The 144,179-nt window shown below is 39.2% G+C and overlaps 2 protein-coding genes across 2 annotated transcripts; both read left to right on the top strand.

Annotated features, from left to right (window-relative positions):
• The first annotated feature begins 8,437 nt into the window (after positions 1 to 8,437).
• Positions 8,438 to 20,059, top strand: Bcl2a1 (BCL2 related protein A1). Its single transcript, XM_046428835.2, has 2 exons — positions 8,438 to 9,085; positions 19,800 to 20,059. The coding sequence occupies exons 1-2, from the start codon at positions 8,666 to 8,668 to the stop codon at positions 19,905 to 19,907; spliced, it is 528 nt and encodes a 175-aa protein (XP_046284791.1). The 5' UTR covers positions 8,438 to 8,665; the 3' UTR covers positions 19,908 to 20,059.
• A 20,145-nt stretch (positions 20,060 to 40,204) lies between these two features.
• On the top strand, positions 40,205 to 100,599 carry Mthfs (methenyltetrahydrofolate synthetase). Its single transcript, XM_046428837.2, has 3 exons — positions 40,205 to 40,396; positions 46,040 to 46,301; positions 99,786 to 100,599. The coding sequence occupies exons 1-3, from the start codon at positions 40,280 to 40,282 to the stop codon at positions 100,016 to 100,018; spliced, it is 612 nt and encodes a 203-aa protein (XP_046284793.1). The 5' UTR covers positions 40,205 to 40,279; the 3' UTR covers positions 100,019 to 100,599.
• The last annotated feature ends 43,580 nt before the right edge of the window (positions 100,600 to 144,179 follow it).

Below are 144,179 nucleotides of genomic sequence, written 5' to 3'. Positions count from 1 at the left end.
CCATGAGGACTCTCTCCCCATCTGTCATCTCTTCTCCTTCTGCATATGAGCTTCATTGACTTTTATCAACTTCCTTCCCAAAGTGAGAGACACAGTCACTAAAGCTCTTGGTCCCATGTCCAGAACTTGCATGCTAACAGAACTGAATTATTCCTGTTGAGTGTCTTATTCCATTTTGTATCAATATAACAAAATAATGGACACTAGGTAATATATAAAGAAAAGAGATTTATTTGGCTGAAGATTCTGGTGGTTAGAAATTCCAAATAGCACAGTGCTTGCATCCTGTCAGGAGCCTCTTGACTGTGTTATAACATGACAGAGAAGCAGAAAGGGAACTGGTCACCTGCAAAAGGGGCACAAGTTCAAGCAAGGAAGTAAGAGATGGGAAGGGCCAGGTTTGCTCTTTTTATAGCAACTTGCTCTTATGAGAAATAACTCACTCCAGCAGATTTGACCTCTCCTGTAAAGTAGTATTCATCCATTCATGAGATGGAGCCTCCCATGACCTGATTACCTTCCACAGGGCCCCACCTCTTAAAGGTCCCACCATCTTTCAATAGTGCCACACTAAAGACAAGCTTCCAGCACATGGACCCTGGGATGTAAACCACATCAAGCCATAGCATTATGTTATCAAAATAAAAAATCTTGAGGAGAACTCTGATTGGGTCAGATACCTATTCCTGGACCAATCAAATATAATCAGTGTTCTGGAAGATTTTGTAGTAAATCTGATACCTCCAGTCAGAACCTTAGAGTTGGAGAATGGAAAACTTATTAGAAAAAGAGAAGTGCTGTTTCTATATGAAGGGACGTCTGCGGGGCAGACAGACAACATATGTTCACTACAATAACCAGATCAGGAGAGATCTATTTTTTTTTTTCTTTACCAATAGAGGGAATTTCTTGGTAGCTGGCATACTATTTGGGATTATTCAGCAAATATTCATGCCCCTCTCACTAAAAGATTGGCTCTGTGATTTCCTTTGTCCAAGAGAGCGTAAACAGAGTGACAAGCAGAGGCCTGACGTGAGTTTTGTGGCTGGGTTCTCGCCGCTGTGCTTTCACCATACCCATGAAAAAAACTGTTCCAGGGGCTGGGGCTGGGGCTCAGCGGCAGAGCACTCGCCTAGCACGTGTGAGGCCCTGGGCTCCATCCTCAGCACCACATAAAAATAAATAAATAAAATAAAGCTAAAAACAAATTGTTCCATGCATGCTGGGGGAGCAAGAGACAGGGGAGCAGAGCAGCTGAGCTGACCTGCAGCTCTGCATCTTGAAGCAAAACTGCCCCCCTATTGATCTGCAAATGGTGGGCATAGTACCGAATGATTATTGGGATGTGGTGCTCAGTTTCTAGGGAGCTTTATTAGGCAATATTATTATAGCTATAGTCAACTGACATACTTTGTCATACATTTATGACATATTTATGACATGTAAATACTTACATTTATTTAAAAATGGATATATGAATGCGTAAATTAGAGAGAAAAAAGGAGGGAAATGGACCTCATGAAAATAGAAGGGAGACCACTAGAGTAGGGGGGAGGTTGGTGAGGGAAGGAAAGAGGGAACAGAAAGGGGGGATACTCAGCAAGGAAACTGACCAAATTATGTGCATATATGAATATATCACAGTGGATCCCACTCTTTTGTATAATTATAATGTACCAATAAGAAGCCCTGTATGTTAGGGTTTCATGTTCATTTCAGTTTTATTCATGATAGCCCATAATTGTGAAAACCCAAAGGTCCATCAACAGGAGAATGGATAACAAATTACGGTATATCTACACAACGGAATATTATATTACTCGGTTATAAACAGGAACATGCTCTACTCAGCAACATGGGTCAATCTCAAAATCACTATGCCAAGTAAAATAAGCTGGACATAAAAGAGTATGTGCTGGCTGGTTTCATTTATATGAAATTCTAGAATAGGAAAAACTGCTAAAAATCTCTTGTGATGAGAGTCAGATCAATGCTTGCCTGTGGCTAGTGGGTAGTAAGGGATCTACTGCAAATGGGTGTGAAGAAACACTCTGGGATGGTTGAAATGTTCTTGTCTTCATAGGGATGTTTAAATTTGTATTTACATTTATCAAATCTCATTGAAGTGTACTCCAAAAGGTGGTGGATTTTATTTTTAGAAATTATGTCTCAATAAAGTTGATTTTTGAAAAATATGTTATTCCAGACTTTAGTGTCTCCAGAAACCAATTCACTAGAAACAGTACTTTCTAATAACTTCCCAAGATGCAGATCTAACCACATTACTCTCCTGCTTAAAATCCTTCTAATGGTTCTCTTATCTTTCAGAATCATTTCCAAACTCTTAACCTAGTGTACAGGGTTGCTGTACCCTGAATTCTGCTTATCTCTTGCAACTTATCCACACCCTGGAGTCTATATTTTAGTGACACCAGAAGCATCTTCTTGCAACACACCAATGTATATTTACAACACTGTGTTCCCTGCCTGGCAACAGTTTTTCTGTCCCTAGGAGCCAGCTTGTATGGTAGCCTCTGGAAAGGACTCTGTCTCCTCTAGGCTGAATATTCCTGTCATTTTGTATTGTGGTCCTTGACATTCTGCAGCTGAATTTTCTGGTATTTTGTGCAACACCCTGTTACAATGTTAATAGAACAAAACCTCTGTATACATAGCCCTGGGCCCAGCTCAGGGCCTGACATGTGGCCAGTGCTCAGTAACTTAGTTGAATTATTAACTGAGCGATTTGCTGTCAGTTGTCTGTACTTTGCTCCTGGGTGTGTTTCCAGGCCTTGACTTTTACAGAGTTGCCCTCAAGGGGCCCAGTTTCACTTGCTGTCACTGAGTACTTCTGCTTCTTGGGTATGGTTGAGTCTTTTGCCATGCTATTCAGGGCAGTGGAAAGTCCAAGGCCCTCTGCCCCAGTCACGATTCTCTTATTCGAATAGGCTTTCCTCTTGTACTTCCCCCACGATGACATTTGGGGAGAGAAGAAAATTTTGCTTTTGCTTTGTTGAGTGAAACTTAACAGAAAAGCTAATGTGTGTTGTCCACAGGATCAGCCTGATTATGAAGCATTCCACTTGTAAAATACTCACCCACCACAGACAATGATAAGAACAGAATCCAGTCAATGTTTATCAAGTGCTTTGCATGTACCAATCCCTGGACTGGGCCTTCTAGAGTAATCAGAGACAAGCAGGCCATTGTCTTCTGGAGAGCTGGCAGTCTGGAGCCTGCTGAGACAGCACAGTAGCTGCAGTATGAGACCTGCTATCACACAGGCACAGAGGCCTGTGGGAACACTCACTAAGACATTTTTCCCCCTAGGGTGAATAGTGAATAGGGAAGGCTTCATTTGACTGGCAATTGAAGATGGAGAAGATTTTGGAGACAGAGAAACGAAAGGGAAAAGCCATTTTAATTAGATAAAACAGGAAGAATAAATTGCTGGCACCAGGAAAGCAAGTGGCAGTGTCAGGGCAGGTGCTGCAGGGACGGGAGTCGGGTGAGATTAGGTTGATTTGGAGGCTTTTGGGAGTTGGGGGCTCCTTCTCACAGGCAATGGGAAGTCTTGCAGGGTCCTGAGCTTGTGAGCAGAAGGAGCCATAGCCATTAAAGTAAGTTTCAGAGCTGGTAAGGGAAGACCACTCTGATTAAACATTTGCACATACACGTGTGTGAGAGGGGATATGGGAGGACAGATTGGTGACATTGTTGCCTGTTGCACTCAGTCTATCTTATGTGGGGCCATCCATAATTCTCACCTCTCTCCTAGCTTCTTTTCCCCTTTCATCTCCTTTGTAGCCTCTTTATACTTAATTAAAAAATTATGTCCCATTAGCCAGGTTTCATGGCACTTCTCCCCCCACCCCTGGCTTTCAGCTCCCTTGGTTCACAACTGGTTGCTCACTCCTGTGTACACTTAAAACTTGCTTCCAAATACGAAAGAAAAATTAGGAGGGCATGCTTGTTTGTTTTGCTTGTGGGATTCCCTGGAGATTAATCTCCTTAGATAGAAACCAAGCTTCTACCAGAAACCTTGCCACATCAGGCCTCTGGCTTTCTTGGTGGAGTTTCAGGTCGAGTTGACTTGCCTTCAGTGGGCTTTCTGTCCCACAGGACCAGGGGAGATGATAGGGGGCATGCAGGTGACTTCTTGAGCTTATTTCCTAACTCCCCTTGGAGTTTTGATGGTGTCACTCTTGAAGACCATTCTTTTCCCTGCAGAGAATTAGCCCTGGTCAGGGCCTTAGAATAGGGAAGTATGCATGCTAAGTTCAGAGAAGCTAAAGAGCAAACCGAGTGGGAGTTCCCCTGAGCCACCTCCTCGGAAGCCGCCAAAAACCCAGCAAACTTTAGGTTCCACCTTTAGCAAAACGGGAAGTTGACATCAGTGGTCTCTGCCAGAGGTCACACATCCAGTCCTGGTTCTGCTCTCTCATTCTCCATCAAATCCTATCCCTGGGCAGTCATTGCTGTCTGTTCACTGGTCAGAACAGAACAGAGCCCTGGCTGTTTGAATCTTTCGAGTTAAACCCCAGACAGGCAACAGGCCCCACTGAGGCTTTAGGTTTAGGCCCTAGGGCAGGCCCTATTGAGTCCTGCCTAAATGTCAGGGTCATGATAAAAATACATGATTATTGTTTAGCCGCAGAGATTTGAGGGAGTGGTTTGTCACAAAGGTAACTGGAACACGTGTATGTAAACATGGCAACTTAGGCTAGCATAATGCAAACCCATGAGTTCACATGTATGTAAGTGATAATGATCACAGTGAAGTCCAAAGCACTTTACATGTGGAAGAAGTTAATTCATTATCAGGATGGTACATTTCTTCTTGTTGCTATTCCCATGAAAGACATTTTCAGTCCTAGCCAGAACTTCATGCTTATTTAATAGAAACTTCTGGATAAAACAAGCATGGAGAAAACCTTGGACAGGCTGTATGTTGTGTGTGTGTGTGTGTGTGTGTGTGTGTTGGGGATTAAACCCAGGGCATGTTGCCTACCACTGAGTTACATTCCCACCTTCTAGGCCATAGGTTCTTGTTAAGAATGGAAAGATTTGGTAAATCATCTTCCATCCTTACCCTGTCTCTAGCTGGCCTGCTCACCTCAGCTCATATTAGATTAGGGTCACACATGTGCATTTCCTAGAACCTCAGTGTTGCTATGGGACCTCAAATTGGGCTTCATGGCCTTGGTATAGAATTCCAGGGAATGTTTCTGCATTTAAAGCTACTGCAGTGTCCTTTCCTAATTATTCTTGTTGGCAGTTCCTTTGATTGCCTTATTTTCTCCTAAACTGAAAGTTCTTTGTCCCTGGTACACAGTAGCACCTTACTGTATACTTAATGGAGTAATGGAATACCTGTATGTTTTCTGGATCTCATACACTGACTTACTCAGAGTGCACTTGTGGGGGGACTCATTTTCATACAAAATTCTACATTGTAATGTGAGAAGCTCAGGGGATGAAGACCCATAAGCAGACCCCTAAGATCCTGTGTACTAGATCCCAGTGAATACAGACTCAGATTATAGTGGCATTGAGGATGGACACCCCTGGTCTTCACACCTGCTTCTTGGTCAGCTTCTTACCTCTGATCCACATGTCCCTCTACCCTGCTCTGCTCCAGTCTTTTTGCACTTTATGTGAAAGGGTTCTTTCTTTCTTTCTTCCACCTATTCATGAAAAGTGATTATTTGAAAACTCCCCCAAATAAAGTGGGCCACAATATTTAAGAATTTTAAAGTGACTCCTTTTTGCATCTAGAAGATCAGAAATATAAAGTCCTAACTGTAATTGAATCTAGCTGTGATGTAAGGGCATTTCATTTGTTCAACAAATTGCCTTCCACAGGTCCAGCCTTGGACACTGAGTGAAAGAGAAAGGAGATAGATCTTGGCCTCCGAATGCTAAATTGCAACTCTCAAGCTACATGCTTCTATTATTTTTTCAGAAATTCTCAGCACCATGGGAATGTCCTCCTGTCCTTTGGTGATTCCTATGGTACTCAAAGATGTTTTGAGTTGAGAAAGCAGCCTTCCCTTGGCTTCATGCTCCTGTGGGCTAATAGGCATAGACCAGGAGGAATTTTCCAGGGGGAAATTCTGGAGAAGTAACTTGGCTACCTAACTGCGTGTTCCTTTGTTCTATATGGATCCCATATCAGCCTGGGTTTTCCAAGAAGCAAATGCCATGAGCGGGTTGGATAGATGTATAAGAGATTTCTTTGTTGAGGAAAATGCTTGTGAGGGAAAATGGGGAAAGGGCAAAAGAAACTGGTGAGCTGTCTGATAGCAACACAGCACTGACCACTGTGAAGAAAAGAGAGAAGGAAGGAAGAGTAGGAAGAGTCCTAGACTACGGTGCAGTATCACAGAGTTTCTGCAAGCTGGTTGAGAGTCCTTGAATCAAAGTTACCTGTCAAAGGAATGTGTCTCAGTATTCCTGCCTAGCTGTTGCTGGCTGGGAACAGCCTGTGAGCCATGTGGCTTCAGTGCAAAGTCAGTGGTAGATTCAAAGCTCAGCGGCTGGGCCCTTAGTCAATTACTCTCCTGTAGGAGGTTTGAGAGGTGCATTTTCACGGCTTCCAAAAGTCCCCATTAACTAGCATCCAAAGTAGCCCCTCTTTCTTCCTCCTTAGCTCTGTGGTGATAGTTCAGGAATATAAGTTATATCTGAAAAAATCTCCCCTCTTTTCAGCTGTTGATAGGCACTACTGCAAAGAATAAAATCACTCCATGTATGGCTGGTGGAGGGAAGAGAATTCAATTTTTCCGAGGACCATGAATTTTCTCTAACCACTGACTATTTGGCTTGCAGCTGTCAGTCAGGAATGGTTCCCCACCTCCCCCAAGTATTTGGTTGCTGCCTTAATTGCTATGCTCTTGGGTGAGGAGGCTTGAAATCCACCCTAAAGTCCCCAATGCTCCTTTTAGCCACAAATTTCACCATCTCTGCCAAGCTTTTCTCAGAACTGCTGCCAAAGCTAAATAAAATGACAGATTTGCTTTTCACTTCAAACTGTGCACTTATGAAGTTATGCACTTACTTGGAAAAAAGATGACTGGGAAGCCAAATTTCTTGCTAGTCCATACAAAAACAATGGAGAGCCAGCATTGATTAAGTGCCTATACTTTACCAGTCATGGTGATAGGTGTATTACATTGATCATCTCTTTTAATTTCACCTCAACCCTCTGTGATCAGTATGGATTGATTCCTTTTACAAATTAATCCCCGGAGCAGGACACATGGTTTGGACAGGGAGAGGGATTTAGCCAGGACCAAGTTCAGTTTCTCAGACTCTAAAGCCAGTATTCTTTCCACTCCCACAATCTCTGACCCATACGTTGGATAACTTACCTGACTTAAAAATATGAATTAAGTAAGGCTTAAAGCCAGACTTTTTCCTATTTCATACACATAGAATCATATAATAGGTGACTTTCTGCTTATCTTCTCTCACTTAGCATAATGTTTTTGAGGTTCACCCATATTGCTGTTATGTACCAGTACTTTGCTTTTTATGACTGAATAATGTTCCATAACTTATTTATACATTTATCTGTTGATGAACATTTGTTATATTTCCAACTTTTGGTTATTATGAGTCACACTGCATGATCATTGATGTATAAGTCTTTGAATACCTGTTCTCAATTCTTTTGGGTATATACTATAGGGGGAGACAGAGAGATTCATCTACTTTCTCCTTAATTTCTATGTGCTCTCTTTGACTGGTCTAGGAATCCAGTTACTACAAGAGCTGATCCACAAGAGAATAGCATAAAAGTTTTAATTAGGTTACATACACTTGGGGATCTTCATAAGAGAACCAAGTCTGAAGAAATGGTCCAAGTGCCTTGTATTTATTCTTTTACACAAAGAAACATAAATTTGTGAAGGAATGACAGGACAAATGAGTATGTAGACTAGGACATTAAATTGTAGGGATGTTACTAAGAGGTATTTAGGGGTGGGGTGGGGATATAGTGGAAAATACTTCAAAGAGTTTGTTTATTCAGGTTCACTGCAACCTCAATTACCAGCCTCTGGTGGTCAAACCTATTTTCTGGCCTTGGTATGGAAAGGACATCCTGTCTGAAAGAATCTTTATGGCTTGTTGCATATAGCGAAAGAAGCCAAATGGCCTTTTCTGAAGTTTTAGTTCCTCAAGGGATTTCAGCCTGAAATAACAGGCCAATTTGGCATATTTTGAGATGACACATCTTCCACTCCTTCAATACCTATGAATGGAATTTCTGGCTGTTTTGGTAATCCTAAAATTAACTTTTTGAGGAACTGCCCAACCTTTTCACAGGATATGTACTCAATCTCCACTCCTGAGAGCAATGTATGAGGATCCTAATATCTCCACATCCTCACACTTGAGACTTTTAAAACTGAGTTCACAGGATGAGGAAGTGGCCTCTCTGAAATGTTTTCCTCTTTCACATTTGAACTTTCTCTTTCATATGCAGCCTACACTCGAAAGTGACTAGGAGGAAGGATACTATACCATGATGCAAACAGAAATTCCACCAGCTTCCAGATAACATGTGTCACGCCTCTGCCAAGCTATGTAAGCATTTACTTCGACTGGCCTCCACGGACTCCAGAGGAACCTGCTCCCGGCTGCTCTGCCCCAGGGGAAGATGAATGACTGTGAGTTCAGGTTCATCCACATGCTGGCTCAGGACTACCTGCAGCATGTCCTGCAGGTACCGCAACGTGGGTCAAGTCCCAACAAAACGTCCAAAGTGTTACAAAACGTGGCTTTCTCAGTCCAAAAAGAAGTTGAAAAGAATCTGAAACCATACTTGGACAATTTTGATGTGGTGTCTGCTGATACTGCCAGAACAATATTCAATCAAGTGATGGAAAAGGAATTTGAAGATGGCATCATGAACTGGGGAAGGATTGTGACCATATTTGCCTTCGGAGGAGTTCTGGTCAAGAAACTTCTGCGAGAGCGGATTGCCCCTGCTGTGGATTCCGACGAGGAGATCTCTTACTTTGTGGCTGAGTTCATTATGAATAATGCAGGAGAATGGATAAGGCAAAATGGAGGCTGGGTATGTGTGATGGAAATTTTTTTCATTGTTTGTACTGTGAAATAGGAATTCAGAGTTTCCTTGCTAATGGAAGCCACCATCACAAAACACCTACTTAAGAATTTAATTTTCTTTGGGTAGTTTGTTTTAGAAATTTTTAATTAAAAAAACCTAAAATCTTTCTGGCTTATTTCCAATGAATACTAGAACTTTTTAGCTGGAAAACCCTCACAGTTTTTATTTTGGACAGTATGAATTACAGTAATGAGGTCTGGGGACCTATAAAGCAGCTTTCTAATGCATCTTCAGAGTCAACAGCACAGGCAATCTAAAACTTACTTTTTGCTAGGGCTGTCACAACAATGTAGAATTAGTACAGAAACACTTGGTATTAGATGTTGTCATATGTAGGTATTTATTATGTTGAAAAAGATAAGTGTATATTTTTGCAAGTTCATTACTTACAAATTATTTTTTTGTCAGTTTTCTAATATAAAAATTCTGGACTGTGGCTAAAGAGAACCATTACTTAATATTTTTAAAATAAAAATTCACATTATTATCAGTACCTCAAAAAGCTAAGACTGTGTAGGGACCTATGAGAGAATTCATGTTGGTAAGAACCCTTTTTAAAATTTTTATTTTGGTATTTTTTATTTTTTTAGTGGCTCCCTTTCAAATACAGGAGATTGAAATGGTGTGTTTAAGACATGAGTTTCTGGTAGTGAAGATAAATGAGCTTCTTAAAAACTCCCTTCCCATTATATAAAATTTAAAGTATGCCTCGACAAAGTTATATGTAGAAATCAAACTCTCTCCTTGTCCAAGTGGTTGACTGGGAAATACAACCTCTCTGGCAGGAAAGAGCAGAGAATTTCTGGTTGCAGAAAAGAAGCCTTTTACAGCTGGATGTATATGCTTCCTTTTATGTCCCAATACACTACATTCTTAGTTTTTAAAAGCACCTATGTGCCCATGGAGCCTCTCTTCAAGGCCCAATCCTAACTCTCATCTATCCTAAGTGATAACTACTCTTGTCTATTATTTCACATGCAAAACATGCTATATCTATAGGAAATACCTAGCATTCTTTTTTCTAGAGGTAGGGTTTTATTATTTTGCCCAGATTGACCTCGAACTCCTGACCTCAAGCAATTCTCTGCCTTGACCTCCCAAGTAGCTGGAACCACAGGCATGGCACAGCATGCCTGGCTAACAGTTTGTTGTTGTTTGGTGGTGAGAATCAAACCCAAAGCTTTCCACAGGCTAATAACACACCCTACCACTGAGCAATACCCTCAGCCTCATAGTATTTCTTTGTGAAAAAATTTATATGTGTGTGTATGTGTGTGTGTGTGTGTGTTAAAATTCTACATGGTACTTAATTTTCAACTTATTTTTTTTCAACCAAGACTATTTATAATAGGATTTATTTATTTATTTATTTATAATGGAGATTGAACCCAGAGGCACTTTACCACTGAGCTACATTCCCAGTTCTCTTTAGTTTTATTTTGAGACAGATCATGCTAAATTGCTGACAATGGCCTTGAAATTGTTAACCTCTTGCCTCCTGGGGATTATGGGCCTGTGCCATTCTGTTCTGCTAAAATAGTATTCTTAAAAGTTTGTCATATATTCTGTTGTATGTAAATGCTGTTGAATAGTTGGCCATGTCTAGTTGGTGAAAATTTAGGTTATTTCCAGAGTTGTCTACCATGAACAATGCTTCACTGAATAATCTTTATATGTACCTTCCCTCCTGCATGTGTGGATTTTCTAGGGTGGATGTTGCTTTTCTGGGCTGTGGTACATGTCTATTGTTTACTGGATCCTTGCCCTCCAAAGTGGTTCTGGGAAGTTACACTCCCATCAGAAGCTTGTTAGAGTATCCAACATTTCCCTACATACCAGAAGACTAACATTACATTGTAGCAATCTGTCATAATTTCCCCAATTTGTCGGGTTAAAATAGATATATATTTAAACATATCTTGTTTTAATTCTTGTTTTTTTTTTAATAAGGCTAAATATCTTTTCATTTTGAGCATCTTTTCGTATGTTTACTAACAATTTCTAATTCTTCTTTAGGGATTTATCTGTTTATAGCCTTTGCCCATTTTCATTTTGTCTTTTTCTTACTGATCTATAGGAATTCTTTGAATATTCTGGATATTTTTTATTTATTTTTATATGTGACAGATATCTTCTAGTTTGTTGAGTATCTTTTCAAATGAACTATTCATGTCTTTAGTCATTATAAATATTTAAAAGTTTGATTCAGGTTAGGCATGGTGGCACATACCTGTAATCCCAGAGACTCAGGAGCCTGAGGCAGGAGGATCACAAGTTCAAGGCCAACCTCAACAACTAAGTGAGGCTTTAATTAACTTATCAAGACCATGTCCAAAATAAAAAATAGAAAGGGCTTGGGATGTTTCTCAGTGGTAAAGAGCTTCTGGGTTCAATTCCCCAGTATAAAAAAAAAGTTTGATGTAATCAGATTGATAAATCTTTTACTTGATACCATTTCCATTTTGTTTAAGGCCTTCTTGCCTAAGGATGGTGTTACTGCAACCAGTCTTCTTTTTTAATCATCTTCTTTTTCCTGGAATTCTTCTTTCTAACTCAGCCTGACTTAAGGCTGGGTGAAGCATGTGAGATGCTTAGCCATGTTTTCTTCTAGCTGACTGTGGGAAGCTGTACTGAAAGGCTGAGCAAAATTTCAGCATACTATATAGCTTTCAAGTGATAGCAACTATTCTCTAGCACAGAGGCCCACATATGAGCCTGCAAGCTCTCTATAGGCTTGGACTGTGTTCCTAGTGCTTGACATGCTACTTGGGAACACACAGTCAGTGAATGCATGTTACTTAAAAATTTAACTTTTTCACAATGAATTTTATGAGTTCCTGGAACTCATAGTGAATGGAGGCTGTTAAAAATGGTTCCTTAGAATGTCTAGAAATGTACTCTTATTTTGGAGGTGGTACTGGGGTTAGCAAACATGTGGCAGAAGAAAGCTCCCCCGACTGGAGATATAAATACACATAACTGCTTGCACACATACTCATCCTTTGTAACATTCTGTGCAGGCTCCCAGCTCTTCACTTTTACACCTGAGTAGCTTAGGTGTTATATGTGGTAGATAAACTTGCTAAGAGATCTTTTCAAAGCAATCTTGATATTTTGTTCCTAGCTCTCAGGAGACATTGATTCTGTTAATGACAGATAGAGCTCTTTTGAGTCAGTCGTACAGACATGGCAAACTGATATTATTTTCATAGTGTTGTTGACAAATATGCTTAAATGAATGAATTTACTCTTGAATGATTCATTTCATGGGAAATGTACAATCACATGCTTACCACTAGTTAAGTCAGGTGGCCCATAAAAAGAGGGAAAAGGCATTTCACAATTTTATCAAGCGAACACTGACTTCTCCCTTTTTTCCCTTCTGAGAAAAACTAAAAAAAACCCCACTGATCATAAAACACAAAATGTATGAACTAATTACATTTAAAACATGTCCAGAGACTTTATGAAAACTCTTGGATCAAAAATGTGGTATGGGGCTGGGTGTGGTGATGCACGCCTGTAATCCCAGGGGCTCGGGAGGTTGAAGCAGGAGTCTCAGCAACTTATGGAGACCCTAAGCAACTTAGTGAGACCCTGTCTCAAAAAAAAATAGGGATGTGGCTTAGAGGTTAGGTGCCCCTGGGTTCAATCCCTGGTTACCCCCCCGCCCAAAAAAAAAAAAGAAAAGAAAAAAATGTGGTATGGGAGCACAGCACACACGTAAGAGCTGATTCAGCACATTTGGGTTCATTCTAGACTCCAGTGCTTACTGTGTGACTTGAACAAGTTATGTGACTTCCCTAAATCTTGTTTTCTCCTCTGTGAAACTAGGAGAATATCGCAGCTTATCTTCTGTACTGATATAAGAATCAAATCACTAATGCAAAGCAAGAATACTGCAAATAAGAACCCAATATAAAACTTGAGTTACTCTTAATCAGTAGTAGTATTAGCTCGCTTCCATTGAAAGAATTTGATTAAATGTATTTAGTTTCCATAAGTTATATGACCAACTACAATTATTTATTAACCACCATGTAAAACAGGTGCACTAAAGGGAAAAAGTAAGGCCAGTGTAATAATAACAGGAATCATAATCTCATTCCTTATTGTTTCTTTTTTAAAATCAGCTTGACCTACTTTCTTTTCTTCCTTTCTTCCTTTTTAATTTCCTTCCTTCCTTCCTTCCTTCTTTCCTTCCAGATGTCTCATCTCTCTTTTTCTTCCTCTTTCACATTTACTATTATTTTCCATCCTCACTGCTAATTTGGAGTGCCGAAAATGGATAGGTTCTCGAAAGATCTGTTAGAAGAGTTAGTGTTATTTTTTAGCTGTCTTCAGCATTTAGATCTCTGGTACCAGCAGTTTGGGAGGCTGAGGCAAGAAGATCACAAGTTCAATGTCAGCCTCAGCAACTTCAGCAAGGCCTTAAGCAACTTAGTGAGTTTCTGTCTCAAAAATAAAAAGGACTGGGGATGTGGCTAAGTGGTTCAGTAACCCTGATTAAATCCCTAGGGGAGAGAGAGAGAGAGAGAGAGAGAGAGAGAGAGAGAGAGAGAAGAATTTTTTTTTCTCCCTTGCGTGGTGCTGGGGATTGAACCTAGGATCTTTTGCATGCAGGCAAGTTCACCACTGAACTACATCTACAGCCAAAAGGTTGGTTGTAGAAGCCATTAGAATGTGCTTTAGCAGCTCAGGGCAGGCCCAGGAATTCAGGACTAGGCTGGATTACCTAGTGAGTTCCTATCTCAAAAAATATGTTTTTGAACAGCAACTTTTGTCTTGCCCCTTTGGATCATCCTTCCTCTTGAGCCAGGTAACTTTCCTCCCTTCACTCCTTTCAATGGAGCACTCTTCTGTGCCTGTCTGCACTCCTGGAGTGGAAAGAATTCTCAGCCCATAGCTCACACAGGAGTAATCATGTCTACTTAATGCATCACTATATACCTCATGCTTAGCATAGGGCCGTTTGCATAGAAGGTACCCAACTAATATTTGTGGATGGAATGAATCAGTGACCTAATATTGGAACAGGAGATTTGAATTCCAATTTTCTTTCCTTATCACAGGTATAAACTTGAGTAGATTACTGAAGTACCTGAGACTCATCTTCCTTAAATAATGCATGTTATAAAAAGAAATTAAAAAAAAATAATGCATGTTATAATAAAATATGATATGCTATAACATAGCAATATATTTTATATACAGTATATTATGAAGACAGTACCTACTTTGGAAGGGAAGGTAAAGGACTAGAAAACATTTCTGTAAAAGTGTCTGGTGAACTGTCAGCTATGAGGGTTATATGAGAAAGTCCAAGAAGTTTTGACATATAATTATTGAAACTAAACACCAAAAGAAAGCCCCTTTAAAGTAGAGATGTACACAGTTGGTGATTTCCAAGTAACCAGAATATTAAAGCTTGGGTCATAAGAGTTAAGCCAAGAGATTATCTCTCTTTCCCTTCTTTCTCCCTCCCTCCCTCCCTCCCTCCCTTCCTTCCTTCCTTCCTTCCTCCCTTCTCTTCTGTCTCTCTTGCTCTAATTAATGGTCAGGTCAACTTGAGGCCAAGTGAATGGGCAGATTGGGCATACAGAGACAAGTAGATGATTGACTAAAGTATAAAGATCTAACAGTGATATAATCTTGGGGCTGGGGCTGGGCCTCAGTGGTAGCACACTTGCCTGATATGTGTGAGGCACTGGGTTCGATTCTCAGCACCACGTTATAAATAAATAAAAAAATCATAAATAGATAAAAAAATAAAGATCTATCAACAACTAAAAAATATTTTAAAAAAAGATGTTAATAGTGATATAATCTTAAATATTGGGTGTGTCCTTTGATTAAATTGATCTTGCAGTCAAATGCTTATATTTCTTTTGAATTTTAACTTGAGAGTTTGAAATCATTTAGTAAAAAATAAGGTGAAATATAATTGCGATCACGTTGAAATGCCTGGTTTTGATCCAAGAGTCAGAGGAAAAAATCTTCCTGCAGGTTCTTTTAGAGAGCTCTCTAACTTTGGGAGTCAGCCTTGACGTCTTTCCCTCAGACCCCATGTCCAATCTGTCAGCAAAGAGTGTCCGTCCAGGGCCTTGAGGCTGCCTTCCTCTCCCACTTGACTCCATCACTAGGCTCCTAGCAATCTCCCTCCTTCCATTCTTCCCCTGCTAAGATTCTGTTGTTTGCATAGCAGCCAGAGTGATATTTTAAAACTTGAATTAGATCATGTCCTGGCCTAAGCAAAACCCTCCAAGATGCCCCTTCACCTTGGGAACAAAAACACAAAGTTGTGACCCCCAAACCCAAAGGCTTACACCATCTAGCCTTCAAACACCTCCCAAATCTCATTTTCTATGAATCTCTTCTGAGCTGTTGTAGCCCCGGATTCCTTGGATAAGCTCAGCACATTCTACCCTCAAGGCCTTTGCACTTGCTATTGCCTCTGCCTGGAATAATCTCCCCCCAGATGTTTGCATGGCTCCCTTCTTCCCTGCCCTTCCTCTTCCCTTTTTCCCTCTGCTCCAAGGCTGCCTCCTCAGAGAAGTCTTCAGTGATCACTCCATCTAAGGCAGTACCACTGCTACTCTCCGTCCCATGCCTACAGTGTTTCCTTCCTAACAGTTTTCACAGCTGTACACATTACATATTTATTTTCTTATCAGCTTATTATCTGTCTCTGTGATGAGAATTTAAGCTTAGGGAGGGCAGGGATCCTGGGTATTTTGTTCACCACTGTTTCCCATGCTTCAAATAGTACCTGGGATGTAGTCAGTGTTCAGTGAATATTTCTTAAGTGAATAAAGGAGCAAATAATCTCTAGAGAATTGGAAATAATATTATGGTATTATAATATAGTGTTTGCCAATAGATTTGGAAAAGTTTGAAGTTTCTGATTTTCTTCACATTATTGATATAAGGCATATTGTAGTCTGTTTTCTGCTGCTATAACAGAATATTACAGTCAGGGTAAATTATAGGGAAAAGAAATTTTCTGAGAGGCTGGGAACTATCAAATAGATAGACTATATTTGGCGAAGGCCTCTTTGCCACACTGCAGTATGGTAGAAGGTATCACATGGAAAGAGACAGAGACAGACAGACAGAAAGACAGACACATAAAGGGAAAATAAAAGGAGGCTGAACCTCCTCCCTTGTATAATTCTACATGCTTCTTCAATAACAGCCGTAATATATAGGGCGGGACCCCCATGACCTAAGCAACTCTTCAAGGTTGATCTTAAGATCACACAATTTTAATGGCAATTAAAATTCAACTGGGTTTTGGAGGGGACATTCAAACTATAGCAGTCTCATATATTAGTTTATGCTTTAGGTTTTCTTAAAACCAGAGTAGCTTAATTTAACCAACTATCACTATTCCCAGAAATGTTCCCTGGACATTCCTTGTTTACTAGGATAATACTGAATCCTTATTTATACATATATTTTTATATAATGATCTTAAGATACAAATTGCATCATTAAAGGAAATATTTTTGAAAAGAATTTTTTTTAAAAAATACTTATTGTTTTTTAGATTTCGGCGGACACAACATCTTTGTATGTGGTGCCGAGGATCGAACCCGGGCCGCACGTATGCCAGGCGAGCGCGATACCGCTTGAGCCACATCCCCAGCCCTGAAAAGAATATCTTTAAAAAGCATATTTAAAAAAAAATAAATAAAATAAAAAGCATATTTTAAGGAGGAAAAAAAAATCACCCCCACTACTATCACATATCCACATGTGGATATGATATTTATATGTAAAAAATAATTAGGGTATACATAGCAGTTTATTTTTTAAAAATTAACTAATTAATTTTACAGAAGAATGCATTTTGACATACATTACACAAATGGAGCACAACTTCTGATTCCTCTGGCTGTACATGGAGCAGTTTCTTTATATTATAAATATTTTTAACATTGTCTCACATATTTCAGGTTAACATTTCTAATGTCTATAGAACATTTCACTAATTTAAGGTGACATGATTTACTTAAACAATTCCCAATTTTTGGACATTTGGGTTGTTTCCAACAGTTTTTCCTTATAGAAATAATGATTTGGGGGCTGGGGTTGTAGCTCAGTGGTAGAGTACTCACCTAGTATGCATGAGGCACTGGGTTCAATCCTCAGAATCACATAAATGTAAATAAAGATATTGTGTCCACATAAACCTAAAAAATAAACATTAAAAAAAAGAAATAATGATTTGAGGGGCTGGGGTTGTGGCTCAGTCGTAGAGCGCTCGCCTAGCACATGCGAGACACTGTTTGATGACTTATGTTTGATGACTTTCTGTTTCATTGATCCTCAGCACCACATAAAAATAAATAAAATAAAGGCATTGTGTCCAACTAAAACTAAAAAAAAAAATTAAAAAAAAAAGAAATAATGATTTCATAGTGAACATGGGTATGTTTACCTTTCCCCTCCCCCAAGTATTTTGAACCATTGTCTAATGATAACTTTCTCACAGTGGAGTGAGTGGTTCATAAGAAACGAGCATTACATTACTCATACCTACTGGATACATATTGCTTTCCAAAAGGATTGTACCAAAGGAACAACATCAGCATTGGGCAGTATTATTAAAAAATAATTTATTTCATAGGCTTAAAACAAAGCCAATTTAATAGATCTAAGAAACAATAAGATTGTAGTAAAATTGAATTTCTTTAATTGCTAGTAATATCAAACTTTCCCCCATAGATTTGTTAATGACTTATGTTTGATGACTTTCTGTTTCATTGGAATGAACTCTTTCATAGTAAATGTAAATATTTTCTCAATCTGTTGTTCTTTTGGTTTTTCATAGTTTAAAAAATGGTTTCATCTTGGGGCTGAAGTTGTGGCTCAGTGGTAGAGCTCTTGCCTAGCAGGCATGAGGCACTGGGTTTGATCCTCAGCACCACATAAAAATTAATACAATTAAGGTATTGTGCCCATCTACAACTAAAAAAAAAATTTAAAAGTGGTTTCATCTTCATGGCTGGATTTGTCCATTTTTCCTCTGTTCACTTTTTTTACTTTAGAAGTTCAATGCATATAAAAGGTGACATATTACCTGCCCCATCAAATAGACAACAATCATTGTTATATTAGTTTGAAGTCACTTTAGGGCTGGGGTTGTAGATCAGTGGTAGAGCACTTGACTAACACGTGTGAAGCACTGGGTTCAATCCTCAGCACCACACCATATAAAAGTAAATAAATAAAATAAAGGTAATGTATCCATCTACAACTAAAAAAATTTTTTAAAAAGTCATTTTAGAGGGGATTATTATACTTGCCAGATGTGGGCTTTTTCTAATTTCATAATGTGGGGAATTCTAGGAAGGGAGCAATGAAATGTCTACATACCTAGAATGTGTGGGAAAATATGAGTGTGTAATGGTGGAAGGGGAAGAGGAAGAAGAGAGGAGCAGTTTCTTCATGCCCTAACATACAGCATGACAGACAGCATGTGCCTCAGAGCATGAGACTACCCTTAGCACATAGGCAGAGCTGGTTTCCTTAGGCAATCCTTCAGATGGAAAATCCCGTCTGATGCCTATCCGCTCTGCCAGCAATCTTACAAAGATGATTCCAGGGCACTGCAGGACTCTCCAATCTCTTCTATCAAAGAGATGTTTGGCTCACTTTTTAGTATTAGTCATGCTAGGCTATGAACTACCTTGGGGGCATTTATAACCCTAGATTCTGGAACTTACAAAATGTAGGGCAAACATTTGCTAGATGAACCTTTCAAAAAACCATTTTAACGATTTTCTAATCCTTTTGGTGCTTGTTTGGAAATGCAGGGAGTGGAAAGAAGTGGAATATTTGCATTCCAATCCAGGTCCTACAGAGTTGGGTTATTTTAGATAGCTTACATTTTTCTGGGCCTCAATTTTCTCATTTGTTGAAATAAGAGAGGGCATAAGCTGGAAGTAATTTTCAATAAGGATGTTTTATAATCATAGTTCATAAATTAACTGAATACAATATACAGCTCATTGGGTTATACTATTTTTTTGAAAAACTATGTCTGGTCTCAAAAGGGAATGAATTGCAATAGAAATAGTCATCAGCCTTTTCGTAGGCTCAAAAACACTTGTTTAATTTAGGTTTACCATGAGTCCTCATAATTCTCAATATGATAGTGTATAAATATAAATACATATTTCGATGCGAGGCAATTGAAAGAGAAAGAAAAAACTGAATTTGTTCCCTCTAGAGCTGTGCTTCTGTGCTGACTTGCTGTGCAGTCACATGTGGCTGCTGAATAATTGCAATGTGGTTGGTCTGCATTAAGGTGGAAGGACTTTGAATATTTGCTATGAAAAAAAATTCATTAATGATTTATACTGTTTTGAAATAATATTTTGAATATATTAAATATATCTTAAAATTATTTTCCCCCATTTCTTTTTATTTTTTCACATGTGGCTGCAAAAAAACATTAAAACCACAAGAATTCAAAATATGGCTAAGGCTATATTTCTATTGTATGATGCTACTTGAGAGAGGTAGAGAACAATGACAGAGCAAAATGTATAGAGCGGAGTAGCTATTTGCATCATTTAAATGAAAGTTTCTTTGCTTTTTTAAAACTTAGCCTCTGCTAATTTTAAAAATGTTATGTTTTATTCTCTCCTAGGAAAATGGCTTTGTAAAGAAGTTTGAACCTAAATCTGGCTGGTTGACTTTTCTGGGAGTTACAGGGCAGATCTGTGAGATGCTGTCTCTCCTGAAGCAATACTATTGACCAAAAAGACACTGGCTGTTTCGAGAACTGTTGCCAACATGTGTGACTTCTGCTTTTAAACAAACAGCTTTGATGATGTAACTTGACTTTACAGAGTTAAGGACACTTGGTCCTCATTTTAATGAATAAATTGTATGTATTTGTTCTCTCTATGTGATGTATGTCTTAATCTTTTAAGCTGTCTGGAACCTGAGCAAAAGGGCTCAGCCCAATACAGGAGTCAGGTATTGAAGTAAAGGATGATGACCTAGAAGGAGGTGTCTTTTGTGCCCCATGGCAGACTCTTTCTTAAGGCTATGCTCATCATCCTAATTTGTTCTCTGGGTCTCTAGCCTGAAGAGCACAGGGGCCCACCTCCCTCCTGGGTTCATGATTTCTGTGTCCCCAGGTCCCCACTGCTTCAAGTTCCCACTGATGCTCTCACTTAGTCTTCACCCTCTGGCCTGTCATTTGGGCTCAGTGGGCATAGCATACGGATATGCAGTTTTGAGGCTCAGAAAATGATACCCCAAAGTGAAGTCCTCGGAAGCAAAGTTTCTGTCTGACACCCTCTTTCCCTCCCATCTTTCACCCTGCTTTCTTTTCTTAAGCCAGACACAGAAACTAGAATTCATCTTCCTCAATACAGGTCATAGAAATCAAGACCCCTCCCCCAAAAGTCAGCCATGAAACCCAAAAATAGTACTCCAGCTTTCCCCCACATTTTGGTGTAAGAACAAATGAGGGAAATGTAGAAGGGCATAGGAAGCCAGGGTGAGATGGCGAGTCAGGGGCAGGGCCAGAGGAAGAGAGCATGGTCTTCTCATGAGGTTAACTTCCTGCTTGACAAAAGTACAGGTCAAGTGGATACAAGCTGGGAAACCAATCAGACAGACACTTTCATACTTGTGCTCCTAAGCCGGGGACCCAATAGAAAAACAAAAAAGATGTGTGGAAAGAGGGGCCCCAGTCAATAATAGGACAGGGGAGGAGATAAAGAAAGGAGGAAATTCCAGAGATCATAAAAAGGACAGGCCAACCCCCCCCCCACACCAGATTCCTGGCTCCAGGGCCCCTTCTCTTCAGAGAAGTGTATCTCTTTCGATTTTGCAATAAACCTGCTGCATGCTTGCTATCTCTGTGTCCTGTTCTTCTGTTCTTAGTTAAACAGAGACAATGAACCAGCCCTCCTAGACAGTTACATAAATTCTCTGACTGATCTTGTCTGATTGTAAGTCATAAGACTTATATAAGCCAGATAGGCTCCTGCCATAACTGGAAGGAAGGATACTACTCAGGCCAAGAAGAACCTGAATAGACAGGCTTTACTGCCCACCCAAGAGACCATTAATATTAGATCATACTCTTGTTTCATCAGATCTGTGTATGACTGTACCCACTTTATTGAACCTAAGCATAAAAATGGACAGTTCACCTTGAGTCTTTGGATCTTCAACCTGAAGTTTCCCATGTCGTGTACAACTATGATACATTTGTTATCTTTTTCTCTTGTTAACCTGTCTCTTGTTGGGTGTTGGCCGTGATCCTTCCCAACAGGAAGCAAAAGATCCCCCTCTCCTTTGCCCCTACAGTAGGAAACTCTGGATGGTTTGAACAAAGACAATGAGGTAAATGATTCAGTTCTGGGCCATTGTTAAACTTTTTTTTTTTCTTGTAAAAATTCACAAATTAGAAAACTTTATCTTTTGTTAGAACCTGTGTTCAATTTTTTTTTTTCCAAGAAAACCAGTGGGGCTGGGGTTATAGTTATAGCTCAGTGATAGAGCATTTGATTAGCACACATGAGGGCTATCCTCAGTACCACATAAAAAATAAATGAATAAATAAAATAAAGTTAGGAAAAAAAAAAGAATACCAGTGATTGTTTGTGTTCCATCTTTTAGGCCAGCAAAACCAATTGCAATATGGCAACCCTATATCTTGTCCTCGACCCACCCCACCCCCAATCTCTACCCGTTGGGGCTTGCATTACCTTTCCTAGGAAACTGTCGGTAGATCTAATAAAGAAACTAGATCCGCTCTCTCCCAAGCTTCATGGGGAATTTCAGTTAATGCTTTACTCACAAGGTGTCTCTCCTAACGGTGGAGAGGTGGAGACAGTGAGGTGAGGACCCGAAGGATGAGGTCACTGGGGGCAGGTCAGTAGGGAAGTCTTTGTGGCCAAGGTACCTTTGGCTTACTTATGAAATCTGAGACACAGCTACTTATGCCATCTGGGGCTTGTGTCTACTGAGGGCAGGATAAGATTCCACATTTTCTTTTATTTCTTCCTGTTAAGGGTCTCACCCACTCCTGGAACTGCTTTTGTTTTAATTCATTTTTGTATTAATGAGAGCTACGTGGTGGGAATGAACAGTCAGGAGTGGACATAACAGGAAGTATGTATGCTACTACCTGGAATAGGTTACACAAGAAGCCCTAAAATCTGACTTTTACACAACAATTACCTCTTTAGCAATGTGACATTGGGAAATCAGTGACCCTTTCTGATTTGGTCTATGGCTTGATCTTGTAAACTACACCTCACTGTGCATTTGTTTATTAAATTAACTTTTTTTAAAAAATGGCTTTATGAACCTCAACTCTTACTGCATACACAAAAATTAAATTGAAACAGATCATAGACCTTTATGTTTGTTAAAACTATACTTTTAGAAGCAAATATAGGAGAAAATCTTCCTGATCTTGGAGTAGGCAGAGATTGTTTAGAACACAGAGAACCTCTACCAGATTCTAAATGGGTAATTTAGAAGTCACTGAAATTTAAATATTCTACTTTTAGCCCAGTGAGGGGGCCCACGCCTATAGTCTGAGCATTGGGGATGCTGAGGTGTAAGGATCTCTCAAGCTCACAGTTCCAGGCCAATCTGGGCAACATAGTGGGAATCTGTTTCAAAACAAACAAACAAAAACGGTACTGAAACAACAACAACAACAACAACAGGCAAAACCAAAAATTTTACTCTTAAAATGACACCATTAAGAACTGAAATGGGCCCAAGTATGGCGGCACATGCCTGTGTTCCCAGACACTTGAGAGGGTGAGGCAGGAGGATGGTCAGACTGAGCAACTAAGTCTGTCTCAAAATAAAAAAATAAAAAGAACTGGTGATGCAGCGCAGTGGTAAAGTGCCCCTAAATTCAATCCCATCTACTAAATGGTGGGGGAGGGGAAAGAACTCAAATGGGGCACTTTTATTTCAATAAAACTATAAAAAATCCCAAACAAAAAATAAAACCTCTCAAAAGGCAAGCCAAAGAATAGGATAAAATATATATCACAGTAATCTCTAAGGACTTGTAACCAGAATATCTACAATTATCTTATAACTGAATAGCAAGAAGACCATCAACCTAATTTTAAAAATGAGCAAAAGATTTGGACACTTTACTAAAGCAGATATACAGATGAATAATGAAGAGAGAAAAGATGCTTAATGCCATTAGTCATCAAGGGAAGCAAAACTAAAACCACAATGAAAGTTGGGATGAGTGGCTTGATCCTGTGGTCCCAGTTGAGCCCAGGAATTAGAGACCAGCCCTGACAATGTGGTGAGACTCTATCTCAAAAAACCAAACCAAACCAAAGTACCACAACTTGAGACCACTATATACCCTCTAGTACAGCTAAAATGAAACTATTCAGTTTTGGAAAAATGTGGAGCAAATGAAACTTTTACAGACCATGGTGACAATGTCTACTTTGGAAACAGGTTGGAAATCTTGTATAAAGTTAAACATAAGGGGCTGGGTTTGTGGCTCAGTGGTAGAGCGCTTGCCTAGCTTGTGGGAGGCAATGGGTTCAATTCTTAGCACTGGATATAAATAAATAAAACTCCATTGACAACTAAAAAGTATTATTTAAAAAAGTTAAATATAAACTTACGCTAGGATCCAGGATTTCTACTTCTATACCAGTCATAGCAGCTTTATTCCAAACAGGGAGTAACCTAAATGTTTATCAATAGGTGAGTAGATAAAGCAATTTCAGAATCTCCATAAAACAGATTATTTAAGCAATAAAAAGGAAAATTACTGATACATGCAAAGGAATTATAAATCTCAAATACATGGTGAGCAAAAGGAGCCAGGTGCCAAAGAGTACTTAGCATATTAGTTCATTCACATGAAGCTAGAGCAAATCTAATACAGTGTTGCAGAAAGTAGATCAGTTGTTGGTTGGGCTGGGTCGGGAGTTAACTGGGAGAGGACTTTTCAGGATGATAAAACGTCTACATCTGGTGGTAGTTCCATGGGTGTGATTTGTCAAAATTCAGAGAGATGTACACTTAAAACTGCATTTTATTGTAGATAAAAAAGTGTCTTCATGAAGTTGATTTAGAAAAGAATCTTTGTTTTTGTGGAAAATCATCAACCCTCATCGTCAGCAATGTAAACAATACGGAAAAGTACAAGAGAAAGAAAAACCACTAGAATATTAAGGTGGAATGTTATTAATGGCCAGAGTAAAATCATGAAACATTATTATTTTTGTTTTATCATCCAAAAGGACCGTCACCTTGTCATGGTGAATTAAATCCCTGCTGACATTCCAGTAGACCCTCCTCTCCCTATGGTTTGCTCCCTACTTTACTTGTCCCTTTTCCTTTCAATTCTGTCCTTCTTGGTGGTCTGTCTCTTCTGTAACTCTCCTGGGCTGCTTTCAACCTTCGCCACAGACTTTGGCACCTTATTGCCTCTGCCTGGACTGCTTTCCTGCCTCCTCACCTGGTTAATGTCTACTTGTCCTTCAGCTCTCAGTCCACAGATTGCTTCATCAGGAATGCTTTCCCTGATGGGTTTCAATTCTCCAGTGACAATCTCTCAAAACATCAGCTACAAAACAAGCCCACTGTTACAGTTGTATGATTTCAACTCAGTTTAGCTATTTCTCCAACAGCTAGTTCCACATGGGCAGGAACCATGGCTATTTTGACTAACCATTTTATCTCAGAGCCTAGTTCAGAGCCTGGCAAGAGTTCAATAAATATATGCTTAAAAATATTTGAGAATAAAAATTAACTTGTTTGGGAAGAGGTAACTGTTAAACTATGACGCAAAGAAAAGACCACCGACTCCAATTTAAATCAAATTAAAGCAAGCGTATTATTCTGACCGGCCGGGACTGTCCCTCTCCTGAAATCTGTGGGAATAGAAGACAGTACCCTGGCTCTGTACGAGCGCAGTTTTATAGCACAAAAAGTTGCAAAAGGGGGGTGTCTTGAGAACTTGCAGATAACAGGATTTTGACAAGCATAATACAAAGGCAGGTAGTAGGTTGATGGTCTAAATGGTTTAGCACTTAGGGAGTAAATTTAGATCCCAACATCATAATTTATGAGGCGCCACTAAGGTTTCAGAGAGGGTTGTTATCTGGTCAGGGAAAACCAGGCCTGGGTGAGTTCAAGGCACGGGCAGGCATTCAAGCAAGTTTAGAAATCTCAGTAATTTATAATAAAGCAGAAATTAACTTTTCATGCCTTTGTGATGAGATGGATCCCAATCTTAAGAGGAAATTAGGCTGGGTTTATCAAACACACGAGGCTAGGGTGAGTTGGAACATTATGTTCTTGGCAATAGTATGGAAGAGAGTAATGGCTGTTCACTGGTCATTTTTCATGTGCTAGGAACTTTATTGTTTTGGTGCTTGATGAACTTTGGGGATTGATGAACTTGGAGAGAATTCAGTTAATAAAAAAAATTATTAAAATTACAAGTGAATAAATCTTCACAAATTGAACCCAGGCCTTTACACATGCTAAGGAACTTTAGATAATAATGTCTTTTAATACCCCCTGTGAGGATGGCCTTAGGCCTGAGCCTAAGCAACTCCATTTTAAAACTCCAGAGACCTGCAGTCTCACGAGCCCTCCAGTATGGCCCTCAGGCACAAAAAGTCACTTCTCCCCACTCTGATAAACTCAGGGTGACCTCACCTGGTAAGAGGGAAAGTCTCTGGATTAGAAGGAAAGGCGAAAAGATGGGAGTGGGGACCACCAGACTAGATGTTTAACCCCGGGGGTAAATGATGTCACTGAGAAATCCGGTGGCAGCTGATAAGGATTGAAAGAGGGGTCAAAAGCCCCAAAATTTGGAATAAATAATAGAACAACTGAATAGACATTCAGCCAGCCGACAATGATGCCCTTACACTGAGAGCCTGGTGAGGACCTGGATTGACATCCCAACACTTTTCATGGTTTGCTGATCCTTTGCATCTTCCTCACCACTCTCAAACTCTACAGCCACACCGTGACACCTTCTTCTGGACTGGCCATCAGCTCCACCCCAGGAGAAGCCTGCCTTGGTTCCTGACCTGATCATTGCGGTCTGAGTGAGTGTGCATCTGCTGGACTTAAAGCCTAAGGCTTGAGACTTTTGATCTGACAAACAGCACGCAGAGGGAATGTCTGTCATTAGCCTGTCATGATTAAGTGTATTTTGCAGTGCTTAGAATTAATCTAGAATTATTTGCTGTGAATTAATTAATCTAGAATTGTTTGCTGTGAATTGATTATGTCTATTGCAGTGCCTAGCATTAAGGATTGTGGTTTACTTGATTAAGAACCTATAGAGTGCAATTGTATCGAGGGATTTGAGTGAATAAAACATTGATAGGGCAGAAGCGCGTGGACATTCTTTATTTCTCCCCCTGGACTGCATAAGCCGCACTTTTTGCCCATTGTGACACCCCCCCCACCCCCACCCCCCCTGCCCAGTACTGGGAATATAACTCAGGGCCACGTGCATGCTAGGCAAGCACTTTACCACTGAGTAACATCCATGACCCCTTTGATGTTATTTTGAGATAGGGTCAGGATGGTTTTGAACTTGCAATCCTCCCGACTCATCTTCTCAATTATCTGAGATTACAGGTGCATGCCACTGTGCCTATCTTAACTCTTTTAATCTTCATGACAGTCTTTTGAAGTAGATAACATCCCCATTTTACTGTTGAAAAAAAATAGGCTTAAAACAAGTAAGAAACTTGCCCAAGTTTATAGAATTGGGTGAGTGTGTCAGAGGTGACTCTGGTGTCCTCACTTCCTGGACCTCCTCCTATTGCTCTACTTACTCTGATCTCATGGAGCTGCCCAGTCACTGTCCTACTTCCCCACCCCTTTCACAAGTCCAAACTGCATGAAGGCCAGCTGGGTGGAACTGGCTTCCCCACCAGTGGGGAGGACCTTTGGTGGCCAGCTGGGTGTCCTCACACTCACTCATCATCACCCCCCCCCAACTTTTTTTTGATCCTCTCTATGGGATCACCCCCAACTTGAACTGACTGCTACTATTTTAGACCCAGAAACTTTTTGCAAAGGGTACAAAGTTGCTGACAAGGAAATGTTGCTTTGTAACTTCCCACAGAATGTGAAAATAAAACAAGCTTTCTCATTGGGAGTTCTCTGTGGCTATTTCTGCGGGATGATGCTGTTTAGGGTCACATCATCAGGAAGGGGCATGGCCAAATCATTTTTCCATGGTGTCGGTGAGTTTTCTCTGGTTCCTCTGCCATAAGACCACAGGCAGCATTTTTAAGAGAGCTGATGGAGCACAGGGCTATGATTTATCGCTTTAGCAGAGTGAATTAAACCAGCTCACGCGAGATCCAAACCCATGACCAATGTTTAAACTGTTTTAAAGTAGAAGGTGGATGACTCTGCTGTTTGAGCCACAGAATAATGTATATATAGATTTTAGTGTTCTAAACACTTGCAACACAACTATTTTGAAACAATTTCATGGTCATTGAGCTTGCTTCCTATTTTATTAACAACTTCCATATATCCTCTCCACCATATCTACTCACCTACTCTGCATCTGTATTTTCCTTTCTTGCTGCTATTGCCAATCAGTTATTCCAGGGCCAACCTCTACTCTTGGGTATCAGGCCTTGTTCCTTATTCCCTCTGCAGGACGCCTCTTCATCCCCACTCTTCTGCATCACACAGTTTCCCTTCTATACCACATCAGTCCTGCTGGCACACAAACGTAATGTGATTTCTCCTATGGTAGAAACAAAGAAGACACAAGAAGACAAAACAAAGGCCAGGCACAGTGGCAAGTGCTTGTAGTCCCAGCTACTCAGGAGGCTGAGGTGGAAGGATTACCTGAGCTCACAAGTTGGAGATGAGCCTGGGCAACATAGTGAGGCCCTGTCTCAAAACAACCAAGCGAGCAAAAAATTAACCTAAAAGAAAAAAAAAAGCCAAGTCAAAACAAAGCACATAGTCTCTTAGCAGATACCCCATTTTTTCTGCTTTTTTTCAGAGAAAAACTGTTCAGTGATAGAGCACTTGCCTAGCATGCAAAAGGCCCTGGGTTCAATTCCTAGTACCTCATTCCAGTCAGAATGGCCATTATCAACAATACAAGTAATAATAAATGTTGGCAAAGATGTGGGGAAAAGGGTACCCTCATATATTGCTGGCAGGGCTGCAAATTGGTGCAACCACTATGGAAAGCAATATGGAGATTCCTCAATAAACTGGGAATGGAACAACCATTTGAAGCAGTTATCCCACTCCTTGGTATATATTCAAAGGACTTAAAAATGAGCATACTGCAGCAACACAGCCACATCATGTTTATGGCAGTACATTTGTAATAGCTAAGCCATGAAACCAACGTAGATGCCCATTAACAGATGAATGGATAAAAAAATGTAGTTTATATACACAGTGGAATATTACTCAGCCATGAAGAAGAATGACTTGATGACATTCACTGGTAAATGGATGGATCTGGAGATTGTCATGTTAAGTGAAATAATTCAATCCCCAAAGACCAAAGGTTCAATGTTCTCTCTGATATGTGGATGCTGACCCACAACAAAGGGAGTGGGGAGGAAAGAATAGAAGTTGTGTGGATTAAAAAGGGGGAATAAAGGGAAAGAAGGGGATGGCAATAGGGAAGATAGTGGAATGAAACTGACATAACTTTCCTGTGTACATGTATGAATATACCACAGTGATGATACAGTGAATCTCAACATTTTATACATCCACAAGACTGGGATCCTAACTAGAATAAGATATATTCCATGTTTGTATATCAAAATAGAATTTATTGTCATGTCTAAAAAGAGTAAATAAGAAAAATTCTCAGTACCACAAAATGAAAAAACAGACAAAAGACATCTATACTTGCTGTAATTCCTCTCTTCTTATTGTGTTGTGGACATTTTATATTCAGACTTTTATCCCCACTACCAAGTTCAAGGGTGAATTCTCAGTTCTTAACGTTCTTGATACGTGCCATTTTATGCAATGGCTGACTCTCTCTCTCTCTCTCTCTTAATTATTTTTAGTTGTAGATGGACACAATACCTTTATTTTATTAATTCATTTATTTGTGGTGATGGGGATTGAACCCAGGACCTTGTACACACAGGCAGGCACTCTACCAACTGAGCTATATTCCCCAATCTCTCTCTTTTTAAAAATATCTTTATTTTATTTTTATGTGGTGCTGAGGATCGAACCCAGTGTCTCATGCATGCTAGGTGAGCGCTCTACCACTGAGCCACAGCCCCAGCCCCCACCCTGATTCTCTTTTTTAAAATATTTTTTTAGTTGTCAACAGACCTTTATTTTATTTATTGATACATGGTGCTGAGAATCAAACCCAATATCTCACACTGAACCACAACCCCAGCCCTTGACTCTTTTTTTATACATATTTTTACTTGACTTTGGGGACACCACTCTCTTGGTTCTCCTCTTACCTTTGTGGCCACTCTGTACCTCCTTAGATGAATCTTCCAGAGTTGAACTCCTTAACACTAAATACTATTGTAGTGCTCTGGCTAGTACTTGGCTCATTTTCTCTTCTTTATCTATACTGATCTTCTAGATATCTCATTCAGCACCGTGACCTTAAGGATCAATCATATGCTTATGACCTCCAAATTCTTATTTCTAGCCAAGACCTCTCCTCTGAACTCCAAACAGAGAAATCCAACTACTGATCTGACGTTTCTGAATTTGGATGATTAGCAAGCATATCAAATCTGCTATGTCCAAAACATAGTGATTTTCATCAATTCCCACTTCAAACCTATAACCCCAGAATCCCTCCCCATCCTAGTTGATAGGATCTCCATTTTTCCACCCACTGAAAGTGGAAATCCTTTAGACGCTGGTTATTTTCTTTATTTCCCTGTACATGTCCAATCATCAGCAAATAGTTCTATCATCAAAACCTACCCAGTATTCCACTGTTATGTCTTCACTGTTGCCATACTTATGTGAGCTACCCAAATCTCTTGTACAGATTTTGTAGTGACCTTCTCTTCTTTCTTGTTCCTTTGACTCTCTACAGTTTATTTCCAGCATGCAATCAGAAGGAACCTCTAAGATAAGACCATACTGACATTAGGGATTATGCATTCTTGATAAGTGCTGTATCAATGAACTACACCCTCACTCCAGCTGATCATTGTTAGAGGCCTCTGATCACGGTAGAGAGCCATCCAAGGTAGCCATGAACACCCAGAAAAACAATGCCTCCAGAATTTAGCAGAGGCATCTGACCCATGGCACTATTTCTCTATTACTCTGGTGTTTCCTCCTCCAGGAGCCCTCAGATTTCTCTGCTTGCCTGTTTACTGTGTCCTTTTGCTTTCCATCTTAGTAATATCTAACCAGCTGCTGGAACCAGAAACATTTTTTTTTCTGGGATCACCCTTGAATATTCCTTTGATTCTCCAAAAATTGATAGAATCTTGGCAACAGTTCTTCTTCTTCACACAAAACCTTTATTTTATTTGTTTATTTTTTATGTGGTGCTGGGGATTGTAACCAATGCCTCAAGCATACTAGGCAAGTGTTCTACCACTAAGCCACAATCCAGGCCCAATTTTACTTCTTCTTCTTCTTCTTCTTTTCTTTTTTTTTTTTTTTTGAGAGAGAGAGAGAATGAGAATTTTTTAATATTTATTTTTTTAGTTTACAGTGGACACAACATCTTTGTTTGTATGTGGTGCTGAGTTTCGAACCCAGCGCCCCGCGCATGCCAGGTGAGCGCACATCCCCAGCCCCAATTTTACTTCTTAATATCTCTTCATCTACTCACTTTCTTACTTCTCCCTAACTCCTTTGTTAGTCCAAGCCTTTGTTAGTACCATTGCTTCCTGCCTGGATCACTGCAGGAGACTTTTCCCTGGTGTGAGACATTTTTAGCCCTCTCTGATAACATTCAGCATATTAATCTTAGAATGTAAATTTGATGTCACCCCTTTGCTTAAAATCATTCAATGACTTTCCGTTATTCTTAGGAACTCAACTTCTTCCCCAAATTGTGTCATCCTCCCACCTCCACTACAGCTTGAGTTGGACTTAATGACGTCCTTCCAAAGAAAAGAGCATACAAAGGGGAAGCAAAGTGACTCTGCCGTGGAGAAGCCTGGTAAACCTACTTTGGTCAAGTGATCAAGGTTATCACCACCAAGATTGATTGATAGCACCCCCCCCGTTACATCATGGGATGAAAGGGGCATTTAATATATGTGCTATTCAAACTTCTATCCCAAGGAAAACATCAGACAAACACAAATTGAGAGACATTTTACAGAATACCTGGCCTAAACTTCTCAAAACTGCCAAGATAATGTAAAACAAGGAAAGCCTGAAAAATTATCCCATTCCAGAGTTGTCATGGAGACATGACAACTAAACACAGTGTGAGATCCTGGATCCAAAAAAGAGATATCAGTGGAAAAACTAGTGAGATCTGAATCAAGCCTAGAGTTTAGTCCATAGTAACACACCAGAGTTGGATTCTTAGTGTGACAATGTTCAATGGTAATGAAAGATATTAACATTAACATCTGAAGAAACTGCGTGAGGGATATGTGGAAACTCTGTATTACCTTTGTGTGACCCCCAAATTATTCTGAAATAAATTTAATAAAAACAAGCTCATGCTGGGAGTGGTGGCACATGCCTGTAATCCCAGTGGCTTGGAGGCTGAGACAGGAGGATTGCAGGTTTGAAGTCAGCATTAGCATTTTAGTGAGGCTCTAAGGAACTTAGTGAGATCCTATCTTAAAACCAAAAAAATAAAAAGGGCTGGGGATGTGGTTCAGTAGTTAAGCACCCATGAGTTCAATCCCTGATTCCCAAAAACCAAACAAAATCAAAACATAAAAAGAAGCTCATGTCATCCGGACACTGATTTTTCAGTCTCATCTGCCTGTCTCCTCCTTGCTCTGTGTTGATTAGCCATTCTGGCTATCTTGGAATTCCTCTAGAACATCATGCTTAGTTAGGACCTTTGTACATACAGTTGTTTCTTCCTGGAAAACTCTCCAACATTCGCTTCCTCTGCTATCTCTACTCATCCTCCCACCTAGTGAATACTCACAAAACCTTGAGATTTCAGCTGAAAAGTCCCTTCTTGAGATGGGAGTGGGGGAACAATGGGGTTCACCAGGCAAACTACTGATCTGTTGAAATGGAGAGAATGCTAACTCTGTTAGGGCTTCTATTTCTTTACACAAATCTGTACTTGCTGTATACACTGAGCTATGGTAGTGCTTCTCAAATTTTAATATGGATACAAATCACCTAGAACTTGTGTTAAAATACTGATTTGGACTCTGTCAATCTGGGGAGGGTCTGAGATTCTGCATGTCTAACCATCTTCCAGGTGACACTGATTCTTGCTGGTACATGGACCACAGTCAAGTAGTAAGTATTGGTAAACAAATCCTGTTTTGGACATAGGTCTATAAATTTAAGAATGGTCCAGACCATGAATGAATTCAGGGCTTGTTTAACCTTTGACGATAGGAACTCTGTCTATTCATCTTCTCCTTCTGCCAACTTGCCCTGTCTCCATGCACTTAACTTTCATATAGTTCGTTTAAGTGGAGATAAATTAACTAGTGACTACCTTATGGTAGTAGGTTATTGGCTCTTCCTGATGATCCTAGCTTTTCTTCTAAATTTCCAAAATGGCTACTACAACTCCTTTGCTTGACCTTGAAGTGTCATACAGTAAGTACTCCAGCTGTGGTTCTATCAGTGAAAAAGACAATGGGGTTCCTTTTCTTTCTTTATTTCTTCTTCTTCTTTTTAAAATTTTTTTTTAGTTGTCAATGAACCTTTATTTTATTTATTTATATGTGGTGCTCGGAATTGAACCCAGTGCCTCACACATGCCAGGTAAATGCTCTGCCTCTGAGCCACTACTCCATCCCCCAGAGTTCCTTTTCTTGACCTGGACTTTCACCAGCAGCTTGAGATAATTATCGGCATAATCAATTGCTCTCCTGCCTGATTGGCTCAGAACACACCCTTCACTCACTGACGCAACAGATATTTGCCAAATACCCATCGATCCCAGACCCCATTCTGGGAACTGAAACAGAATTATAAAACACAGTCCCAGTTGCATTCTCTACCGGGAGAACAAGAGCAGAGTTTACGAAACACTTCTGTGACAAGAGAGGAGGTGGTTTAGTGCTGCCTTTGGAGATCTTGGGTTAGAATCTGATTACTTCCATGTGGTAGCTAAGTGAGACGGGTGTGCTACGAACCTGGCTAGCAAGGGCACTGGGGTGGGCAGTCTGCCTGCTTCCATCCCTAAGACAGCACTGCCTCTTACCCTGATAGGAGGAGTTTGGGGTTACAATCTACACGTTTAGCTAATTTTAAAGTTGGGGTGGGCAAAGGGAAGAGCTAGAATTACAATGACTGTAAGTGGATCTTTACATCCCAATTAAGGCTAAATACTATATTCTGAAAATGGACCATTTCTATTTCTCACAGTATGGTTTGTTTTGAGGAACATATGGAACATGTAAAGAAATTAGCTTAGTATCTAACATATAGAAAGCTCAGTAAATGGTACGTGTTATCATTACTAATAGTGTTGTCTAATCCAGATATTGGCTCTCCCATCCCCCAGATGTTGTTCATACCACTATAATCAGCATTATATTCACATACAACTGTGCAGTAGGGACCACTGAATATTCTGGGGAGGGAGGTGAAGGTTTACATCATATTCAATAGTATATACTGGAAAAAATTCTTCTTAGACATTTTTGTTCTTCCAAGTTCCTCTTCTGGCTATGTTGCTTCCAGGGACTTTCCACCTGCTTCCATGCTTTTCCCGCCAATACAGGGGAAACCAGCCTCATGAGCTCTACAATTCTTTCTTTCTATTTGAATCACTACCCTCCTCTCTGCCCTTTGAAGAACACATCACTTTGGGGACCACCCTTTTATCACTTTGGCTGTCCTTTTCTACCCAAGTGGCTTATGAAGTAGTTTTTCAAAACAAAACAAAACACATGGTACTTTTTCCTGGGAGAAATTTTGATGCAAAAAGGGTTTCTTCATATCAATACATGATGATAGCACTGAAATCAGCTATACACAGGGGGCTATGGAAGGGTGGGAGTGACGAGTAAGAGGTGGAGCTGCAAAGGTAGTCTGTATCTTGGCTGAGGGGAGTCTCATGGCCCATAAAAAGTATTTTTTTTCTGGGTGTGGTGGCCATGCCTGTAACCCCAGTGGCTTAGGAGGCTGAGGCAGGAGGATTGCAAGTTCAAAGCCGGCCTTAGCAATTTAGTGAGGCCCTAAGCAACTCAGTGAGACCCTATCTCTAGATAAAATATAAAACAGGGCTGGGGATGTGGCTCAGTGTTTAAGTTCCCCTGGGTTTAATCCTTGGTAATTTCCCTCCCCCATACATGCACACAAAAAGAAGTTCTTACTGAAGGCCTTTTCCCCCGCCTTTTTTTTTTTTTTGCACTGGGGATTGAATCCAGGGGCACTTCATCACTGAGTTACATCCCCAGCCAATTTATTTAATTTATGCTGAGACACAGTCTTACTAAATTCCTGAAGCTGGCTTAGAACTTATGATCCTCCTGCTTCAGCTTCCAGAGTTGTTAGGATAACAGGTGTGGGCCACCACACCAGATGTTACTAAAGGCAATTTTTAGAGAGATAAGTTTGATTAGAATATTCTCTAAGGATGCCAAGTTCAGGAGTGGTGCGACCAAGTAGTAGAAGAGTTTAATAGCTGAGAGACTGATTAGCAGTCTAGTAAGGAGAGTTAGTACATTTATTAATTTGCACTTGGGGTCAACTAAAACTTCCAGAGTTTTCACAGGATGAGCCCTCCTGTTGCATGCTTTCATAAGTTTATTTGTTACCTCTGCTTTTATTTTTTGACTTTTTATTTTGAACAAACTTTAGATTTACAGAAAAATTGCAACAAGAGTAGAGATTGCATACATCTATCATCTAACGTCCATTAACATTAACATCTTATGTAATTATGATTATCCAAACAAGAAAATTAACAATGATATGATACTATTAACTAATCTACAAACCTTATTTGAATTTCAACAGTTTTGTAACTTATGTCCCTTTTCTGGTACAGGGCTTAATCCAGGACAGTGAAATTGAATTTGGTTGTCATGTCTCCTTAGGCTCAGTAAATCTGTGACACTTCTTCAAGAGTCTTTGTTTCTCATGACTTTGAGACTTTTGAAGAGTACTGGTCAGGAATTTGTAGAAGGTCCTTCAACTTGAGTTTGATAGTTTTTCATTATTAGATTGAAGTTCTACATTTCTGGAAAGATTACCATAGATATGAAGTCATGGCTTATTCAGGGAATGGTATCAGGGATCACATTTGCCTTATGATTGGTGATGTGAACACTGATTACTAAGTTTCTTCAAAATTAAGTATCTTGTGGGGAGATATTTTTGAGATTACAAAAATGTCCTATTTCTCTTTCTCATCATTCTTCCACCCACTAATTTTAGCATGTCCCATCTCTCTTATTTATTCATTCATATAAATGGATACCCATTTTATTCCATGGACTATAAGATTATCGTTATTTTGTTCACCACATTGTCCCAGTATTGGGCATTGGGAACTCCAATTTGGATCCTGGCTGCCTTTTAACGTGCTCCCTTCCATTTTTGAGCACATTCTTACTTTGTGGCACCACAAAATGTACAATTTAGTGGTTTTAGTATATTCAGAATATTGTGCAATTATCACCACAGTCTAACTTTAGAATGCTTTCCACCTCAAAAGAAAACATGTATCCTATTCCTCTCTGCCTCTCAGCCTCAAACATCCACTTACCTCCCTTCTATTTCTAAGGATTTGCCTGTTCTGGAAATGTCATGTAAGTGAGATCATAAAATATAGCCTTCCCTGTCTGGCTTCATTTGCTTAGTATATTACTTTAAAGGCCAATCCTTGTTATAGCACATATCAATGTTTTATTTTTATGGTTGAATAATACTCCAATATATGGACATACCACATTTCATTTGTACATTCATCATTTGGTAAAAATATGGGTTGTTTCTGCAATTAGATTGTAAATAATGCTGCTATGAACATTCAGGTACATGTTTTTGTGTGACCATTCTTCAGTTCTCTAAGGTTTAGAAGTAGGAGTGGAATGAATATGTTGTATGACAACTCTGTGTTCAACAATTTTTCCAAAGTGGCTGCATCATTTGACATTCCATGGGTATGAGTGTTTCAATTTTGCACATCTTTACCAATACTTGTATTCTCCATTTAAAAAAATTCTAGCCATCTCAGTAGGTGTGAAGTGGTATCTCTCTGTGGTTTTGGTTTGCATTTCTTGAATGACTAATGATGTTTGGCATCTTTCTTGTGCTTTTTGGCTATTTATATAACTTGTATGGAGACATGTCTAATCAAGATCTTTGACCACTTGAAAATTAGATTTTTTTTAATTGCTCAGTCCTAATAGTTCTGTACATATTCTGGATACTGTTCTTTATATATCCTTCTCAGATATATGATTTGCAAACATTTTCTCCCCTTCTGTAGGTTTTCCTTTCATTCTCTGGTTTTGTCCTTCAATATTTAAAAAAAAATTTTCACTTTGATGAACTCCAACTTACCTATTTTTTTCTTTTGTTGCTTATATTTTGAGTGCTATTGGCCAACACAAGATAATGGAGATTTATGCCTGTTTTCTTCTAAGAGTTTTATTGCCTTAGTTCTTATATTTGGGCTTTTGCTATATATTTGATATATTTGCTATATATTAATATTTGAATATGATTTTAGGTAGAGGTCCATCTTTCTTCTTTGGCATGTGGACACTCAGATGTCCTAGCACCATTTGTTGAAAAAGACTGTTCTTTCCTTATACAGCTATCCTGAGCACTCTTCTTCTTCTTTTTTTTTTTATTGGTTGTTCAAAACATTACAAAGCTCTTGACATATCATATTTCATACATTTGATTCAAGTGGGTTATGAACTCCCTTTTTACTCCATATACAGATTGCAGAATCACATCGGTTACACATCCACATTTTTACATATTGCCATACTAGTGACTGTTGTATTCTGCTACCTTTCCTATCCTCTACTATCCCTCCTCCCCTCCCCTCCCATCTTCTCTCTCTACCCCATCTACTGTAATTCATTTCTCTCCCTTGTTTTTTTATTTTTTTCCCTTTCCCCTCACACCCTCTTATATGTAATTTTATATAACAATGAGGGTCTCCTTCCATTTCCATGCAATTTCCCTTCTCTCTCCCTTTCCCTCCCACCTCTCGTCCCTGTTTAATGTTAATCTTTTTCTCATGCTCTTCCTCCCTCTGAGCACTCTTCTTAAAACACCAGTTAACCATAATTGTAGGGAAAGTTCCCTTAACCTTGGATTTCCCAATCCCCAGAACTGTAGACTGATGAATTTCTGTTCATTATAAATTACTCAATCTCAGGTATTGTTAGAATAGTAAAAGAAGAGTAAGACATTTAGTATTAGGGAAAGTGGTCCTTTGTCTATAGCACATGTTGCAAATATTTTCTCCCTGTTTGTCAGTTGTCTTTTTGCTTACTTTTTATGCCACCCCAATTTAAAATACTTTTGTCATCAAATTTATCAAACTTTTCTTTTATTGCCTCTGGATTTTGGGTCACAGTGATAAAACCTTTCCCTATTTTGAGGTTAAAGAGGAATTATCCTATTTTCTTTTAGTACTTGTATAGTCTCAGCTTTTACCCAAGACTCCCAAAACAATGTGGATTTTTTTTATGCATAGTGTGAGCAATGGATGTAATTTTATTTTTCTTTTAAAAATATAGCTATTTAGTTGTTCCAGCACCATTTATTAACAAGTTCAAGTGTGCCCCAGTGATTTGAGATGCCATCCTTATCAACTATTAAATTGCCATGTAGCAATGGAATGGTCTATTTCTGTACATTCCATTCCATTTCACTGGTTTCTTTGGGCATTCAACTATTTCAATTACAGAGGCTTTTAGTATGTTTTAATGTCTGGAATGGCTAGCTCCCATTACAGTCTTTCAATTACAATGTTAACTTTTTTGTTTTTTTTTGGTGGTCCTGGGACATTTTACCAATGAGCTATGCCCCTGGCCATTTTATTTTTCATTTTGAGACAGTTGTTGACACTGACATTGAACTTGCAATCCTCCTTGTCTCAGACCATGGATTAGCTGGAACAGCAGGTATGTTTCACTACACTCAGCTCCTTTTTTTTTTTTTTTTTTTTTTTTTGGTACCAGGGATTGATCCTTCTAAAAATTATTCATTGGATAACTGGTGTCAACATGTGATGGGGGTATAAATCTGATGCACATGGACTCTTCTGTATGTCCACTTTTTCCATTGTTACCACATTATTTCCTCCCAACTGGGGCCAAATACCCACTTGGTGCCTCCATTTTCTTATCATCTGATTCTGAAGAGCTCTTATGGTAGGAGCAAGTTCCAATTTTTCTACAATGACAGTATTGTTGAAGTCTAGACTAGAATGAACAGGGTAACTTATTGAAGTCCTGAGTTTTTCAGAGGTGATGAGACATCCTGGTCTAAGAAGGGCAAGTCACTTGCTGCATCAATGACCTATCCAGTCCATAGAAACAAACCTACTGACTGAAAAAAAGAGAGGAAGGCACTGCAAGTGTGTTTAACCTCCTTTAACCAGTAGAAGTTAAGTTTCCAATTGGTACCATATATATTTTTCAATCTGGCCTGCTAATGGACAGTAGGCTGTGCTTTGCTCTGAGTTACTCTGTGGTGTATATAACAGTAGTTTTCAGGTTGTGTCCAGCCCTTAGTCACTCCATTTTATAAAGCAGCAGATTGTCATGAGCTACTCCATATTGAATACAAAGTAGAAAGATTCTAAAACTTGTTTGTACAAGTAAACAATCACCAGCTGCAAGCACAATAATAAGGCACAAACTGATAAGTAAATTGTGCTAATAAAAAATAACCACCTGTGAATTTACTGAACTACATCCAAAGCACATGGACACATGGACATATCAAACCCATATCAGAAAAACCAGGACTGTGAGCTTATCAATCTTACCAGATGCAACTCCCTCACATAAAAAGAGAGGCACCTAAGACAGTGGTGTGGAATCACATCCATCAGACAATCCACTGAACACATCAGGAGGTTGACAGACATTGAAAACCCAACTCCACCCCCAGGACTTCAGCTTAGCTTGATTGTCCTGCTTGATGTGGCTGGCCACTTTGAAACTGCCTGCTGTCTGCCCCCGTGAAGAATAAGTTCTATCCCCTGAAAGCTCTGCACCCAGAACTAGTTCTTAGGCTGGTTCATAAGCCACCTGCAGTGATTTTTTTAATGAGTATATGTTCTGTCTCTGCTCTTCAAAGGCTTCTTGCAACCCTGTGGTCACCTAACCCTTTCATAGCCTTTCTTGTAATACACACACACACACACACACACATAATTTGGTAAAATATGATGTAATTAAGATTGAAATGGAATAAGAGAATTTGTGATTGTTTCAGTCATAACACCAAGAGAATCAGGAGTATTTTTTTTTTTTGGTGAATTAAAGCCCATGAAAATGATGTGGCTTTTCAATTTGTTATTCAATAAACTCTGACATTGTGGAAAGACACAAATATGTCTGGTTTACATTAATGGCATAGCCTACTGAGGACACCGGCCTTAGCCTTGTTTTTAACCCCCTACAGTGCAGTACTGCACTACAACAGGTGAGTACCAAATCGGGGTGTATTGTGAGCTGCCTGTGGAGCACCCCTCGCAGTTGTATTACCATCTCTGTAGCCTTGGCGAAGGGGTGAAGAGTTAGGCCGCGTCGGGCTACAGAACACCAGCCTGGCAGGGCCAATAGAGCACACTGCCATTCGCTACCAAGGGCCCGGAGAGGGGCGTGGCCTGTCCATCAGGCAGCGCCGAGGCTGGGAGGCGCGCAGGGGGCGTGGTACCGGCCCGCGATCCGCAGGCCCACAGGTAGGCGGATCCAGCTGTGCTCGACCAGGGGCGGGAGCCGAACCAGAGGACGCCAGCAGGCTGACTTCGGCGGGATGGCGGCTGCAGCCGTGAGCGGTGCCAAACGGAGCCTACGGGCCGAGCTGAAGCAGCGTCTGCGGGCAATCAGCGTCGAGGAACGGCTGCGCCAGTCCCGCTTACTGACCCAGAAGGTGCGAAGCCACGGGGTAGCTCTCGCTACCGCGGACTCACTGGCCGAATTCCGCTTTGCCGGGCTTGCGGGTCCACGCAGGCGCAGCACCTTGAGCGCGCGCACGTCCCCTCGGGTGCACGCACGTTCCCCGGCGCGCGCACGCGACACTCGCTTCTCGTACTGTGAAGGCGCTGTAGGCGCAGTGGCTGCTGTATGTGGTGTGGAGTCGTGGAACTAATGAGGAAGAGGGAGGGAGCGGAGTTCTTAGGATGGGTGGCTCCTGTGGTGAATGAGAACTTCTTAATGGGGATAGTGGAGATACTGAGGTGAAACCAGGGCCAGAACACGAAGTTCCGGTGAGGGAGATGGGTGGACGTTCCCAGCGCTGAGGTTCCTTCAGTCTTAAGGAAAATGAGCAGCGGCCTGAGAGGCCAGGCATGTCAGTAACAGGATCAGAGAAAGATGCGTTTAGTTCAGTCCAAGGCACACCCCAAGAGGGTGCGGGAGGTGACAAAGGACGCAAGACAAGTTGAATTCTCCCCTCTCAGCACGTGGACGTCTGGAGCTGTCTAGAGCCTCCAGGCCTACCGTTTTCCTGTCGCAGAGTGGGTGAACAGTCAATCCTTTTTTTGAATTAATGAGGAAGTGATTATCTTACTCAGCCTTCTCACGAAGATAGGAAGCAGAAGAGAGGCATAGGAAAAATGAGGTTCCCCGTTTGTTTTATGACTTTGTCTAACTGACTTGCTGTACATTTTCAGTTTGCTATGAAAAGCTTAATAAAGTGACATTCACTATCATGAAAGCATGCTTTAAAGATGTTTGGGAGGCTAGTTTTTGTTGTATGCAGGAGGGGGGCATCAAGTATATATTAGTAATTCCTAACAATAAAAAAGTAATGATTTTTGCCTTCCCCAGTACCCTATCTTATGATCCGTTATTTTCTTAAATTCAAGTTTCCTATGGGGTAAAGCCTTAAAACAAGTACACACATTTCATCTTAATAAATGTAGGTATGCATGAGGGAGTCTGTAGATGTTAGTTCATTCAAATGGAATGATTTTAGCTAATATTACGAAGGCATATCTAGGTGCTTTAGTAGATATTGAGGATACAGAATCTTGTCCTTATATTAGTTGCTTAAAATTTAGCCAATTTATTCACATATTGAACACCATTATACACTTTGCTATGTACTGGGTTGTAGGAAAGAGAAAGATAATTGTTGCTTTAAAGCAGTAGAGAATATGAGAGGAAAAATGAGTTGAAAATTATAATGCAGTTAGAATATGCTGAAGGTAAATGTCAGTGTTGTGGAAACAAGCCTTTGGCAGGGGATTTGGAAACTTGAGATGAACTTTGAAGTATAGATGAAGTTTGTTAAGTGAAGGGAAAGATGGGGTGGGGAAACATTTGCAGGGATATGTAGGCAAGAGAGGGCAGGGCATATTTAAAATAAGCTTTGGAACTACACAGATCTGGATTTAATCTGGCGCCACTCCTTTTTTTAAAAAAAACCAACAAACTGTTTATATATTAGACAAGTCCCCTAATCTCTCTGAATATGCTTGAAGTTCTGTTGTGAGATTGAAGTGGTGTATAAAGAATGTATTCAATATTTTTTAATAGCTCCTGTAGGAGAATATATTGGTAGCATTTGGATAATGGGTTGGGGAGGGAAAACAGAAAAAAAAAATATGGAGACCAGGAAGGGGCTGTTGTGATAATTTAGGTGAGAGATAATAAAGACATAATCCAGAGGATGGGCAGTGAAAAATGGGGGAAAAGAGATAAGTGGGAGATTGTGTAGTGAGATTGAGCAGAATTTGGCAGCTGATTGGATAGAGGTTAGACAGTACTGGAAGGAGAGGGTCACCATTCCAAAGTTTAACATTACTGAATTTATAAGGAATGTAGGAGTTAGAGTGGATTCTGGAGAGGCATAGGGAAAATAAATTCAGTTTTTTTGTGTGTGTGTCCACAGAAGCTTGTTTTTTTTTTTTTTTTTTTTTTTTTTTTTAAATAGGGTCTTGCTGTGTTGCCTAGATTAGCCTTAAATTTCTGGGCTCAAGCAGTCTTTCCTCCTCAGCCTCCAGAGTAATGTCTGTAAATTATAATTCATAAACTCTAGGTGGAAATAGTAGATTTATAGAGGCAGAACTACTGGCAGCAACAGAGTGACAACTAAGAACTGGCATCAAAGAAGGAGAGAGAAAAATTTAAAAAACCATATAAGCACATGTACACATACAAGGACTTTGTTTCATGACTCTTATTATATGCAGTGAACTTTAATATTTTCCTTTATATGTCATTTAAAAACACTGATTATAACTCACTAATTATTTCATGACCAACCAATGGATCATGTCCTGAAATTGGTGTACTGGGACTAGAACAGTGTTTTGCCTTAGTGAATTCTCAGTAAAGGTATTATTAAGTGATGTCTTTATCTGAATCATAAAAAAAAAATTTATTAGCACAGCACCTTTTTTATAATTTAAAAATTTTATAAGGAAAGTAATGTATGGTAAAGAAATTCAACTTTATGTTTTATCTTGACTTTCTAAGATGAGAAAATTAGTACCCCTTTATTCGCTTTGTTTTTAATATTATTTGCCAATTTCTGCGACCTATTTGATATTGTCAAGTTTTATATGTAAACTATTTTCTGTAACTGTAATGAGTCCACTGAGTGATAATTGTGGTTTATTTCCAAACTTGAAATTTTGGTGAACAGTACCTTAAGAGTATTTTTGTTTTATAGATTATATTCACAGTAGAACCAAGTTGTATAATTGAATATATAAAAAAAGGATATATAGTTTTAGCTCACTAGATATGTGTGGTTAAGAGGATTATTTCAAATGTTGATACCCAGTATATTCTCTTTTACTTTGCATCCGCTCAAAACCATGCCACATTTTAACTTTGTTCCAGTTTGGAACCCGTATCTAATTTAGCTCTGTATATTTCCAGGATTTAAAAATTGCCTTTATTTTTACCTTTTTGACAAACAAGAGTATGCCTTTGTCTTATCCATGGATTGTTTTTCATTTTGCCTGTTAGAATATAGATCCACTTTCTTTTTCAAGGCATCCCAGCCCCTGTTTCTTTGTGATCTGGTTGCACAGCCGTTGCCTTGGAATTTCTGCTTACTTTTCTGCTGAGTTAGGGCTATTTTCTGAGTTTAAATTTTTTTTTCCTTCTTATTACAGTATATCCTCAGGAAAAAAAATCTATGGGGGTGGGTAAACTTTTTATTTATTTTTGCATTACAATATTTTACCCTCATTGATAATTTGAATTTAAAATTTAAAATTATTTTCCATGTCATGTTCAATGCTTGTGGCCTCCATTCAATCTAGATTGGCATCTTTATTCAATTTCTTTTTCACCTTTGTCGAATTCTTTTTAATTTTTTTTATTTGTAGATGAACATAATACCTTCCTTTCTTTTCTTTCTTTCTTTATTTATTTTTATATGGTGCTGAAGATTGAACCCAGTGTCTCACATGTGCTAGGCAAGTGCTCTACCACTGAGCTACAACCCCAGCCCCACCTTTGTGGAATTCTTGTTAATCAGATAATAACCTTAGGTTGGTTTTCTGTGTCTCTTTACATTTTACTCATTTTTCCTATTTTTGCTTATTTCCCCTTCTCCAGCACTCTCTCCTAAATTGTTTTTATTTTGCTAATCATAATTTTAATTTCCAATGATTATTTCATAAATCTCTGATTGCTTTCTTCCCACAGCAGTCTCTTGATATTTTACAAATGCAGTTATCTTTTTTAGTTTGAGAAAACTAAGTAGAGTTAAAAAGAACAACAACAACCACAACTCTGTTCTTTAACTTATCTCAGTTTTCCATTGGGCTATCCCCACTCACTCCCTTTTTATTCTTCTACTTTGTATTTTGGCTTCCAAAAGATTTGTTGATCCTTTGTAGTGTGTACTTATTTATGGATGAAGTTGTATTAGCTTATGGGATTTCCTCTGTCTTTAGTAGTCACTTTGGTGGAGAGCTTAAGGGAGGAATATCTTCTATCTCACCTGTATCCGTGTTTTCAGAGTGTTTCGATCTGCTGTTTTGTTTGTAAATACTGTCCCATCCACTCTCTGTCTTACAGGAATTATTCAATCCTCTATTCTCTTTTTCTCAGTTCTATAATGGATTGTTTTCATGCTTCTTTGCAAGTGTCCTGTAAAGGGATTTGAGGAAGAAGATTATATGCAAAGTCTCACACTGCATTTTTTTTTTCACACTGCATTTTAACGGATCTTTCTTACTGCTTATTCAGCTCTTGCTTTTCTATATTCTGCATTTTAGAGAACAAGAAAGATAAATTCTGTTCATTCATTCATTTTTTTTTTTTTGGTGATATTTGGGACTTTATGCATGCTAGGCAAGTGGTCTACCAGTTTTTTTTTTTTTCTTCTTCTAATTTTGAGACAGAGTCTTGCTAAATTGCCCAGGCTATTATTTTTAATGAGTTTTCATTCTTACAGGAGTGGTGTGCCAGAAAGGGTAAAAGAATCAGTGATCCTTCTGCCTCAGCCACCTGGCAGCCAAGACACACAACTTTCTCTTATAGCACCTGAATGCTAAAAGCCTCAGGCTTGCCTAAAGTCTGAGTTTCACATTTCCATTTTTCTTTGCCTGTGTCAGGTCTCAGCAACTGCAGCTTTTCAGAAACCAGGAGTTAACTTACTTCCTCAGTAGTAGTTGGCGTTTAATTTTAATTTTCCTTTTCCTCTTTTTAATAGAAATAACTTGACTTTCTATGCCTGTGTATTTTTGCCAGTCATATTTATAAGAGGCTTTTGCAATGTTTTTCTTGGCTTGGAGGACAGGGGAAAGTAAAAAAAGAAAGGAGAAAAAAAAGAGAGTCCAAGTTCCTTAGATTGTTGACTTTTTTATGATTAACAAAGCTCAGCCCCCTTCTCCTGCTTGATGAATGATTCAGCTGAATATGGATTCCTTTTACAATGACCCCCACTCCCATCTTAATTGACAATTTAACATTCCGTAAAATGGAATGTTGTGGGGGTAGAGGGGCTGAGAGAGAATTATAAGGCATGACCTTGGGGAGCTTATGAACTGGTTCAGAATACTACATTTGGAACTAATAGATAATTAGTGATCAACTCATGACAATACAGAATTAAGTGTTAAGTTACCTATCAACAGTAGATGCAGTGAGGCTCTGCAGAAGGTAGGAAAAGTTAGGGCTTGATCTGTGCTTTAGTTTAGAATTTAGAAGAAGAGGAATTGACAATACAGGGAGTGAAGTTTTGGGGAGCCAAGGCTCAGAAATAGAATAAAACAAAAACTTTAGGGGAAGCATGTGATATGACTGGAGATCACTAAAATGGGTAAGGGTCAAAACTGCAATTCTCAACAGATGATGACTTTTTAATGAGTTTTCATTCTTACAAGAGTGGTGTGCCAGAAAGGGTAAAAGAATCAGAAGTCTTGGGTCCTGAACTAAAAGTCAATTTTCAGGGCTTAGCATTGTCTAGCTTATTATACATTCTGCTTTCTTTTGGAAAGTTAAAAGAAGTTGGAAAAGGCTGAGAGAGAAGGGAGAAACTCTTAAAAGTCTCTAGTTTTTTAAAGTATAAACTTAGAAATTATAATTGCTGTCATTTCCTGTTTAGGTGATGGCCCACAGTCAGTATCAGAATTCCAAAAGAATTTCCATCTTCCTGAGCATGCAAGATGAAATTGAGACAGAAGAGATTATCAAGGACATTTTCCAACAAGGCAAAATCTGTTTTATACCTCGATACCAGTTCCAGAGCAACCACATGGATATGGTAAAATTAGAATCACCTGAGGAAATTTCTTTACTTCCCAAAACATCCTGGAATATTCATCAACCTGGTGAGGATGATGTTCGTGAGGAGGCTTTGTCGACAGGTGAGTCTTTTGGTGTTAGAATGGATGTCTTAGGATGTTGTCAGCTGTGATGAGATTTTAGATCTCAAATCCACCTGTTATGTTTGGGTCAGGGGAATTGTTTTTCCTCTATGGATGAATTTGTATTTCACTTATATTTCAAAACACCCATATTACCTGGGTTAGGATATGGTACCTTCTGTAAGTTATGAAGTGTCAACTATAATAGTAAGGTATCAAGCAAGGTATTGTTTTCTCATAGGCGCTTGCCCTAGATTTAGGGGTTGAGTAATTTTACCCTTTCTCAAGGTTCAATTATAGTCTGTAGGCTAGTAAGTGTATTATTATTAATGCTAGTGCCTTTATATATCCTATCAACTACCCTCTGGGCATTTCTACTTATATGTCATGTGGGTATCTCAAATGCATCATGTTCCAAACTGAATCATCTTCCTTTCAATCCTGACTACCACATACCAATCTCAGTTCATGGTACCATCAGCCATCCATTTGGCTATGCCAGGTATCTTAAGGTCTTGATTCTTCTTTCTTTTGTGCCCTACATGCATTCTGTTGCTAAGTTTAAGATGCCATAGTCTTTTGCCTGGGTTACTTAACACCCTCTAACTGTTCATGTCTACTTCTTGCATCCTCTCCTCCCTCTCAGTCCACTATCTACATAGTAATTTATTTATTTTGGGGGGGGTGTGGTTGGTACTGGGGATTGAGCCTAGAGCTTTACACATGCTAGGCAAGCACCCTGCCACTCAGCTACATCCCCATAGTAATTGAAACAAGGTATCTAAACATCAGTGTGAACTCTTCTCTTGCCAGTTCATAGTCTTTTGGTGACTGCCTGCTGCCTTTAGGTGAATAAACACTCCTTTAATGAGGCTCTTCCTGATCTTGGTCCTCCTTATCTTCCATTTTCATGTTTTTCAACACTTGGACTTCATAGTGTTAATTTCACCCACTCTGAGTATACTCAGTTTCTCAATTCAACTCTGCTTTCTCTACTGCTGGCTCTTTTGGTAGCAAGCTTTTTTGTTTATTTACTTATTTTAAGGAAAACCCACGAAAGGCACAAGGAACAGACTGAAAGAAAAGTTATGCACATTGTCATTGTTACTGCAAAAAAGAAGCCCTATCTTTTGCAGTAATTTAAATTTATTTTTTTAAATAAGTAAATTTATTTTTAAAATTTTGTTATATATGGCAGCAGAATACATTACAATTTATATTATACATATACAGTTTTTCATACCTCTGGTTGTACACAAAGTAGAGTAACACCATTCATGTCTTCATACGTGTACTTAGGGTAGTGATGTTCGTCTCATTCCACCGTCTTTCCTATTCCTATGCCCTCTCCCTTCCCATCCCTCCTCTTTGCCCTATCTAGAGTTAATCTAATTCTCCTATATTCCATTGTGTGTAAATGCCACATTTTCCTTATCCATTCATTTACTGAAGGGCTTCTAGGTTGGTTCCACAGTTTAGCTATTGTGCATTGTGCTGCTATAAACATTGATGTGGCTGTGTCCCTGTAGTATGCTGTTTTTCAGTCCTTTGGATATAGACCAAGGAGATGGATAGCTGGGTTAAACGATGGTTCCATTTCCAGTTTTCCAAGGAATCTCTATACTGCTTTCCATATTGGCTGCACCAACTTGTGGTCCCATTGTATGAGTGTACCTTTTCCCCTACATCCTTGCCAACACTTATTGTTGATTGTGTTCTTAATAGCTGCCATTCTGACTGGAGTGAGATGAAATCTTAGAGTAGTTTTGATTTGCATTTCTCTATTTGCTAGAGATGTTGAACATTTTTTCATATATTTGTTGATTATATATCATCTTCTTAGAAGTGTCTGTTCAGTTCCTTGGACCATTTATTGATTGGGTTATTTGTTTTTTAGGTGTTTAGCTTTTTGAGTTCTTTATATATCCTAGAGATTAGTGCTCTGTCTGATGTGTGTGTGGTAAAAATTTGCTCCCCAAAATGTAGGCTCTATATTCACCTCACTGATTGTTTATTTTGCTGAGAAGAAAGCTTTTTAGTTTGAATCTATCCCATTTGTTGATTCTTGATATGAATTCTTGCACTATAGGAGTCTTATTAAGGAAGTTGGGGCCTAATCCAACACAATGGAGATTTGGGCCTACTTTTTCTTCTGTCTCTAGTTGTATTCCTAGGTTCTTTATACACTTTAAGTTGAATTTTGTGCATGGTGAGAGAAAGGGGTTTAATTTCATTTGGTTGCATGGATTTCCAGTTTTCCCAGCACCATTTGTTGGAGAGGCTATCTTTTCTCCAATATATGGTTTTGGAGCCTTTGTCTAATGTAAGATAACTGTAGTTATATGGGTTTGTCTCTGTGTCCTCTATTTTGAACTATTGGTCTACAGGTCTATTTTGGTGCCAATACTATGCTGTTTTTGTTACTATTGCTCTGTAGTATAGTATAAGATCTGGAATAGTGATGCTACCTGCTTCATTCTTCTTGCTAAGGATTGCTTTAGCTATTCTGGGTGTCTTATTTTTCCAGATGAATTTCGTGACTGCTTTTTCGATTTCTATGAGGAATGTCATTGTGATTTTGATTGGAATTGCATTAAATCTGTATAGTGCTTTTGGAAGTATGGTCATTTTTATAATATTAATTCTGCCTATCCAAGAGCAAGGTAGATCTTTCCATCTTTTAAGGTCTTCTTTGATTTCTTTGTTTAGGTTTCTGTAGTTTTCATTGTATATATCTTTCACCTCTTTCATTAAATTGATTCTCAAGGGTTTTTTTTTTTTTTTTTTTGAGGCTATTGTAAATAGCGTAGTTTTCCTCATTTCCCTTTCAGAGGATTTGTCACTGATGTACAGAAATGCCTTTGATTTATGGGTGTTGATTTTATATCCTGCTACTTTGCTGAATTCATTTACTAGTTCTAGAAGTTCTCTGGTGGAACTTTTTGGGTCTTCTAATTATAAAATCATATCGTTGGCAAATAGTACTAATTTCTTCTGGTTCTTTATGCATACTGTTCTTTAGTCCATGGCTGCTTAGGAGATTTTATTGTTATTAAGCAGTCAAAGAGCTGCAAACAAAATAAGCTAAAGGTGCCTGTTTGTATTATAAAGCCTCAAACTCATCATAGAAGTGTATATTCTGACTAAGACTTAAAAGAAATTTCATCACAACTTTATGCAGTCTTATACTAATATCTGTTTCATTCAATATAATACTATGCCTTATAAAATCAAAATGGTAGAGCTGGAGGTGATAGGGTCAAGGACTTATCAATTTTGTTACTTTAACTTCTCCTATATTTTCCAGTCTTGAGGTTTGCTAATTCTGAGGCATGAAAAGCATATTCAGATCTACATCCTTCATGTCTTTTATCATTAGACCAGATGAATGTCAGCATTATAAAACTCTTTTGGGTCTTCAAGGGGAAAGATTGTAAGCATTTTGATTACAGTGAGACAATAAGGGAATATAGCATATCTTGCGGGGGGGTGGGGGGAGCCCAAGTTTATAAGATAAGGAAATACAGGAAGTTTTAGGCCTTGACATTGCTCAAACTTAAGCTACTTCTCTAGACTCCCAGGTTCTAGGACAGAGCTCAGAGTATGTTCCCAATCTGGCTGACTATGTAAACTGCTCCTCTGGTGCTTGCATTATTTCTGTAATGTACTTGCTAAATGAAATTCTGCATGGTTTTCTCCAATAACCAGTTCCTCCAGAGGCAGCTCGTTCCTTTTAGAATAACTCTGTCCTTTCTACACTGTCTTCCTTGGATTAAACTAAAATATGTTCTTTTGAACTTTCATGCATTTGTTCATTCCATTCAAGTCCAGCAGTGGGAAGAGCTTTAACTTAATTGTTAAGAGATTGGAATAAACTCAGTTCAAGTCAGTGAGCTAAATTATCCATATATGTATGTTTTTTAGCACATCACTTGGCACATAGGAGCTGTTCAGTAAATGATAACTACTATTTTTTAAGGAAAGCAAAATTTTGCTAGCCAAGGATTTCATGTTTTAATAAATTTCCACCAGATATTTTCTGAGCATGTGTTTTGTGTCAGGTGCTATTTCAGATTTAAGGTTCTGGACCTCAAGGGACTCACAGTCTACTGGGAGACAGAAATTGTATATTAATAGAATAAGTATCCCAACCTGTAGTATATGTCAAATATAAGTGTCAAATGAAAAGTCACTGAATATTAAAAACACAGAAGTTTGGAGATTGATCCTGAATTTAAAAAAGGCTACACCCGAAACTGGTTGTTAATTTTTTTCTCTTCCATGGTGTTTATCCAAGCTGTATATGTGATAGCTATGCTATATTTGTGATATCAGTGGCTTTCTTCCCATGCACTTTTCTTTGTAGATACTTGCAAGCTGGGTTGCAGAGGACGGGGATTATACCGAAGTTTCTTGCCATTGCAGTCTGGGGGCCTAAGGTCCCCAATGTTGTTTATAGAAACGTTTGAGTAGGCAGTTCTCTGCTGTTTGTTATCTCCTGGCATCACACTCTGCACTGTGGATTTTTACTAGCATCAGCAGCTTAGAATGTGGCAACTTCAGTGCTAAAGCATAAATCTAACTTCACAGTGTTTGGGACAAGCTGATCAGAGCTCAGATTGTTCTCGGTGTAGCCTTTGTAGTCTGTTTATCTTTTTTGTTTGCTCATGTTATCTCAGCTTAGAAAAGAGTGAGCTTTGGTGTTCTCAGTTGCAATTTTAAGTTTCTAAGCAAAAAATTTATTTTGTATATAGCAAAATAAGCCAATTAGCAAATGAAGTAGAGGGACTGCCTCTGTACTGAAGTATCTTCGAAATGAGGGATGCTTGGGCAATTAGATTAATCAGGTATCATTCCGTTGAGAGTATATAATCTGATTCAACCTGGCTTATGCAAAAAATGGGATTTTATTGGTCCAGAAACTGAAGAATCCATAGAGTTGTGTCATTAGAGGTCAGTCTTTCTCTTTTGTCTCTGCTTCCACCTATGTTGGCTTCATGTTGTAAGGCCACATGGTAGTCCGTGGAGACTCAGGTTTCTATAGCATCTTTATTGCTAGCAATCCTAGCAGAATAAAAGCAAGTCTATTTTCTAATAGTTCCAATAAATCCTCATCCTAACTCTGATTGAATCAAGTGATCATCCCCAAATTAATCACTTTTGGCCAAGGATATGGAATAGACTGATGGGCTTATGCTTGAATCTCACATGCCCATCCCTAACCTGTTCTCTGGGACCAGGGAGAAAGGGCTTGTTGATGGACTTATACTGGGTTGTATATCCCCACTTCTGCAGCCTTGCTCAAACCGTGGAGCTGAGGGTAGAGTGAGAGTGATTCACCACCTGAAAATCACATGCTATTTCCAGAACAAACAGGGATGGATACTAGAGAGTAAAAAAATCAAGTTCACCTATGCTTCCATTCATTTTTGAAATGATATACTCTAGCAGACCCTTATAGTCATAGCTTTGTCAGTAATGATTTTAAGTTTCTGATCTTTCTGGAGGCTTTATGGGACTTCATATCTATGTGTGGATATATAAAACTTAACCTAAATAGATGATCATTATGTGCACTTTGTTATTTTCTACCATAGCAGTTTAAAGTAATTAAATGGGACAGCATCAAGGACAGTTTTTGAATATACCCTTCTAGGCTGATTATGATCAGTACTTTTGGGAAGGTTAGGATTGGTTGACTTCATTTCTTTATTTACTAGGGCTCCATGACATCTGTAAGAATTTAATAAAGTTAATGTGTATAGATTCCATCAAAACTTTTGACATAGTCATGATTTCCTTAAGGATAGACAGAAGACATTTGGATTGCACAATAACACTTTATTCAGAAAATATTTTCTGAGCACCTAGTCTGTGAGAGGTGTGATGGGATACAGCAGGAGTTGGTCCCCAGTGTTCTGGAATTAACTAACTGGTCATCTTCATTGAGGCAGGGTTGTATACTAGCACCGTCATAAGTCTCTTTCCTCATGCTGTCCTGTTTAACTTCTGAGATATCCCACTGTCCCTTAATTTCAATACGTTGGATCCATTCTTATCATTCTCTTTATGTTTTTTATATTTCTATTACTAGTCAGTGTGTGAGCATAGGATTATCCTCACCCCTTTCCTACCCATCCAGGTATCAAGTATTGCCAAATTTTTCTTTGTGGTGTTTTTATCACCTGTGTCTCTCTAATTCCAGCCATCCTTCTTCAACAGTTTTGATTCTTCATATCTGTTCCATTGGAATAAACTTCATATTGGTTTCCTGGCCAAATTAATTTCACACAAATACCTTTCTGTGCAGGTTACCTACACTGTTCTGAAAATTTGGGATAATGACAGGCCCCACTCACTGTGTTGATGAGAGGATGAAGTATAATGATGTGTGTAAAGTGTGCAGCACAGTCTGATTTGTTAGGGATCGGTGAGTTATTATTAATACTAAGTAGTAAGTATTTTCCCTGGCTGCCTCCAATACGCTAAGCCCTTGCTTCTTTAATCCTAACATACTTGGCACTCATCCTCATGCTTTATTAATACTCCTTGGGAGCATTTCCTTTTCTTTGCAGATAGATTTAGTATCTTTAGGAGCAGAGACCTTCTTCTAAGTCACTGTATCATGGGGATCTAGTATTACATGGTTTGCACTGTAGTCGTTCAGTAAAAGTTTCCTGAAGTGAAGCTAACATTTATTATGAATTCCAAGAATGTTTATACAAATGCTTATACTTTATAGCTGTGAAAGAAAACCAGGATTTAAAAAATTATAAGCAGAGAAGGAAACTTCAAAAAGTATAGCAGAATTAGTGGTTTTATGGATGCTATGACATTTTTATTTGGTATTTGTGAGTAAAACATTAACATCAATCCTGGTCTGAGCCAGGCTTGCCTGGGGAAATAGCCTCGATATTTTTCTTCCTATAGTGTGGTTTTGGGGAAGCCTTCTGTTAAGATAAATGTGGAGTGTTGTACTTGGCTGGCTGTTGGTGCTGCCACATCTGTGTTGGGAGTTGGCATGTGATCCTTGGATCTGTGAGACTAGAGCTATATGAAAGATCAGTGGGAAACAGAGGCTATAGCTTGTGTCAAGGTGACTCTGCTTTGGCTCTTGCTGCACAGTGGGGAGCAAAAGATGCCATGTACTCAGGTAGTTGCTGGACCCTGGGTGGGATGAAGACTGTGTACCTGCTATACTTCCTGCTTTGTGTTCTTCTATAAGGCTAAGTACCTCTGGTGCCACCCAAGTCTGAGTGCCAACTTAGAACTGCTGGGTCAGTGCAGCATTCTCAGTGTGGTCTGTGGAGATTCAAACACCACTGCTACACAAAGGACTTGTCACATGTTCATGAGAATTTTTCTGTATAATTTTTACTAAGCCAAGAAATAAGTAGTTATAGATCTTACATGGTTTGATATTTTGATATAATTACAGCACCAGCTCATGCTCTTACTGGAACTGGAGTTTCTAAACCTTGAACATGTGTGTCTTTTGCTCATCAGAAATCTTCCTCATTGATTTTATTTGAACTTTTGAAATAAATTATCCTAGCTAAAAATAAATTAAAGCAGTTTGGAATGTGTTTTTGCACATTACATCTGCCATGGCAGGAGTTTTGGGTGACTTCCCTCTCTGGACAATTGAGAAAATTGCCTCCAGATTTAGGCACTGTGGGAGGCAGAGCCTTACTGTCCTTGCAACATCTTCACTATTCAGATGGGATAACTGCAATGCAGGGAGGTCAAGTGACTTCCCCAAGTTAATGAGAGTGTGAGGTCACTCATTTCTCCTGTTTTCCATCCCAATGCCCTCTGAAGTGCTATCTCTTTTCTTTACACCTCATTCATTAAGGTTGCTTTTCTGCCTGAATTTTCCTTCTCTTTCCTCATAGCACACTGCATTAGAATCATCATTCATGGAACAGGTACCCTTGATAGTTGTATACATGGGAATATTATTATATTTTCTCAAGGAAGAACATGTATTGAGCCAGATGTGTCTAAAAATACACTGGTCATGAAGTTAAGCTTTTTTTTTTTTTTCCCCCAGTCATTTTGTACTCAACAAAATACACAGGAAAAACAACTATGGCTTTCATTTATAAAGGGCCTTTCATTTGAATGCTAGGTGTACCCATGATAGGCTTCCTTGGACCTGATCCAAAATTGTCTATTTTATCTTTTGCAGCAGGAACTTAAGAATATATTCTCATTTCAGAGAGTGGTAATTTACTTCTTGTTAACTCCCAGCCCATTAAGATTAAAAGATACTTCCTTGGGGTTATGGCCTATTATTCTTGCCAAGATGGGTTATCCTGCTAAATGTTCTATTCAAGCATAATGATTCGTTGACTGTGCTATTGAACACTTAAATATCTTTAAAAGAACTAACCCAGGTGACTTAAACTCCCTTCATATAGAACTTCATTCATTTAAACTGCTTTTCCAAATCAATTTTTATTTTATTACCTTTAATTGAAACATTAAATTTTCTATTAGGTTTATGTAGGTTTTTGTACATATTCAATTCAGAGAAGTGGCAGAATTTTTAAGAGAAGTCTGAATTAGAAAAAAAAATAAATGAATAAAATGAGTTATAATATTCTTTTTTTCCAGAAAAGTGAGCTGGGGATTTTTTTCCATTGAAGTATCAGGACAAGATATGATTTCAAGGATTTTGTCTCCATAAATGAAATTTTACCTTTGCCTCCATTGACCTGTGCAAACATTGGGGTCAAGTTCTTTGTTGTAGGTTATTGCAGTGTTCGCCTAACTGGCCACATTTTTTCAAATTCCTGCTGAAGTGACCTCAATTCAACTAGATTGCGTTACTCCACCACTTGAAAATGCCTTCATTGCCTGGAAAATAAGTCCAGGTTCTATAGAAAGATTCAAGGATGAGGAAAAAAGGTGCTTTAAAAATTTTCCTTTCTGTTTTTGGGAAGGTCACTTTGCCTTTGCTCACCCATCTTTTTTCTCTGCCTGTTGTACTCTTAATCATCCTCAAGGTTCAGCATGAGTATTGCTTCCTTCAGAGGACTTCCTAGATTCCTTCATCAGATTTAGGTACTTCTTCCATTGTATTTTTCTCTGTGTTATTATCCAAAGTTCCATGTGTTGGAGGCTTGGTCCTTAGCCCATGGCACTATTGGGAGGTGATGGAGCCTTAAGGAGTTGGGGCCTAGTGAGAGGTCTTAGGTCAATGGGGGTGTGCCTTTGAGAGGGGTAGTGGGACCCTGCTTTCCTTTCTCTTTTTCCTTCTCGTATCCTGGCGTCCTCACCATGAGGTGAATTGCTTTGCTCTGCTACACACTCTCTACCCTGGTGTGCTGCTTTACTGTAGAACCAAAAGAAGTGGGTCCCATGAAACCATGGACTGAAACTTCCAAAACTGTGTGCCAATAAATCTTTCTGCTTTATAAGTTGATTATCTCAGATATTTTGTTACACTGGCAAAAGCTAATATATAAAGCATATGCTTAGTAATTATATGTTAAATGAAATAGCTGTTTGCAATTGCAAAGAAATTCAAACATAATAACACATAATCATCAATGTTTATTTTTTGTGCTAATTGTTATCTACAAGCCACATTTATAAAAAAAAAATGAGAACAAGCTAATACTAGTCCCCTCTTATCATTGGTTTTATTTTCTGTGGTTTCATTTGCCCTTGGTCAACTGTGGTCCTAAAATATTAAGTGGACAGTTTTAGAAATAAACATTTCACAAGTCTTAAAATGTACATCGGGACTGGGGTTGTGGCTCAGTGGTAGAGTGCTTGCCTCACATGTGTGAGGCACTGGGTTTAATTCTCAGCATCACATATAAATAAATGAATAAAATAAAGGTCCGTCAACACTAAAAAATATTTAAAAATGTACATAATTCTGAGCAGCATAATGAAATCTTGTGACTTAGTTTCTGTCCCACCTAGGATGTGAATCATCCTTTTGTCTAGTTTATACATGTTGTATACACTGTTTGCCCATTAGTCACTTAGTAGCTGATATGTTTTCCCACTATCTGTTCAGTACTTACGTTCAAGTGACCCTTATTTTACTTAATACTGGTCTAAATGCACAGAAGTGGTAATGCTTTGGCAATTCAGATAAGCCAAAGAGAAGCCCTAAAGTGCTTTTTTTAAGTAAAAAGGCAAAAGTTCTTAAGGAAAAGGAAAACAAAACAAAAAACCGACATATATTGAGGTTGCAGAGATCTGTAGTTCAATAAGATTTTGATAGAGAGCATGTTCATATAACTTTTTTATACTATATTATTATTACATATTAATGTTAGTTATTATTAAATTCTTGCTATGTATAAATTATAAGTTAAACTTTATCATAGGACTTTATGTATAAGAAAAACCACAGTATATGTTTGGTTTGGTACTATCTGAGATTTCGTATATCCACTAGGGGGTCTTTAAATGTTTCCCCCACTGATGAGGGGGACTATTATATTACTGTTAGAGGATATAAGCAGCAAACTGTGATATGGGAATTGAACAGAAACAAAAAGTATCTTTTTGACTGCCCATGTCATTCCTTTGGGTTAAAACAGTCAGATTCTCCATAAAATTTTAAGTGCTCTTTGGGTATAGTGATACAGGCAGCCAGAATAATTCATAAGAAGTCCTTAGATGAAATAGTTTATCAGATTGTCTAAATGAATGTTTTCAAACTAAGCCATGACTCATTAGTAACTTTTAAAATTCAATTCAGTAGCATTAAAACAAATAAATGAAAAATAAAACGAGAAAGAAATAGGAAGGAAACTTTTAGTTGAGGGGAGAGTGGGGCGGGGTGGTAGTGGTAGTGGTGGTGGTGGGTGGGTGGGCAGGGTGGGAAGAGAGTGTATAAAACAGATTGTGGTGTTTTTCTTGCAGTAGGTTCCAAAATGTTTTAAAGCCAACTCCTCCAAAGGACATGAATCTCTTAGGGGCCCTAGCAGTGGGCACACATGGAGCAAAAGGACAATCATGGAACATTTTCAAGTGTAATTTTGGTGAAAAAAACCCCCACATAAACCAAATCCCACATTATTTTTAAAACAACATAATCACATATATAATACGTAGTAGAAGATAAATAAAACTCATGGATTTTAAGGACTAAACATTTGAAGGTAAAGCACATTATTAAAACAAAACCAACTTGGGCTTTGTGGGGAGGCTTGCACAGAACCTCCAGGGATTTCAGCCTTCTCTTTAGTTATGTGAGCAGGAAAGTTTGGGAATTATTGTTCATTTCAAAAGCAATATTCACTTGAGAGAGGAATTTTTTTGTGTTAAAATTTTTAATATATCGTTTTAATTCCTCTGTTGATTTTAAGTTCTATTTTATTTATTTTTAATCGTTCTTTAAGGGATTGCATTTTATAATTTAGCACATTCTGCTTCAGATCAGTATTCACCTGTTTCCAGTAAAATATAGCAATTTTGCTCTTATATAATTCCATTCCCCTGCTACTATTTGTGTTGTTCTTTTGTAATGTGAATCACATCTACATATATTATAATACTATAATACAAGATAGTATTATAATTATTGCTTTAAAAAGGTCATATGTTTTGAAAAGAGAAAAAAATAATCTTTTTTTTTTTTTCTTGCAGTGCTAGGGATCAAACCCAGGACATCACACATGCTAGGCAAGTGCTCTACCACTGAGCTAATCCTTGGCTAAAAATATAGTCTTTTTATCTTTACTTTTCCAGCTGGGAATGTAGCTCAGTGGTAGAACACTTGCCTAGCATGTGTGAGGCCCTGGGTTCCATCTCCAGCAACACACACACACACACACACACACAGAAGAGAGAAGTCAACTGGTCATTTTTTGTTGTTGTTTCTTTCTGTTATCCTGAGTGATTTTTCTCTTTGTCTTTTAGCAGTTTGACTATGATGTATATGGCTGTGGATTTCTTCCTTTTTTTAATCCTATGTGGGATTTATTGAGCTTCTTAGTTCTGTAAGTTTAATGTTTTTCATCAAATACAAGAAGTTCTAAGCTATTATTTCTTCAAAAAAATTTTTTTTTGTGATGCTGGAGAAAAAATTTTTTCCCCTGTTCATTTGCTCTTTTCCTTCTAGAACAATTTTTCCATGTGTATTGATTTGCTTGATATTGTTCTGTAAGTCTGTGAAGCTCTGTTCAGTTTTCTTAATTCTTTTTTGAGTCAGGGTCTTGCTATGTTGACCAGGCAGAATGATGGGACTCTCAAGTAGCTGGGATTACATACATGCACCACCATGCCTGGCACTATTGTACATAGTTGCATCATTTTTTTTTTTATATTCTTCAGAATGGGTTATCTCAACTTATCTATCTTCAAGTTTACTGATTCTTTTCTTTTTTAAATGTTTAATTTTTAGTTATAGTTGGACACAGTATCTTTATTTTATTTTATGTGGTGCTGATGATCAAACCCAGTGTCACACGTATGCTAGGCGAGGCTCTACCTCTGAGCCACAACCCCAGCCCAAGTTTACTGAAACTTTCTTCCTACTTTTAAGTGCCTCTAGTGAACTGTTTATTTTGCTTATTATACTTTTCAATTCTAGAGCATCTATTTGGTGGTTCTTCTTCCTCGTCTTCTGTTTCCTCCTCCTTCATATCACTGTAAGGAAATGTTTAAGAGAGGAACTTTTGAATTTGCAAACAAGTGGTATGTGGAAGAGATGCATAATATAGTAATAGTGCATTTTTTTCATTGTTTACTACTTCCAGGAACTGTGCTAAACAAGTTTTCTTCATTACCTTATTTAATTCTTCTATATCCTGCAGAGACATTGGTGCTGTTAATTCCTAGCTTCTTTATTTTATAGATCAGAAAAAAGACTCAGATAAAGTATTATCCTTGGTCACTCAACTCATGATTGGCATAAAAGAGATTAAGACCCAGGTCATTTTGACATAAGGCTGAGTTCTCAACCACCACATCATATACCTAAAGCTGGAGTCTGGTACCAGAAGATATTACAATGGACTAAGATAGTATGATGAGGACTGAAATTTGGATGGTCCTAAATTCTGGTCCTCTTCTGCTATTTTTTACCCCCCTCTTTGTTTCCTGGAGGATGTACTACATACCCTTCAATATTGACTGCATCCTATTACTCAGCCAGCTCTGGTTTCACTGAGAGAATGGACTGGGCCTCCATGGCTGATTTTTCCCCAGTGTTCATTCCCATGGTAAAAAGGCATCCTTCCCCACATGACATTTCCCTGTTTAAATAGGCATGGTCTCTGAGCCCTATAATACCAGAGGGTTCTACGGGCTCCACAGCATTACCCAATTATAGAATTAGACCAGAGAAAATGGAATTTCTTTATTATAGAATTCTTAATGATCTCTGCAGAGATTAAAGCATAAAAAAAGCTGTGTTTAGTTCAGAGAATTATTTTTATTAAACTGCAGAATTTCTGTTTGGGATGCCTATTAAAATGAAATGAACTAGTTGTAATTTAAACATTTTTAAATTCTAAATTTAAAACATTTTAAATTTTATTTTATTTTATTTTTTTGTGTTACTGGGAATTGAACCAAGGGTGCTCTACCACTGAGCTACATCCCCAGCCCTTTTTATTTTGAGACAGGGTCTTGCTAAATTATATAGACTGACCTGAAATTGTGATCCATCTGCCTCAGCCTTTCAAGTAGCTGGGATTACATACATGCACTACCACCCCTGGCTTAAATTTTAATTTTCAATAGCATTTGAAGTCAAGATTTAATTTTTCTTTCTTTTTTTTAACCAAGAATTTTAAACTGTCACTTCAAACATTATACAGATTTTCCTGGAGCTTACTATTTCTGGCCTTTTTTTTTTTTTTTTTTTTTTTGCAGTCAGTGTAGCATTAATATTATCTTTGAGAATATCCATGGTAATTAATTGTTATCATTCAGCAAGACTAAAAATGAATGATTAATTACCAAAGAGGTAATGAACGAGGATAATATGGAAATTGCATAGTGATTTAATATTTTTACTTTTTACTTTGAAAAGTGTTTTTTTTTTGGGTGGGGTGGGGTATGGTATTAAACCAGTGTTTAACCACCGAGCCACATCCCAGCTTTTTATTTTTTGAGACAGGGTCTTGTTAAGTTGCAAAGGGCCTCCTAAATTGCTGGGGCTGGTCTCCAACTTCGGATCCTCCTGCCTCAGCCTCCTGAGTCACCGTACCTGGCTAAGAAGATTTTGTTTTCTATAGCAAGTTAGTTGTTATCATAAAGTACTAGATGAGTGTGGTGTGTATTTTTTCAATCAGGAACTTGCTCTGTTGCCCAGGCTGACCTCAAATTCTTGAGTTCAAACTGTTATTAAGTGGGATCTGAGAAGGTTCCCCAGAAGGAAGAAGGGGACTTCAACTCAGCCCTGGCAGGTTCTTGATTTATTCCACAGAAAGGATTTCGGAATGTACCAAAAGAGGCACAAGCAGAGATTGATTTGGGAAAGCAAGCAATAGAGCAGGAGGCCAACTCAAAGGAGAGGGAGTGCAAGTGCTTAAGAGTGGGCGATATGCATCTGGGGGAACTTTGTAAATGGTGTGCACGAGAGGTACTTGGGGTCACATCAGCTTAAATGAACTCATTTCTCAATTCTTCTGATCAAAAATGGAGCACAGAGCTGGTCACAGTGGTCTGGTTGTTTTTAGAATCTTTAGGTTTATGTTATCTAGTTAATAGAGCTTGGACTGTACTCATATCATGGGTCTCTAACAATATATCTTTCTAGGCTTTATTAAATTGGTCTAATAATACATGTGTAAGCTAACAAGATGTGTAGGTGCTAATTAACTTAGTTCACAATTTGTTTATTTTTGGTTCTTATAAGAATTCTGGCCTGTTGAAAATAGGCTTGGGGACCTAGTGTTGAAGATAAGGGTGCTCCTTGAGTCTTTAGATTTAAAGCTACAATTCTTTTTCCTTCCCTGTTTGTCTCCTTTCTGCCTATCCTTATTTCTTCTATCCTTCCTCAAAGCCATCCTCCTACCTCAGCCTCCTGGTGCCTGGCTCCCTATTTGCTGTTTTAGTCAATGTTCTCTTCTTCCAGAAAAGTTACAGGGGTATTATATTCCTAATGTTTTATAACTGGCAAGTAATCTAGCCTGGTGACTCCTGGCTTTAGAGTTCACTGAAACATTTGCAGATTTTTCAACTGCCTTGTTTTCTTCCTAACTTCCAGCTGAGATTAGCTGTACTAAGGGACTGGGGATTTTAAGGGCTGAGTATAGCCAGGTGGGCAGAAGTTGCAGTGGACTGTTGGTGTTGATAGGGTAGTGGTGGTGGAGGCAAGGACAGGTCAGGGCTGTGGGAGACATGTAGACCTTGAACATTTAGAATGAAGACCAGGAAGACAAGAAAGTGTGTGGAAAGGGATTTAGAAGGATGCAGAGATCAAGTCTAACTCTTCCTCCTCTCCCTGATGACCTTGATTTCCTTTCCCATCTCTCCCTCCTGCCCCATTTTTTTTTTTTTTTTGGTTCTGGGGATTGAACCCAGGGCCACTTAACCACTGAGCCACATCCTCAGCCCTTTTTTTGTATTTTATTTAGAGATAAGGTCTCGCTGAGTTGCTGAGGCTGGCTTTGAACTCATAATCCTCCTGCCTCAGCCTCCTGAGCTGCTGGGATTCGAGGTGTGTGCCACCTTGCTTGGCCCCACTACCCCATTCTTTGTCTTTCCTTCATCTTCTCTTTCTTTCTTTCCCTTCCTATCATCCCTGACCTAATTTTTTTTTAACATTTAAGCAATTAATGTTTTTATCTTTGTTGATTATTGCCTTCCTGCTGTCCTATGATTTGTTTTTTCCCTGACTTCTTATTCATTTATTTTCATTCTTTTCTGTTTATTAATAAAATTTCATTGTTATATATATATATATATATATATATATACACACACACACACACACACACACACACGTACGTGTGTACTACTGGACATTGAAGGGGTTCAGTCCCAGAATCATCAACCATGGTTACATCCCCACCCCTTTGTATTTTTTATTTTGAGACAGGATCTTGCTTAATTGCTGAGGCTAGAACTTTTGATTTTCTTGCTTTAGTCTCTGGGATCACTGGGATTACAGGTGTGAGGCACTGTGTCTAGTTCTTCTATTTTATATTAATAGTATTGGATGCTTTGTTGCCTAAAGAGATACTTAAAATAATTTAAAAATTTACTAAAATGTTTTGACCACTTTATTTTGTGGCCTTGGAATAAGAGATTGATACATACAATTTATCACTTTTGGAAATGATTGAAATTTTCTTTGTGGATTGATATATTTTGGTTATTTCAGTTCATTAGGAATTACATAGGACTGTAAGAAGCAGAAATACAGTGAAATAGAGACTTAAAGAATAAGAATTTCAGTGCCAGGTGTTGGCATTGGCCTCTTAGCTCAAGCATGATACCAGTGTGATCCGTGCAGTTTTTGGCTTTTCTTTTACAGTTGTAATGACTGGAGACTTAGTAGTCATTTTATATCCATAGTGGGCAAGGAGAAGGAAGAATGGGCTGATGACAGTGGTCTAATGTCAATTGTGCCCACTTTAAGGAACTTTCCTAGAAACCCTTACATCTCATTAGCTTGCACAGTAATAGAGCCTATCCATAAGGGAGGTTGGGAAGTTAGTTGTTTTTAAACAAATCATAAGTTTGTTAATAAGGAAGAGCAGATAGAGTGGGTATTGGGTTAGTAATTAATAATTCCTGCTGGTCAGTGTTCTATAAGCTTTGAAAGAATCTCTATTTGTCTAGAGGACAAAGAAAGATCAGTATTTGTATTTTCAGGTCAATTTCATTCCCAGGCTTATAAATTTTGTGGTCTAAACCGATTACTGAATAGTTTTAATTGTATTTATAGATACATGTAAAAATTTGGGGAAGTGTTATAATCTCCCACTGTCTTTAAAGTTTTATTAAGCTTTGTTAATTTCTAATATGTAATTTTTAAAATTATGTGTTTCAACACTGTGTTTCTCAGCATGGGCTTCCTAATTATTATATTTAATTGTGGATTAATGTATATATGTATGGATTGATTGATTGATTGCAGTACTAGGTATCAAACCCAGGGCCTCACGCATGCTAGGCAAGTTCTCTACCATTGAGCTAAGCCCCATCCTTAGTTGTGAAATTTGTATTGGTTATAAGCCAACTTTCTTTTTCCATTTAAAAACCTTGTCTTGAATTCTACCATATCCATTTAGGCACATCTCTGTTTTTGTTTGGATTTACCCTTGGCCCTGTGCTTCTGATTAAACTTTGGATGTCATTTTCTGTGAGTCATGCTTCTTGTAAATATCTTACAAATGGTTTTTGATTTTTTGCATCCACCTGTGAGTCTTTTTTTTTTTTTTTAAATTAGGGGAGTTCCATCTGTCCTCCTTTTTGTGATAACTGGTATGTTTGTCCTTCTTTGTATTAATTTTATTATCTTTTTTTGGGAAACAATTGTTTTTTTGTCATTTCTGTTTATTTATATCCTTTTTCTCCCTCTAGTACTAGATAGTAATGCATTCATTTCTGGTATTGGTTACATTACAATATTTTTTGAATCTCAAATTCTTACTAGCATTATCAATATAGTATCTATTGACTTTATAACTCCTGTGAAAGATAAAAAATTTTGCTTTTTCTTTCAACTTTTTATCTACATGAACTGGGGTTTTAAACTAGTAATAATAAAGATGTGTATCTATTCTTCTTTTTTAATTTTTTTTTTTACTTTTAGATGAACACAATACCTTTATTTTTATTTTTATGTGGTGCTGAGGATTGAATCCGCTGCCTTCTACATGCGAGGCAAGCACTCTATCACTGAGCTTCGATCCCAGCCCAAGATGTGTATCTTTAAGGAATGATTTTACTTTATTAATAAAGAACAATCATTTAACAATTCTGCATATTCCTGGTTTATGACTTTCTGCTTCTGTTTTATTATACTATATGCCTTCCTCTTTCTTGATTAATGTTTTTTGATTACTTTCTTAGAGTTCCTTTAAGTAATTTTTTTCAGGGTGATCTATGTGGGATATATTTTCAGAATGCTTGTATTTTTGATGTCTTTATATACATCACTGGATTCTTGAATGGGGTAGAATACTTGCTTCATACTTTCTTGTCTTTTCACTTAAAATTATAGTTCAGGAGTTGACAAATATTTTCTGTCAAGTGCCTCTGACAAATTCCTCCTTCCTTCATATTTTGTTCTTTGTAGGCTCTCAATGGGTTGGATGATGCCCACCCACATTGGGAGGGCATTCGCTCAGTCCACCAATTCAAATGTTAATTTTTTTCTAGAGACATCCAGAAATAATATTTAATCTAGGCACTCCGTGGGGCAGTGTAGTTGACACATAAAATTAAACATCACATCAAAAAATTACTCTCCTTTTCCAGAACTCTTTAAAATACAACTTATCATATTTCACTTTGACCCTGAGATTACCTTCTGTTCCACACAGAAACTTTATATAGAGTTCCTTCAATGATGACTCATTTTCAGTAGCATAAAACTATATTTGAAGTTGCACAAAATTGACTATTGTATATTGAACACTTGTTGAAGTAGGAGCAGAAAGATTGATATAAGACAAAAACAAGTACATTTTTGCCCTTTTTTCTAATCTCCTTTAGTAGAAATTCCTAATTATACTTAATTATACTCCTTAAAACAAGCTAGATACTTGATTCCTAGGTACAATGCCTTGGTTATTGCTTTTACTATCTCCTAGCTCTGCTGCAAATTGCAAAGCATTTAGAAATCATCCAGGCCTCACTTGAATCATAAATCAAAAATGCCAGAGTAGGCTATAGCAACCCTGATTCTTGAACTCCATCCTTCTCTCCCCCTCCCTAAACCTTCAATTATATTCTTCTGTTATCCTAGTTAATTATAATTCTCTGTTAATTGGAGATATGCTTCCAAGTTACATATTTTAAAAAATTATGTGGACTTTGAACTTTAGATCCTTAGTGCTGATTCTTCATGTTTGTTTTTAGAAAGTTATAATTTTTAGATTGGAAAAATTATAGATTTATTAGTTCTGATAGCAACTTTCACTGGAAAATTTTCTTAGAATTTTAGAGATTTGTGCTCCACATACACCAGCTCTAGGAATTCATTAGTGACTAAAGCATTGTTTCAGTCAGTTTTTTTGCTGCTGTAACTAAAAGATCTGACCAGAGCAGTTGTAGAGGAGAAAAAGTTTATTTGGGGGCTCATAATTTCAGAGGTCTTAGTGCAGAGAATGCTGGCTCCATTCCTCAGGGCTTGAGGTGAAGCTGAACATAATGGCAGCAGAGTGTGGCAGAGGGAAGCAGCTCATATGTTGATTGGGAAACAGAGGGAGAGAAAAACTCTACTCTCCAGATACAAAATATATACCCCCAAATGACACCCCCAATTCCCTAAAAGGGATTAACTGATTGGTATAAGACTCTTACAACCCAATCGTTTCTCCTCAGAACCTTCTTGCAGTGTCTCACATGTGAGCTTTTAGGAAACACCTCACATCCAAACCATAACAGGCATCTTTAATAAATGAAGTTGGGAAATTTTTGTTGGTTTTTATGACTATCCTGGCATTTCCCCACTCTTTGTTTCACTTTTCATTTATTTACATTTAAAAAATATTTGGAAATGTTTCTGAATTTGATGGGTATAGCAAGTTATAAGAGAAAAACAATTTAGTTAGATTACAAGAAAAGTAGTCTTACATAATAATGAATACAGATGATATTAGAAAAATTTCATATATGACATGGAAATACATGTAAATAAGCATTCAGAAAACGTTAATACCTATTTATTTATGCCACAAATTTGATTTCTTTTGAAAGAGCATATTGATTTTATTCCACAGAGTTTGGCTTTGATTACCTCAGCAGTTAATTGATGATGGTAATCAACCAAGAATTATACTTCATTTGTGTGATTTGCTAACTTTCAAGTTTCTATTGAATTGGGAAAGGTATTATAATAGCTTTTATAATAAATCTGAAACTCCTTGAAACAGGAATATTTAAAAGATGTCTTAATCTGTTTTTTTTTTTCCTGTAGAAAGTATATTTCATAAGAGAGGTGAATTAGTTGGAGGTTGGGGTGCAGAGAAACTGTGGAGAAATTGTTGACATATGGTTTTGCAGATTTTCCTTTTGATATTTGAAGAGTTATGTTTCTATCACTTTCAGTTCTTTTTTAAAGAAGTATTTATTTATTTATTTTTATAGTTGTAGATGGAAAGAATGCCTTTATTTTATTTGTTTATTTTTATATGGTGCTGAGAATTGAACCCAGTGTCTCACACTTGCTAGGCAAGCGAAGCACTCTGCCACTGAGCTACAGGCCCAGCCCTCACTTTCAGTTCTTGAGGGAAAATGTCTTGGAGGTTGTATGTTGGCACTTATGTTCCTGTATGTGCATGCTCACAAAACAGATTGTAGCCCCAGGGTTTGGCCCACTGAATAAATCTGCACATTTATGTTCTTTTCTGTGGTCTGCTTTGCTGTTTTGTAAACCTACTGTCTGTTATTCAGCTAATATTGTAGAGGTGTATACCTCAACTTTCTTTTTGTTAGTGGTTTCTGCCCAAATCTTAACTACTGACAAGAAGTTTTTCTTTAAGATCTATCCAGGACACTCTCTTAGTACTCTTTTTGAAGGCCGTTAGGCTGCCTCTGAGAAGAATGGACTCAAACTTTCCATCAGGATAACAAAGGTAAACCTAATATTTGGAAGATGATCAAGGGGAAAGTTAGGATAAAAGGAAGACCTTGAACAGTGATCTTCGGACCCGTAATTAGAGCTTCTTATGGAAATAAACAAAAAACCAAAGCAAAACAAAACACAAATCATTTTAGTTTTGAAGACTGTCCATGTTCTTTCTGCTATATTTGTTCTTAGCCACTAGTCTATCAAAATGCTGTTGTAACTATCCCATAGGCAAAAAGGTGCTTCAGTTCCTTTTTTTAAAAACATTTATTTATAAGGCGTTAAACTGCAGTGATTTTTCTCGTTTTGTTTACCTAAGATAAATTTAGGTTTGTTCCATATTGGTTCTTCTGATATTAGATATCAGAAGTTATCTTTTAGATATTATGTGTGGTTGTGTTAAAACCCAGCTTGAGAAAAAAGGGAAAAAGTTTTTTATTTAAAAAAAATTTTTAATTTATTTTTATTTGTTTTTAGATATATACATGAAAGTAGAATGTATTTTTGATACACTATACATACATGACATACATGGAGTATAACTTATTCTAATTAGGATCCCATTCTTTTTTTTTTTTTTCATTGTTTTTGTAGTAGTGCATAGACAGAATGCCTTTATTTTTATGCCGTGGTAAGGATTGAACCCAATGCCTCACATATGCTGGGCAGTGTTCTGCCACTGAGCTACAGTTCCAGCTCCTGGATCCCATTCTTGTAGTTGTACGTGATGTGGAATTTCCCTGGTTGTGTATTTATATATGAACATAGGAAACCAATTCATCATACTGGAGTAGAAGAGAAAAATTTTAATTTGTCAGTTTATTTTGCCTGAATGGAGATTCTGAGGGGAGAAGGGAGTAAGTGATTATTATAGGAGATGCTAGAGGGAGCTTTGCTACTGTATAAAGAGTTTGTTTTCTGCATAGAACCAGATATTTTGGGGTAGAAGCTCTGTAGCCTGGTGCCTTTGTTAGGAGTCATGGCCATACTCACCTTTTGCTTAGCACATGACATTGAGGGTAAGCTAGGATGGGGCTAAATGTGATTAAATTAACTTTGCACCAGGTGTCTAGTGCCCTAAAAGGGTCAAGATTTGCTGTTTGACTGCTTGCTACACTTAGATCCATCCTTAAGTACATGCCTGCTCCTTTGACTTGGAGATTGATTGAAAGTTCTGAGGTGGCTTTCTGCCAGTTGTTCCCAAAGCAGGGAGCCTTTTCTTTAACATGAGATTCATTATTACTTTTCCTTTTTTCTTAAAGTATGTCTTGCATAAATACCTCAAAGTGTCTGACATAGTTATGGCAACCTTCCCTGGTTTCTAACAGTAATAGATATACTTCTCAAGTTTATTTTTTCGCTGGTAAAGTAGAAAGTCAAATATGTGTGCTGAGGTCCTTATCTTGAATGTATTTTAAAATTTTTTTGAAATTTACCGTGGTACTGGGGATTGAACCCAGGGGCTCTCTACCACTGAGTTACATCCTCAGCCCTTAATTTTTTCATTTTACTTTTTTATTTTTAGATAGGATCTTGCTAAGTGGCAGAGGCTGGCCTTGAACTCCTGCCTCAGCCTCCAGAGTCATTGGGATTACAGATGTGTGCAATATTTATTTATTAACAATGACAGTTTCACATGTTGAGGTGTCTTTCTATTTTGTCTCCTCAGGATGAAAATTATATATCTTTTACAAATCAAGGTTTTCTTTGTGAACAGTGGGAGTTATATGATTGATAACATTTTTGATTTATCTGCAAAAGGTTACTGAATATTTTCTTTTATTATGAAACTCCTTCCCCTGAAACAAACAGAAAACACATTATAGTATTTGGAAATTTGCCTGGAGTGAACAGTCAATCTTTTTGGCTGTTTATTTTTTTTTTCTTGCTTTAAGAATGTAAGTAGTGAATTTGGTGTCAACATAACCTTATATACAAACAGTGATATGATAAATTGTGGTATAAAGGTGTATTAAGAAAGGGGGGATAGTAGAGGATAGGAAAGGAAAAAAAAAAAGAATTGTGATGTGGGCTGGGGATGTGGCTCAAGCGGTAGCGTGCTCACCTGGCATGCGTGCGGCCCGGGTTGGATCCTCAGCACCACATACAAACAAAGATGTTGTGTCTGCCGAAAATTAAAAAATAAAGTATTAAAATTCTCTCTCTCTCTCTCTTTGAAAAAAAAAAAGAATTGTGATGCAAAAAAAATAAGAGAGCTCATATAAAATGGCATAATTTGGCGTGAACATACTCTATATACTGAGTTACGAAAACCTGTGCTGTGAATGGATAATTATGAAATTATTGTCATGTATGTAAGAAAAAAAAGGAATTAGATAAATGAAAGTCAGGATCTGAGTCCCATAATCAGTTATGCACACTGTGTATTATTTTATTTCTTCCTAAAATGTTTTCTCTGTTCACTCATTGTGAGCCCTACCATATGTAGCCCTGTGCCAATATGGAGTACTAAGTTAGCATAAGACCCTGGGCCCTGCTTAGAACAGTAGTTTCTTACCCTTTATTGATGGAAGAACCATGAAATGTGTAAAGATTTGTGAAAACTCGGTTTCTGTTAATTTAATCCTAGTGGGCAGAGAAAGTGAGGTAATTGTCTCCGAAAGAACTTTTGTGTAGAGGTAGTCATCTGGATAAATTATTAGTACTTATCTTTTGAGTGTCAAGTTCTAAGGATTATGCTAAGTGCTTCTACATATGTAATGGCAGTATTCATCACATTATTACATCAGTTTTGCAGATAAAGAAAGTAAATCATACGGATTTCCAATTTTCCCAGCACCATTTGTTGAAGAGGCTATTGTTTCTCCAATGTACGTTTTTGGCACCTTTGTCAAATATAAGATAACTATAATTATGTGGGTTAGTCTCTGTGTCCTTTATTCTGTACCATCTTAAAGCCCTATCTCTCACCATGCACACAACTCAACTCAAAGTGGATAAAGGACCTAGGAATTAAACCAGAGACACTGTTAGAAGAAAAAGTAGGCCCAAATCTCCATTGTGTTGAATTAGTCCCCAACTTCCTTAATAAGACTCCTATAGCGCAAGAGTTAATATCAAGAATCAATAAATGAGATTGATTCAAACTAAACAGCTTCTCCTCAGCAAAAGAAACAGTCAGTGAGGTGAACAGAGAGCCTACATTTTGGGAGCAAATTTTTACCACACGCACATCAGACAGAGCACTAATCTCTAGCATATATAAAGAACTCAAAAAGCTAAACACCTAAAAAACAAATAACCCGATCAACAAATGGTCCAAGGAACTGAACAGACACTTCTCAGAAGATGATATACAATCAATCAACAAATATTTGTTGAAAAAATGTTCAACATCTCTAGCAATTAGAGAAATGCAAATCAAAACTCCTCTAAGATTTCATATCACTCCAGTCAGAAAGGCAGCTATTAAGAACACAAACAAAAATAAGTGTTGATGAGGATATGGGGGAAAAGGCACACTCATACATTGCTGGTGGGACTGCAAATTAGTGCAGCCAATATGGAAAGCAGTATGGAGAATCCTTGTAAAACTGGGAATGGAACTACCATTTGACCCAGCTATCCCTCTCCTCGGTCTATACCCCAAAGACTGAAAAACAGCATACTACAGGGACACAGCCACATCAATGTTTATAGCAGTATAATTCACAATAGCTAAACTAAACTAGTGGAACCAACCTAGATGCCCTTCAGTGGATGCATGGATAAAGAAAATGTGGTATATATACACAATGGAATATTATTTAGCATTAAAAGAGAATAAAGTCATGGCATTTGCAGGTAAATGGATGAAGCTGGAGAATATAATGCTAAGTGAAATTAGCCAATCCCCAAAACCAAATGCTGAATGATTTCTTTGATTTAAGGTTGCTGATCCATAATATGCTGTGGTAGGGGGATGGGAGGATCAAATGAACTCTTGCTAGGGCAAAGGGGAAAAGGGGAGGGAGGGGTGGGGAGAGGGCATAGGGATAGGAAAGACGGTGGAATGCAGTGGTTATCATTACCCTGAGTACATATATGAAGACACGAAGGATGTGACTCTACTTTGTGTACAACCAGAGATATGAAAAATTGTGCTCTCTATGTGTAATATGAATTGTAATGCATTCTGTTGTCATATGTAACAAATTAAAATTTTAAAAAAGTTCATAATAACAAAAAAGAAAGTAAGTCTTAGTGCATTATTGATGAACATGCTGCAAAAGGGTTTCCTGCCAGGTCTGCTTTATCCAAAGACATGTTCTTTGTGGGATAGTATTCTCTGCCTTTTGATGCTGCCATTGTGTACCTTGGATTTGGGTAAAGGGAGAACATGCCTAGCCTATCAGTTAGAATTAGAGTTGGCTACATATGCCATAAAACCCCATAATAGCAGTGAGATACTTGGAAAAGAAGTCTGGGAGTACTAGTAATAGTCTATGGCTGTCTTGGAGGTCTTGTAGTCATGTGGGACAGATCTTGTCACATATACTGTATGGCCCAGCATAGCATTTCAAGCTTCAGTTTTTAATTTTGATTCCAGACAACAGGAGGAAATAGAAGGTGATGGGGACAAAAAGAACATCCTTTATCATGTAAGACCTATTTGCCAAAACTTTGATATAAGGCCATCCATAGCTGCCAAGGGAGCTGAGAAATGTAGTCTTGCAGTGGGATTCATGGCCTTCTTACTAACATCCTGATCTACTACTGAGGAAAAAAGGGAGAGTGCAACCAGCAGCTCTTATTACACTCAGCTCCAGGCAGTTTGTGATTCAGTGCATGATCCTGGAGGCCCACATCATGAAATGTATCATATGCCATGCATGAAGGTTTTGAACTTTATTATGCATGTGAGTTATTGAAAGACTTTAATCAGGGGAGTGATGTGATCATTTCTGTATCTGGGAAGCTTGTTTTTCTGACACTAAGGAGGTCAGACTGGGCGAGATGAATGAAGCCTAAAGAGATTAGGAAATCTGATAGAATGGAGTGGATTTTGATACATGCAGAATATTGAGTATCCAGGCCATGGAACTGACCATTTAAGACTGTTTAGAAACAGCCTGGCTTTGCTATCTGTGATGCTCTTCAGTGAGGTTGAGAATGCTGGAGGGAGACCAGTTTGGTGGGGGGTGGGGAGCATATCATGAATACCATTTCAGGTAGCTTGGGGCCTCTGGAGATGCTGGTATGTAACCTGTTGGGTGTATACATCTGGAGGTCAGGAAATAGTACATACTGACTCAGGATTTTCTGAGAATGGTAAAGGGGCAAGACCTGAAATTAAATAGGGAGCCTGGTAGCTAGTATGACAAATATAGGGCAGACCAACATTAATCCCTTCTAGATGAGGTTTTTTAGAGCATGAAATGTTTTTGAAATTATTTTCTAGACTAGCATAACTTATAAATATAAAGGCAGTTAGCTTTTTTTCCCCCTGCTATTGCTGTTGAAAGTGTGAAAGGGATGCCTGAATAAGGAATGGTGTCTTTAGATAAGACACCATTTATTAGGGCTGATGTGATTGATGAGAATGGGAAATGAGAAATACAAGAACTGCCCTGCCATTCACCCATCAGCTTTTCCAATGTCTCCTTCTGAAAGGAATTATTAGCTTTGTACATTTAGTTGCATGTTCAGTTTGTGATAAACCACAAGTAAAAGCAGTTTTTACTAGTTGCTTCCAGGTAAGATTTGCTTCTTTTGTATTCTTTGTAGATTTAGCAGGTAAAATGAAAAAAATGCTGAGTGAAAGGATGATTTTACTTATATTGTATGTAAATTCAATTTTTTTTTTTTTTGGTGGCAGGAAGAAGCTGCCAAATCTTAAAATGAGAATATAGTCTTTGAATATCAAAACTGGATTTAATACACAGTTAGCCATTTTGGCCAACCTTAAGTTAACCATAATACATTTTAGTCTGTTTTGATGTTTAAAAAACAAACAAAACCCAAACAAACAAAAAAGAAAAGCTCTCAACAATAGGACATTCATTCATTCATTCATTCATAAAAGTAATTATGTGCCCATGGTAAAGAATTTAAATGGCTTAGAAGGGTATGAAATGAGTAAGTCTCACCTCTTGTCTCTCTACCCTATTCTTCAAAGTCATCCATTGTTAACATACTTTTGTATCCCTCTAGATCTATATGTATTCTGTAGATATGACAGGTAAGTCATCTATATTTTGTTCCGCATCTTGCTTTTTTATAGTTAATAAACCTTAGAATTCTTTTAACAGCAGCACCTGTAGATCTAGCATAGAAATTTTTTCTTTTTTGTGTGTGTGGTGCTAGGGATTGAACCCAGGATCTTGCACATGCCAGATGAATGCTCTACCACTGAACTATATCCTCAACCCTAGCATAGGGCTCTAAATGTTTCCATAGTATTGATATGCTCTGATTTATTTAAGCAATCTTCTGTTGATAGACATGTAGATTGCCTTTGTTTTTAAAATATTAAACTAATAGTAAATAATAACAAAACAACAACAACAACAACAACATCCAGGTAGATTTTTTTGCATACTTATGCAAGTAAGACCATAGGACTGATTGCTATCACTAGGGTGGCTCTGATTCTTAATTACTATTATTATTTTTTTTTAGTTATAGATGGACTTAATATCTTTATTTATTTATTTTTATGTGATGCTGAGGATTGAACCCAGTGCCTCACATGTGTGAGGCAGGAGCTCAACCACTGAGCTACAGCCCTAGTCCCTCTTAATTTTTTATAGATGTTTCCATTTTGTTTTTCAAAAAAGGCAACTCTACTTGACATACCTGTCACCAACACATGGGTGTGTAGACTTTTCCTTGAGTGAATACACAATTGAAATAACAAATATAGAAACACTAATGACTATTTACTGTGTGCCAGGCCCCTGTGATGCCCTAAAAACAAAAAGATGAATAAGGGACAGTGGTCTCTGATCACAAGGAGCTTAATATTTTGAGAAAGAACAGATGTATGGAGAGAGGATGTAGAGTGGATTAAGGCGCAGGTTTTGGTTTCAGACAAAGCTGGGTTTACTTACTGATAATGTTGTATGCTAGCTTAGTACCTGACTCTAAGCCTCTGGCCCTTCATTTGAAAATCAAGACAATATCTGCTTCACTGGATTGTTTTGAAAACTAAATAAGAAATTTGCATAAAGCTTTGTAGTATAGTGTCTGTTACATAATAAGTGCTGATGGTAATGATGATGTGATACTGATGACTTAATACACATGAACTAGTGATTTCAGTCCTGGTGCTAAGGATTAAAGCGGTGATGTGCCCAGAGTGCTCTAGGGACCTAGGAAGGAGAGTTCTTTTTGCCTAGAAGTACTTTGGAAGGCTTCAGAAGAGCAGTCATATCTGAGCTAAATCTAATTGTGAATACAGATTGAGTATCCCTTATGTGAAGTGCTTGGGACCAAAATATTTTGGAAATTTTGAATTTTGGAATATTTGCAAATTCATAATGAGATATCTTGGGGGTGGAACACAAGTATAAAACAAAATTCACTGTGACCATATGTATCTTATACACATAGAGTGAAAGTAATTTTACATAATATTTTAGTGTGCCTGTAATCCATACTTGAGATCAGGTGTGGAATATTTCACCTGCAGCAATCAAAAAGTTGCAGATTTTGGAGGATTTCAGATTTCAGGTTTTTGAGTTAGGTACATTCTACCTGTAGTAGTTTGCCAGGAGATTATATCAGGAAGAAGCATGCGCCTTTTAATAAAATTTTTAAGTAAGTATGTTGTAGCACCAGGAAACTTCACTAATATATTGAAAAAGTTTGCTAATATTCTCAGAAGAAATTTATTTAGGGTGTCTTATGACCCCTGCTGCTTGGATTTTCAGCCCTAGAAGAAGCTTAGTTTTGTTGTGTTATTGTTTCTGGTTTTGTTTTGAAGAATTGATCAAAAGGATGATTATTAAGTTTTGTTTTAATTTCCTCCTCATTTCTTTTTAAAATTACAGTGGTCAGAATATGATTGTTATGGAAAAAGATAAAATATGTAGGCTTTTGTTTATTTTATAACTTTTCTTCTTGACTTTTTAAGAATGTTTTCATTAGTGAATTATTGTTATACATCATAGTAGGTATTCATTTTGACAAATTCATAGTTGCATATAGCATATATGGTTTGCTCCATTTCAGTCCCTAGTATGTCTCTTTTCCCTCCTCTCCTCTTTTCCCAACTTCCTTCCTCTGCTCCATTGGTCTTTTTTCTATTTATTTATTTCTTCATTATAATTTGGGCATTATAATATCATGCATTGTGATATATTCATAAATGTACAGATCATAATTTAGTTAACTTCATCCCCTAGTACTTCCCATTACCCTTCTCTTTTCCTTCCCCCTTTCCTGTCTTTATTGCTTTTTCTCCCTTCTATTTTTGTGATATCCCCTTGTTTAAATTCCCCTTTTCTCTCTAGCTTTCATATATTAGAGAAAAAATTCAATCCTTGGCTCAGTTTGGCTTATTTACCTTAGCATGATGTTCTCCAGTTTCTTCCACTTAACTGCATTTCCTCTTCACTTCTTCAAATGACACAACTTAGCAAGTGACATAATTTCATTCTTTTTTTGTGACCGAGTAGAATTCCATTGTGTATATATGCCAAATTCATCTACTGATGGGCACTAGACTGGTTCTATAATATAGCTATTGTGAATTGTGCTGCTATAAAAATTGATATGCACGTATCACAGATAGTATGCTGATTTTAGTCCTTTTGGATAAATACCAAGGAGTGGGATAGCTGGGTCATATGGTAGTTCCATTCCTAATCTTTTGTGGAGTCTCAGTAGTGGTCGTCCTAATTTGTAGTCCCACCAACAATGTATAAGTGTGCCTTTTCCCCCACATCCTCACCAGCAATTGTTGTTATTTTTGTTCTTGATGATTGCCATTTCAACTGGGGTAAGATGAAATTTCAGTGTACTTTTGATTGCATCTCCCTCATTGGTAAGGATGTTGAACGTTTTTTCTTTCTTTTTTTTTTGCCATTTGAATTTTTTGTTTTGTGAAATATCTCTTTAGAGCTTTCATCCATTTATTGAGTGGGTTATTATTATATTTTTTGGTGTTAAGTATTTTGAATTCTGGTTATTAATTCCATCAGAAGAGTAGAAGAGTAGCTGGCAAAGATTTTCTCCCATTTTGTAGGCTCTCTTTTCATGCTCTTGTTTTTCTTTGCTGTGCAGAAGCTTTTAATTTAATGCCATCCCGTTTATTTTATTTTTTTTTTTTTATTTTTTTTTTTTTTAATTTTTTATTGTGGGTTGTTCAAAACATTACAAATTTCTTGACATATCATATTCCACACTTTGATTCTAGTGGGTTATGAACTCCCACCTTCACCCCATACACAGATTGCAGATTCACATCAGTTACACATCCATTGATTTACAAATTGCCATACTAGTGTCTGTTGTGCTCCGCTGCCTTTCCCATCATCCACCCTCCCCCCTCCCCACCTCTCCCCTCCCCTCCCCTCCTCTCTCTCTACCCCCTCCACTGTATAACCCTGAGGGTCTCCTTCCATTACCGTGCAATTTACCTTCTCTCTCCCTTTCCCTCCCACCTCTCATCCCTGTTAAATGTTAATCTTCTTCTCCTGTTCTTCGTCCCTACTCTGTTCTTAGTTACTTTCCTTATATCAAAGAAGACATTTGGCATTTGTTTTTTAGGGATTGGCTAGCTTCACTTAGCATAATCTGCTCTAATGCCATCCATTTCCCTGTAAATTCTATGATTTTGTCATTTTTTAATGCAGAGTAATACTCCATTGTGTATAAATGCCACATTTTTTTTATCCATTCGTCTATTGAAGGGCATCTAGGTTGGTTCCACAGTCTTGCTATTGTGAACTGTGCTGCTATGAACATCGATGTAGCAGTGTCCCTGTAGCATGCTCTTTTTAGGTCTTTAGGGAATAGACCAAGAAGGGGAATAGCTGGGTCAAATGGTGGCTCCATTCCCAGCTTTCCAAGAAATCTCCATACTGCTTTCCAAATTGGCTGCACCAATCTGCAGTCCCACCAGCAATGTACAAGTGTACCCTTTTCCCCACATCCTCGCCAGCACTTGTTGTTGTTTGACTTCCTAATGGCTGCCAATCTTACTGGAGTGAGATGGTATCTTAGGGTGGTTTTGATTTGCATTTCTCTGACAGCTAGAGATGTTGAGCATTTTTTCATGTACTTGTTGATTGACTGTATGTCCTCCTCTGTGAAGTGTCTGTTCAGGTCCTTGGCCCATTTGTTGATTGGGTTGTTTGTTCTCTTATTGTCTAATTTTTTGAGTTCTTTGTATACTCTGGATATTAGGGCTCTATCTGAAGTGTGAGGAGTAAAGATTTGTTCCCAGGATGTAGGCTCCCTATTTACCTCTCTTATTGTTTCTTTTGCTGAGAAAAAACTTCTTAGTTTGAGTAAGTCCCATTTGTTGATTCTAGTTATTAACTTTTGTGCTATGGGTGTCCTATTGAGGAATTTGGAGCCCGACCCCACCGACTGTAGATCGTAGCCAACTTTTTCTTCTATCAGACGGCGCGTCTCTGATTTGATATCAAGTTCCTTGATCCATTTTGAATTCACTTTTGTGCATGGCGAGAGAAAGGGATTCAGTTTCATTTTGTTGCATATGGATTTCCAGTTTTCCCAGCACCATTTGTTGAAGATGCTATCCTTCCTCCATTGCATGCTTTTAGCCCCTTTATCAAATATAAGATAGTTGTAGTTTTGTGGATTGGTTTCTGTGTCCTCTATTCTGTACCATTGGTCCACACGCCTGTTTTGGTACCAGTACCATGCTGTTTTTGTTACTATTGCTCTGTAGTATAGTTTGAAGTCTGGTATCGCTATACCGCCTGATTCACACTTCTTGCTTAGCATTGTTTTTGCTATTCTGGGTCTTTTATTTTTCCATATGAATTTCATGATTGCTTTCTCTATTTCTACAAGAAATGCCATTGGGATTTTGATTGGCATTGCATTAAACCTATAGAGAACTTTTGGTAATATCGCCATTTTGATGATGTTAGTTCTGCCTATCCATGAACAGGGTATATTTTTCCATCTTCTAAGATCTTCTTCTATTTCTCTCTTTAGGGTTCTGTAGTTTTCATTGTATAAGTCTTTCACCTCTTTTGTTAGGTTGATTCCCAAGTATTTTATTTTTTTTGAAGATATTGTGAATGGAGTGGTTGTCCTCATTTCCATTTCAGAGGATTTGTCGCTGATATACAGGAATGCCTTTGATTTATGCGTGTTGATTTTAAATCCTGCCACTTTGCTGAATTCATTTATTAGCTCTAATAGTTTCTTTGTAGAGCCTTTTGGGTCTGCTAGATATAGAATCATATCATCTGCAAATAGTGATAATTTAATTTCTTCTTTTCCTATTTTTATGCCTTTAATTTCTTTCGTCTGTCTAATTGCTCTGGCCAGTGTTTCGAGAACTATGTTGAAGAGAAGTGGAGAGAGAGGGCATCCCTGTCTTGTTCCAGATTTTAGAGGGAATGCCTTCAGTTTTTCTCCATTCAGAATAATGCTAGCCTGAGGCTTAGCATAGATTGCTTTTACAATATTGAGGTATGTTCCTGTTATCCCTAGTTTTTCTAGAGTTTTGAACATAAAGGGATGCTGTACTTTGTCAAATGCTTTTTCCGCATCTATCGAGATGATCATATGGTTCTTATTTTTAAGTCTATTGATGTGGTGAATAACATTTATTGATTTCCGTATATTGAACCAGCCTTGCATCCCAGGGATGAATCCTACTTGATCATGGTGTACAATTTTTTTTATATGTTTTTGTATCCGATTCGCCAGAATTTTATTGAGGATTTTTGCATCTAGGTTCATTAGAGATATTGGTCTGTAGTTTTCTTTCTTTGAAGTGTCTTTGTCTGGTTTAGGTATCAGGGTGATGTTGGCCTCATAGAATGAATTTGGAAGTTCTCCCTCCTTTTCTATTTCCTGAAGTAGCTTGAAAAGTATTGGTATTAGTTCTTCTTTAAAGGTTTTGTAAAATTCTGCTGTATACCCATCGGGACCTGGGCTTTTCTTAGTTGGTAGTCTTTTGATGGTTTCTTCTATCTCCTCAATTGATATTGGTCTGTTTAGGTTTTCTATATCCTCCTGACTCAATCTGGGCAGATCATATGACTTAAGAAATTTATCTATGCCTTCACTATCTTCTAATTTATTGGAGTATAAGGATTCAAAATAGTTTTTGATTATCTTCTGTATTTCTGAAGTGTCTGTTGTGATATTGCCTTTTTCATCCCGTATGCTAGTAATTTGAGTTCTCTCTCTTCTTCTCTTCACTAGCATCGCTAAGGGTCTGTCGATTTTGTTTATTTTTTCAAAGAACCAACTTTTAGTTTTGTCAATTTTTTCAATTGTTTCTTTTGTTTCGATTTCATTAATTTCAGCTCTGATTTTAATTATTTCTTGCCTTCTACTTCTTTTGCTGTTGTTTTGCTCTTCTTTTTCAAGGATTTTGAGATGAAGTATGAGATCATTTATTTGTTGGTTTTTTCTTTTTTTAAGGAATGAACTCCAAGCAATGAATTTTCCTCTTAGAACTGCTTTCAATGTGTCCCATAGATTCCGATATGTTGTGTCTGTGTTTTCATTTATCTCTAAGAATTTTTTAATTTCCTCCTTGATGTCTTCTATAACCCATTGATCATTCAGTAACCTATTGTTCATTCTCCAATTGATGTATGCTTTTTCCTTCCTTCTTTTATCGTTGATTTTCAGTTTCATTCCATTATGATCAGATAAGATGCATGGTAATATCTCTACTCCTTTATATTGTCTAAGAGTTGCCCTGTGACATAATATATGATCTATTTTTGAGAAGGATCCATGTGCTGCTGAGAAAAAAGTGTAACTGCTTGATGTTGGGTGGTATACTCTATATATGTCAATTAGGTCTAGGTTATTAATAGTGTTATTGAGTTCTATAGTTTCCTTATTCAACTTTTGTTTGGAAGATCTGTCCAGTGGCGAGAGAGGTGTGTTGAAGTCTCCCATGATTATGGTGTGGTGGTCTATTAGACTCTTGAACTTGAGAAGAGTTTGTTTGACGAACATAGCTGCACCATTGTTTGGGGCATAAATATTTATGATTGTTATGTCTTGTTGGTGTATGGTTCCCTTAAGCAGTATGTAGTGTCCCTCTTTATCTCTTTTGATTAACTTTGGCTTGAAATCTATTTTATTTGATATGAGTATGGACACGCCTGCTTGTTTCCGAAGTCCATATGAGTGATATGATTTTTCCCAACCTTTCACCTTCAGCCTATGTATGTCTTTTCCTATCAAATGCGTCTCCTGTAGGCAGCATATTGTTGGGTCTTGTTTTGTGATCCATTCTACTAGCCTGTGTCTCTTAATTGGTGAGTTTAAGCCATTAACATTTAGGGTTATTATTGAGATATGGGTTGTTCTTCCAGCCATATTTGTTTATTTCTGTTACTAAACATTGTTTGTTTTCCTCTTTGATTGTTTCCCCCCCCCTTTACTGTCCTACCTCCCACTGTTGGTTTTCATTGTTATTTTCCATTTCCTCTTCCTGTAATACTTTGGCTAGGATGTTTTGAAGAGATGGTTTTCTAGCTGCGAATTCTTTAAACTTTTGTTTATCGTGGAAGGTTTTAATTTCATTCTCCATCCTGAAGCTTAATTTCGCTGGATACACAATTCTTGGTTGGAACCCATTATCTTTCAGTGTTTGAAATATGTTATTCCAGGATCTTCTAGCTTTCAGAGTCTGTGTTGAAAGATCAGCTGTTATCCTGATTGGCTTGCCCCTAAATGTAATCTGCTTCCTTTCTCTTGTAGCTTTTAAAATTCTCTCCTTATTCTGTATGTTGGGCATCTTCATTATAATGTGTCTAGGTGTGGATCTCTTATGATTTTGCACATTCGGCGTCCTGTAGGCTTCTAGGATTTGGGATTCTGTCTCATTCTTCAAGTCTGGGAAGTTTTCTTGTATTATTTCATGGAATAGACTGCTCATTCCTTTGGTTTGGAGCTCTGTACCTTCCTGTATCCCAATGACTCTTAAGTTTGGTCTCTTAATGTTATCCCATATTTCTTGGATGTTCTGCTCATGGTTTCTTAACAGTCTTGCTGAGCTGTCTATGTTCTTTTCCAGTTGAAATACTTTGTCTTCATTGTCTGATGTTCTATCTTCTAAGTGTTCTACTCTGTTGGTAGTATTCTCCATTGAGTTTTTAAGTTGGTTTATTGCTTCCTGCATTTCTAGGATTTCTGATTGCTTGTTTTTTATAACCTCTATCTCCCTGTATAGTTGATCCTTTGCTTCCTGGATTTGTTTGCGTAATTCGTTGTCGAAGTGATCTTTCATTGTCTGATTTTGCTGTTTAATGTCTTCCTTGATACTCCAGATCATCTGAAGCATGTATATCCTGAATTCTTTATCTGACATTCCATCTGCTGCAGCTGTTACCTCTTCTAAAGTTGCGTTGACCTGCATTGCTTGTGGTCCTTTCTTTCCTTGTCTTTTCATACTGCTTGCGTATCTTTCCTGCAGGTGCGGGCGGCGGCTCTGCTCTCTCCTTATTCCAATTGGGGTGTCGTGGCTACCACGCCGGCAGGTCACTGGGCCTGTTCTGGGAGCTGGTGGCGGCTCTGTTCTGCCCCTACTCCAATTGGGGTGACGTGTCTGTCGTACCAGCAGGCCACTGGGCCTGTCCTGCTGGTCGGTCGCAGATCTGCCCACCTTTCGGGCACGAGTGGAGGCTCTGCTTTGCCCCTACTCCAATTGGGGTGTCGTGACTACCCCGCCTGCAGGATGCTGGGTCTGTTCCTGGCAAGGGAGGCGACTCTGCTCTGTCACTACTCCAATTAGGGTGGTGTTTGTACCCCGCCGGCAGGCTCCTGGGCCTGATCCGCCGGTCTGTTGTAGGTCTGCCTACCTTGAAGGCGCGGGCGGCGGATCTGCCCTGCCCCTCCTACCACGCCTGCGGACCCCTGGGCCTGATCTGCAGGTTGATCACTGGTCTGCTCACCCTGCGGCACGGGTGGCGGTTCCGCTCCACCCCCACTCCAATTGGGGTCACGTGACCACCACACCGGCAGGGCCTGATCCGGGCGTGGGATAAGGATCTGCTCTGCCCCTACTCGAGTTGGGGTGACGTGTGTACCACACTGGCAGGCCACTGGGCCTGACCCGCCAGGCTGTCACAGGTCTGTTTACCTTGCAAGCGCGAAGGGCGGCTCTGCCCTGCCCCTCCTACCACGCCCATGTACTACTGGGTCGTGGGTCTGCCCACCTGGCGGGTGTGGGTGGCGGCTCCGCTCCGCCCCCTCTCCAATTGGGGTCACGCGGTCACCACGCTGGCGAGCCGCTGGGCCTGCTCCGGGGGCTGGCGGCGGCCCGGCTCCTTCCCTCCGGCTCGAGGACAAATTGAGGAGACTCGGGTGACTGAGCCTCACCCCCCTTACCAGAAGACCAACTGCTTATGTCACCGCTGGTATTGATGAAGATCTCTCCTCCACCGCTTTCTGCTGACATCAGATCTCTGCCATGTTGGTATCCTATGCGAATGGCAGCATTTCGTTCCCCTTGCCAGGCAACCCAAGCAATGGGTGAGTCCTGACCTGCCCTCAGCAGGACCCGGACCGAGACACAGTTTCCGCGGGCTCCTAGCCCCGGTCCAGGGAAGTTCCGGGAGCCGGAACTCGGCCGCTCCGTGCTCGGTGTAAGCTCCTATAAGTGTAGGCTCCAAGAAGCAGCCCCCGCGGGCTCAGTTCCGGGAGCCGGAATTCGGCCGCTTAGTGTTTGGTGTATGCTCTGATAGTAGCAGGGTCCAAGAAGCAGCCTCCGCGGGCTCCGCAGCCCTGAGCCAGGGCGGTTCCGGGACGGTTCCGGGAGCCGGAACTCGGCCGCTCTGTGCTCGGTGTAAGCTCCTATAAGTGTGCCATCCCGTTTATTGATTCTTGATTTTATTTCTTGAGCTTTAGGAGTCTTGGAAGTTAGTGCCTGTGCCAGCGTTAAGAGTGTTGTCCCTATATTTTGTGCTAGCAGTTTCACTGTTTCTGGTCTAATTCCTTGAACTTTGATCCACTTAGAGTTGATTTTTGTGCAGGGTGAGAAGTAGGGATCTAGTTTCATTTTTCTACATATGGATAAACAGTTTCCCCAACACCATTTGTTAAGAAGGCTATCTTTTGGGCTGGGGACATAGCTCAGTGATAGAACATTTGCTTGGCATGTCTGAGGCCCTGGGTTTGATCCCCAGCATGGGACAGGGAAGAAAAGACTATCTTTTTTCCCAACATGTTTTTGGCACCTTTGTCAAGAATCACATGACTGTATTTATGTGGGTTTCTTTCTGTGTCTTCTATTCTGTTTCACTGGTCTTCACTTCTGTTTTTATCCCAACATATGCTGTTTTTGTTACTGTAGCTCTGTAGTATAACTTAATTTGAGGTCAGGTATTGCGATATCTCCAGTGTTGTTCTTGCTGCTCAGGATTGCTTTGGCTATTCTAAACCTTTTATTCTTCCATATAAATTGTAGAACTTTTTTTTTCTAGTCCTGTGAAGAATGTCTTTAGTATTTTGTTGGAAGATTGCATTGATTCTGTAGATCACTTTTGGTATATTGCCATTTTGATAATATTAATTTTGCCTATCCATGAAAATGGTATGTATCTTCTAAGGTCTTCTTCAGTTTCCTCAGTGCTAATTTATAGTGTTCATTGTAGAATCTTTCACCTCCTTAGTTAGATTTATTCCTAAATATTTTATTTTTTGGAGGCTATTGTGAATGAAGTAATTGCTTGATTTCTTTCTCAGCATATTCACTATTGGAATATAAGAAAGCTATTGATTTTTTTGAGAGAGAGAGAGAGAGAGAGAGAGAGAGAAAGAAAATTTTTAATATTTATTTTTTAGCTTTTGGCAGACACAACATCTTTGTTTGTATGTGGTGCTGAGGATCGAACCCGGGCCGCACGCATGCCAGGTGAGCGCGCTACCGCTTGAGCCACATCCCCAGCCCCGCTATTCATTTTTATATGTTGATCTTGTAGGCTTCTGCTTTACTGAGGTTGTTTATCAGATCTAGATGCCATTTGGTAGAGTTTTTTGGGTCCTGTAGTTATAGAATCCTGTCTCCAGCAAATAGACATAGTTTGATTTCTTTTCTCCTTTGTACCCCTTTAGTTTCCTTCTTTTGCCTGGTTGCTCTGGCTAGAGTTGAAATATATTGGATGGGAGTGGTGAGAGTATTCCTGGTTTTAGAGGAAATGCTTTCAGTTTTTCTCCCCGCAGTAAGATGTTATCTTTAGATTTGTCATATGTAGCTTTTACAATGTTGAGGTAAGTTCTTTCTGTCCCTAGGTCCTTCAGTGTTTTTAACGTGAATGGGTGCTGAATTTTGTCGAAAGCCTTTTCTGCATCTTTTGGGATGATCATGTGATTTTTGCCCTTCTTTCTATTTATGTGATGAGTTACATTTATTGGATTTACATATATTGAACCAACCTTGAATCCTTGGGAAGAATTCTACTTGATCATCATGTACAGTCTTTTTTGTCATTTATAAAGCATTGTTTTTTTACCCCATTGCTCTTGGGAATTTTTTCTTTCTTTCTTTTTTTTTTTTTTTTGGCATTCATTATTTTCTGAATGGTAAGAATTTCTTATGTTTTAAAATATTAACAATTAGTCTGTCATATGGTTAATATGTCATGGTTAATGTGATGGTCATTCTGTGAACAGTTACTATTCATTTAAAAATTTCTTCTTAATTTTGTGTATGGTTTGTTTTGGGGGAGACAGAAATGTTTACAGTTTTATGAGTAAAGTCCATTAATCTTTTTTGTAGGATTTTTTTTTTTTTGCCTTTGTCTTCATTTTTAGGAGATCTTTCATTCTTTCTTCTTGAGATTTTGGAAGTCTCCACTACCTAGTATTTTATTTCTTTACTATTGAAATGTTAATTCCTTTTGAATTTGGGTTGATATGTTCAGGGAGAGAATGTAACTTTTAAAAATGATAGCCTGGTGTTCCAGCACCATTTATTCAATTATCTATCTTTTTTTTTCCTCTTTGATTTGAATGTTACCATTTTTATTTTATGAACTAAATTCTTGTATATGTTGGGGTCTGGTTTGAAAAATATATCTAGCTATTCTTTTGTCTTGATACTGGGTATTGAATCCAGGGCCTCCTATATGTTAAGGAAGTACTCTACCACTGAGCTTCGTCTGCAGCCCCATACTATACTTACATACTCACTTTACAAATGAGCTTGAAAATAATTTTGTTATTTCTCCCTCAAGGTCTGCTTGAGATCTTGATTGGGAGTAGTATTAAATTTGTAGATTAATTTGGGAAGAAATGGATTTCTTTATAATATTCCTCCTTCTTTTGGAATATGATACATTTCTTCATTTATTCAAGACCTGTTCTGTTTCTTTGTAAATGTTTTTGCTTTTAGTCATGTTGTTTCTATTCATTTCCTTTAAATGTATTGTTATTTGTTAAGTGTATTCTTAATTAATTTATATTTGTTGTTATTATAAATGGATATTTTCCATTATATTTTAAAGTTGAGTTTTTTTTTTTTGTGGTGTTGGGAATTGAACCCAGGGCCTTGTGCATGCTAGGCAAGCACTCTACCAACTGAGCTATACCCCCAGCACCTAAAGCTGGTTATTTGTTTTGTAAAGGAAAACATAGGAGCATAGACTCAAATTTCCAAAGGGAACCAGGAGTCTCTGAAGTAATTTTAAGGTTATTTTCCTCAAAATTTTCTTAAGCTTGATAAAATCAAATATTAAAAAATTGATTTCATAAGAAACATACATCCTTGATAACATGTTTTCAAAATGAGAAAAATGAGGTTTTTAAAGGCTATTTCTTAGATGGATTAAGTAGTGTTCTCAATTTCCAGTAGATGTCACTGTTTCACAAATTTATTAGTCTGAGGTGGTGGTTTGCCTACAGTCTCCAGCATTTATATATCCTCAGTCATTTACTCAGCATTCTGGGGATCATTTGAACTGGAAGGCATTTGTAGGTAGGAGAATAGGTCTAGATGGCAAATGACTTGTCCAAAGTCACACAGTCAACAGTGAGGCTAAACCCTAGGTGTTCTTATTTTCAAGATCTTCTCCAAAAGAATGATGAAATATAGTCACCAAAATCATTGAAAACAAAAATGCAGCTTTTAGTCCAATGCATAAGTTATATTTTGGAGGAGGGGAAGCAGATGCTTTTCAATTTTGGGGGGTAGGCATACTCTCTAGGAATAAGAGGCTAGATTCTTGGATTATAATAATAATAATTGGGTGAAACTAACTGAAAACAGCTGGCTGAAAATAGTTACTTGAATGTAGAATTACTAAATGTGAAATTGATCTTTGATATAATGACCTGATCTTCATAACAACCATGGGACTTGTGGTGTGTGTGTGTGTGTGTGTGTGTGTGTGTATATATACATACCTGTATAATATCAATAGAATAACTCCCACCCCCTCTCTGCATATAGCTCCACTAGTTGAATTTGAGAAAAATGATATAAATTATTCAGTTCTGTCTGTATTGAAAAATACTGGCAAGGAATCTATAATTTTTTTCAATGAATATATCAAATAATAGAAAAACTTTGTTTTATGGTCATTAGACAAATCATGGCAAAGAAGTCAGGAGAACACTTAGGGGAAGCTTTAAACAAAGTTATAAAATAGTCAGTATGTCCATTTCAAAAAAGCCTCCTTCTGATAGTTCAGATAAATCAGCTGACTCCACTCTATCAAAATCTGCTTGTGGAAAAGGATGTAGGACATTTGATCATTAGCGAGGAGGAGGGAACCTACCAGAGTGCATTAGTAAGTACCTACAAACAGCTCTGATGCCATTGCTCACTGGAATTTAGAGTAGCCAAAGCCTGTGGGAAGGTGAAGGAAGCAACTGTGAGTTGAGTGTAAAGGAAGGGCAGGATTACAAAAGCAGAGACTCAAAAGGTGGGACACACATATAGAAGGCTGGAAACTCAGCTTGGCTCCCTGTAGCTAATGTTGTCTACTTCATTTTCCTCTCAGAGGTTGACCAAGAGATACATTGGTTCCACCTGCAGGGTTAAGTAGATTTCTTACTCTGCCACTGGAAGCATTTCTCAGTATGGTTTCAGTGCATCCTTCTAGGCATCTTGCTTTAGTTTCAATAAGTCCTTCCAAAGGGAACCAGTTACTGGCTCTGAACACATGCCACACTTATCTAAATCTGTACTTTTGTTCACTCTGTTTTTATTATGTCTCATGTGCTATCCCTGCCTCATCCTGATTTTCAGGATCCTACTCATTTTTTTTTATCATTCACATCACACAATTGCCACCTCCTTAGTGGTTATTTCCCTCTCCTTGAAGAGATATAACTTTCTTCCTTTTTACTTATTTCCTGTTACTTACATTACTCTACCCATTAATTCAGTTACTTAATTCTCTCTTTACATCAACTTACTAGGCAAATTTTTAGGTGGGCAAATTGTTAGGTCTTTTTTTTTTTTCTTTGAAATTTTTTTTTAGTTGTAGGTGGACACAATACCTTTTAATTTTATTTATTATTTATTATTTTATTTATTTATGTGGTGCTGAGGATCGAACCCAGGGCCTCACACATGCCAGACGAGTGCTCTACCACTGGGCCCCAGCCCCAGCCCCCTTGTTAGGTCTTTATTGATAATTACTTGTCTCTACCGTCTACGTATTTCTATGGACAGGGCCTTCCGTGTATCTAGTTATTGGTCTTGGCTATTTATTGACCTGATTTCATTGGTTATTTCCCTTTGTAAATTGGTGCATTATAATTATACATAATAGTGGGATTTGTTGTTACATATTCACACATGAATATAACATAATTTGGTTAATTTTATTCCCTAGTACTCCCCTTTTTCTACCCCCCTCTCTCCTCCTTGTCCCTTTTCTCTACTCTATTGGTCCTTCCTTCTATTTTCATGATCCATTGAATTTTGATTGAGGGAAAAGCCTTCAGAATTTTTTTCCTCCTTCCTCTTTTCTGTCAAGCTGCTCTTGCAGGTTTTAGGGAACATTAAGGGTTTCAAGAGCAAGTTTCTTACCTACCAGAAAAAGACTTATTGAAGCAGATAATAAGGCTAGCTGGAGTGAAAAAAGCACTTGGAATTCACTGGAAAAGGACATTATATAAAATCCAGGTGCTATTATTTCAAAGCAGTAGGTTACTTTATCTTAGACTTGCAGTAATAGAATTTTTGTAGATGGCACAAGGCTCATATTAGTCGAGCTATGAGTCCTCCTAGATTTGGAGGAAGAGAGCAAGCAGAAGAAATATAATGGACCATGTAATTTTGTTTTAGTTAAATGTATGGAACCAGAGAGGTTACAGGACTTTCAAGTGCCTATTTAATGTCTTGGTAAAACAAATGGTGGAAGCCAGGGAGAAGTTTCCATTTTGCTAAGTTCCTAAGACATACAAATTACACAGTGCTATAATTATTTAGAATAATGACTTTGAGAACTTGTCTTCTAAAAAGTGAGAAAAATAGCAAGAGCTCCAAAAGCACCATTATATTTCAGTATCTGAAGAAATTGTTCTTCACTGCTCTCAAGAGAAAACCAGGCTTTTCTTTTCTTTCTTGAGTGCAACCTCATGTAAACTTGTGCCACAGGATAGGCTGCCCTTCAGTCTTCCCCCAATGTCTCATTCTTTTCCTTTCTTTATTTCTTTGCTTTATTATTGCAGTAAAGAAACACATAGCATAAAATTCACCATCTTAACCATTTTTAAGTGCACAGTACAGTAGTGGTAAGTAAGTACATTCACATTATTGTGGGAGAGATCTAGAAATTTTCATGTTACACACCCCAAACTCTTACCCCATTACCCATTAGACAACTGCTCTGTTTCCCCCTCCCTCCAATCCCTGGCACGCACCATCACTTTCTGTTTCTGTGAATTTGACTGCTTTAAACACCTCATGTAAATGGAACCTTTGTGACTTATTTCTTAATTGTGTCACATACAAGTGAGAAATTTTTCTTAAAATTTTTAGAATCATTAAGCTTTGATTTAAAGAGATCTGAGAATCTGAAGAGTTCTATCTGCCCATTTTTTCCATCAGTTTCTCTAGTTTTTTCTTTTAAACTGATTTCTTCTCAGTTTTCCTGTTTATTTTAAGTCTATTTTATTATTAATAATGGTGAAAGTATCCTAAACTCAGAGCCAAAATAGATGTCACATTTAGATACTGTTATTGGGATTAGACTGATGCTGCCAAGGATCTTACTTGCTGTGTTTTTGCCTATCTGCAGCAAAGATAGTTTAATTGTTTTCTTTCAATAAGATTTATTTTGGTCAATATATGTTAAGAAAGGATAAGCTGAAGTATTGACTCCTGCTCCCCACCCAGAACCTTATGGTAGATGCCCTAAAGCAGGGGTTGGCAAAGCCTTCTCTCTAAAGGGCCAGATAGTAAATATTTGGGGCTTTGTGGCCTGTGCTGTGTCGGTTGCAGTGATTCGATTCTGCTGTCATAGTGTGAAAGCACTATTCAGCAGTGTTCCAGTGAAACTTTATTTGGAGCCAGATTTGGCTGCCAGGCTGTAGTTGCAAATCCCTGTAGTTGAAGTATTGGGACACCCCATCCCACTTCTGTGGTCCTTAGCACCTAGCTTGGCATCTTTCATGTACAGTTGTAGTCGCTGTTTATGGTGATGGTGATGATGATGGTGATGAAAATAAGGTAAATCAAATTATTTTTACCTGTTGAAATTTGGACATATTTCCTAAACAACACACTGGTCAAGATATAATAAAAAACACAAATTTAAGAAAATTGCTAACATGTTTTACATATATCTTCTAAAGAAGACTGAAAATTTTTCTTGGTATTCATAAAAATTATTTCTTTTTTGAAAGAAGAATAACTTTTTTTTCTGATTACAAAGATATGACATAAATAAGAAATTAAAAATGCGGGGGGGGGGGATAAAAAAATAAATTAAAAATAAGCCACCTCATCAAACCCAGGAGTAACACTGATATGTTTAAATCTTGCTGGATCCCTTCAGTAGGCCTCCTTTGATCTCACAGTCTGTCTTTTCACTTGCTGAGTACTCAGAATGTCAATTTGTGTGTCTGTGTGTGTGTGTGTGTGTGTGTGTACCCTACTATACCAGGAGGCACCAGTAGAGATTGGAGTGTGCCAGAGAGTGAGGTAGGTGTTGATCTTTCCCACCCCAATGCATTGTCCACATTGCTGTCCTGTAGTCCCTCTAATTGCAGCTGTTTTGGGACCATAGCCATGCTCACCCTAGCCCAACCCCTTGCACTTTCAGGCTTAAGGGTAGTCAAGGCTTCCTGATAGTTACTCTGAAAGTCCTGTTCACCGTTTAAGTCATTCTTTTATCAGACTCCTCTCATATCCTCAGTTTGTGTGCCATCTGTTCCTTGTCATGGCCCTGACCTGACTGGTATAGATGCTGTGATCAGTCTGCGTGAGCATATCTCTAAGGCAGGTAAGTAGAATTTACTCTCCAGGCAGGGAACAAGGAACTCCTGTACTTCCCTAGAGCTAGAGTGCCAGAGCTCCACTTCCAACTCTGACATTACTACCATATGACTTGAGCACATTGCATCACCTCTTCGGTTTTCCCATTTGGAAAAAGTGGATCGTAATGTCTGCTTTAGGGGACTGCTGGACAGTTCAAATGAGGATGTGTCTGTGAAGTTGTTAGAGCAGTGTCTGGCACTTGGCGAAAACGCTGAGAGACAGTGTAAAAGAGCAATTCCATTGTTCTTGGTTTGTAAAAAGATACTCCTCAGAGGATTCTCTGTAAAGGGAAAGGCCATTTGTAACAGATGAATGCTTTCCCATTTCACCTGTGTCAGAGTCTACATTTCAGAGAGCCATTATGGCTCCTGCTTTCCCCTGGGCTTTAGTAGTCTCTTGTGGATGTCTCTAACTGACAGAAGGTGGCAGTAGAGAGCCAGGCCTGCTGACGGGAGGTGGTTTGAGCTGATAGAAAGTCTACATAACTTTTGGAAGGGTGTTATGATTCGAAAGAAAATAATTTTCAGAGTCAGAAAAAAGAGAATAGATATTACTCATATCTCTAAGTATAATATAAGTTAGCATTTACTAGAGTTTTTGCATACTTTATTTACTTACTCACTCTACAAAGCAGGTGGTATTATCATTCCCATCTTAAGGAGAGATTCAGTACCTTGACTAATATTTCTTAGCTAATAGTGGTACTTGTAGGATTTGGATCCAGACAGTCTCTCTAGAAGCCCATACCTCAACTTCTGGGCTAAACTGTCTCCAGGGCTCTTGTCCTTGACAGACTAGAAGGTTGACATTTAGAGAGTATTTAAAAGTATTTTGTTTTATGTGCACATGGTAAAAACTTTTATACAGAAGTAGTGTGAAAGTATAAAGTACCCTTTTCATCCAAGTCTTTACTCTAGAGATGGTCATTCTCCTGATATATTCTTGTGGAAGTGTACTGACATTATAGGGAGAAGTGTGATTGGTCCTCATAGTTCATCTTAGCTCAACTTCTGTCTTGTTGACCTTGCTGTCTAGGCTGTCTGCACTAGGTTGGAGGCCTGTCTCTCAGCAGTTAAGTCACCACATTGCCATTCAGCCTTCTTTTTTCTTTGCTTTCAGCTTTACCCAGAAGAGTCTAAACTCCAGTCACCTCCTACTTTCTTTATTTAAACACATAGTGTCCATAGGGTTGAGTAAAAACCTCAGACTCATAATGCTCTTAGGTTTTTAAATGTAAGGCTCTGTATGCTTTAAATGTAAATCTCCGTATGATTGTCTTATATTCTGAATATCTCATTAGCTGATGAACAGAAGGACCTGTCATACCCAGGAATATTAGGAGAAGGTTACCTTACATGGTGTTCGATACTTGTCCCCAGTGCTCTTGTGACAAATGCAGTCCCTGTATTTTTTTTTAAAGAGAGAGAGAGAGAGAGAGAGAGAGAGAGAGAGAGAGAGAGAATTTCAATATTTATTTTTCAGTTCTTGGCGGACACAACATCTTTGTTTGTATGTGGTGCTGCTGAGGATTGAACCCAGGCCGCATGCATGCCAGGCGAGCGCGCTACAGCTTGAGCCAAATCCCCAGCCCCCAGTCCCTGTATTTTGATGCAAACCTGGGTGCCTGTGCTAAAAGAAAGGATTTTATAATACCAATGCAGACATGATCAGTTGTGAAAAATCATGTCTTTAATAGATGATTCTTGCTATAGCATGCTTGATTCTACATGGAGATTCCTAAATGACAAAAATATATTGGGACCAAACATGGCAGAAAAAGTGAAGGTACATTTACAATGTAATTTAAAAAAAATTGCCAGTCCACATTAGGTGTTAGTTAGTGTTTAGTTGGCTCTTCTTTAAGTGCATTATAGATTTATAGGGAAGCATGTTTTTTCAAAATATGATTTTTATACATAATCAGAGGTTGAATATGTTTTATTAATTGTAGTCTCTTAATGGTTTTGTTTATTGCCTTTGTATGCTCTGCACTGTTTTACTATGAAGAGCTAGTGATTCAAGGGGGTCATGCTTCAGTCTGTTATTTCTAAGGCAACCATAATGAGTTCAAAGTATATTGTATTGATTTTTGAGAGTTCTCCCACAAGAGCTATCATGAATTATTGGTCCTGTATTTTATTTTAGGATTTCACCTTCTTCATGTTTTGGAAGCATGTTTGATGGAAGTGCATGTGTCTCAGTAGTCAGGTGCATGGCCTAAGAAGGCATGCAGGAATTTATTAAGTTGATGTTTGGTGTTAATAGCTCAGGGACTATATCATAATATGCCTATTTATTCTAGGTTTAGGTGAAGGCAGTTTTGACTATTGTTTTGTAGCTAATACATGGTGGTGCTGAGATTGAGACCCACACATCCTGCCTAGAAGCCTGTGTACTCCACCTCTCCTCTCTTCTGATTCTTAAGGTACTTGGCCTTATTATGTTCCCTCCATCTCTTTGCTTAATCTCACCTGTATCTTTTGTCAGTAAGATCAGTGTGTATTGTTGAATCATTACTCACCTGGGAGAGCCTCATCTCTTAGGAGCTGAATAACCATAAGGAGAAAGTTGACCTCTGAGCATTTGTGAAATGGAGATGATAATCTCTGCCCCCCACTGCCTTACTAGTAGATGTCCTGACCAGCTGGTTTTATTCATTCTTTGAAACCTAGGGTTGCCTGTCACCTTGTAGGCACTTCCAAAATGCTAATTTCAGTGCTCTTCTAGAAGCAGCACTTTGGTTTAGAGTTAGATGTCTCGTGGGATGGTCTGAATAGGTGACTACTTGGGTATATCAGGACTCTAAGATAAATATGGTGAAATAATCACTTGTTATAACCCTTACTCTTATTCTTTGTTTTAACACCTCTTTGGGTTCCTGGAGTGAAGGGAGAAGGATTTCTACTTCTTTGTGGATCGTACGCATTGTGCAGTGTGGGATAAGAGCTGGTTACACTTAAGTGAGTGGAAAGGAAGACTTGGTGAAAATTGAACTGAGGTTAACATGATGATTGTTATGATAAGAAAAAGAGTGGAAGGACCTCAGGAATGGAGAACAGTTTAGCAGGAGTTAAGGTACATGGACAGGAAATCATGAGGTGAGTTTGTGGGACAATGAATCAGTCCATTTAATGGGCATTACCAGAGTGCAGTGAGAGATGGTGTGGGAAGGTAATGCGAATGAGATTGCAGTGGGTTCTACATACCTGGTAAGAGGGTTTGGATGTTATCTTTAAGAGGTTGTGATTGGCTAAATATTTTGAGCAAAGAGGAACCAGGATGAATTCTGCATTTTAGGTTGGATTTGGACCAGAAGTAACTAGAGGTGGGATAACCAGGTGAACTTTCAAGAGAATTGGTACATTCAGAATTAAAGAGTAGAAGAGAGAACTCTGGCCATATTGCAGAAGGTTAATTTTGGAGAATGTCCTAAGTCATGAAGTTCCTATGAAATGTACGTTAAAAAAAATTAGAAGGAGAAAGGGAAGTATAAAAATAGTACTGTTATACCTGTTGAAAATAGAAAGTTGCATGCATATCCTGGGCTGTAACACTTGTTATTTTTGGCTTTCTCTTAAGTATTATGGCATAGATAGTCTGCTGTCCAAACCTACATTCTGAAGATCTCAGGACAGGGAGTCTGAGCTTAGGGCATCTGAGGAGGTGTCAGTGGCCTAGCTGCTGCCTCACTAACAGAATTAAAAAGAAGGTTTTGTGAAAGTTGAACTGAATCCTCAGAGCCTAGTGCTTCAGAACTAGGAATGAGGAAAAGTATTTATAAAATTCTTTTTCATTTCTTTCCAAGGCCTACTTTCTATGTGTTTTTTTCTTTTTTCAACGAAGATCTTGCAGCTTGGTGTCTATTCCCATCTCCCTAGTGATTGCCAAATCTAATAGATACTTTTATGTCCTCTGCTTACTTGTCCATTCTGCCACTTGTGACACTATCTCCACGTCTCTGTTTCTGAAACTCTCTTCCTTTACATTCTATGGTGGGGTTTAGCAAACTGCAGCCCCAAAGGTCACATCTGGCCCTCTACCTGTTTTTATAAGTAAAATTTGATTGGAACACAGCTACAGTTATTCATTTATATATTATCTATGACTGGGTTTACAGTGCACAGCAGAGTTAAGAAGTTGTGACATAGACCTATGGCCTGCAAATTATTTATATATATATATATATAAAATTTATATAATAATAATTAAATAATTATTAATTTAAAATTAAAATTATTACTCTTGGACCTTCACAGGAAAAAACTGCTGATTCCTATTCTATAACCTCACTCTCCTTTGGTTTTCTTGCTGTGTTGAGTCCTAGAGCTGGGAGCCAGTTCTAATGTAAGATTGTGAAAGCTCAGATTAAAAATTGACTTGAAGTACTAGGGCTGGGATTGTGGCTCAGCGGTAGAGCGTTCCCCTAGCACTGGCAGGACCCAGGTTCGATTCTCAGCACCACATAAAAATAAAGGCATTGTGTTGTGTCCATATACACCTAAAAAAAAAAAAAAAACTGACTTGAAGTACTGAAGGAGCACTACTCTTTTCCTTGCCAGTTGGTTCAAGTAATAGTGCCTGATATTTATTCATATAAAAAAGAAAAACTAGGGCTGGGGTTGTAGCTCAGTGGTGGAGCACTTGCCTAGCAGATGTGAGGCACTGGGTTCAATCCTCAACACACATAAAAATAAACAAATAAAATAAAGGTATTATGTCCTTCTGCAGCTAAAAAAAATTGAAAAAAAGAAAGAAAAAAGTATCATAGTAAATATAAAGATCATAAAAGGCACCTTGCTGGGGAGTTTATTAGCATTATCTAATTTCATTTCCAGGACCAGTTCTGTTTTGCAGATGAAAATATTAAAGCAAAGTTGGGCAGTGCTCTTGACCACACAACTAAGATAGCCCTGTGGCCCTTGCTCCTAACCACCACTCCAGCCTGCCTTCAGAGGACACCATTGTCTTAGAGCAAATATAGTATGTGGGACTGGGTCAGTTTTCCAAGGTTAGTTTGCAGTTTTGGAGTACAAAGTCACATTAGAAAACTAGAAATACAGGAGAAAAAGGGTTTTTATCCTTTCCTTTCCTGAGTTTTAACTTTGTGATAATTTACAGTGGGTCTAGGATCTTTCTTTATTAGTGGGCATGGCCAAGGGTGGGACCAGCTTGTGCACAGGAAGCTCATTGAGCCAGTATGTTGAACCTGTGCATCATCATCATGCCACACTGATTCTTCACCTTTGCAGGTGGGTGGCAGAAGCATTCTACATAGTGTTATGAATATGTGTGTGGTGAGTGTGTGTGTGTGTGTGTGTGTGTGTGTGTAATGAAGTAATGCATGTGATGATGGTGCTAAGGCATAGGGAGAACTTCAGGGGTAACAACAAATGAATGAAATCAAGCAAAAAATGCCATATGTGTTTTAGGAAAATGCTTGAATTCACCAAGTAGCAGAAGCAGTAGACCAGGAAGGGCATTCCAAAGAAGTGAAGCCAGGGGCAACAATAGGTGACTCTATGGTTGAATGGAGAAATTAGCAATCTTGTGGGCAGGAGGTCCAACAGCCAACATCCCAAATAGGACGTCAGGACCCCCATCCGCCTATGAAGGGCCATTTCAGAGTCTTGAGTGACCTAAGACTCCAAAGGCTATTCTTTTTCTTGCTTAAGCAGAGCTCTCTTTGAACTGGCAGCCATGCAAGGATATACTTATATCATTTTGTTTTTCCCTAATGTTGCCACCTTGATCTGAATCTATATGCCTTGGAGTTATTAAAGTATGGGATGTCATGCCAGGATTGATCCATTTGCAGATAATACACTCATCTTTCAGGATTCCTTTGGCCTAGAATTCTATTAAAATTCAAGCATGAAGGATAAGTTGGAAAAAATTATGGCCTACAAGGAAATTTGCTGTCCAGGAGGGTAGACAAAGACATATACAACCAGCTGTAGGACAAGGTAGACTTCAGAGCTGTAATTGTAGTACAGGGAGTAACAAGAATAGAGGGAACAAGATTAATTATAACTTGAGGGAACTAGAATTTTGTTTTCTTACCTTTCTGTTTCTTTTCTTTATTCTCTCTTTTTTTTTTTCCAAGAGCTTAAATGTGGCTGCTCCAAAAATTTGCCCTTTTTTTCTTATGTATTGAGTTAACTGGAAATCTTAACCATTCTGTTGGCTTCCCTTTTGCTCTGCCTTTAAAAAAATGTGTTAAATAGCATATGAGATCTACCCTTCTAAAAATTTTAATTGCATAATAAAGTTGTATTAATTATAAATGTAATGTTATAGAGCAGATTTCTAGAGTATTTTCTTTTTGTATGACTAAAACTCTGTACCTATTGAACAGTAGCTCCCCATTTCCATCTTCTTCCAGCCTCTGGCAACTGACATTCTACTTTCTGTTTCTAAAAGTTTGATTATTCCAAATACTTCATAGAATTAGAATCATATTGTATTTGTTATTTATTTATTTATTTTGGTGCTGGGGATTAAACCTCATGTATGCTAGACAGGCACTCTACCCCTGAGCCACATCCCTAGCTCCAATGCATGTCTTTTTGTGTCTTACTTCTTTCACTTACTGTAATATCCTCAGAGTTCATTCATGTTGTCCCATATTGCAGAATTTCCATCTTTTTCATAGCTAAATAATATTTCATTGTATGTATGTACCACAGTTTATTTATCCATTTATGCCACAATGGACACATAGGCTATTTCTACTTATTAAATATCGTGAATAATGTTGCAATGAGGATGGAAGAACAGAAGTCTTCCAGAGACTCTGATTTCAATTATTTGGATGAATATTCAGAAGTGGAATAACTGGATAATATGGTAGTTCTGTTTTAAAATTTTTAAATATATTTTTAGTTATAGATGGACACAGTATCTATCTATCTATCTATCTATTGTGGTGTTGAGGATCAAACCCGGGGCTTTACATGTGTGAGGCAAGTGCTCTATCACTAGCTACAACCCCAGCCCTCTGTTTTTAATTTTCAAAGGAACTTATATACTGTTTTCCATTGCAGCTCTTCCATTTTATACTTCTGCTAATAGTGCACAAGGGAACTGCACACTCATTTCTTCTGCTGCTCTTCAGCCTGATTCTTCTGTCCTAGCAAGTAAACTGCCTTCCACTCTCTTCTCATCACTCTGCACCTGCCACCTTTCTTTCGGTTCTGAAACATGTTCAGTTATGACTTTGACATGTCCTTAAAAGTCCAGGTCAGGTTAACATTCTCCATGCCTCCTTCCCTGACCACCTAGCTAGAATTACTTTTCTTCTGCTGAAGACCCATTGTGTCTATTGCTTTTGGGACAACTGGCAGAGATTGTTGCTTTACACTGGAATGGATTTTACATGTGTATGTTTTATGTTAACTGAACTGCCATCTCCTTAAGAGCAGAGATTGTGTGCCCCCACCTGTCAGTCCCTCAGAGTATTTTACAAAACAACTTTCCATATTGAAAAGAGGCCAGGAGTCCTAGGAAGGTGTGTGAGTGTGTGTTCTAGGTTTAGAAGACAGGAGCTGAACTTTAATCCTGAGTAGGCTCTGCTAACAGACAAAGCACAGGTCAGTGTCAATCCTAAGAGAAAATGAGCTGGACAGGAACACAGATCAGTGACCAGGGCCCTTTAGTAAGTGGGGATTAGAATGGACAGGCAGGTTTACATAGGAAGGTCATGACTGTAACCTGAGATCTGCTCTGCTGGATTTTGGCAAGCAGGGTTGACAGGTGTTTGCTGGGAGCCAGAGAGAAGCTGTGTTAACCTCACAGTTCTGCAGGAAGTCAGAACAGCTGCTGAAAGCAGGGGCCGACCTAGCTGGCAGTCTGACCATCTCCAGTAATATCCTGTTCTGGAGAGTTCTTGCCTTCCAACCCAGTGTAAGGCAACAAAGTTGTCTGAGTGGTTAATCCATGACTAATCTGTAGGTCATCTAGAAGCCCCCACAAAAGCTTTTAGGAGGCCAAGGTCCAATACAGGAAGGCCTCAGGGGAAAGCATTGGGCTAGACACCTCACTTGGCTCTTGCACTAGTCCTTGTCTTTGTCCTTGTCCTCTCTGCCAGAGGTTCATAATATCCACAGAGGTCTTCCACCTAGTGACCATTATTATCTATTTTCATAGACTCCCACTCTGAGAACCTGCCCTTTACCCTGAGCTCCAGCAGCCTGCTGTATCCTGATGATGCCATGCCAATTTCTGGTCCCTGTGTTACCTGGGAAGATTCCTGCCAGGTGACTGGTTATGGGACCTCATTTTGTACTTATGCAATGTCCCAGAGTAGGCCAAAACCTGCCTCATGTGCATCTGGGGAAGCTTGAGAACCTGGCCTCACCTCTCCAGGGGGATGGGAAGTGAAGAGAGGTAGGTTGTCTGAGCTGCATGGTACCTCTCCTGCTCGCTGTCCTTTTCAGCTTCTCCCTCACCCTTTCCCACTCCTCCAGCTGTTATTATCCTGGGGCAATGGTTCCTAAACCTGACAGATATGTAGAATTATCTGTATGTTAGAAAAAAGGAAGAAGTTCTTAGGCTGTATCCTCAGAGAGTCTCTTTAGGGCATGGGAATCTGGCATTTTTACATAAGATATACATGAAAGAACTGCGGAAGGATGGATGAAAGACTTACTGAGTTGCTGAGTAATTATTTCTTTCTTTGTCCAGCTCTTCCCCCTGCTCCCCGGACTTTCTACAGTGATCATATATTTCTTTTGGAATCAGAGAAAGAATAGATGTCATTAAAAATAAAAATCAGGGGCTGAGGTTGTGGCTTAGCAGTAGAGTGCTCGCCTAGTACGTGCAAGGCCCTGGGTTTGATCCTCAGCACCACATAAAACTAAATAAATAAAATAAAGGTATTGTGTCCAACTACAACTAAAAAAAAAAAAAAAAAGGAAAGAAAGAAAGAAAACCAGGGGCTTGTGTTGTGGCTCAGTGGTAGAGCATTAGCCTTGCAAATGTGAGGCACTGGGTTCGCTCTTCAGTACCACATACAAATAAATAAATAAAATAAAGCTATTGTGTCCATCTACAACTTAAAAAAAAAAAAAGAAAACCACATTTCATTCCAAAGTGATCTTGCAGAAACTGCTAATCCTCTCAAATTTATTCCTTTTTTCCACAGGGGGACTTGATCTCATCTTCATGCCAGGTCTTGGGTTTGACAAACATGGCAACCGGCTGGGGAGGGGCAAAGGCTATTATGACACCTACCTGAAGCGCTGTCTGCAGTGTCAGGAAGTGAAACCCTACACCTTGGCCTTGGCTTTCAAAGAGCAGATTTGCCTGCAGGTCCCAGTGGATGAACATGACATGAAGGTAGATGAAGTTCTTTACGAAGACTCTTCACCATCTTAAGACCAGATGACTACAGCCAAATAATCAGTGTTTTGTATCAGAGTTAGGAATATATGTATATTTTTTCCTGTGTCAAAAATTAATTGAAATTTCACATTAAATTGAATATGGACTCGGATAATTTTTAGTGTAAATATGAAATACCTAATATTAAATTGTCTTTTGAAATCAATATAAATGTGAATACTAGAATATTGATTAAAATGGAGGCTATCACCATATGATTTTCAACATAATTTCCTGGTGTTAATGTGACAAGTTGATCTCTCGGTTTTGCAGTTTAAGTTAAATATTTATGAGGAACTGTGTTCTAACTCAGAGTGTGAGAGGAAGGTAAACACATGGTGGGTGGACACTGTATTTCATTTTGGCCTGTCATGGGCCTGGCCAGACATTCAGAGACTTGGAGCTTATTAATTGATTTGTCGGTGTTTGTTTTAGGTACCAAATTTCCTGATAATATTGTACTTCTTCATCATGATTTCATTTACTCACCCTGAAATCTGATGTTTGGCACTTTGTAGTTGTTGGTGGTTAATGTATGAAAATTTTTGATGATTTAAATATTTTCATTTAACTGATTGGTCTCTCTCCCTGTTTTGTGTGTCACTTTAAGATCTGATATAAGTTAGGAATTGTGTCTGTTTGCTCATGGGTTCTGTTTTGGAAAATGAAAGTTGCTGTGAGCTGAAGGTTGGCAGATGGCCTCACAGCTAGACCGTGGTAATTTTGTTGGTGGGGGAGGATTTGGTTATCACCAGAAAACCCAGGAGTCTTCCTGGACTCCACTCTCCTCTCATTTCCTACCTCCTGCCTGTCACCAGCTCCTGTTGATCTTGCCTCCAAAAATGCATCTTACATCTGCTCTCCTCTCCATTGTCCTGCTGCTGCTTTTGTCCAGCCCCTCAGCATTTCTAAGTGGAATTAGGCAAGCGTCTCATACCTGGCTTCTTTTCCTCCAATGTCTTTCAGAGTGGTCTTATAAAACACAACTCTGATCATGAAGCACTTCTGATTGGAGTATTTGGGGGACTCTTCAGAGCCCTCTGGGTTTTGGTCTGATGTCTTCTATTGTGTACAACATCCCTTAGGAGAGGCTACCACCTTCCTTTTTCTAGCCTCTTGTCTTTACACCCCATATTCTCCTTCTATGCCACATATTGAGCATTACAGGCTGCTTCTGTCCTTTGCACTGAGTGAACCCTTTTGGCTGAAACACTCATTTTGTGCATCTGGACAACTGCTATGCCTCCTCAGGACTGTGCTCCTGCTTTGCCTCTTCTGTGAAGTCTTCCTCTGCTTTCCCAGGCAGGTTTATGTTCCATTCCTTGTTTGAACAACTCTGGCTATTCATCTTCTTGTCCTCTATAGCACTTATTAGTTTACATACTTCACAGAACTGTGAGTGCCAAAGACTTCATACTTCATAGACAATGAGACATAGAATGGGTGTTTGAAAATATTTTCAATGAGTTAATTGAATATATTTAGATGTATTTCACTTAAAACATAGATCTACCATTCTTTGGATTCATGATTCATGATTTGGATTCATATGTGATTTATTATTTCATGCACAAAAGTAGGAAAAATCCCACAACTTTAAAATGTCAATGGGCTAAAGATGGATCTGTACAGTTTAAGATGTACAATGCAAAATGGGAGAGAAATGTAATTCCTACAAGCTATAAAGTCATATTGTTATACTGGTTAAAAACCTTAAATGTTACTTCAACTGTAAGTTTAAGGTGAATATTAATATGACTGATGTGACTATTGGTCTGAAATTCCCAAGTTACTGCAGATCAGGTAAGTTTTGTCCAATCAACTCAGTCCATGTTATTCTTCTACCAAAAGACGGTGTTTAAAACCACTCAGCCATCTTCTTAAGTACAGGTAGAACAGGTAGTCAACTGGCCAGAAGAAGCAGGGTGCTGAAATTCAAGAAAGCCAGGAGGCTTCAGGGTCTCCTATTTATAAAGAGAACCATTTCCTAGTAACTAGTAATGCACATAGTGGTTTTTATGCAGAGGGTATTAGAAGGGAGAATCCTTTCCTCCCATGATGCAGGTAATAAGGACACTGTCACCTGATTAGGACATAAACAGAGGATGAGAACAAGACCTTTGACTCTAGGAGGTACAGGTCAACAAGAAGCAAGAATGATGAGGCTTTCAGGAAAGGGACAATCCAGGTAGAAGGGAGAGAAATAGCAACTAGGACTGAACAGAAATAATTCTTAGTCTTGGGAATTGGAAACATCTCAGCCCCAAATAAGTTTGTGGTATATATTCTGCAGAGTTGTGCTTACTTAGAAAGTGAACTATATGAAGTTGTGGATAAGAACAATATATGCGGGGCTGGGGTTGTGGCTCAGCAGTAGAGCACTTGCCTCGCACTTGCAAGGCCCTGGGTTCCATCCTCAGAACCACATAAAAATAAATAAATAAATAAAATAAAGTAATTGTGTCCATCTACAACTGCAAAAAATAAATATTAAAAAAATAACAATACATGTTTAATCACAATGGCCTTCTAAGAGATTGATAAATATGTTGAGGCATGGATGGCTTATTGCAGAAGCTTAGTTCCTGGCCTCAGTTGTTTTGTTTTTCTTTTAGAAATCATTGAATTCAGTTACTCTCATTGCATTTTTAAAATATTTTTTTAGTTGTCAATGGATCTTTATTTATTCATATGCAGTGCTGAGAATTGAAACCCGTGCCTCACACATGCTGGGCAAGTGCTCTACCACTGAGCCACAACCCCAGTTGCTCTCATTGCATTTTAATCTTTTTTTTTTTTTTGTGGTCTGGGGATTGAACCCAGGGGTGCTTAACCATTGAGTCATATCCCCAACTGTTTTTAGTATTTTATTTAGAGATAGGGCCTTGCTAAGTTGTTCAAGCTGGCTTCAAACTTGCAATCCTTCTGCCTCAGCTTCTTCTAGTGCTGGGATTACAGGCATGGGGCACTGTGCCTGGCTAATCATATATTTATATACTTTCTCCACTAGACTACAGCTCCTTAAAGACACCTTCCCTGCCAAATTTGTATTTTGCTTCAGAACCTACCTCAGACCTCAGCACAATGTAAATACCCAATAAATTCTTTATTTTTTGTGGTACTGGGCATTGAACCCCATTGCAGGGTGCATTACTACTGAGCTACATCTCAAATCTTGATTTTTTATTTTGATACAGGATCTAAGTTTTAGAGGCTGGCCTTGAACTTGTGATCTTCCTGCCTCAGCTTTTTACATTGCTGGGATTATAGGCATATGCCACCATGCCTGGCCCCAGTAAATTCAATGAAAGAATGAACCAGTTTGAATGTTGCCCTCCATAAAAACACAGGTTTTTTTTTTTCCTTCAGTCTCTGTGGGCACCAGTCCTAAATATATGTTTTCTTCTATGCTTAAAAATAAATAACAGATTCTTCTAAATAATAATGTGCATGTTATAAAACACACAAGAAGGATGAGATAAAGTTGAAATAGGATATATTAGATATAATTTATATTCATTTTTAAGAACAACATGATTTAAAAACTTATTTTTTATTTATTCCTTCTTTCTTCCCTTCCTCATTTCTCTCTCTTTCTTGCCTGCCTGCCTCCCTCCCTTCCTTCCTTCTTAGGGCCTTGTGCATGCTAGGCAAGTAATCTACCACTGAGCCACACATCCAATCCCCAAATTCTTTTTTTTTTTTTTTTGGTACTAGGTATTGAACCCAGGGGCACTTATCCATTGAGCCACATCTTCAGCCCTTTTTTGATTTTATTTAGAGACAGGGTCTTGCCGAGTTGCTGAGGCTGGCTTTAATTTGGGATTCTTCTCACTTAGCCTCCCAAGCCACTGGGATTACAGGCGTGTGCCACCGTGCCTGGCTCATTATTATTATTATTATTTTTTTTTTTATTGGTTGTTCAAAACATTACAAAGCTCTTGACATATCATATTTCATACATTTGATTCAGGTGGGTTTTGAACTCCCAATTTTACCCCAAATACAGATTGCAGAATCACGTCGGTTACACATCTACATTTTTACATAATGCCCTATTAGTAACTGTTGTATTCTGCTACCTTTCCTATCCTCTACTATCTCCCCTCCCCTCCCCTCCCATCTTCTCTCTCTACACCATCTACTGTAATTCATTTCTCTCCTTATTTATTTTCCCATTCCCCTCACAACCTCTTATATGTAATTTTGTATAACAATGAGGATCTCCCTCCATTACCATGCAATTTCCCTTTTCTCTCCCTTTCCCTCCCACCTCATGTATCTGTTTAATGTTAATCTTTTCTTCCTGCTCTTCCTCCCTGCTTTGTTCTTAGTTGCTCTCATTATATCAAAGAAGACATTTGGTATTTGTTTTTTAGGGATTGGCTAGCTTCACTAAGCATAATCTGCTCTAGTGCCACCCATTTCCCTGCAAATTCCATGATTTTGTCATTTTTTAGTGCTGTATAATACTCCATTGTGTATAAATGCCGCATTTTTTTATCCATTCATCTATTGAAGGGCATCTGGGTTGGTTCCACAGTCTATCGATTGTGAATTGTGCTGCTATGAACATCGATGTAGCAGTATCCCTGTAGTACGCTCTTTTAAGGTCTTCAGGGAATAGTCCGAGAAGGGCAATAGCTGGGTCAAATGGTGGTTCCATTCCCAGCTTTCCCAGGAATCTCCATACTGCTTTCCAAATTGGCCGCACCAGTTTGCAGTCCCACCAGCAATGTACAAGAGTACCCTTTTTCCCACATCCTCGCCAGCACTTGTTGTTGTTTGACTTCATAATGGCTGCCAATCTTACTGGAGTGAGATGGTATCTTAGGGTGGTTTTGATTTGCATTTCTCTGACTGCTAGTGATGGTGAGCATTTTTTCATGTACTTGTTGATTGATTGTATGTCCTCCTCTGAGAAGTGTCTGTTCAGGTCCTTGGCCCATTTGTTGATTGGGTTATTTGTTTTCTTATTGTTTAATTTTTTGAGTTCTTTGTATACTCTGGATATTAGGGCTCTATCTGAAGTGTGAGGAGTAAAAATTTGTTCCCATGATGTAGGCTCCCTATTTACCTCTCTTATTGTTTCTCTTGCTGAGAAAAAACTTTTCAGTTTAAGTAGGTCCCATTTGTTGATTCTTGTTATTAACTTTTGTGCTATGGGTGTCCTATTAAGGAATTTGGAGCCCGACCCCACAATATGTAGATTGGAGCCAACTTTTTCTTCTATCAGACGTAGAGTCTCTGATTTGATATCTAGCTCCTTGATCCACTTTGAGTTAACTTTTGTGCATGGCGAGAGGAGGGGATTCAGTTTCATTTTGTTGCATATGGATTTCCAGTTTTCCCAACACCATTTGTTGAAGATGCTATCCTTCCTCCATTGCATGCTTTTAGCTCCTTTATCAAATATAAGATAGCTGTAGCTTTGTGGATTAGTCTCTGTGTCCTCTATTCTGTACCATTGGTCCACCCGCCTGTTTTGGTACCAGTACCATGCTGTTTTTGTTACTATTGCTCTGTAATATAGTTTTAAATCCGGTATCGCTATACCACCTGATTCACACTTCCTGCTTAGAATTGCTTTTGCTATTCTTGGTCTTTTATTTTTCCATGTGAATTTCATGATTGCTTTATCTATTTCTACAAGAAATTCCATTGGGATTTTGATTGGCATTGCATTAAACCTATAGAGAACTTTTGGTAATATCGCCATTTTGATGATGTTAGTTCTGCCTATCCATGAACAGGGTATATTTTTCCATCTTCTAAGATCTTCTTCTACTTCTCTTTTTAGGGTTTTGTAGTTTTCATTGTATAAGTCCTTCACCTCTTTTGTTAGGTTGATTCCCAAGTATTTTATTTTTTTTGAGGATATTGTGAATGGAGTGTTTTTCCTCATTTCCGTTTCAGAAGTTTTGTCACTGATATACAGAAATGCCTTTGATTTATGCGTGTTGATTTTATATCCTGCCACTTTGCTGAATTCATTTATTAGTTCTAGTAGTTTTTTTGTAGACCCTTTTGGGTCTTCTAGGTATAGAATCATGTCATCTGCAAATAGTGATAATTTAAGTTCTTCCTTTCCTATTTTTATGCCTTTAATTTCTTTCGTCTGTCTAATTGCTCTGGCCAGTGTTTCGAGAACTATATTGAATAGAAGTGGTGATAGAGGGCATCCCTGTCTTGTTCCAGATTTTAGGGGGAATGCCTTCAATTTTTCTCCATTGCGAATGATGCTAGCCTGAGGCTTAGCATATATAGCTTTTAGTATGTCGAGGTAAGTTCCTGTTATTCCTAGTTTTTCTAATGTTTTGAACATAAAGGGATGCTGTACTTTGTCGAATGCTTTTTCTGCGTCTATTGAGATGATCATATGGTTCTTATCTTTAAGTCTATTGATGTGGTGAATAACATTTATTGATTTCCGTATATTGAACCATCCTTGCATCCCAGGGATGAATCCTACTTGATCATGGTGCACAATTTTTTTGATGTGCCTTTGTATCCGATTCGCCAGAATTTTATTGAGGATTTTTGCATCTAGGTTCATCAGAGATATTGGTCTGTAGTTTTCTTTCTTTGAGGTGTCTTTGTCTGGTTTCGGAATCAGGGTGATGTTGGCCTCGTAGAATGAATTTGGCAGAGCTCCCTCTTTTTCTATTTCCTGAAATAGCTTGAAAAGTATTGGTATTAATTCTTCCTTAAAGGTTTTGTAAAACTCCGCTGTATACCCATCCGGTCCTGGGCTTTTCTTGGTTGGAAGTCTTTTGATTGCTTCTTCTATTTCATCTATTGATATTGGTCTATTTAAGTTGTGAGTATCCTCCTGATTCAGTCTGGGCAAATCATATGACTTAAGGAATTTATCGATGTCTTCACTATCTTCTATTTTATTGGAATATAGGTTTTCAAAATAATTTCTAATTGTCTTCTGTATTTCTGTAGCGTCTGTTGTGATATTGCCTTTTTCATCCCGTATGTTAGTAATTTGAGTTCTCTCTCTTCTTATATTCGTTAGCATGGCTAAGGGTCTGTCGATCTTATTTATTTTTTCAAAGAACCAACTTTTAGTTTTGTTAATTTTTTCAATAGTTTCTTTTGTTTCAATTTCATTGATTTCCGCTCTGATTTTAATTATTTCTTGCCTTCTGCTACATTTGCTGTTGTTTTGCTCTTCCTTTTCTAGGGCTTTGAGATGAAGTGTGAGCTCTTTTATTTGTTGGTTTTTCCTTTTTTTGAGGAATGACCTCCAGGCAATGAATTTCCCTCTTAAAACTGCTTTCATTGTGTCCCATAGATTCCGATATGTTGTGTCTGTATTTTCATTTATCTCTAAGAATTTTTTGATTTCCTCCTTTATGTCTTCTGTAACCCATTGATCATTCAGTAACATATTGTTCATTTTCCATGTGATGTAGGATTTTTCCTTCCTTCTTTTATCATTGATTTCCAGTTTCTTTCCATTATGATCAGATAAAATGCATGGGATTATCTCCACCCCTGTATATTTACTGAGGGTTGCCCTATGGCATAATATATGGTCTATTTTTGAGAAGGATCCATGTCTGCTGAGAAAAAAGTATATCTACTTGATGATGGTTGATATATTCTATATATGTCAGTTAAGTCTAGGTTGTTGATTGTGATATTGAGTTCTATAGTTTCTTTATTTAACTTTTGTTTAGAGGATCTGTCCAATGGTGAGAGAGGTGTGTTGAAGTCACCCATAATTATTGTGTTGTGGTCTATTTGATTCTTGAACTTGAGGAGAATTTGTTTTATGAACGTCGCAGCACCATTATTTGGTGCATAAATATTGATAATTGTTATGTCTTGTTGGTGAATGGTTCCTTTTAACAGTATATAATGTCCTTCCTTATCCCTTTTGATTAACTTAGTCTTGAAGTCGATTTTATTCGATATGAGGATGGCCACCCCTGCTTGCTTACGAGGACCGTGTGCGTGGTATATTTTTTCCCAACCTTTCACCTTCAGCCTGTGTATGTCTTTTGCAATCAGATGTGTCTCCTGGAGGCAGCATATTGTTGGATTTGTTTTTTTAATCCATGTTACCAGCCTATGTCGCTTTATTGGAGAGTTTAAGCCATTAACGTTTAGAGTTACTATTGATATATGGTTTGTACTTCCAGCCATGTTTGATTATTTATCTTCTTTTTTTTTTAATTTAATTTAGTTTGTTTCTCCATGGTTAGCTTTCCCGCCGCCCTCTGTTTTTATAGAGGCACTTCCCACTGATCGTTTTGGTTATTGTTTTTCATTTCTTCCTCGTGTAGTGTTTTGCTCAAGATGCTTTGCAATGCTGGTTTTCTGGCTGCAAATTCTTTCAGCTGTTGTTTGTCATGAAAGATTTTTATTTCGTTGTCATACCTGAAGCTTAATTTTGCTGGATACAGAATTCTTGGTTGGCATCCATTGTCTTTCAGTGTTTGAAATACGTTGTTCCAGGATCTTCTCGCTTTCAGCGTCTGTGATGAAAAATCCGTTGTTAACCTTATTGGTTTACCCCTGAATGTAATCTGCCTCCTTTCTCTTGTAGCTTTTAATATTTTCTCTTTGTTCTGTATATTGGATATCTTCATAACAATGTGTCTTGGCGTTGGTCTACTGTGATTTTGTGTGCTCGGTGTCCTGTATGCATCTAAAATTTGTATATTCGTTCCCTTTTTTATTTCTGGAAAGTTTTCTGTAATTATTTCATTCAGCAGGCTACTCATTCCCTTGGTTTGAATCTCTGTACCTTCTTCTATCCCGATGACTCGTAGGTTTGGTTTTTTTATGTTGTCCCATATCTCTTGGATGTTTCTCTCATGATTTTTAACCAGCCTTTCTGAGTTGGCTAGGCTCTTTTCAAGATGATATATTTTGTCTTCATTATCTGACGTTCTGGCTTCTACTTGCTCCACTCTGTTAGTGATACTCTCAATTGAGTTTTTAATTTGGTTTATCGTTTCCTTCATTTCTAGAATTATTGTTTGATTTTTTTTTATAATCTCTATCTCCTGGTAAAGATGCTTAACTTCTTCTTTTATCTGTTTATGTAATTGATTTTCAAAGTGTTCTTTCACTGTTTGGATTTGCTGTCTCGTATCCTCTTTAAGGTTCCATTCCATCTGTCTAAGGTGTTCCTTGAGTTCTTTATATGACCATTTTTCTGCTGACTCTAGGTCCTCCTGAATATTTAGGCTGTCCTTCATTGTTTGTACCCCTTTTCTTCCTTGCTTTTTTATGCTGCTCATGTTACTTCTTGTTCTGCTTGACTGCTGAGTTACTGTTTACTCTTATAAATTTATTTGATGCTTGGGAGGAAAGATATTAGAAGGGAAGGGAAGAAGTCACTAAAGAGAATGAGAGTAGGCAGGTAGAATTCAAGGAAGGGGGAATAAGAAAATTGAAAAGAAATAAAAAGACAAAAGAAACAAAAACAAAACACACACAAAAAAGTTAGAAAATAAAGAAAGAAAGAAAAGAAAAAAATTTTTTTTACAAAAATAATAATGATAATAAAAATAATGAAAATTAAAATTGAAAAAATTATAATAATAATAAAAAAAATTAGAAACATTAAAAAAAGTTAAAGAACAACAACAATAAAAAATTGAAAATGAAAGAAAAAAAGAAAAAGAAAAAAAATGATAATAATAATAATAATAAATGCAGTCATAGAGTTCAATTAATTTCTCTTCCAGTAGGTGGAGCTGTGCCCACTGGGTCAAGCTTCTCCTCTCACTAAGTGGGAACCAATCACTGTGTAGCAGCTCTTCCTCACAGACTGGGCGGGTCTCCAATCCTGAGTGCCTAGGGCCTTCTCTTGTGTTTCCTCAAGCCAGGCCGCGCTCACCTGTGATGCTCACCACAATGCTGGCTACACGCCAGGTCTGCTGCTCCTGGGAGCCCTGTTGCGCTGGTTTCAATGCAGTTATCTCCTCCGCCCGTGACCTCAGTTCTCTGCCAAGGTGGTATCACATGTAAATGGAGACCGTTCGTTCCCTTTGCCGGGTGACCAGTGCAACGGGTGGGTCCTGACTGTCTCTCCCAATCCCCGTTTCAATCCTGTGGCCACTGCCTATGAAGGCTCGGTTGGTTTTTACCTCTGAAAGTTCCTAAGGGCCAACCAGTTATTTCAGCGGGATTGTTAGTGCTGAGTCACGAGAAGCAGGCGAACCGGAGCTTGGATGCAGCCGATCCGGGCTCGGTGTGTGTGTTCTGAGGGGCCCAGACTGTACACCCCAGATCCACGTCAGCTCAGCATTGCGTAGTGATCCTGAGCAAACAGCATTTATACAGTTTATAGCTCCCTATGCCCGCGCAGTTGAAGAGGTCAGAGACTTGATCTCTCCCCGCCCGCTGCCATGTTAGATCTCCTCAATGATAATCATGTTGCCCTTACAGCTTCCTGGCATAAGCAAGTTCTTGGGATTATACAAACTGCTGCTTCTGTTTCCAGTCCAGATTTCTAGAAATTAAACCCTGCCGCCGTCGCCTCTTCCCCGGGGCCTCGCCCAGGGGCGCCGCTCTCGTCCGCCACAGTAGATGCGCCAAAGAACCGGTGCCCAGCCCCCAGGGCCCAAGCGGCTGCCGCCGCGGCTCTCCGGCTCCTTCCTCTGAAGCACGGGTCCCCTCGCAGGGGCATGCAGAACGACCCCAGAGCAGACTCTGCCCGAGGGTGCAGCGGCGAACAGGCGACCCAGGCGCTCAAGGCTGCGGTCCAGCCTTTGGAGAACAGGGCTCGGCACGCAGCCCAGCTCCAACCTCTAGGTGCGGCTGCCGGACAGTGTAGCCATAGCCATCAAGACAGCCGGCAGGAAGCAAATGGCGGCTCCCGCGGTGTGGAATTTCGGCACAGAAACCGCAGCCCAGCCAAGGATCCCATTCCACAAACTCTCCCTGTATAAAAAATATTCAAAAAAAAAAAGGGCAGGGCGCACTGAGCTTTCTTTGCCTAGGGTACTTACAATCAATTGCTGATTACACATTCACCTTTTCTGCCCGGATCGAAGTGAAAGAGGAAGCACTGGCTCATTATTTTTTGAAAACCTTATTTTAACACATTTTTAATGACTCAGAAGTCTGGTTTTAATTTCAGTAATTGGTCTTAAAGGCTTTTTAGCTGAAAAAAATACTTCCAGAGATAAGCAGATCCAGTTGGATATAGTGCTGTAGTTACTAAAATTTTTAATTTTATCTATTAATTTCACAGTGATATTTTAAATAGAAATATAACTAGTCAATATACGTTTTCTTGATGTGGATCTGTCATTCTTACATATTAAAATGCCACCCATTTGCTTTGTTGACAGATGGGTTCAAAACTTATTGAACTTCTTAGAAAGATTTTAAACCAAGTTAAAAAAATTCTGCTTCCAATTTAGTTGTGTAGATATGAAAGCATTTATAGATGTCATGGTTTTTGGGAACATAATCATATAATGATGAAAACATTTTCATTTTTAGTATGCTCCCTCTTTGTTTGTCTTCCTTTCTTTTTCTTTCTTTCTTCTCTCCCCCCTCCCTCCTTCCCTTCCTTCCTTCTTTCCTTTCACTGGGAATTGAACCCAGGTTCTCAGGCATGCCAGGCAAGTGCTTTCTGAAAGTAGTTCACGTCTGACTCATTGATGGAACATGACTTTTACCCTGAAGATTCAAATTAGATGCATTTATTTTTAAAAAATGTCTGCTTAGTTAGCAATTTACTGGTGGCCATTTGTAATCTCAGAAAAGTTAGAAAAATTGGTATCTTTGCTTTTGGGTTAAAAGTACAAGCAAAACTCATCTTCAAGTTTAACAGCTTTTAAAAAAGTATTTTACCTTGAGATAATCAGAGAAATTGCAGGTGAATCAAAATGTGTACTCATGTGTACTTCTTATTACATCACAAAGAGTTGTAAATTTTATATATATATATATTTTGCAGTGCTAGAGATTAAACCTGAGGCCTTGTGCATGTGAGGCAAGCATTTTATCTCTAAAGCTACATCTCTAGCCCTCTACTATTTTTTAAAGATCCTAATTTTATAAAATTCACATCAGTGAAACCTACCACATGTGAGATATATCTTATCTGTGAATTATGTGGTGATGCTATTGCTAAATATTTAATGTACAATTCACCACTTTACCTTTAAAAGAAAATCCAAAGTAGCCATTCCGTAGGGAATGGAAACTTTGTTTGCCTATAAGACTTTTTTTAAAAGTTTTTTTTTTGGGGGGGCGGGTACCAGGGATTGAACTCAGGGGCACTTGACCTCTGAGCTACATCCTTATCCCTATTTTGTATTTTATTAGAGACAGGGTCTCATTGAGTTGCTTAGTGCCTCGCCAAATTGGTGAAGTTGGCTTTGAACTTGTGATCCTCCTGCCTCTGCCTCTCGAGCCTCTGGGTGTGTGTGTGCCATCACACTAAGGTGAATTAATTTTGAGAAATACATCTTATCCATTTCATCTCTCCTTTAATATCTTTCTTCTTGTAGTGGAACTGCAAGAGGAGATATGTTGGAAGCATCTGTCCTTTGACTCGGCCTCCCACCATGAAGGATTTATTCCTGTCCTCATGTCTTCAGATTGCAAGCTGTGTTTTCTATATGCCATCCAATAGTGCTTCTTGACAGAAAGATGCATCAGGTTTCTCGACATTGTCTTATTAGCAATTCATCCATATTTCCACAGTGTAAAGAATCAGTATTTTTTTAAAATGGCATGGTATAAATTTAAAATATACATTTAAATTATCTTTCACTATTAAGTGAGAAGGCTTTTAAAAGACTACAAACCTTTGTGGTTCTGTTTAGTGAACTCTGTCCAGTGAGTATTGGAGTAGGTAGCTTAGGTTATTAAATATTGTTGAACATGTTGTGGAAAGTTTGTCTTCATTTTCTTGGTCTGTAGCTTCTGCTAGTCATGATGGTATCATGCTTTTCACTGTGCATGTGAAAACTGATTCGTCATTAACCATGTGGGACACAAATCCCTACTTCAAAAAGGCTTTGAGATAATTTCAAATTTTTTTTGTTGATTTCTTGGCAAATCTTAGTGTTTTTCCTTGTGTGGCTCATGGATAGCTTATACGAGGAATGTAAGTATTAGCTATTGTTACTCATTTGGGCTAGCATTTTTAGAGTTATCTTTGATTTACTATTTCTTTTTAAGAATCTTTTAAAGCCACTTGTCCATTTTAAGAGGGTTGGTTTAGTGGAACCACATTAGGAAATAGGTAAAATCCTGTGCTTCAGAAACTGCAGTATGTCTCAGTATGCTGAAAGTAACCAAACTCCCCTTCCCACATTGTCCAACTGTTCTTTCTCCCCAAACACACTTGCTTATCCTGACATGGGATATGCTGATGCAGTTTGTAACTTTCAGCAAAACTGAATTTCTTTTTTTTTTTTTTTAAATATTTATTTATTTATTTTAGTTCTCGGCGGACATAACATCTTTGTTTGTATGTGGTGCTGAGGATCGAACCCGGGCCGCACGCATGCCAGGCGAGCGCGCTACTGCTTGAGCCACATCCCCACCCAAAAACTGAATTTCTTGTCTTTCAAAGATGAGTAAATACAAATAGAGATTCTAATATCGTCTTCCAAAACCCTAGTGGATCGTCTTGCTTTTTGGGGCAGTCATCCTGTTTGGTGATCATTGCTCTAAGGGTAGGTAGAAGGACAGGTTTACTGGACAAGAGAGATTCTGGTTGAGCCACAGAGCTGTTGACTTCCTCAGTCCTGCCTCTCCCTTGTCTGTGTTGACTGAGTGTGGTATTGCTGGTGCTGGCCTCCCTATGATCCTTTTGTCTTTCTTTTTTGTCACAATGTTTTAATACAGCCCCCTTGCCTTCTGCCCATGTGCTTTGGTTGGAGCTGCTATCTTGATTGTTGGGTTTATTGTCTGTGTTTGAATAGGAGGAATAACTTCTTTAAGTTATTTCTGTAGGAACAGAGCACCTTTAAAAACCTTGTCACCTGGAAAATAACGGAACCCTTTCTTTTGGGTCTTTTCCTTTCAGACTTTTCCCTGACTGACCAGGACCTACCCTCTGAGTACATGAAAGGATTCCCAAGACTAGATAAAAAGCTAGAAACACTTTTTAAGTCTCCCACTTTTTCTTTTCCATCATCTCGCTCTTCTCTACCAATTGCAGCTCCTTTTCATTTTAACATTTGTAGCTTGTTATGACAACAGACCACATCAATACCAATGAATGAGGCATCTGCACAAAAATCCATTTGGTTTAATTGTTTTGATTATTATATGTCCCATGAATGTCTTACATATACTTTTAGTCTTAAAATGATTCATTTAAAAAATATACTTTCAAAGCAAACAGTTGTTTCAATGTTGAGTCAGATCCCAGAGTTTACTACTATAAATGACAAACATTTGGTTTTATCACTGAGAAATAATCTCTTCAGAATTGAAATGCAAAAAGTGTTTGTTATTTCCTCCCAATCTTAGAGATAAAGAATACTGTATTATTCTGAAGATCTGGGTTGGGATACTGTGGATCTTGACCATGTAGAATAGATATATTGCTATAAGTCTAAAATATTTGCTGTTCCTCCAAGCTAGGGATAAGATAAATCCTATTCCCAGTAGGTATACTTAATACAAGAACCAGTGGACAGTGAAGATTACTTATCTGTGTGGCCATCTCCTCTAGGCCATCCTCTATCCTTCTATGCATTATCTACATAAAACACAACTCTGCTTGTGCTACCTACCTGCTTGGTAGTTTTTGATGGTTATCTATTGCCCAAAGAATAAATTCCTCAGCTTGCATATAGGACCCTTTCCAACCTGGCACTATGTTCCTTCATTTCTCCCCTCTCTATCTCTGTCTCTGTCTCTCTTTCTGTTCTCTCTCTCCCTCCCTCCCCCCCCTCTCCCCCCCACACCTCTTTTGCCCTCCAGACCAGAATGCTAGTTACATCAGAATCCAGTATGCTGAGTAAGAACCAGATTTATACAATTGAATATGAGATCAGACTATATAAATGTTAACAGGTAGTGGATGGTTCAGTGGGAGTGGAAGACTTCAGTGAGGCACCAAGATATTCTAGAAAGTGAATATCAACCTTTATTGGCATATGGATCACTTGGGGATCTTTTAAAAATGTGGTAGGTAGGTCTAGAGTAGGACCCATAATGCTTCATTTCTAACAATCTCCTAGGTAATGCTGCTGGTTTCCTGCCCCATTGAGCTGCACTGCCCAGTATGGTAGCCCTAGTGATTAGTGGCTATTTAAAGTTAAAGTGATAAAAATTAAATAAAATTTAAAAGACACTTCCATGGCTACACTAGCCACACTTTAACTGCTCTGTAGCCCCATGTGGCTAGTGTTTACTCTGTAAAATAGCACAAATATAAGACATTTCCATCATTGCAGAAAGTTCTATTGACAGCACTATTTTCTAGAGCATGATTTTCAAACTGTTTTCTACAGACTACCTATTAAATCAGAATCTGTAGGAATAGAGGACTAGAAATTTGCATTTTGAACAAATGCCTCAGGGTATTTTTATGCTTGCTGAAGTTAGAGGAACTTCTGCCGGGATCCAAAATCTAATGTCCAGAGGTAAGTGTAATGTGGGAATAGGCAAATGTCAGAGACAGACAGGGACCCATCAGCTTAACTACCTTGCTTGCCAGCCATGAAAATCATACCTCGTTGCCTCAGGTGCAGCTTGTGGAGCTGATCTCTGACACCAGAGCTTCATAGCATGGAAGAGGTACAAGCCCTTAAGCCAGTGGCATTCTAAAGATGTGTGGCTGGTCCTAGGTGTATTCTCTGGTCCCACATGCCTTCTGGTTTCTACGTGCTAATAGAGGTGAGAACCAGGGCCTGCATTCAGTTTCAGGGATGAATCCCAATCCCAGAAGGAGCAATCAAGAAATATCTGTCTTCTTCTTCACACTATTTGGATCTCCCTCTCCTTCCCAGGAGCATATTTTGGCAAGATCCTTTTTTTTTGATACTGGGGATTAAACCCCAGGGCTCAACAACCGAGCCACATCCCAAGCCCTAAAAAATTTTGTATTTTATTTAGAGACAGGGTCTCACTGAGTTTCTTAGTGTGCCTCACTTTTGCTGAGGCTGGCTTTGAACTTGCTATCTTCCTGCCTCAGCCTCCCGAACCACTGGGCTCACAGGTGTGCACCACTGTGTCCAGCAAGATCCTATTATTTTTTGATCATCTTTCAGATATAAAAAATGAGTTCTATTGAGAGGATTAAAAAACTCAGTTCAATCTTAAATCAAATTTTTGTTTGTTTCTTCTGCGTCCCTTACCCTCCAACTCATCAGTGGGGAGGGGTCTCCATATATTATTTCATTTTCTTCCATCCACCTCCTTTCTTCTGGTTCTGAAGGTTCTGACAGTCAAGGAAAGTAGCATAGCTGGCTTGAATCAGTCACCTGACCTCAGACCTCGTTTACCATATACCCAGCTGATTTTCATAGAGCTGCTTTGTGGGTTTTTGGGAGAACCTCTGCTGGGACTGCATGTACTGCACTATGCTTGAGCTGACCTCTAGTTCCCACTCAGTGCCTGCTCTCTAGATGCACACCCCTAAGATTCCCCGGCTCCAGCTGGCAGCCCCCTTGGCCAAGGAAGGCTTGAGTCTAATTTCTAATTGAGACTGCCACTTTGTTAAATAGGTATCTGGTTATATGCATGGTCCATCAAAGTACAAGTGTCACTAGCTCGTAGACTACCCACAGGATGCAGTGGATTAGTTAAGATCACATATTGATAAAGAATAGGATGGGGGTGCTGGGGTTGTGGTTCAGTGGTAGAGTGCTTGCCTAGCACTTGGGAGGCCCTGGGTTCAATCCTCAGCACCACATAAAAATAATTAAAGATATTGTATCCATCTACAACTAAAAAATATTAAAAAAAAAGAAGAGGATGGGATGGAGGCAAGTTGAAAACGAACCATAAACATTTTCCCCAACATCCATCTGGGTGCATAAATGAAGTGGAAGACTTTGGTTGCTGACTTATTTTCACTGGCTCGGAATTGCTTTATCTAGGGGGATAAGTGTTTTCTCAAGAGGAAGCTCTGCCACAGTTGGTACCTCTGAGGGTTGCATATGTAGCAGGTTTAATGAGTGCTTTCTATGTAATAGGAGCACTAAATATCACTCTTTCTCCTCCAAGTTCAGAACCATCTGAGAGACAGACATGGAGTCAAATGTGGTAGGTCAGAAGATCAATTTGGTTAATGGATTGGTGGATTTAGCTGAGTTGTGCAGTCTTCTTATAGGAGACTCCTTCGTCATACACACCCATTTTCTAGCTAGTCAGGGACACAACTGGCCAGATACCTGCTGGCCCTCCTGCGAGGGGTAGTAGAACAGGACATGGCAGAGAATTTTCTTCCTGTGGACAGTCACATCCAAATGAAACAAACTAGAGCAAGCATATCCCACAAGCTTGGTTTCTTCTGCAAAACTTACAGGCTGGGGTGGGGAGGTGTGAGGGAAGGCGGAGAGAGAGGACAGGAGTGTTATTCTGGCTAAAGTCCTTCCATGTGAGCACATGGTTGTGGGCATGCAGAACAACTACTTTGCATACATCTGCATATATTAGCATATCCCATTTTTGTAACACTGGTATCACTACCCATTTTATAGAAAACCAAGGCTAAGATGATATTCCACATGCGTGGTAAATCAGGGTCTGAACCAAGTCTGATTTTAAGTCCGTGTTCTTTCACTACCTTGTATCCTGCACCTCATTTGGAGTGCTGGGAAGGGAGGGCTTCTGTTTTTCTTCTGAAACCCTCTTATGGGCTCTTTTATATCCTGGGGCCACCAGGTCAACTTGAACCTTGTAACTTGAGTTCCTTAAAGCACCTGAGCCCACAAAATCTTTAGCGAGTCTGTGGCAGATCTGAAGAGGCCCATGATGGGAAGGCTGGGAGAACTCCCTGTGGAGTTGGGCTTTGGTTTCCCATTCAGGACCTATGTCTGCTTGCCACGCTGTCCTCACAAGGCCAAAGAGGCTGCCATGGAGATCTCACCAGGCCTCATATCAGGGTGATTGGTAGTTGCTTTAGCTCAGTCCTTGGTCAGGTCTGCAGGAATTATCAATGAGACACTGGGCCAGCCTGGACTTCTCTCTTAGCTCAGGAATGCCCTTTAATTATAATTCTCTGTGGTTACAAAGATGCATGTAGTCTCTAGCTGGTTAGTCTATTCTGTTGGGCTCTGATTCCTTCCCTAAACCTGGGTTTCCTATTGATCTTATAAGCCTTTCTGACACTCTGCACGTGGTTATGCGCTTGCTTTTCAGTCTCTGCAGATGGTTGAACTACTGTACATCCCCATTCTCCTCCTCTTTCCCTTTACTCTTTCTCTTTCCTTCTCTCTCCTTACTCCCTCATCTTTCTTTTCTACCTGTTTTCCTCTCTTTTTCTTTCTCTCCCTCTTTGCCTCCCATTAGCCTTGAACCTCAAGGGGGGATAGGACTATCTTCAAAGAAAGAATCTTTGTCACAGGATTATCAGATTCCAAAATGTAATCTAGTAGAAGGCAGCACTGTAGGAACATTCTGCAAGGAGCTAAGGGACTGTAAAGCATTCCTGGATATCACAGAAATCTCTTGAGGATGCTGGGCAAAAGGACAGCTGCTACAGAAGTGAAGGTGGGCTTCAACCCCCTTCCTCTAGCAAGAGGCAAGGTAACAAAGGGAGAGGGGAAGGGTTTTATGCCTCATTTTATTCTCTTTGACAATTTGCCTAGTCAGTTCTGCCTGTATTATTGTCACCTCTAAGAACATTTTTTCCCTACCATTTAATCCATCAGTCTTTTATTAAAGCTTAGATAAAAAAAAAAAAATCCCTTCAACACCCAGCCACTAGAAGGGAAATTTCAGAGAATGAGATGATCAGATTTCCAAGTTTATTGAAAAACCTATAGATAACTGCATGACTGCTCATGCTGTTTTATAAAACAAGTGCAGCTAGGTGAGCCATTTAATAATGTTGGAACTGTCGGCTGTGTGGGTAGTGGAGAGGAGAGCACCCCTCCGGCAGGTGTTGGCTCTGGCAGCAATGAACACTGCGGCACACTGCACTGCAGCACAGGGTCACCCTGCAGGCTGAGCCACACTGCTTCTTAGGAACCATCCACAGCACGGCCTGTTATCTGGCAGACAGAGTGCCCAGGTCTTTCCAAGCACAGTAGAACCCAAACATATCCCTCTATGTCAACCACATTCTGGGGCTTTTGAAGGTGTTTAATCCTTACCACAATCCTGAGATAGACATCATTGCCTCTGTTTGCCAGATGGAAAAATTGGAGGCTGCAGGAGGGAAGGAACCTATGTAAAATTATAGAATGGAGTGGTAGAGCCAGGGAAATAACCCAGGTTTTCCCATTCCTGTGCCTTTTTTGTTTTACCCTGTCACCAAAAACAGTCTATAGAGCAGGGAGTGTTAAAGAAACCGTCCTTTGGCATGCAGGGTAAGTATATTAGAGCTGGTGGGTGGGTAGAGATAGGAGAGTAATGCAGAGGTAGTAGAACCCTGAAGTTATAGATATACTCTGAAATCAAGATTTATGCTTTCAGATCCCACTATTCAATAAGTTAATTTCTCGGTGCCTCTTTATAAAATGAGGACTGATAATAGTATCTGCATCATAGGTTTGTGGTAAAGGTTAAAAGAGATAATAAAGTATGTAATACTGTGTCTAGCATATGATAGGTTGGATAAATGATGTAGCCTTAGGCTCAATTTTAGAATCAAAGGAAATCTGAAAAAGGGCCTCATGTAGGGTCTGTCTTGTAGAGGTCATCAGGTATTTTCAATTCCTTTCTGCCATCTTATAAGTATACTTTGCTTGCCTGCCCTGCTTACTATGGTCTGGGATGCCTGCAGTTACCTCATCAGAAGGGCTGCTATTCAGAGTTGACCCCTGATTGCCAATGTGCCCTTTGTGGTCTTGCCACAACTCATAGTATCACCTTGGGTGACTTCAGACTTGCTTGGCTGGGCCTCAGTTTCCTTAGTTATAAGGGGATATAGACAGAACTAAGTTTGAAGAAGCAGGGTGTGTGAATTTCTACATCAGAATTACCTGGATGGATTGTTGAAAATTCTGATTCATGGGCCTTGCCTCTAGTTGACCAAAATCAGAATCTATAGCAGTGCTTGCTATGGTTCAAATATGGTTTGTTCCCTCTGAAACTCATATTGGAATTTAATCCCCATTGTGAGGTATTAAAAGGTTGGAAACTTAATCTGACTGTGGTATGCAGAGGTAGGGCCTTTGGGAGATAATTAGAATTATATAAAGTCATGGGGCGGGGAGGGCTATGACTGAATATAAGGAGGGAGAAAGACTAGAAGACACAGACATACTCACATACTCACCCCACATTCACACTCTGTCTTTTACAATGTAATGTCCTGAGGCATTAGAAGACAGTCACCAGATGTGGCCCCTCAACCTTGGACCTGAACCAGGAGCCAAAATAAACCTTCTCTTTATAACTTACTCAATTTGTGGGATTGTGTTATTAGGAACAGAAAATGGGCTAATACAGTGCTCTAGGATGTACATTTGTAAAAAGCACCCTCCCCATGCTTCATGCCCTGGCCCAACTCTCAGAGAATCTGGTATAATTGGCCATTAATAAATAATGAAAGCAAATTAAATAATAAAAGCAAATTAAATAATAAGTCAATTTAGAAAATTGATTTAGTTCTTTACTTTGGTTTTAAGATTTTCCTGTTTATTTATTTATTTTTGTAGCAGTTTTGCTACATGTGTGTAACTGTGGTTCTATGTATTTATTCTGTTTAGGGTTCATAACACTTCTAGAATATATGGTTTGTGGTCTTTTGCCAGGTTTGGAAAATTCTTGGTCATTATCTCTGTAAAAGTTATTTCTGCTCCATTTGCTCTTTCCTCTGTAGGACCCCAATTACATGTGTGTTGGACCTGTTCACCATGTCCTATTAGATCTTGTACACTCCCCTTTCATTCCCCTAGTACTTTCCATTTTGTTCCTCCATTCTTTCAGTCTAAATATTCTCTATTACATATTTTTGAATTCCCTAATCTTTTCTTCAGCTTTGCCTACCCACCTGTTGAGTTCCTAGCTTAATTATTATATATTTCAGAACAGAACTTTCATTTGATTTTTAAAATGGACTTTAATTCTTTGTTAAAATTCAATTTTTAGAAATGTTGATTACACTGATCTTGTGTTATAATTTCAGTGTCAGGATTTCTTTGTATTTCTGTGTTTATTATCTTCTTCTTGGTTTCTGGCCTTTTCCCAGTATGCTTTGTAATTTTTTTATTTAAATTTTTTTTGTTGTTGTATATTATGTCAGTTGTATGTGAAAATTTGGAGAGAGAATTTGAGGCTCTGGATAGTGCATTTTTTCTCCTGAGAAGATCTGCTATTGCTTTTGGAAGTTAGGGTCAGGGCAGATTGTCATAATCCCGTCTGGGATGGAGCAGATGGGAAGCCAGGCTTTTGTTTTCGTAAATCCTGGTGTGTTCCTGATTTGTCCTCCTTTCTGGGACTCAGTAGTTCTTTCTGAAAGTTTGGGGTGTATACCAAGTGCCTCCTTCTTGGTGAGCCCTAAACTCTCATTTTTGCTCCCCCAGGGTAGGTAGGTAGGACTATCGAAACTCAGCTTCCTAGCTGCTTGACTGGTGGTTTCTATTTCATTTCTTCTCTTGGCTTCTTCACTGATCAAAAATACAACTTCTTAGCTTTTAGTTTTTTTCTTGAGCATCAGCAAATGTTTCAAGGCAAAAAGCTGTGCCAAACATTAGGCTCATTTCTGTGCCTCCATTCTCTTTGAGATCTTGGTGCCTTTAGATCTCACCACATGTGATAGCTCTCTGATGCTTTCAGATGGAATTTGTTTTTTTAAAAATATTTTTTTTTTAGCATTTCTATTTGTTCTTGGCAGAAGAATTGATCTCAATAAATTAGTCTGTCACAGGCAGAAATGGAATTTCCTGATATTGTTTTTTTTAATCTCTTCAAGTGATTTTAAAATGAGATGTACTGGACGAAATCAGCTCCTTCCCACATCATAAGAAGGTCTCATCACCTAAGACCCATGTTTAATAATGTTGGTTTCCTGGTCCTACTTCAGATACATTGAACCACAATTTTATAAAAAAAAAGACTTGTGGGGCTGTGGTTGTGGCTCAGTGGTGGAGCACCTGCCTTGTACATGTGATGCACTGGGTTCAAACTACATAAAAATAAATAAATAAACATATTGTATCCTTCTACAACTAAAAAGTTATTTAAAAAAAAAAAGACTTGTAATTTGTAGTTCTAGCAAGTGCTTCTAACAAAGGCACACTTGGGAAGCACTGAGCAAGTGGTTCATCAGGGTTCTCCTTGCTCTAGTTGCCTATGGATATTCCAGTACCCCAGTGAGTCCCCTTACCCAAGGGACTCTGCATATATTGGCAGGAAAGAGTCTGGTTGTTCTGTGTGCAGGGAAGGAAGCATGATACTTGTACCAATATCTCTAGATTTATTTTGTATTCTGCAACTCCATGAGAGGTAGCTCCTCTGCTGAATTATTTTTAATTTCGTCTATAGACATTTTAATCAGAGATGAAAAATGGTTGGTATTTTGCCAAGAGTTCAGTCTAAGAGGAGGTTATTTGCCTTTTAGAGATACATTAATTTGCACTGACTTTTGTGTAGAAGGCAGAAGCTTGTAATAGAAAAGAACCTGGAATTGAGAGATCAAGGATGACTCTAGGATTCTTTGGTAGCCCAGGAGTTGGAGGAATTACATGCCACCTCTCTTCCCCCTTCCACTAATAGAAGTTTTGTTTTTGAGCTTCAATATATATCTGCTTGTCATCCTCCAACTTAGGCTTCATCTCATCTACCAGTGGTAGTAGGACTACAGTTCAGTTCAAGATGTCACCCTACCCAAGTCCTCTTCCTACTCCCTATCCCAGAGTCAGTAGTCCCTTTTATGTACCTTTCCTCTGCTACTTCCTGCCCACAGCTGTCCCTAGGATAGTTTCTTAGCACAGGTGCTCAGACCGGAGGGCACATCGAGCCACCTAGCAAGATGGTTTTCCTTAGTTCTCTCTGACTTCTGAGGACGAATTTCACTTTGGAGTTCTCTGATTGTCTAGATTCATGGGCTTCTCAGGAAGTGCTACACAAATCAATAAGAAAATAATAAAATATGCCCAATTAAAAAAGGGCAAAGGACATGAATAGATAATTCATGAAAGAAGACATACAAGTAGGCATAAATATATGAGAAATATTTCAAGCTTCATCAAAGAAATGCAAATTCAAACCAAGTGAGTGGTAAAAAATAATCAGAACAATAGTGTTGAGTTTTGACTATGGAACAGGGAGATAGACACTCATATTCTGTTGTATGAATATAAATTTTGGCTTTTTGGAGAAAAAAATACCAAAATGCAACAAAAATTTATTGTAACTTTCCATGACCTTTGACCCTGTAATTCTATTTTCAGGAATTTATCCCAATGAAATAATATAAGCTATTTGCAGAGTTTTACACAAAGATGTTCAGCATAGGCCTGTTTTAATAGAGATAACTATTGCTCTCTAATAAAATGCAGTCATGACAATAGGAGATTGGTCCACAAACCAATTGTATACCGTGTTGCCATCAAAAACATCAACAAATATTTAAAGAGGAGGAATGTTTGCACTCCAAGATTTTGTTTTTGTTTTTTTAAAATAGGCTACAGAGCAGCATATCACAATAATTTCTTAATGCGGGGGAAAAACAACATTCAAAAAAATCAACGGAAGAATATATGCCAAAATGTTAACATGGTAACTGTCTTATTATATATATAAATGTGAATATTAAAAAAGATAAAAAGAAAACAAGAATACTGATCACTAGCATGTAGAAAGACTGGCCTGCTTCAGAGTCCTAAATTTGCCTGCTTTGTAGTCCTAAATTTGTTCTCTGTGAGTCCTGGACTGATTGATTGCCTTGGCTCTTTGAGAGGTGGTGTCCTCATCTGTAAGACAGAAGTTGTTCTTGCCTTATTTAATAACGTTCATATCTGTTCAGTGCTTTACTGGTCACTTTTCTAACCATTGTTTTATTTTGTCCTCACAACTGTACCTTGGAGATTAGCACTTTGTAGATTGTTGGCTATTTTCTCACATTATTTTTGTTGATAGTGAGGCAAAGGAAAACTTCCTAAGGGCCATTGGAGAAGAAAGAATTAAAGGAACCAGTATGGCGTGGCTAATGATCTGGCATATGGCTGAGTTAGAGCTGGGCAGGTGGTCCACAAGGTTGGGTCTGAAGTCAGTAATTGAGGATGGGAATTTTGGTAGCAGGCCAAGGCCAGCACTGAAACAGGCCTAAAAGAAGTGTTTGAAAAGCCTAAAGCAGCAACTGAAAGAATTCTTGGAGGGCATATCCTAGGAGTGGTGGCTTCCAGCTCAGAGTCCTGGTGGTTGGATTCTAGGACTTGGAGGCTCCAAGAAAAAAGCAAGAGTCATTCCAGTTGGGCAAAGGAGACACTTGGATTTTTTTTTTTTCCTAATCTCAAGACTGGAAGCAGATGTGACAGGCATTATAAAGAGCCCAGAAACAAAGATTGGGCCCATGCAGACTTGTATGCAAGTTGCAAGTCTGCATTTATGCAAAACAGGCAGTGATGAAGAATGTGTGATAGATGAACCAATCTAGAGATAACCTGGAAAAATGAGCTCATTAAATAAAAACTCAAGCATTTTACTTCCTGTTCATTAACAAGTCGAAGCCTTATCTCCCTTATCTCAGAGCTCCCTAGGTGATAATATGAGTCCTCACTGACATGGTATATCTTCTCCATAAATAGGTTTTCCTCTAACAAAAAAACAGTTTGCCTGCCACAGGGCTGTGTTGTGTATGTGTATGTGTTTTTTACTCTTGGTGTGCCCTGCACTGAACTTCTTGGTTTATGGAAGAGGCTCAATATGAAACTGCAGATTGACTCTTTTATCGCAATCCTTTTAATTACTGTGCGTACCCAATTTTATTATCCAATTATGGGTAAGATTAAAGTTCATCAAACTACTTGTTTTATGTGAAATTCCTTCATTTCCAAAAGATCAGTGGAACATTAAAGAACAAATGAAACAGTCAGTTGCAGATTATACAGGTTGATTTATCATTGATCTTCTATAAACAGCAAAACTGGCTCTGATATTTTCCCTGGCATAATAGGTCTATGTATACAGTATACTGTATATCTTTTCATTTCAGCCTTGAAAAAAATACAATATATCCCCAGTGGGAATCATAATTTCTCTGAACATATAGTGCTTAAGGCTCCACAGCTCCCAGCTAGTTTGTTACAGCAGATGGATGAGAGGCCACTGTTTCATGAAATTGCTTTTGAATATTTGCAGAATGACCTTTTCTCACTCTATCCCACCAAAATGCATTAACTCCTTCTATATAAGACATAAAAAATGCTGTGCTGACCTGTGCTCCTGCAAAACCCAGTTGAAATATCACATCCTTTAATATGAAGCCTTTCCTGACATGTTCCCTGCCATCAAAACCAGTCTCTCTTTCCCCTGAAGTTCCCTTCCAGAGAGGAAAGTACAAGAAGCTAAGTCAACTCTGGGTGATATTACCAAGGCCACACAACTGTTAGGTCCTGGATTATAATTCAGGTCTGTCTCTCTGCAAAGCCTTTGCTACTTAATATGCCCAAGAGCACATTGTTTATGCTTCTGTTGTGCCCTCCATCCTCTTTTTCCTTCTATTTGAGCCTTTTTTCTCTGTTGTAATGTGAGCTCCAGACAGAGTTTTATGTCATCCCACCCCTGTACTACTTCAAGCATACCTTGCATTTAGTAGATATTTGGTGTATGAGTCAGGGTCCAGTCAGAAGAGCAGAACCACAAGGAAATCTTGCCCACATATATCTGGTTTTGTTACAGAATTTGTTAGAGGAATTTGACTCCTTGGTGCTATAGGTGGAAGTTCACAGATCAGGTGGTTGTGTAGGGAAAGTGGGTGTAAAGGAGAAGAAAACAAGAACAAGTAATAACCACAAGCTCAACCTAGGAACCACACAGATAGCCTGAACTTACGACCTTGATGGTGTGGGTCTTCTGAAGGATCCAGGGCCCTTCAACCTGGAACTAACCACACATACCTGGTCCAAGAATTGGAGAAGCTGAGTCAGAGCTTGGGGAGATGGAGTATTTGCAGGTCCAGCTGCAAGTCAAATCACTGGCAAAGTGCAGGTGCCAATGGCTGCTGCACTCCTCTGCTTTCCAGATCTGCCATGATGCTCTCTCATGTGTAATGCCCGGACCAGAAACCTCCAGGAGTGGGAATTATGGGACATGCCATTTAGCTTAATCAAGTTATCACAAGTCTCTTAGGTCCACTTCTATCAACCTGGCACTCACACCTTAAACCATACTTATTTTTCCAAATGAATACAGTAACAGTTACGGTTCTACCTAACAGGACATAAGCAACCCCCACACAACAAACACTTGACTGTTATGGTTTGGATATGAGTTGTCCCTCTCTCTGCCAAAGCTCCTGTATTAATATAGGTGGTGAAATTATTGGATTATGAGAGCTGTACCTAGTGGGTTAATGCATTCAGTGGATAAATAATTTTGAATGGACTGGCTGGGTGGTAATTGTATGCAGGTGGGGAATCACAGGAAGAAATTTGGTCACTGGGGGAGTGCTCTTGGGGTTTATATTTTATCCCTGCCTCTTTGTCCTCTCTCAATTTCTGCTTCCTGCTGCCCTAAGCTGAGCTGCTTTCCTCTGCCAGACCCTGCCACTGTGATGTTCTGCCTTGTCTTGGGCCCAGAGTGATGGAGTTGGTCAACCTGAGCCCAAATGAACTTTTCCTCCTCTAGTCACAGCAACAAAAACCTAACACACAGAAGAGAGTATATTGTCCCTTTTTTTCCTTGGGGTAATGTTCACTTTTCTCTTAGTTGATTCTCATTTCCCATTTAATATATAGTTTAAACACTGAGATATAAAGTTAATTGCTATTAGCACATCTTACATAGATCACAAAGGGATGATAGAGGGGGAAAACAAACGTGTTGTTTATATATACAAGCATTTACAACAAAATAATAAAGACATACTCATATATTTTATAAGTCATTTATGTAGCTGGTCATATGGTTGTAGCTGGTTATTTATAACACCTCCATCCATGACTTTGTTGACTATTTCCTTTGCCTTCAGCGGGCAATCCAGGTAGTATGTCTAGGTCAGGTGAAGGGTCAGATAGCGAAACTTAGGCTTAGAGGGTTGTACAATCTCTGTCTCAGCTACTCAACTTGATGTTGCTATGTTATAATAAAACTTTATTGCACAAATAGGTGGAGGGCCAGATTTGGCCTGTAGTTTACCGCTCATGGGCTTGGGCCATTAGCAGTCCTGCCCCTATTGGGTTGTTGTAAATTTTTATCAACTTCAATCACTGGACATGAGGGGCTCACCCCGGAGGATCTCCCGTATTCTAGGCATGCTCTCTCTCACCCTGTTTTGTCACACCCATCCCTTGCTCGTCAGGAGTGATTGTTCTAGCCAGTACAGGAAACTCCAATGCTCAATGGTAAGAGGAAGCCAGAGGACTGGGTGGCAACCTCAACTTCCAGGTGAGTAGAATCACTGCTGTATCCCCTGGTGGAAGCATTCTTCCTTTTTGAACTAACCTCAAGACCACAGGCCTAAAATTATTGGGATGAGAAGCACAAGTTTTCCTGGTGGCTAAGGGCAACAGAGAGAAGAGCCACTTTTTTCTGCTAGCCTCTGACTGAAATAAGAGAATTTAGCAATATTCATATGTTGATTCAGTCAGTAAACACTGAGTACCTTCTGTGTGCCAGGTATGGGTGACAGTAGTGACCAAGACAAAGATCTTGCTTCCTTTTTGGACTTCACAGTCCAGAGGGAGAAACACACATTGAACGAGTCAGCAGACACATAGTCACAGATGGATGCTGTGTTAGAGAATACTCATGGGGACCATTTTAGTTAGGGAGCTACAGAAAGCATCTCTGAGGGAATTTCAAGGTGAGCTGTAAAGGTTAAGAAACCTGCACTCATGCTAAGATTAGTGGAAGAACAGCATCAGTGGGAGATGATGATTGCTTATTCTAGTCCACTGGTGAGCCATGGGAAATACCATGTGTGGCTGGACAGAGAGTCAGAGGAGGGGTTATGCAAGTCTGTGGGCCAAACTTTTGGACTTTAGGTGCATTGGGCAGCCATGGACAGCCATCTGGGAGGTGGCATGTTCTGGTTGCTGGAAGAATGGATGGCAGAGGGCAGTAGAGGATGTGGGGTCTCAGGAGGATGCCTCACATTCATCCTAGTGAGACATGAGGGCAGTTTGGAGCTGAGGGTGGTAGTGAAAAGGTGTGTGGGTATGGACATGTGGTTTGAAGGCAGCATCAAAGGGACTGTTGATGGGAGTTGGAAGAGGAGGAATTGTGATTACTTCCAGGTTGCAGGATGCTTCAGCTATGTGTGTACATAGAGAAAACTGGCAGAAGAAAGGGAAGATTAAATGAACATTTAAAAAATTATGGCGAAGTGTACAGAAGATACAAATAGTCAACCGTTTTTGGGGGGAAAGAGGTGTTGGAGATTGAACCCAGGGATGCTCTACCATTGAGCTACATGCTATCCTTAGCCTTTTTTGCTTAATTTTTTTTGAGACAGGGTTGCCCACGATGGCCTTGAACTTAGAACTCCCTGTAGGGGAGGGGCAATCCCTGGGACAGGTTACCATAGCAACAGGTTGGAGCAGGGCAGGTTATCTTGATAAGGGTGGAGGAAGGGCTCTGAAGGCATTTCAGTTCCCCAGGGGGCAGTCTCCAAATTCCTAGACTTAAACAGGTCTTGATCAGACCTGACTCAATTTACCTGTCTATATTGACTGCCTGTCTGATTCTAGCTTCACAGGCATTTCTCCCATCTTCCAAGCAGGAACAAGTTGAAACGGCACAGAGGCATATATCACCTGAGGAAGCAGTTTGTTTCCCATAATTTCCCACAGAGAACACTTTGTTTTCTCCTCATGAGCCAGGAGGGTTTTCCTGGTCACGTTTTGTTGCAGTGAAATTGGAATCAGGGATTGATACCAGGAGGGTTCAACCACTGAGCTACATCCCCAGCCCTTTTTATATTTTATACTTTGAGACAGGGTCTCACTAAATTGCTTAGGCCTTGCTAAGTTGCTGGCCTTGAACTTGTGATCTTCCTGCCTCAGCTTCCTGAGCAGCTGGGATTATAGACGTGTACCATCATGCCTGGATTGTGAGTTTTGTTTTTATTATTCTTTTTTTCTTTTTTTTTTTAGTTGTAGATGGACACAATATCTTAACTGAATTATTTATTTATATGTGGTGCTGAGAATCCAACCCAGTGCCTCATACATTCTAGGTAAGCACTCTCTACCACTGAGCTTCAACCCCAGCTCTGAGAAGGTATATATATATTTTCAATATTTATTTTTTAGTTGTAGTTGAACACAATACCTTTATTTTACTCATTTTTATGTGGTGCTGAGGTACAAACCCAGGGCCTCACACATGCTAGGTGAATGCTCTACCAGTGAGCCACAACCCTGGCCCCTGGGAAGGTATTTTTGGTTGGACGTATTGCCAAACTGAATGAAACTGGAGTTCTATTGTTGGTGTAGAATATCAAGAGGAGCAGAGAATGGATATTTGCTAAGCCACCAGCAATGTCTACTGCAGGACTATGGTGGGGAGGTGGGAGGAAGAGCTAGGGAAGGAGCAAGGCCACCAATACCTCAGCAGTGCAAAAGCTGGGGTGTCAGGTCAAGAGTTTGTAAACAGTGCTCAAACTATTTTTACCTCTTTCTAAATGGGGCTTTCTTGATTCAGCAAATACCCAAAATGTTTCCTGCTCCTCTCATTTGTACCCTCACTTGAATCTCCTTTACAGATGCCCAACTCATGAGACCATACCATTTTCCTTTATTTGTACACAATTCTCTCTGGCTGTTTAGGGGGGAAAGAAAGAGAGGGATAATTAAAAAATACCTAATTACTCCAGATTGCATTAGTTCTACTTTGGTGTCCCAGCAGGGAATTCTATCCTGGAAAACTCATGAATGCCTGACCTGGAGAATAGTAATGAAAAAAATGTCGCAGGAGACCAGCGGTTTGAATTATTGATCAGAAAGGGGTTTTCCAGGCTCCTCTGGCTTAATTACACACTCTGAGAGGCGAAGCAGATGGAGGGAGAGACAGACAATTCTGTGGATTTACAGTGGCTGAGAGATTGGGGACGGCTGTATTGCATCCTCCTTTTCATGAAGCTGGAACTATGCAGCTCAGGGACAGTGGTTCCCCCCAAAAGGGAGCTTGGTGGAGGAATTCAATGAATGGATAATCAGAATCCCTGCTGGTTCTTTGACAAGGAGATGTCTAGGATTCTAGGAATAAATACCAAGCTCCCTCCATCCCCTTGAGTGAGCAGGGAGGGTGGGTGCAGGGCAGTGGGGGTGGTGAGGTACCTCCCTTGACTGCAGCCTCTCTTTGAGAACCCTGGCTTCTTGGCACAGACACGCTGGATCCCTGTTGTCCTGAGGGTGGGCTGGGTTTCTCAGGAGAAATAGTAGAGAGGCCTCTTGGGGCTAGTGCCCCATTTGGGAGCAACAAAGGGGTCCAGATTTGGGAACTAAGAGGGTAGATAAAGACTGTGCTATGCTTTTGGGGGGAATGTCTGGGTAATCTAAAAACCATCCTTGAGAAGATGCAGTTGCTGGGGCTGGCTTTTGGCTGGGGTGCCCTTTTGCATGCGATGCTGGGGCTGCCATTCTGATGACTGCTAAGCCAGCCCTGAATGCTCCTTACAACTTCCTGTCAGGCCAAGAGTGCCTTCTGGGATCTTGCTCCTGCTTGCACTCTATTCCTTCGCTCAGGCTCTGCACCAGCACAGCCACACATGTGCTTGCTCTTCTGGAATGCTCTCCTTTCCTTCCCAGACTTGCCCAAGCATGGTGGATGCCCCTCTTCATCCACCAGAAGCCTGCTTATTGTTGTCTCCCCCGGAAGATCCCTGGTACTCCCCTTTCTACACTAGGACAAGGCCTCCCTTGCCAGATCTCCAGCTTCTGATGCTTTTCATTCTAGAATTTATTTCAGTGTGATAAAAATGAGTCATTAATGTCCACCTCTCCCACTGGTTCATAAGCCCTACAATGAAAGAGTCATGCCTGGCTTTGCTCAAGATTATATCACCAGAGGCTTGTCTACTGCTTGGCACACAGAAGGCTCTCAACTCTGTGAGGCAGAGTTTAAATTTTCACTTTAGTTGTGGAGGCTCAGAGAAGTTCAGTGACTTAGCTGAGGTCACACAGCTGGTAAGGGTTGACCTATAATTCACATCCCACCTCCTCAGTTATGAGCCTTGCTTTTTCTGCTTATGTTCCCAGTAGCAGCTGCATCTTGGGGAGAATCCCACACTGAACCTGACCTAGTGCAGATCCAGCACCTAGTTCCAGCACCAAGGGATTTATTGCAGTTGAGCAGTACTATGGCTTCCCATATCCTTCATTTGTGTTGGCTTTGCTCCTAGTCTGGGTGATATTTCCTGTGTCCCCTTGTGTTAACTCAGACCCATGGTCCTCACCCTGGTTGGTACATGAGGACATATATTAGGCCCCTTTCTCTAGCTGTAATGGTTTATATTTGGAATGTCCCCCAAAGGCTCAAGTACTAAAGACTTGGTTCTCAATGCAGCTATGTTCAGAGATGGGGATTTTAGAAAATGAGTGGATCATGAGGGCTCTGGTCTCATCAGTGGATTAATCCATTTGGTGGATTCATAGCTGAATGGACTTTGGGGAGGTGGTGGAAACTATAGAAGGTAAGACCTAATTGAGTTCCTGGGATCTCCTTCCTCCCTCTCTCTTCTTGGCTGCTATGAGGTAAGCAGCTTTGTTCTACCACACCCTCCCTGTATTGATGTTCTGCCTTACCACAGGCTCAGAACAGATCCAAGTGACCATGAACTGAAACTGTGAGCCAAAGTAAAATTTTTCTCTTTTAAGTTGTTTTTCTTGGGTATTTTATCACAGCAATGGAAGGCTGACTAACATGCTAGCTAAGCTGGCCCTTAGGATGCTGACCCAGACTCCTCACTTTGTCTTGACTAGGTTCTTTCCTCAATTTTATCTCCCAGATTCAGGACATCCACAGTGCCAGCAACACATCATTCCTCATTGCTATGGGACAGTTTTCACTTTAGGGCAAATTAACTCAGAATTGACTTGCTTTCCCATCATGACTTCCATGGAGACTCTCATCTTGTCTCCTATGTCTTCCATGGGACCAAGCAGCTGGGACCATGTCCCTGACCCAGATCATTGTGTTTGGCTTCTGCCCATCTACCTACTATAGGTGCTGGTTCCATGGTGGCATAGGAACCCCTGCTGCCAAGAGGGCCCCTGTAGCCAGGGGAGTCTGGCATGCTGTGCACAAGCAGATGGTGCTGGAATGTGGAGAGGCTCCCTCTGTGTCAGGGAGAGGAGGGCTGGACACATGGACAGGGTATTATTTGGACTCACTTTGTCACTGGAAATGTACCAGGTACATCCTTAAAGCCCTGGCAGAGTGACTGTGCCCCAGCAGATGGGCTCTGAAGTTCCCAGCATGGGTCTATATCTCTGTCTGGGGAAGGATACAGGATGGGGATGCGGGGGGGGGGGGTTCCCACAGCATGGTGAAGGAGAGCCAATGTAAGCATCTGGTTGCATTCTCTCTCTCTTTGCTGTCACCATTCTTCTAGTGCCTTCCCTCTTGCACTGTATTTCAAATCCCTTTTTAAAAAAAGTTATGTGACTAATATTACTGAGTGCCTGTTAGTCTCCATTCCAGGTGCTTGATTGTGGGACTCTGGGGATGTGGAACTTTCAGTTTAACAGGGGGAGAGGGGACTAAGTCAGGGAGCTGGAAGCAGTCTTCCTTTGGGGGGAGGTGACAGTGCAGCCACCTGAAGATGTGCAGGGAGTAACTGGGAGGAGAGCAGGGAAGGGAGTCCAGGCTGGGAATGAGTGTGCTAGGCCCCAGCATGGGAGGGAGAATGGCAAATGTGAGGAAGTTGGGAAGCCACAGTCGCAAGAATGGAGGGTGCAGGGGACAGGGTGAGAGATGAGACGATGTGGATTTACAAGATGGAGCACAGGGTCCTCGGGAGCTCTTCGTTCTGTGGGCACAAACGGGGGGAAGCGACGATGGTGGTGGTTGTGATGACAATGGCGACCATTGTGGCCATCACACAGATGCTAACACTTTATGGTGCTCACTAGGTGCCAGGTGCTGCTCCCAGGGCTCCAATAATACCCCTTAGGAAAGAAGGGCAAAGGATAGGGGGTGAGATGCACTTATTCAAACTTTCCGAGTTTGTTTGGAGTCAGCACAAAGGAAATGCCAGCAGCTTTACACACACACACACACACGTACAGCATTTTATATGTCAGTTTGGATTATGAAAAGCTGGACATGAAGCTAAAATGATTTAAGTGACTGGAAAGCCAAGATGATATGAATGCTTTGTCTTTTACCTTTTTTAATGTGCTAGAAACCCCAAAATGATATTCTTTATGAGCAAATTAAATTTTACTTGTTTGTTTTTTAAAGAGTTATTAAATCAGACAGTGGATTTGGAACAGATGTCTGCTGAGATCAGATTCATCACTTGCTTTATTAGAGAGCAGAGGGATCATCGAATGCTACACTGTGCTAGGGTATTTTTCTTTTTCCTAATATTGTGACTGATATAGACTACATTAAAAAGTTATGCTTCTATCCCAGAGCCAGTTTTCATTGAGTTTTTGGAAGGGCTTTATAGGATAGAAATGAGTTCTTGTCTCTGCCATGTGACCTTGAGAAAAGGTGACAATTTCTCTCTGGAGTCCATGTGTGATTTAGGAACAAACAAGCATTCTGCACACAGATGTGCATGTAACTCACACCCCACAATGGCGACCATTGAAGCTATTCCAACATACAGTTTCCTTGTCTGTAAAGTGAGGTGACAATGTTTCAGGGCTCCTTTGGGGATTAAATAAGGCGATCCAGAACTTAGAGCACCCAGGAATGTGAGCTGTTGGCATTCATATGCATGTTGACATGGGAGCCCATTCATGGATATTTCCAGGTGTGTATTTACATCAACACGTGTGTGTGTGTGTGTGTGTGTGTGCATGTGCATGAACAAATACATGCATACCCTGATATACTCAAGTTCCCAAATGGAAAACTAGTCTTAGGTGGGTTTTTGTTTGTTTGCAGGGTAAGTTGGACTGGAAGGTGGACCCCACCCCCACCCACCTGACCAATGCCCATCTCCACCCCTAGTGGCTTCCTGCTGACACCCCAGGTATCTGATCACCAGCTCAGCCTGGGTGACCCTCTAGCCCCCATAGCACTTAGGATGAAATCTGTTGTTTTTCTTGGGACTCTAGATGCCTGGTCTGATGCCTCCCTAGTTCTCCAGCCTTATTTTCCCACATGCTTCTTCTCACTGGGCTCCAGCCCCATTCACTCGGGTGTGGAGAGTGCCAAGCTCTTTCCTGCCTCAGGGCCCTTGCACATGTTAAGCCATCTGCTTGGAGTTTCCCTCCCCTTCACCTGGCCATCCCTCCTCAGCCTTGAGGTCTGAGCTTGAATGTCACTCAGAAAGTCTTCCCTGCTGTCCTCTCACCCTTGTTCACTTTCATCTTAAATTCAGATTACTGTTTATAATCACATATTTGTCCCAGTGATGTTTTAAGTTGGGCGTCCCTGCTAGAGCTCCTGGCAGGCAGGGCCCAATCTGTCTTGTTCATCACCAAACCTGCAGCATTAAGTATGAGGTCTGCAAAGAACCGGTGCTTAAATATTTTTGTAACTAAATGGAAGAGAGACGGACATGAATGCAGCTAGACCTGAGAGATCTCCCCTTTTGGCTCACTTTCCTCCTGAAATTGCCCTTTGTGCACTCCCTATTTTGGAATCCAAGCCTGCCCAGAATGTAGACCTTTCCTTGAGAAACACTGCTTTGCAGTGTTGCCAATCTTAGCCCGAAGCAGATGCTGCCAGGACCCGCTCCTACTTCTCAGGTCTTGGGCCTGGTGGGGAGTGGGCACATTTTAAACAGCAGGGTCTGTAATCCTTGGCCCTTGTCCATAGGAGGCTGAGAATCTAACTGCCCACCCCAGATGTTCACCAGAGGCTGGAAGAGTTGGTGTGTGATTCCATAAGATCCCTCAGGCCTGAGTGGGGCAACCCCACAATGTATTCTACCTCGTTTTCCCAATGTCCCTGCAGGGTCCAGCTCTTGTAATTCACAGTGGTCACTGGTTGATAATGCACCTTTTAATACCTGGGCTCTCTTCCTTGTCTTCTTTCCCATTCTTCTTCACACCCCAAATTTTTGTCAGAGTCTACTGCTGGGGGAATGCAAACGTGTACAAGCACCACTGCTACATAATACAGTCATGTGCTGAACAGTGGACCATATATAGTATAGTGGTTCCCTAAGATTGCAATGGAGCTGAGAAATTCCTGCCACCTAGTGATATTGTAGTGTGAAACATTACTCACTTCTTTGTGGCAATGCTGGTATAAACAAACTTATTTTGCTACCATCATATAAAAGTATAGCATAGGCTGGGCATGATGGTGCATGCCTATAATCACAGCAACTTGAAGGGCTGAGGCAGGGGGATTGCAAGTTTGAGACCGGCCTTGGTAACTTAGTGAGATCCTGTCTAAAAATAAAAAGTAGGAAGGGCTGGGTTATAGCTCAGTGGTAGAGTTTCCCTGGTTTAATCCCCAGTAAACAAACAAACAAACAAACAAACAAAAAACCAAAACAACAACAAAAACCCAAAAAGGTATAGCACATATGATTATGTACTGTACATAATACTTGATAATGGCAATAAATGACTGTTACTGTTTTATGTATTTGCTATGCTATACTCTTTATCATTATACTACTTATTAAAAAAGTGTACTGTACAACAGTATGCCATGTAAATCCAACAGCAGCCTCATACATCTTGTGTTTACCATGTCTCCTGATTGCATATTTTTTCCCTGTACTTGATTTAATCTCATGTTGTTTTATTCAACATGGCACTAAGATAATGCCATATAGATATACTGGGTAGCCTAGGAGTGTAGTAGGCTCTACCATCAAGGTCTGTGCAAGTGCCCTGTAGTTAAGTTCATGCAGTGGTGAAATTGTCTAATGATGTATTCCTCAGAACATATGCCCCTCTTTAAGAGACATGTGACTATACTACACCATTCCATGAGCATTATTGTTATATAACAAACTCACAAAAGGCCTACACACATGTTTGCTCATCAAATCCTTCTATGAGCCCTGTGAATTAGATGTTCTTAGCTTCATTTTTACAGAGAAGGAAGTGGAGATAGTGAGATAAAACAATTTGCCTAAACAGAACAGCTAATCAGTTTTTGGTCCAGGACACTTAACATTGCCAGGACCCACAAGACTGTTTATACCAGACAGACAATTTGAGAGTGAAAGTCTGTGCTCAAGCCTCGAGATCATCTACACTTACAGAAAAGCATCCAGATGGTGGAGCACATACATAGGAATGTCTCCAAGACTTGTGCAGACCCACAATGACAGTGTGTGCACACTCAGACCCACATATACAGAAACACGTACACCCGTTAGTGGCATTTGCAATATCCTATTTAAAAACAAATAATAAATAAGGCATGTTCTATTCCAGCATCACACTCTCAAGCTTAGAGAACCGGGACTTCATTAGGTTGTCTGGCTTAGTCTCTTGCATCTGAACCACCAGACACCTGGACCAGTACAGAAGGAAGCCTTGCCAGCTAGAGACGGCCACTTAACCAGTGAGCTATTGTGGACCTTGGAATAATGACAAAATGAAAAGAAGAGGAATTTTTATTTATTTATTTATTTTAATAGTTTGAAGTTTAAAATTACATGGTAAAACTAATAGGCTCTTTCTGTCTCATAATTATGTTTGTCATGATGCAAGCACTTAAACTTTTGGCTGCTGGTCTTCTTGGATGAGACTCCCAGAGTTGGATGGAATTGTGAAGCCATGACAAGCCATTATTCCGTGGCCAGTGGAACCCCTCTGCAGTGCTGGCTGCCAAGCTGTGCTGATCTGCTCAGCACATACAACATGACCTGGAAATTGGAAAGGGTGGTGTCCTCCATGGAGCTGTCCCAAGGGCCCAACTACTAGAAGGTAGGAGCCACAGGCTCAGGAGTCCTGGGAGTGGGGTGGTTCCTGGGACTTAGCTGCTCCTCCTTGGCTGGAAACACACAGACCTGTCAGGATGCTACAGTCCAAGCAAGGGCAGCTCAGGGATGACTTGCTCTTTCTGTGGAGTAATCACAGAAAATTGAACTTTAAATTGTGCTATCTATAAAAAGAATGAATGTTGAGACCATTCTGCCAGGAACATCTTAATTTGGGGGATCATTACAGAAAGATGAGTTCAGTCCTTGAATGGACTTGGTGGAAGTTAGGTGGTGATTTGTGCTCATTATGCATGCAGTGATATTAAGAGGATGGCAAGATGAAAGTTAGCATTCCAGAAGGGATAAGGCCATCTGAATACAGTATTAGGTTTTATGACATTATGATTCTAGGTAGTTTGGGCTTCCTAAGTTACTTAAGAAATTTAATTTTTCTTAAATCAAAAATATCTTCATCAGAGCTCTTTTGGTTGCAGGTATGAGAAATCAAGGTGAACCTACTAAGGTAAGGGCAATGTTTTCTAAGTGAGGCAGGATGAGCTGGTAGAGAAATTAGTTGTTTTCTTGTTTCACAGAGCTAGCAAAGGTTATATCATCCATTTTATTTTTTTCCATATTTTTATTGGTGCATTATAGCTACAGATCTCCTCTATTGTGGAGGCCTGGTATATCCTTTGCACTGGTGGAAAAGAGGATTTTTTTTAAAAAAATAATTTTATCTGGTTATTTACATTTGATAAATTTTATCAAAATGAAAAGTACAATTTAGCCTGAGGCATGCCTGTAATCCTAGCTACTTAGAAGACCGAGGCAGTGGGATTGTAAATTGAAACCTGGGCAATTTAGGGAGACCCTGTCTCAAAATAGAATAAAAGGGCTGAGAATGTAGCTCAGTGGAAGAGCACTCCTGGGCTCAATCCCCCAGAGCACAAAACAAACAAACAAACAACAACAACAACAACAAAAAACAAGACAAAAAGTACAACCTAATGAGCTTTGAAAAAATACACATTCCTGGGCTGGGACTGTAGCTTAGTGATAGAGCACTTGCCTAGCATGCATGAGGCACTGGATTCCATCCTCAGCACCCACATACAAATAAACAAATAAAATAAAGGCATTGTGTCCACTACAACTACAAAAAGTAAAAAACAAAATAAAATAAAAAGTATACATTCCTGTAACCCCCATCACAACCATGATACAGAACACTTCTGTCACCCCCCATAACACCCTTATGCCCCTTTACCACCAGTCTCCTTCCCTCATTGGGCTTTGGGTGTCACTGATCTGCTTTCTGTCATTGTTATGCTTGTGTAGATTTCATGTCAATGGATTCTACACTGTCCATCTGTTGGTGCCTGGTTTCCTTCACATAGCATGATGCTTTCAGGAGCTAGCCATGTTCTTCCAAACATCAGTAGTTCTCCTTTTTATTGCTGAGTAGTATTCAATTCTATAGAAATGACACAATTTATTTATTTATTTACCACTTTATAGATATTGGGGCTCAATTTCTGAATAAAGTACAAGCCTTGTGTGAAATTATGTTTCAATATCTCATGAGTAGGGGCTGGAGTTGTGGCTCAGGGGTAGAGTGCTTGCTTAGAATGTGTGAGGCATTGGGTTTGATTCTTAGCACTTCATATAAATAAAATAAAGGTCCATTGACAATTAATACACATACACACACACATTTATAGATATAAAACTTGAAAAAAATGTCATGAGTAAATACCTAGGAGCAGCATTGCTGGATCAGAGAGTAAATGCATGTTTAATTCTATAAGGAACTATTGAACTTTCCTAAAGAGGATGTACCATTTTGCCTTAGCAATGTTTGAGAGTTTCAGTTGTTTCCTATACTTACCAACATTTGGTATTAACAGTCTTTAATTTTAGTCATTCTAGTGAGCGTGCAGGGGCATTTCAATGTCATTTTAATTTACATTTCCAGGATCACTAAAGGTATCGAGAATCTTCATATACTTACAAATTTGTCTTCTTTGGTGAGGTGATTATTCAAATTATTTTTGCATTAAAAAATTAGGGTTGAAGGTAGAGGGAACTGTGACCACGCACAGAGCAGGCCCAGCGGCCTGCTGAGGGGCAGAGCCACCCCCCACCCCCCGCGCCTGCCAGGTGACCACCGACAGAAAAGGCCCAGTGGCCCGTGGTGGGACAGAGCTTCCAATCACTCCTGCAAGGTAGGCGGGCCTGCGACCCACCGGCAGAAGAGGAGCAGCGGCCTGCTGAGAGGCTTAGCCGCCCCCTCCCCCTGCGCCGGCAAAGTAGAGGGAACTGTGACCACGCACAGAGCTGGCCCAGCGGCCTGCTGAGGGGCAGAGCCAGCCGCCCCCCACCCCACGCGCCTGCCAGGTAGGTGGAACTGTGACCACGGTCAGAAAAGGCCCAGTGGCCCGCGGCGGGACAGAGCTTCCAATCACTCCTGCAAGGTAGGCGGGCCTGCGACCCACCGGCAGAAGAGGAGCAGCGGCCTGCTGAGAGGCAGAGCCGCCTGCTCCCCCCAGCGCCTGCAAAGTAGACGGAACTGTGACCACCATCAGAACAGGCCAGACCTGCAACCGAGAGACAGAACAGGCCCAGTGGCCTGAGGAAGGGTAGAGCCGCCCCCCCCCCCCGCGCCTGCAAGGTAGGCGCACCTGCGACCCACTGGCAGTACAGCCCCAGAGGCCTGCAGAGGGGCAGTGCCGCTGCCTGCGCCTGCAAAGTAGACAGAACTGTGACCACCGACAGAACAAGCCTAGCGGCCCGCAGAGGGACAGAGCCGCCGCCCGCGCCTGCGAGGGCGACTTTGCAACTATACAAGACCAATATAAATATATAGGGGGAAAATTCAATAGCACAACAGTTTCATCAAGTAGAAAGGAACGCGAACAGTATGAAGAGACAAGGAAAGAAAGGACCACAAGCATTGCAGGTCAACTCAACGTTAGAAGAGGTAATAGCTGCAGCAGATGGAATGTCAGATAAAGAATTCAGGATATACATGCTTCAGATGATCTGGAGTCTCAAGGAAGACATCAGACAGCAAAATCAGACAATGAAAGATCACTTCAACAATGAATTACATAAACAAATCCAAGAAGCAAAAGATCAACTATACAGGGAAATAGAGGTTATAAAAAACAAACAAACAGAAATCCTAGAAATGCAGGAAGCAATAAGCCAACTTAAAAACTCAATTGAGAATACTACCAGCAGAGGAGAACACTTAGAAGACAGAACATCAGACAATGAAGATAAAGTATTTCAACTTGAAAAGAACATAGACAGCTCAGCAAGACTGTTAAGAAACCATGAGCAGAACATCCAAGAAATATGGGATAACATCAAGAGACCAAATTTAAGAGTCATTGGGATACAGGAAGGGACAGAGTTTCAAACCAAAGGAATGAGCAATCTATTCAATGAAATAATACGAGAAAACTTCCCAGACTTGAAGAATGAGACAGAACCCCAAATCCTAGAAGCCTACAGGACGCCGAATGTGCAAAATCATGAGAGACCCACACCTAGACACATTATAATGAAGATGCCCAACATACAGAATAAGGAGAGAATTTTAAAAGCTACAAGAGAAAGGAAGCAGATCACATTTAGGGGTAAGCCAATCAGGATAACAGCTGATCTTTCAACACAGACTCTGAAAGCTAGAAGATCCTGGAATAACATATTTCAAACACTGAAAGAAAATGGGTTCCAACCAAGAATTGTGTTTCCAGCGAAATTAAGCTTCAGGATGGAAGATGAAATTAAAACCTTCCACGATAAACAAAAGTTAAAAGAATTTGCAGCTAGAAAACCATCTCTTCAAAACATCCTTGGCAAAACATTACAGGAAGAGGAAATGGAAAATAACAATGAAAACCAACAGTGGGAGGTAGGACACTAAAGGGGGGAAAATAATCAAAGAGGAAAACAAACCATGTTTAGTAACATAAATAAACAAATATGGCTGGAAGAACAACCCATATCTCAATAATAACCCTAAATGTTAATGGCTTAAACTCACCAATCAAGAGACACAGGCTAGTAGAATGGATCACAAAACAAGACCCAACAATATGCTGCCTACAGGAGACGCATTTGATAGGAAAAGACATACATAGGCTGAAGGTGAAAGGTTGGGAAAAATCATATCACTCATATGGACTTCGGAAACAAGCAGGAGTATCCATACTCATATCAAATAAAATAGATTTCAAGCCAAAGTTAATCAAAAGGGATAAAGAGGGACACTACATACTGCTCAAGGGAACCATACACCAACAAGACATAACAATCATAAATATATATGCCCCAAACAATGGTGCAGCTATGTTCACCAAACAAACTCTTCTCAAGTTCAAGAGTCTAATAGACCACCATACAATAATCATGGGAGACTTCAACACACCTCTATCACCACTGGACAGATCTTCCAAACAAAAGTTGAATAAGGAAACTATAGAACTCAATAACACAATTAATAACCTAGACTTAATTGACATATATAGAATATACCACCCAACATCAAGCAGTTACACTTTTTTCTCAGCAGCACATGGATCCTTCTCAAAAATAGATCATATGTTATGTCACAGGGAAACTCTTAGACAATATAAAGGAGTAGAGATAATACCATGCATCCTATCTGATCATAATGGAATGGAACTGAAAATCAATGATAAAAGAAGGAAGGGAAAAGAATACATCACTTGGAGAATGAACAATAGGTTACTGAACGATCAATGGGTTATAGAAGACATCAAGGAAGAAATTAAAAAATTCTTAGAGATTAATGAAAACACAGACACAACATATCGGAATCTATGGGACACATTGAAAGCAGTTCTAAGAGGAAAATTCATTGCTTGGAGTTCATTCCTTAAAAAAAGAAAAAACCAACAAATAAATGATCTCATACTTCATCTCAAAATCCTAGAAAAAGAAGAGCAAAACAACAGCAAAAGAAGTAGAAGGCAAGAAATAATTAAAATCAGAGCTGAAATTAATGAAATCGAAACAAAAGAAACAATTGAAAAAATTGACAAAACTAAAAGTTGGTTCTTTGAAAAAATAAACAAAATCGACAGACCCTTAGCCATGCTAGCGAAGAGAAGAAGAGAGAGAACTCAAATTACTAACATACGGGATGAAAGAGGCAATATCACAACAGACACTTCAGAAATACAGAAGATAATCAAAAATTATTTTGAATCCTTATACTCCAATAAATTAGAAGATAGTGAAGGCATAGATAAATTTCTTAAGTCATATGATCTCCCCAGATTGAGTCAGGAGGATATAGACAACCTAAACAGACCAATATCAATTGAGGAAATAGAAGAAACCATAAAAAGACTACCAACTAAGAAAAGCCCAGGACCGGATGGGTATACAGCAGAGTTTTACAAAACCTTTAAAGAGGAATTAATACCAATACTTTTCAAGCTACTTCGGGAAATAGAAAAGGAGGGAGAACTTCCAAATTCATTCTACGAGGCCAACATCACCCTGATACCTAAACCAGACAAAGACACTTCAAAGAAAGAAAACTACAGACCAATATCTCTAATGAACCTAGATGCAAAAATCCTCAATAAAATTCTGGCCACTCGAATACAAAAACTTATCAAAAAAATTGTGCACCATGATCAAGTAGGATTCATCCCTGGGATGCAAGGCTGGTTCAATATACGGAAATCAATAAATGTTATTCACCACATCAATAGACTTAAAAATAAGAATCATATGATCATCTCGATAGATGCGGAAAAAGCATTCGACAAAGTACAGCATCCCTTTATGTTCAAAACTCTAGAAAAACTAGGGATAACAGGAACATACCTCAATATTGTAAAAGCAATCTATGCTAAGCCTCAGGCTAGCATCATTCTGAATGGAGAAAAATTGAAGGCATTCCCTCTAAAATCTGGAACAAGACAGGGATGCCCTCTCTCACCACTTCTGTTCAACATAGTTCTCGAAACACTGGCCAGAGCAATTAGACAGACGAAAGAAATTAAAGGCATCAAAATAGGAAAAGAAGAACTTAAATTATCACTATTTGCAGATGACATGATTCTATACCTAGCAGACCCAAAAGGGTCTACAAAGAAACTATTAGAGCTAATAAATGAATTCAGCAAAGTGGCAGGATATAAAATCAACACGCATAAATCAAAGGCATTCCTGTATATCAGCGACAAAGCCTCTGAAATGGAAATGAGGACAACCACTCCATTCACAATATCTTCAAAAAAAATAAAATACTTGGGAATCAACCTAACAAAAGAGGTGAAAGACTTATACAATGAAAACTACAGAACCCTAAAGAGAGAAATAGAAGAAGATCTTAGAAGATGGAAAAATATACCCTGTTCATGGATAGGCAGAACTAACATCATCAAAATGGCGATATTACCAAAAGTTCTCTATAGGTTTAATGCAATGCCAATCAAAATCCCAACGGCATTTCTTGTAGAAATAGAGAAAGCAATCATGAAATTCATACGGAAAAACAAAAGACCCAGAATAGCAAAAACAATGCTAAGCAGGGAGTGTGAATCAGGCGGTATAGCGATACCAGACTTCAAACTATACTACAGAGCAATAGTAACAAAAACAGCATGGTACTGGTACCAAAACAGGCGGGTGGATCAATGGTACAGAATAGAGGACACAGAAACCAATCCACAAAACTACAACTACCTTATATTTGATAAAGGGTCTAAAAGCATGCAATGGAGGAAGGATAGCATCTTCAACAAATGGTGCTGGGAAAACTGGAAATCCATATGCAACAAAATGAAACTGAATCCCTTTCTCTCG

This window comes from Marmota monax, unplaced genomic scaffold (assembly GCF_021218885.2).
Source record: "Marmota monax isolate L192 unplaced genomic scaffold, Marmota_monax_Labrador192_F-V1.1 WCK01_AAM20220418_F8-fsc00179, whole genome shotgun sequence".
Classification (NCBI taxonomy): Eukaryota; Metazoa; Chordata; class Mammalia; order Rodentia; family Sciuridae; genus Marmota; species Marmota monax.
This window is presented reverse-complemented; position numbering and strand designations above follow the sequence as displayed.

Coding starts and splice junctions, on each gene's coding strand:
- Mthfs (XM_046428837.2), top strand. CDS start 40,280: ATGGCGGCTGCAGCCGTGAGCGGTGCCAAACGGAGCCTACGGGCCGAG. Junction 40,397..46,039: donor CCCGCTTACTGACCCAGAAG/GTGCGAAGCCAC, acceptor TTTCCTGTTTAG/GTGATGGCCCACAGTCAGTA. Junction 46,302..99,785: donor TGAGGAGGCTTTGTCGACAG/GTGAGTCTTTTG, acceptor TTTTTTCCACAG/GGGGACTTGATCTCATCTTC.
- Bcl2a1 (XM_046428835.2), top strand. CDS start 8,666: ATGAATGACTGTGAGTTCAGGTTCATCCACATGCTGGCTCAGGACTAC. Junction 9,086..19,799: donor TAAGGCAAAATGGAGGCTGG/GTATGTGTGATG, acceptor ATTCTCTCCTAG/GAAAATGGCTTTGTAAAGAA.